Here is a 144,179-nt window from a genome sequence, read left to right on the forward strand (position 1 = left end):
TTTTTTTTAACATCTTTATTGGAGTATAATTGCTTTACAATGGTGTGTTAGTTTCTGCTTTATAGCAAAGTGAATCAGTTATACATATACATATGTTCCTATATTTCTTCCCTCTTGCGTCTCCCTCCCTCCCACCCTCCCTATCCCACCCCTCTAGGTGGTCACAAAGCACCCAGCTGATCTCCCTGTGTTATGCGGCTGCTTCCCACTAGCTATCTATTTCATGTTTGGTAGTGTATATATGTCCATGCCACTCTCTCACTTTGTCACAACTTACACTTCCCCCTCCCCATATCCTCAAGTCCATTCTCTAGTAGATCTGTGTCTTTATTCCCGTCTTGCCCCTAGGTTCGTCATGAACTTTTTTTTTTCCCTTAGATTCCGTATATATGTGTTAGCATATGGTATTTGTTTTTTTCTTTCTGACTTACTTCACTCTATATGACAGACTCTAGGTCCATCCACCTCACTACAAATAACTCAATTTCGTTTCTTTTTATGGCTGATTAATATTCCATTGTATATATGTGTCACATCTTCTTTATCCATTCATCTGTCGATGGACACTTAGGTTGCTTCCATATCCTGGCTATTGTAAATAGAGCTGCAATGAACATTGTGGTACATGACTCTTTTTGAATTATGGTTTTCTCAGGGTATATGCCCAGTAGTGGGATTGCTGGGTCGTATGGTAGTTCTATTTTTAGTTTTTTAAGGAACCTCCATACTGTTCTCCATAGTGGCTGTATCAATTTACATTCCCACCAACAGTGCAAGAGGGTTCCCTTTCTCCACACCCTCTCCAGCAATTATTGTTTGTAGATTTTTTGATGATGGCCATTCTGACCGGTGTGAGATGATATCCCATTGGAGTTTTGATTTGCATTTCTCTAATGATTAATGATGTTGAGCATTCTTTCATGTGTTTGTTGGCAATCTGTATATCCTCTTTGGAGAAATGTCTGTTTAGGTCTTCTGCCCATTTTTGGATTGGGTTGTTTGTTTTTTTGATATTGAGCTGCATGAGCTGCTTGTAAATCTTGGAGATTAATCCTTTGTCAGTTGCTTCATTTGCAAATATTGTTGTCTTTTCGTCTTGTTTATGGTTTCCTTTGCTGTGCAAAAGCTTTGAAGTTTCATTAGGTCCCATTTGTTTATTTTTGTTTTTATTTCCATTTCTCTAGGAAGTGGGTCAAAAAGGGTCTTGCTGTGATTTATGTCATAGAGTGTTCTGCCTATGTTTTCCTCTAAGAGTTTGATAGTGTCTGGCCTTACATTTAGGTCTTTAATCCACTTTGAGTTTATTTTTGTGTATGGTGTTAGGGAGTGTTCTAATTTCATTCTTTTACATGTAGCTGTCCAGTTTTCCCAGCACCACTTATTGAAGAGGCTGTCTTTACTCCACTGTATATTCGTGCCTCCTTTATCAAAGATAAGGTGACCATATGTGCGTGGGTTTATCTCTGGGCTTTCTATCCTGTTCCATTGATCTATATTTCTGTTTTTGTGCCAGTACCATACTGTCTTCATTATTGTAGCTTTGTAGTGTAGTCTGAAGTCAGGGAGCCTGATTCCTCCAGCTCCATTTTTCGTTCTCAAGATTGCTTTGGCTATTCGGGGTCTTTTGTGTTTCCATACAAATTGTGAAATTTTTTGTTCTAGTTCTGTGAAAAATGCCAGTGGTAGTTTGATAGGGATTGCATTGACTCTGTAGATTGCTTTGGGTAGTAGAGTCATTTTCACAATGTTGATTCTTCCAATCCAAGAACATGGTATATCTCTCCATCTATTTGTATCATCTTTAATTTCTTTCATCAGTGTCATAATTTTCTGCATACAGGTCTTTAGTCTCCTTAGGTAGGTTTACTCCTAGAAATTTTACTCTTTTTGTTGCAATGGTAATGGGAGTGTTTTCTTAATTTCACTTTCAGACTTTTCATCATTAGTATATAGGAATGCAAGAGATTTCTGTGCATTAATTTTGTATCCTGCTACTTTACCAAATTCATTGATTAGCTCTAGTAGTTTCCTGGTAGTACCTTTCGAATTCTCTATGTATAGTATCATGTCATCTGCAAACAGTGACAGCTTAACTTCTTCTTTTCTAATTTGGATTCCTTTTATTTCTTTTTCTTCTCTGATTGCTGTGGCTAACACTTCCAAAACTATGTTGAATAATAGTGGTGAGAGTGGGCAACCTTGTCTTGTTCCTGATCTTAGTGGAAATGGTTTCAGTTTTTCACCATTGAGGATGATGTTGGCTGTGGGTTTGTCATATATGGCCATTATTATGTTGAGGAAAGTTCCCTCTATGCCTACTTTCTGGAGGGTTTTTATCATAAATGGGTGTTGAATTCTGTCGAAAGCTTTCTCTGCATCGATTGAGATGATCATATGGTTTTTCTCCTTCAATTTGTTAATATGGTGTATCACATTGATTGATTTGCATATATTGAAGAATCCTTGCGTTCCTGGGATAAACCCTACTTGATCATGGTGTATGATCCTTTTAATGTGCTGTTGGATTCTGTTTGCTAGTATTTTGTTGAGGATTTTTGCATCTATGTTCATCAGTGATATTGACCTGTAGTTTTCTTTCTTTGTGACATCTTTGTCTGGTTTTGGTATCAGGGTGATGGTGGCCTCGTAGAATGAGTTGGGGAGTGTTCCTCCCTCTGCAATATTTTGGAAGAGTTTGAGAAGGATAGGTGTTAGCTCTTCTCTAAATGTTTGATAGAATTCGCCTGTGAAGCCATCTGGTCCTGGGCTTTTGTTTGTTGGAAGATTTTTTTTTTAATTTATTTATTTATTTTTGGCTGTGTAGGGTCTTCATTTCTGTGCGTGGGCTTTCTCTAATTGCGGTGAGCGGGGGCCACTCTTCATCGCGGTGCTTGGGCCTCTCACTGTCGCGGCCGCTCTTGTTGTGGAGCACAAGCTCCAGATGCGCAGGCTCAGTAGTTGTGGCTCACGGGCCTAGTTGCTCCACGGCATGTGTGATCTTCCCAGACCAGGGCTCGAACCCGTGTCCCCTGCATTGGCAGGCAGGTTCTCAACTACTGTGCCACCAGGGAAGCCCTTGTTGGATGATTTTTAATCACAGTTTCAATTTCAGTGCTTGTGATTGGTCTGTTCATATTTCCTATTTCTTCCTGGTTTAGTCTCGGAAGGTTGTGCATTTCTAAGAATTTGTCCATTTCTTCCAGGTTGTCCGTTTTATTGGCATAGAGTTGTTTGTAGTAATCTCTCATGATCCTTTGTATTTCTGCAGTGTCAGTTGTTACTTCTCCTTTTTCATTTCTAATTCTGTTGATTTCAGTCTTCTCCCATTTTTTCTTGATGAGTCTGGCTAATGGTTTATCACTTTTGTTTATCTTCTCAAAGAACCAGCTTTTAGTTTTATTGCTCTTTGCTGTCGTTTCCTTCATTTCTTTTTCATTTATTTCTGATGTGATCTTTATGATTTCTTTCCTTCTGCTAACTTTGGGGTTTTTTTGCTCTTCTTTCTCTAATTGCTTTATGTGTAAGGTCAGGTTCATTTGAGATGTTTCTTGTTTCTTAAGGTAGAATTTTATTGATATAAACTTCCCTCTTAGAACTGCTTTTGCTGCATCCCATAGGTTTTGGGTCGCCGTGTTTTCATTGTCATTTGTTTCTAGGTATTTTTTGATTGCCTCTTTGATTTCTTCAGTGAATTCTTGTTTATTAAGTAGTGTATCATTGAGCTTCCATGTGTTTGTATTTTTTACAGATTTTTTCCTGTAATTGATATCTAGTCTCATAGCATTGTGGTCGGAAAAGATAGTTGATACGATTTCAATTTTCTTAAATTTACCAAGGCTTGATTTGTAACCCAAGATATGATCTATCCTGGAGAATGTTCCATGAGCACTTGAGAAGAATGTGTATTCTGTTGTTTTTGGATGGAATGTCCTATAAATATCAATTAAGTCCATCTTGTTTAATGTATCATTTAAAGCTTGTGTTTCCTTATTTATTTTCATTTTGGATGATCTGTCCATTGGTGAAAGTGGGGTGTTAAAGTCCCCTACTATGATTGTGTTACTGTTGATTTCCCCTTTTATGGCTGTTAGCATTTGCCTTATGTATTGAGGTGCTCCTATGTTGAGTGCATAAGTATTTACAATTGTTATAGCTTCTTCTTGTCTCGATGCCTTGATCATTATGTAGTGTCCTTCTTTGTCTCTTGTAATAGTCTTTATTTTAAAGTCTATTTTGTCTGATATGAGAATTGCTACTCCAGCTTTCTTTTGATTTCCATTTGCATGGAATATCTTTTTCCATCCCCTCACTTTCAGTCTGTGTGTGTCCCTAGTTCTGAAGTGGGTCTCTTGTAGACAGCATATACATGGGTCTTGGTTTTGTATACATTCAGCCGGTCTATGTCTTTTGGTTGGAGCACTTAATCCATTTACATTTAAGGTAATTATCGATATGTATGTTCCTATTAACATTTTCTTAATTATTTTGGGTTTGTTATTGTAGGTGTTTTCCTTCTCTTGTGTTTCCTGCCTAGAGAAGTTCCTTTAGCATTTGCTGTAAAGCTGGTTTGGTGGTGCTGAATTCTCTCAGCTTTTGCTTGTCTGTAAAGATTTTAATTTCTCCATCAAATCTGAATGAGGTCGTGCTGGGTAGAGTAATCCTGGTTGTAGGTTTTTCTCCGTCATCACTTTAAATATGTCCTGCCACGCCCTTCTGGCTTGCAGAGTTTCTGCTGAAAGATCAGCTGTTAACCTTATGGGGATTCCCTTGTGTGTTATTTGTTGTTTTTCCCTTGCTGCTTTTAATATTTTTTCTTTGTACTTAATTTTTGATAGTTTGATTAATATGTGTCTTGGTGTGTTTCTCCTTGGATTTATCCTGTGTGGGACTTTTTGTGCTTCCTGGACTTGATTAACTATTTCCTTTCCCATATTAGGGAAGTTTTCAACTATAATCTCTTCAAATATTTTCTCAGTCCCTTTCTTTTGCTCTTCTTCTTCTGAGACCCCTATAATTCAAATGTTGGTGTGTTTAATGTTGTCCCAGAGGTCTCTGAGCCTGTCCTCAGTTGTTTTCATTCTTTTTTCTTTATTCTGCTCTGCAGTAGTTATTTCCACTATTTCATCTTCCAGGTCACTTATCCATTCTTCTGCCTCAGCTATTCTGCTATTGATCCCTTCTAGAGAATTTTTAATTTCATTTATTGTGTTGTTCATCACTTTTTGTTTGCTCTTTAGTTCTGCTAGGTCCTTGTTAAACGTTTCTTGAATTTTCTCTATTCTGTTTCCAAGATTTTGGATCATCTTTACTATCATTATTCTGAATTCTTTTTCAGGTAGACTGCCTCTTTCCTCTCCATTTGTTAGGTCTGGTGGGTGTTTGCCTTGCTCTTTCATCTGCTGTGTGTTTTTCTGTCTTCTCATTTTGCTTAACTTACTGTCTTTGTGGTATCCTTTTCGCAGGCTGCAGGTTTGTAGTTCCCATTGTTTTTGATGTCTGTCCCCAGTGGCTAAGGTTGGTTCAGTGGGTTGTGTAGGGTTCCTGGTGGAGGGGACTAGTGCCTGTGTTCTAGTGGATGAGGCTGGATCTTGTCTTTCTGGTGGGCAGCTCCACGTCTGGTGGTGTGTTTTGGGGTGTCTGTGGCTGTATTATGATTTTAGGCAGCCTCTCTGCTAATGGATGGGGCTGTGTTCCTGTGTTGCTAGTTGTTTGGCATAGGGTGTCCTGCACTGTAGCTTGCTGGTCGTTGAGTGAAGCTGGGTCTTGGCGTTGAGATGGAGATCTCTGGGTGATTTTCACTGTTTGATATTACGTGGAGCTGGGAGGTCTCTTGTGGACCAGTGTCCTGAAGTTGGCTCTCCCACCTCAGAGGCACAGCCCTGATGCCTGGCTGGCGCACCAGGAGCCTTACATCTTCACGGCTCAGAATAAACGTGAGAAAAAAATAGAAAGAAAGAAGATAAAACAAAATAAAGTAAAATAAAATAAAGTTATTAAAATAAAAAATAATTATTAAGGAAAAATTTTTTTAAGTAAAAAAACAAAAAAACAAAAAACAGACAGACAGAACCGTAGGACAAATGGTAAAAGCAAAGCTATACAGACAAAATCACACACAGAAGCATACACATACACACTCACAAAAAGAGAAAAAGGGAAAAATACATATATATCGTTGCTCCCAAAGTCCACCTCCTCAATTTGGGATGATTCATTGTCTATTCAGGTATTCCACAGATGCAGGGTACATCAAGTTGATTGTGGAGATTTAATCCTCTGCTCCTGAGCCTGCTGGGAGAGATTTCCCTTTCTCTTCTTTGTTCATACAGCTCTCGGGGTTCAGCTTTGGATTTGGACCCGCCTCTGCGTGTAGGTTGCCTGAGGGCGTCTGTTCTTCGCTCAGACAGGACGGGGTTAAATGAGCAGCTGATTCGGCGGCTCTGGCTCACTCAGGCCGGGGGGAGGGAGGGGTACGGATGCGGGGCGAGCCTGCGGCGGCAGAGGCCGGCATGACGGTGCACCAGCCTGAGGCCCGCCGTGTGTTCTCCCGGGGAAGTTGTTCCTGGATCACAGGACCCTGGCAGTGGCGGGCTGCACAGGCTTCCGGGAGGCCAGGTGTGGATAGTGACCTGTGCTCACACACAGGCTTCTTGGTGGCGGCAGCAGCAGCCTTAGCGTTTCATGGCCGTCTCTGGGGTCCGCGCTGATAGCCCCGGCTCGCGCTCGTCTCTGAAGCTCCTTTAAGCAGCGCTCTGAATCCCCTCTCCTCGCGCACCAGGAAACAAAGAGGCAAGAAGAAGTCTCTTGCCTCTTCGGCAGCTCCAGACTTTTTCCCAGACTCCCTCCCGGCTAGCCGTGGCGCACTAGCCCCCTTCAGGCTGTGTTCACGCAGCCAACCCCAGTCCTCTCCCTGGGGTCTGACCTCCGAAGCCGGAGCCTCAGCTCCCAGCTCCCGCCCGCCCCAGCGGGTGAGCAGACAAGCCTCTCCGGCTGGTGAGTGCTGGTCGGCATGGATCCTCTGTGCGGGAATCTCTCCGCTTTGCCCTCTGCACCCCTGTTGCTGCGCTCTCCTCCGTGGCTCCGAAGCTCCCCCCTCCGCCTCCCGCAGTCTCCGCCCATGAAGGGGCTTCCTAGTGTGTGGAAACCTTTCCTCCTTCACAGCTCCCTCCCACTGGTGCAGGTCCCATCCCTATTCTTTTGTCTTTGTTTTTTCTGTTTTCTTTTGTCCTACCCAGGTAGGTGGGGAGTTTCTTGCCTTTTGGGAGGTCTGAGGTCTTCTGCCAGTGTTCAGTAGGTGTTCTGTAGGAGTTGTTCCACACGTAGATGTATTTCTGATGGATTTGTGGAGAGGAAGGTGATCTCCGCGTCTTATGCTTCCACCATCTTGAAGCTCCCTTGTTTCTTTTTTTATCTCCCTTGTTAGAAGGTAGAATTCATAAGAACAGGAATTGTGTTTGTATTGTTCACTGTTGTATTTCCAGCATGTAGACTAATGTTTTCTCATAGGGTAGACAATCAGCACATATATGTTTAATAGGTGAGTCGGGTGGCCCCCAAATGTAGTGATCCATTGTGAGAAAATATGAGTTAACGTAAAAGGAACTAATATTTTTCAAACTCATTTTTTGTTTTTTTTTTTGTTTTTTTTTTTTGTTTAATAGATCTTTATTAGAGTATAATTGCTTCACAATACTGTGCTAGTTTCTTTTGTACAACAAAGTGAATCAGCCATATGCATACATATATCCCCATATCCCCTCCCTCTTGAGCCTCCCTCCCACCCTGTCTATCCCACCCCTCTAGGGCATCGCAAAGCACTGAACTGATCTCCCTGTGCTATGCTGCTGCTTCCCATTAGCTAACTATTTTACATTAGATGGTCTTGTTAAATTTAATTTACAGATTATTTCAACATACAGCAAAGGAGTAATTTCATGAGGAGAACGTATTAATCACAAAGAGATTGAATAGATTGAATCACAAAGAATCCAAAAATGACTGTGGATATATCATAACATTGCTACTCCTCTCTAATATTTGACCTCCATTATTCTATAGGAACCATCTTTTTCAGCAATAGAAGGCAATTTATCCTGCTCCACCATGTTTTCAAAGATTCAATCTCTTTGTGATTAATACATTCTCCTCATGAAATTACTCCTTTGCTGTATGTTGAAATAATTTGTAAATTAAATTTAATAAGACCGTCCAGCTTGGTTATGATGGGTAGTGGTTATTCCCCTTTTTATTCAATCACACTGTTATTGATGATGATTATGATGATGATGATGATGTAGGACAGTGGCTCACCTGTGTTTAGAGGATTGTAACAAAAGGACTAATGGGGACAATAGAAGATATTCATATCAAATATCTGCATTTTTGCTGCTAATCTAGATAAAGAAAATCTGCCTGATGCCTAGTTACTTTCTTTTATCACCATCCTTGTCCGCCCCCCCCCAACCCCTCACCGCCACACACACATATACATCCTTCCTCTATAGTTTTTCCTTCTCTGTTAGGTTCCCATGCCTCTGTAACGAGAGTGACCAAGGAGCATAGGAAGGACAAGAATCATAGGATTTGTGCTAGATTATGGAATTTAGGCAGACAGACTGCACAAGTGAAACCTGTTATCCAAATCTCTTCTCCATATTGGAGCTTTTTCCTTGCTGGTCTGGTTTCTTTATCACTATCCATATTCTACTTGAATAACTCTCATATATGTTCAATTTTTATAGTAAATACATGCAAAATTATTACTTGAGTTAATTTTATTGGTTAAACTAAATGGGGAAACATACAAATTAAGGCCTCCAAATATGTTAATGCTATTGACGATTTTAAAAGATAATGGAAGAATTAGCATAATATTTGCAATTCATCTCAAGTAACACTTTTAATGCAGCAACTGACATTAATATAGTTAGGAAGAAAGAAAAAAAGAGAAAAGGCTTAAAATGTTTTCTTTGATCCAGGACGAAGTAGTGTCAGATGATTGGTATTGAAGACATGCATGTACTTTGTCCAATTCTCTTCTTAAAAGCAGAACATGGAAGAGAGCTGGCTTTTTGCTTCACATACACCTGTCTGAATCTGATGAATAAGCAAGAAGCTGCTAAAAAGAACTCTGAGGACATGAGTACAGAAATCCGTATGCCTTTCTTTCTGCTTGTCTGTCGTTCAAGACTGCTCCATAAGCTATTAAGATGTTTCCTCCAAACTAGCAAGTAGGATCTGGATATAGTCCTCAGATGCCTAACACCTCTTAAACAAGGGCATAGAGCTGAACAGAGTCCTGAGAGCCACGTTGTCATTTATTGAATCTATTACCTTGATGAAGATGACCATAGCCAGTTTGCTTACTTCACTTTTGCTTTTCGGTATTGACACCTGGTTTTACTTTTCCCTCAAGTGGACAGGCACTAATTGTTGTCCAGTGAATTCCCAATTCTCTAGACTTCTCCTGGAGATTACAAAAACTTTTTCTCATTCATCAATTCCTTTAATCAATTACTGCTGTATAGCAACCTATTTTTCACCAGATGCTAAGGTCTATCACTGTCAGAAATCTTAATGTTGCATCTAGCCCACATCTCCTTCAAGACTTTACTAAAATGCCGTTTTCTCTGTGATGACTTCCTGCTTATTTTTCTCCATAACTTTTATCACCTTCTATAATGTACTTATGTTTATTTTCTCTCTCCCCACACTAGAATATGAGTTTTAGAAGGGCAACGACTTTTATCTGTATGCTTCACTGACATATTCCCAGAACCCAGAAAGCTACCTTGTTTATAGTAAGTGCTTCATAAACATTTGTTGAATTAATGAATCTAGCCCCATCTCTTTCATATTAGACCTTTCAGATGTTGACAGCTACCTGAATTAAATGAAGTTTGATCCATACCTTCTTAGATTTGTAATATCAAGTTTTGGTGATTGATTCTGCCTCTTACAAATGAGGCCATCACCATTCTTGTTCATTTTCTTCATGCTCTGCTAGCAGACATCTAGCTTGGTTCTCCTATTCTCTCCTCAGAAGTACCCTAAATATTTCATATATCACTTAGTGGAGGGGAATCCAGGAAGGACCATGTTAGCAATTCACATACTTTACATCTCACAAAACCTGGCAGTAAACTCATCCCTTCCATGAAGCCTTTTACCGTTTGCCCCACTAAACTCCTTTGACTTCTCTCTGTAGTACATTTTATTGGTCTATCTTTGTGTTTATTTACATATATATATTGGTACCCTTGGGTGCTTGTGGCCCATTTTTCAATCCATGAATATACTGTCAATTCTTCAGTGCAGATAGCAGGTTTACTTGAGAGGATTGCTCAGTTCCTACTGGGATCACCCCACTCCTGCCTTACATTCCCAAATGGGCTTCTCTTTAGACTACACAAAATCATTTTAAGAAACCAAAATAACTTTCCTTGGTAAAGGTGAAAATACAATTTTGTTTCTAAGAAACAATATTTACCACATAATTTCAAGAAGAAATAATAACTGGAGAATTGGAAAATTTGGTATTTAAAGGTCAGGATCAGAGGAGAGATTCTTCAAGATGTTGGAAGAATGTGAAAACCAGTGCCATTTCTCCTAGTGTTGTATATTTGAAGCTTGGTGGGAATTTTTGGCTACATCTCTGCTGACTGTGTCAGCACACGTAAGAATAGTGTGCGCTTTCTCAGATGAGTGGCTTTTTGATAAGTTTGCTGCAATGATTCTGTTTAAGTAGGACCTTGGAAAAGACAAGAAGCAGCTAAAGAACAAAATGCACAGCATGTTACTCTGTAAGTTCATCAAAGGTACCCCAACTCAGAAGGGAAATTACAAGTTAAAAAATCAGTGAGTTGTATCCTTTCAAAAGAAGTAACAGAAAGCTCAAGCAAACACCTTCCTATCCAGTGATACTCTATATACATAAAATTCTTATTGTTGCCATTTTTCCTTTGGCAAAACAAATGCCAATTTGCCCAAAACCAAGAAGTATGAGTAGTTCTGTAAAAAGATCCGTTTATCATTTCTACCCTTCCTCCCTTCAGTGGTTTGTCAAGGAATGAAGGGGCATATGCCTTCTTCCCAGTCTTAGCTATGGGTACAAAAAGTAAAATTGTCCCAGCCTCAGGGATTAAGTTTTTAATAATATCACTTTCAATTTATATATGTGAAGATCTGTTTGCTTCAGAACTTTCCCAGAGTTTCAGAATTTCTGATATCAGATAAATTTTAGCATTAACTGTACATAGTCAGTAGATCATATACCCCTCCAGTGATGCAGCCCTGGTGTGGAATATATTGAATGTGACTTTATTACATTTTCCCTCACTCTTCCATCTTCTTAGGTCTTACCCAATTCAAAGGTCAAGGGATTGGTAACTGAATGTCTAGGAAGAGTGGCTAGCTATTTTCTTTCAGAAATTCCAGGTGCCTATCTAAATCTTGCTTACATTTTCCCTGAAACTTCCAAGGTCTGGAAGTGAATGCATTCAAAATGTTTGATAAGATGCTTTCCTGGAAGCTCTATGTTTTGGGATGTTAGTATATTGATACTACACAGAGTGTAGATAAATAGATAGAATATTTTTATTGAAGTATAGTTGATTTACAGTATCATATTAGTTTCAGTTGTGCACCATAGTGATTCAATTTTTTTTTTAATATCGTATGTTTTCTTTTTTTTTAATAAATTTATTTATTTATTTATTTTATTTTTGGCTGTGTTGGGTCTTCATTTCTGTGCGAGGGCTTTCTCTAGTTGCGGCGAGTGGGGACCACTCTTCATCGCGGTGTGCGGACCTCTCACTGTTGCAGCCTCTCTTGTTGCGGAGCACAGGCTCCAGACGCGCAGGCTCAGTAGTTGTGGCTCATGGGCCCAGTTGCTCCGCGGCATGTGGGATCTTCCCAGACCAGGGCTCAAACCCGTGTCCCCTGCATTGGCAGGCAGATTCCCAACCACTGCGCCACCAGGGAAGCCCCAATATTTTTATAGATTATATTCCATTTAAAGTTATTACAAAATAATGGCTACATTTCCCTGTGCTATATATTATATCCTTGTTGCTTATCTATTTTATACACAGTAGTTTGTATCTCTTAATCCCATACCCCTGTCTTGGCCCTCCTCCCTTCCCTTTTCCCACTGGTATCCACTAGTTTGTTAGCTTGTTTTCTATGTCTGTGAGTCTGTTTCTGTTTTGTATATATACTCATTTGTATTATTTTTTAGATTCCACATATAAGTGATAACATATAGTATTTGCTTTTCTCTGACATTTCTCTAAGCATAATATTTCCATCCACATTGTTGCAAATGGTAGAATTTCGTTCTTTTTTATGGCTGAGTAATATGCCATTGTGTGTGTGTGTGTGTGTGTGTACCATATCTTTCTTCTTTATCCTTTCATCTGTTGATGGGCACTTGGGTTGCTTCTGTATATTGGCTGTTATAAATAATGCTGCTATGAACATCGGGATGCATGCATCTTTTTGAGTTAGTGTTTTCAATTTTGGGGGGATATATCCAGGAGTGGAATTGCTGGATCATATGGTAGTTCTATTTTTAGGTTTTTGAGGAACCTCCATAATGTTTTCCACAGTGGCTGCATCAATTTACATTTCCACCAACAGTATACAAGAGTTCCCTTTAATTCACACCCTCTCCAGCATTTGTTGTGTTCTTTTTGATGTTAACCATTCTGACAGGTGTGAGGTGATCTCATTGTGGTTTTGATTTGCATTTTAAATAGATAGAATTTTTAAATGTCTGTCCCCCTCCCCTCCCTCTCTCTGAGTGTGTGCACGTGAGTATTTAAATAAAATAAAATAAAATATATAAACAATAAAATAAAACCAAATTTTAAAATGGGCAAAAGGCTTGGACAGACACTTCACAGAAGTGGAAATGGTAATGACCGATCAAAACATGAGAAGATATACAAATGCCATTAATCATTAGGAAAATTCAAGTTACATCCACGGTGAGATATCAGTATATACACTAGAATGACTCAAATTCAAAAGACTAACAACACCCAATGTTGAAGAGGGTGTAGAGCTACCATATCTCTCATATATTTACATGGGAGTGTAAAATGGTGCAATTGCTATGACTAAACACATAACTACCTACCTTATGATGCAGCAATTCCTCTAGTAGATATTTTCCCAAGAAACATGAAAACATATGTCCACACAAAGATTTATATAAAAATGTTTATAGTAGCTTTAATTATGATAGAAATATGTTGAAAATTATCTACCTATCCATCAGTAAGAGAATGAATTAAAACTTTTGATACATCGGTAATGGACTACTATTCAACAACCAAAAGGAGAGAACTATAGATGCCTGCAACAACATGGATGAATCTTATAAATATACTCAGTTAAAGAAGCCAGATCCCAAATAGTACTCACTGCACAATTCCATTTTTGAATTGCTACCATAGGAGAAACAAAGCTATAGAGATGGAAATCATAAAAGTGATTGCCTCTGGGAGGTGCAGGGGGATAGATCAGAAAAGGACAAGAGACATTTTAGGGTGATGGCAATGCTCTACATCTTGATTGAGGTATTGGATTCAGGTGTAGACATTTGTCAAAGCTAATCAAAGTGTACTCTTAATAGTTGTGTATATACTGAATGTAATCATAACGCAATAAAAAATTAAAAAGAATGTCATAGCGAAAGTTGAATAGATATTAGCCTGGACTAACTTTAGATACTGATTTCCATTTCCAAAATTATGCACAAGTGGCCTTGCTAATTTCTATCTTAGAGTAACTCTAAAATATGAGTCACACAGAAGAGTGAACAGCCAATTGTAATATGGAATGTGAAGAAACTTCTTTTCATATACACTTTGGAAAAATTGTATTTCTTTAAAGTAAAACTAGAAAACAGATCCTTATGATAAATTTAGATTTGATAAATTCTGAAAATAAAATGTTAACATACATCTTCAGTTGGGAAATATTTTATTCAGAACTATAATTAAAACCAAGGGAAATTTTGTTTTTGCTTTTGTTTAAAAGGCTTTTTCCAAAGAGCCTGCCCCATAGAGTGTTCTGCCTATGTTTTCCTCTAAGAGTTTTATAGTGTCTGGCCTTACATTTAGGTCTTTAATCCATTTTGAGATTATTGTTGTGTATGGTGTTAGGAAGTGTTCTAATTTCATTCTTTTACATGTAGCTGTCCAGTTTTCCCAGCACCACTTATTGAAGAGGCTGTCTTTTCTCCAGTATACATATAACTGATTCACCTTGTTATACAGCAGAAACTAACACAACATTGTAAAGCAATGATACTTCAATAAAGATGTTAAAAAATAAATAAGTAAACAAAAGAGCCTGCCCCAGAGGTGAATTGACATTCTCCCTTCTGGAAAAGAATACTGCTGCCAGGCTTGCAGTGGTGCTTTTCCAGTTAACTAAAATGTCTAAAGTCCCACTGAACACTCCATATCACAAGGGAGCGTAGTATATAAAATAGATAAAACTAAAGTCACTTTGTTGAAGAGTATGTGAGAAGCCTGAGGTTCAGTGCTAAATGTTTCTCCAATGCCTTTCTCTCCCCACAACCATCATCCCTGAAGCCACTCCTTTCTTTATCCAAGTCTAAGGAGCACCTTAAAATCACTGACCAATTCAAGAATAGTAATGAAACTAGTATTCATTTGGGAGTAAAATGTATAATCTTGAGCTCCAACAAGCTATCCAGCCCTGAGAACCATCAGTGGGGTTAAGAAATATGTATGTGATGCTTATGAGTCATTTAATAGTACATTAAAGAAGAGGAGTAATGACAGAGACTTGAGATAGAAATAACAGGGGAAGAGAGTAAAGGGAGATACGCCAAAATAGTGGGAAGCTTCTGGTGGTAAACAGTGCACTGTTACTAGTAGTAACTGCCATGGAAGTACTAATGCCTTAGATTTTTTATGTACGTGAATAGAATTTTTCTTTTAGTTTCTTCTGAGCCTCAGCCTGGAATGTTTGGAGACTTTGGTGGAATGGCTATGTAGAAAACACCTGATTTGGATCAAGAGGCAAGCCTGTGTACTAGCTCTCAATTCCATGGAGGAAAAACAGCCATTTCAAAGAACAAAAGCAACTAGTAGTTTGGTCTCCCGAATTTTTAATTCTCCCAGTGGCTATGTAGGTCTGAGATAGATGAATAAGGTGTACCATGAGTTGAAAGTAGACCTCTAAGAGATAAAAGTGACAAGGAGTATATGAGGAAAGAGTAAAGGAGGTCCTGGCAGCTCCAGGGGTTAATATGTTTGAGCTGACTCTCTTCAGGTTTTTGAAAGTAAGCCCTACACAAGGTCAAACTGAAGCCAGAATTTATTCCGTTAACTGATTCCCTTTTACTATCCCAACCAAAGCCTCTTGATGCTGGTACTGTGGCACCTGAGTCAGCTGCAGTGTGAACTAAGAAGTCTTCGAAGTTTATTTGCCAGATCCCTCCCTGCAGACCTCTTTGAGTGCTCCTCATCTCCTTTCTTGGCCATTTCATTTTCTATGTTCACACTATTAATACATATGACACATTTCCATCAGTAGTATCTCTTAATATAACATCTATTATTGCTTGCAGTAATTCTTAAATAGTAAGAGTGGGTTGCTTGTGTACAGTTTCAAAATTCTACCCATGCTAAGACCTTATTCTCATCGGTTATACTTAATGCCCTACTCTATTAAGGCCTTATCCTGCAGCACCTCACACTATATTAATCATTCTCTGCTCCTCTTCCTCATCAAAATATAACTGGGTCTTCTTTGTCAAAACCAAACTCTCTGTAGGGTGAGTGTTGATGTTGATTTGGTAATGAGTTGAACTATCATGTTTAGTACACATTTTGGTATACATTAACAAATTAAAATGTTACTTAGCATGTTGGTTATGCACCTGTTCACTTACTGACTATGTGACTTTTGGCAATGTGTTAGTCCTCTCTGAGCCTCAGTTTCCTTATTTATGAAATGAGAATCATGAAGAAAAATTCCAAAACCAAATTAACTTAGTAAAATGAGCACTAAGAGGACAAATGGAATAATGGATGTAAAGCACTTAACTAATGCATAGCACAGAGTAGTAGCTCTCATTTATTAAAAGCTTACCACTAATGTTATTAGTTAAATGCATATTATTTCAAGGCCCTAATATCAAGGCTCTCTGATATTAGGCCCTGGTACAAGAAGAGCTGAGCCCTTAATGGATCTCATATAGTACTATGTAGATAGATAACTGTATCATTTTCCCAAGTGGAATGTTGGTCTTTATAGCAACTAAAAGAGCAGAAAAAATATTTGGAAAATGCTGGAATTATTCAGGGTTAATTTTTCTAAAGCACAGTTCTCTCCCTGACGAAGATCATAATCATGCACTCAACAAATGTTACCTAAACATATGCCAACATAATGGATATTAATGGATATTATTCCAAGAAATAAGCAAATAAATAATTATTAATATATAATTACAAATAATATTTATTATGCTTAGTGAAATAAGTCAGATAGAGAAAGACAAATACTGTATGTTATCACTTATATTTGGAATCTAAAAGATATAGCAAACTAGTGAATATAACCAAAAAGAATCCAAATCACACATATAGAGAACAAACTCATGGCTACCAGTAGAGGGTGGAGGAGCATTATAGGGTTGGGGGTATGGGAGGTACAAACTATTGGGTATAAGATAGGCTACAAGGATGTGTTATACAACACAGGGAATATAGCCAATATTTTGTAATAACTGTAAATGGAGTGTATCCTTTAAAAATTATATTTTAAAAAAATCCAGTTGTGATATTGATTGAGGTTGCATTGAATCTGTGGCACAATTTGGAAGAGTATTTCCATGGTAACAATACTAAGTTTTCTAATCATTAACATAGTGTTTCTTTCCATTTATTTAAGTCTTCTTTAATATATTTCAACTACATTTTATAGTTTTTATTCTATAAGTCTTATTCTTCCTTTGTTAAGTTTATTCCAAAATACTTCATTATTTTAATGTTATTGTAAATGGAACTGTTTATTTACTTACATACTTAAACAAGTTTTTTAAACATGTATATCTCATGTATACGTGGGAGATACCCAGGGAAAAATGATAAACTGCGTAAGAGATGGCTTAGAATTCAAGTTTAAATATCTTAAGCTGTTTTTGGATGTGGGGATGCAAATTATGGAATGAACAGGAAAACTATGGTAAACAAAAATAAAGTTTGTCATGCAGATTTAAATCAGTTTCTTCTCCATTGATAAGAATATCTTGTGATTTAGTCATTCTTCTCTCTCCCAGGCACAGAGAGGTTGATATCCTTACAAGTGGAGACTTCTTTTATAATTGTTCATTTCCCTTGAAAAAGAGTGAATTCTCCTCTGTTTTTAGAGCTTCTCCTGTGTCTGCTGTTTCTCAAAATATTAACCTTAAAATGATCCTTATTCTAAAGAGGCATGTTCTGGAGTGGTATATTCTGCCACCCTTACATTCCCTGACTTTGAAGTATCCTTAACAAGTGTCACAGTCCAGAAAGTGAGTTGGTAGATTGCTCGGTATATCATTGAACTAGTTTCTCATTCCTGAGAATAGTGAGTTCAGTTAAACAGTTGTGTCTGATTTCAGGAGATGATGTTGCAGGTGCACTGCCACTAAAGTTAGGCATCTATGTGGTGTGAGCAATCATGTATTTAATAAGAGGCATTTCTATTGATAAAAAGAAAAAGGTTAATAGTTGGAAACTTATTTCTGAATCTGAAAAGCAGTCAATCGAGAAGATTTCTAGATTTGAGCTCAAAGCATCTTTTGCAGTTTGAATGTCTTTGATGGTAATATCAGTATTCCAGTGAACTTTCTGAGTGGTTTGTTACAGCAGCACGTGTGAAGGTTTCCATACATTAGCTGTTGTGGTGATTTCTCTGAAGTTTTTATCAAGTTATCCAGCTTCAGCTTGCAGGGCTTGGGGGAAAGGGCAGTTTTAGTTTATAGTGACTCCAAGTCAGAAGAGTGGAAGAAAATTTGAGATATTAGTTTGGAGCATTGTAGCCTGATATTATTGGAGGAAACTAGAAGAATTCAGGCACCAGTCCAGTTTACAGAGGGAAAATAAACCTCAAAGACAATTAATAGGGCTAGATTTTGATATCCATAAGGGTGCACTATAGTTTTCTATACTTTTTTATTGAAACATAGTTTTTCTGTCAACAGTAACCCCCATTTTTACCAAAGATAATCACAGTTAGACTAATTTGTTTGTTTGCAAAATAAATGCAGTATCATGAAACTTGGCCTGATTATTTAAATAACTACAGCAAGAATAGTGATTGACCATATAGGTCATCTTTAAGTCTACTTTGCTAGAACATTTAAAAAGAAATATCAGATTGCGCTTTTAAAAATCTCTCATGTCTAGGAGGTTAAGCCAAGGACTTACCATCAAACTTCACCTGCGCTACCTATAGATTTGCATGAATTCTTCCCTTCTCAAGGTCCCCAAAATATCCTCAGGTTACTGGGACTGTCAGGAATTGTTCTTCCTTACTATACTATAAGGCCGTGAAGCCTGTAAGACAGGTAACAGGCCATTTTTTTCCCAAGTGACTTTATTGGCTCCGGGAAGTAAACTGTAGTTTCTCAAAACAATCTGGTTGTATCTGACTCAATGCATGTTCTCAAATATGACATTCCAGTCAAGGTCTTAATAAAATGGACATTTCCAATTGTGTTCCTATTGTAAGGAGAACAGATTCTTATTAAATTTATGCAAATAATGACATTTATATGAAAATAAGAGTGTTAAATAAGAGTTTCTGCATTCTAAAGGGATCAGGTGGGAAGAAAAAAATTTCAGTTCTATTTACAAATGTATCATTTACCAAATATTTGTAAGTTATAGATCGCTTAAGAAAAAAGAGAAAAAGAGTTTCTTTAAATTTAGAAGTCAAAACATTTGTCAATAATGTTTCAAACAAAAAGTCATAAAAATTATAATTATCCTCATTGATCCATTGAATCCAATTTAATTAATTTCTGTTTTGCTTGATCTTGAGTTTGCCGTTTTATGAATCAGTTTCTCCGTTAGAGTATTGGAAGTTCTTACCCAGTTCAGTGGTATGATGTTAATGCTATCCAAATCCTCTACTTGTCAGAGCCTTTCCCATCCATTCTTTCTGAGGATGAGCACTTTTGTCTGTAGTTGATGGCAATAGCTTTCAGGAAAGCATCAGAATAAAACAATAACTGTTTGTGGATGACAAAAGAGTTAAAAATGGCCATGGATAAAGATCTGGTGAGAGTTAATTATAATGAAATTAACAAGGAAATTTGGTTATTTCCATGATATACAACATTTAAAGGTAATATTTGAAATTATGACTGATTATATGAATAATAAGGACAAATTTATACAAATTTTATACAATTCCTGGAGCACATATTAATACACTTAGAATCATACAAATATAACCTAAAGAAGGTTTAGCATCACTTTTTATTTGAAAACATTCCTGTGCATTTAACATATCAAATAAGCTTAACTAGTTTAATAACTCTCTTTTCATAAGGAGAGAGAACAAATTCTTTTGAGATTACCCAGGAACCTTCTGGAAAATCCCAAACTTAGTTCAAGATCAAAAAGACTTCATTTAGAATTTGGTTTTGGGACGTTGTCTAAAATGTCACAAGGTTTAAAACACTTGATTCAATATGACCACAGGTTACGGTGAAAAAATACTAAGTTATCCATTTAATCAAAGTGATGATCAAAAGATTTCAAAGGCAAATATAAGGTTACATAGTTGTAAGAGGAACTTAATTTTTTTTAATAGAGAAGACTCAGTTTCTTAAGTAATCAAAGACCTGATAATGACAACATGAAACACAGGAAATTATTTTGGTAAGAACAAAATCTTTGTTTCCTAAATGAATTACTCAACAAATAAAGAAAAATTGTGTACAGTAATTCAAAAAACTTTGTCCTTTTAACAAAGAGAAGACCAAATTCTAGTATTACATCAGTTTTACACCTGAACTCCTTTCAGGCTGTGTTGAAGGTCAGCAGCTGCAGTGGTTAGTGACTTAATCCTTGTAGAGGCAGAGAGCAAGTGCCAATTTTTGGTTGGTACATACATACACATACAAAAAATCTACAGATATGTACAAACAGAGGTCTTGTATCTTTTCATTTAAAACTTTCAGCCATGTGTCAGGTATAATAATACAAAACTCACTAGTTTATAAAAGAATAGCTGGAATACAAATTGTGTTTCTGGAAGATGGAATAAGTTAAGGTTATCCACCAAGATGGCTAAAACTTTTTACTAAAATTTGTGGAGAAAACTTTTAAGATTTTTCATTTGCCCAGTTTGTTTCCAAATCACTCCATTTTCCCCCTTCTAGTGAGTCATCTCCTTTAAGTTTGCATTTCAAAGAGATGACTCTTGGGTCCCAGAGAAGACAGGGTAGAAATTATACATCTCAAAGGCAAGAGAAAGGATGTAACTCTTCTCCAAGAAGGAGTTTTGGGGCATATTTGTGTATTATCAGAAATCTAGGGTAATTTAGTTTATCCCTTTTTCCTTAAGTGCAGGCCAGTTCTTTTTCAAATGTGCTGATCTTTTACAATATCTGTGAGCATTTTGAGATTAATAGAGGAGGTTTGGGGATTGGTAAGAAAGACAGGTAGGCTTTGAATTGTTTCTAGAGCCACATTTCTGTTCCTGTAAAGACTCTATTTGTAAACAAGGAAAGTTGTTTTTAGTTCCTGAAAGAATTGGATCTACAGCCAGAATGGTATCAAAGGGCTGATCCACCCATCCAACTATATTATCTTCAATTTGCTTCTTTATATCAGGAGATTTCCAGCTAAGACGGAAATCAAAAGATCTCTATGCTCTAGATTTAGAGCTGTGTGTCTTGCTTGGTAATGTTTTAATAAATTGTTCCACAAATTATTGAAGACGTTTCTTTCCCTTTGAGTACATAGTTCCATTTTAGCTTATGAGAGAATACCTTTTAGAAAATAGTTCCAGAGTGATTTCAACAGGATGGTAGAGTAGGAGATCCTGGCACTCATTCCCCCACAGAAAACAACTGGACAGTTATCCATTGGACTAAGTGATTAGAAAAACATAGGTTTGAATCAAGCTCTGCAATTCACTAACTGTATAACTTTGGGTAAATCACTAATTCATTGTGAGTGTCAAATTCAATATTTTTAAAAGGGACATGATGATACCTGTCTGGTAGGGTCACTCCAGTGATTAAATGGGATTATGTATGTAGTGTTCCTAATAAATGCTTCAACATTATAAATAATAAATGGTGATTATACCTGTTGTTGTTGTTTGTCCCAGACTTGAAGAGTCTACATTCAAAACCATTTCTGTTGTTTTAAAACAATTTCTCTCATATCACGTAGTACAGGGTTTACATATAGTTTGCTAGATGACTGAATCAATCCCCTAATCAATGTCCTTACCCTGTAACTTTTGGTTGAGCACTTCTATAATATTTTGAGGGCATTTTAAATACAGCCATAGCCTCTCACTCAGAAATAACAGTTACAAATGAAGGACTCCATGACTCTAACATTTACCTCCAGGATTTGCCTCTTTCCAACAATATCGTAGCTAGTAGTTCCGGGGGAACACAAAGGATTTACTTCTGTGAGCTTAAGTTATCGTGAGAAAAATATGAATTGCAAGTGAATGAGGCCCTACCAAAATGAGGAAAACACTTGTACTTCCTCTTTTATTTATTTAATTTTTTAATTGAAGTATAGTTGATTTACACTGTTGTGTTAATACTTCCCCTTTTAAGTACTAGTCCTTTCTATGCTTCAGCCATAGATACTGAAGTAATTTTCAGTAATTTTCACTCGAAGAAGGGAAGTTATGGAGCATATCCATACTTTCAGACTGTCAGCAGATGGCAAGAACATGTGCTGTGATTCCCTAGGCTGGCAGTTTGCACTTTCCGACCCTGCCAGAGAGCAACCATCCAATACTTAATATTCAACCATCAAAGGTATTTCTTAGTTTCTGTTTATGAAACTCAATAGCTGCAAAGATTCCTCTTTTAATGCCTCTGACTCATTTTTATCTTTCCTGATATCTGACCACACCTGAGCTTTTAAGCCTACTTGGCACAAAATGAGTGTTACCAACTTGACAAAGTTTTATTCTGGCTTTGCTACTAGGGCCCTTTAGGCTGTGAAGTACTCTTTAAAGCATGGATTTGTTTGTTACAGATGTAGACACTTGACTTGTTTATAGAAAGGAATCTGTGTAAGCTTGCCAAGGAGCACATGAGGTTGTCTCTGAATGTATGAGCAGTGTCATCATTGTCCTTGAGGGAGAACACCTGCTGTGGTGCCATCACCAATTAGCTCTTCTCTTCCCCCCCCTCTCCCTCTCCAGGAGGCTTACTCTTCAGTTCCTTGTGTTCTGAAGTTTCACAGGATTCTTTTCTGTGGGGAATTATGTGAATCAGAATACTACGTGGCCTTTCTAAAATGTCTGTGGCTCCTTGGTTACACAGAATATGTGGTTTTCTCTGGCACACTCTATTCAACAAAAGGATGTGGTTTTAAAAGTTTGACTGAGGATTTTACAAGTCACTTGTTAAATAGTAAAATGATGTGACTGATTAGATTGTTTTTATCATTGAACATTGAAATTCACCATCCCCATCTTTAATCTACTGAAAAAAAATTGATTGCAAAGTGGTGATAGACAGAATAGTTTGTTTCCCCAAAGCAGGCCTTGTTAAGTATCGTGATCTTTTCCTGACCCAGAGTTCCCAAGGCCTAATATGGAGATTGCAGACTGGCCATAGCAAACAAAACAGCTGGTTACATATGCGTTTTGCTTCGTCCATACTGTGTTAGTCTATACAGTGTTTTAATTTTTATTTATTTATACACATTTAAAAACAGGAAATTTCACATAACAGTCCACATAAATGGCTTTTTTGAACAAGAAAAATATAAGATCTGGTACATTGGGCCTGCATTTGTGCATACCAATATTTGGCTGGGACTGAGTAATAGCCTTTAAGAGGCATGCACTCTCCATTCTTCCACCATCTTCATCACTTTTTGTTGTATCACCAAATCTAAAGCTTAGTGTTGATTGCCATTTATCATATTAAATATGGCCTTTAAATGTGCAACCCTTGGTATGTCTTGAGGTGCCCTTTTATGTATCCTGTATCTAACTTTCAAACAATAAATTTATAGATTTGTGGATCTTTGAATGAAGAAAATATATGGCATCAGTATAGCCATATGTATTAGTTTCCTATTGTGGCTGTAAGAAATTAGTACAAACTTAATGATTTTAAACAACACACATTTATTCTTATAGTTCTGGAGGTCAGATACCTTAAATGAATCTTACAGGTAAAAACCAAGGTATGGATAGAGCTGATTCATTCTCCCAACCAAGATCATAGCCTTCAAGGCTCTGAAGGGAGAATCTATTTCCTTGCCTTTTGCATCTTCTATAGAGTGTTCCTTGGCTTATGGTATATCCCTCGTGTCACTCCAATCTCTAGATTCTGTTATCACATCTTCTACTCTGACTTTAATCCTCCTACCTCCCTTTTATAAAGACCCTTGTGATCACATTGAGACCATCAGGATAATTCAGGATAACTTCCCCATGTCAAGATACTTAATCACATCTGTAAAGCTTCTTTTGCCATGTAAGGTAACTTATTCACAGGTTCTGGGGATTAGGATATGATGGCTCCACCTTTGGGGAGCCATCATTCAGCAAACCACACCGTGTCATCACTCAGGCCAACCATTCATGGAGATAAGGTTATTAGTGGGGGACGTTTACTTCAGCAAAGCCTTTTCAACTTAAAAATAAGTCCTTAATGAAGAAATAGTCAGAATTCAGGAAGAGATAGGCAGCTATCTGTAGACATCCAGCCAAAAAATTATAGAAGCTTATTGTGTTCAGAGAATTTGCAACTTAAAAATTATTCAAAATGATAAATTTATTAGAATCTTTACCTTATCAATCATGAGAAAATTATAAGCTTTGTCAATATTTTGGGCACACAGATGTCTCTAGTAATTTTCATTCAGCAAGATATTTTCAGGATAATCATAGATTCTCTCTCTAATCTGTAAATGCAGCAATGAAAGATGATTTTTTAAACAAAAATTATGCTTAAAAACAAGCCAACCATTCCTGTGGATCAGAAATTGAAAATAAATACACAATTGTAAGCTAAGGCTAAAATTATGGTCTACTGAGCTTTGCAACTGGAAGCAGGTAGAAGTGGCCCAGAGATCAATTACCGTGGAGGACAAAAATATTGCTGGTAGGACTACAGAAAGTTTCATTGAGTGAAATCAGGGACCTGAAGTGGTATTCTCCCTATGATGAAAAGAACCCGAAAAAAATTCTGTACTGTTGTTCTGTTACTGTTATAAAAGCCACTGGGCAGTAGCTTTTATAAAGTTTGATAACTGGAGTGGTGGGTGTAAGTAGGAAAAGTCACAGAAAAAAGGACCTGAACTAGCCAACTACAAGCTTAGTGACTGTGTCTTACCCTGGATTCCACAGAAGACATCGTCAGGCAGAGTGCTAATTTTTTTAAATTAGGGAGTACAATCTTAGGAGCAGAAGTAAAAGAAAAATAAGACTAGAAGGTAGAAAAAAAGTAAAATTCAATGCAGCATAATTGGAGATGTTGCAGGTTGGGTTCTATACCACTGCAAGAAAATATTGCAATAAAGTGAGTCACTCAAATTTTTTGGTTTCCCAGTGCATATAAAAGTTATATTTATACTACATTATAGTCTATCAAGTGTGTAATAGCATTATGTCTAATAAACAATGTACATACCTTAATTTTAAAAATATTTTATTGCTAAAAACTGCTAACCGTTATCTGAGCCTTCAGCAAGTCATAGTAGTAACATTAAAGATTACTGATCACAGATCACCATAACAAATACAATAATCATAAAAAAATTGATATATTGTGAGAGTTCCAAAATGTGACATGGAGATACCACAAAGTGAGCAAATACTGTTGGAAAAATGGTGCCAATAGACTTGCTTGACACAGGGTAGCCACAAACCTTCAATTTGTAAAAAACACAATAACTGTAAAGTTCAATAAAGTGAAGCACAATAAAAAGAGGTATGTCTGTGTCAGGGTGAGGTACCAAGCCTGCCACCACTTGATACTAAATTCAACCAGTTTCTCAATCATACAGAACCTTCTTGCAGGAGACCAAATAATTGCTTCTTAGGAAAATTCATCTTGGGGAGAAAGTGAAAAGAATTACATGCCAGCTTCTATCTCCTATTGGTTAAAGTTTTACCCCTGAGGTTTTAATTCCAACACTTTGGTGGAGCATGTGCTAATATGTTTCTGTGTCAAGAATCCTAAGCAAAGAAAATGAAGGATCTAGTGCATAATGAGGTGAGGAATATTCAGGCAGTTCTCATTTGAAGTTGGTTACTCACTGGCAGCTTGGACTAGAATGAATGGCCAAAGACCCTGAAGACAAATGAGGCTAAGAGAATCTGAAAAGTCAGATGAAAACTGTTTGACACATATTGGAATTGTTATACCTTGTGTATCACCATAACTTCATGAGTCCCAAGTCACTGCTGTAAGATGCCATTCTGAGGGAGGGAAAAAGAAAAAAAATATTCCACTCAAGATGAGCCTTCTAAATAAAATGTCAAAATATAGGAGAACAGATAACACTAAGAAAGAAATACAACTACTCAAAAGTTGAGAAATAAATTTACAGAAAACAAAGTTCAAATAATTGAGCAAATTCAAATTATACCAAGTAATATGTTTAATTTCATCTAAGATGGGTTAAACTATAACTCACTATATGTTTTATACAGCCAGCAAACTAAAGATGATTTGTACATTTTTAAATGTTTGAAAAAAATCAAAATAAAAATAATATTTTGTGACACTTATATGAATTTCAAATTTTGGTGCCTTCAAATAAAGTTTTAATTGAGACATAACCAAAATTTTTTACCTATTATATATAATTGCTTTCACATTATAAAGGTAGAGTTAAATATTTGCAGTAGTGAACATATCCCTTTAAGCCTCACATATTTATTATTTGGTCCTTTACAAAAAAAAAAAAAAGTTTGCTAACTCCCAGATCTAAGACATAAAGGAGGAAATAAAATACAAAAACAAAAAATTAAGTTATTAAATAAAAGCATGCAATTATGAATCATAAACAGATGTACATAAAAAATAAGTAATTGGAACCTCAATAAAGGAAATATATAGTCATTTCTTTTTAATGTTAATTAAAATTTTTTTTTAATTTGATTTGATTTTTTTAATTGAAGTATAGTTGATTTACACTATTATTAGTTTCAGGTGTGCAGCATTGTGATTCAGAATTTTTGCAGATTATACTCCATTAAAATTTATTACAAGATAATGGCTATAATTCACTGTGCTATACAATATATACTTGTTGTTTATCTAGTTTGTACATACTGGTTTATATCTCTTAATCCCATACCCCTAATTGGCCCCTCCCCCATTCCCTCTCCCCTTTGGTAACCACTTGTTTGTTTTCTATATTTGTGAGTCTGTTTCTGTTTTGCATATTAATTCCTTTGTATTATTTTCTTAGATTCCACGTATATGTGATATCAAACAGTATTTGTCTTTCTCTGACCTACTTGACTAAGCATAGTATTCTCTAGGTCTATCCACCTTGCTGCAAATGGCAGAGTTTTATTCCTTTTTATGACTGAGCCAATATTCCATTGTATATATACCACATCTTCTTTATACATTCATCTATTGATAGGCACTTTGGTTGCTTCCATATCATTGCTATTGTAAATAGTGCTGCTATGATCATTGTGGTGCATTATCTTTTTGAGTTAGTGTTTTCGTATTTTCTGGATATATATCCAGGAGCAGAATTGCTGGATTACATAGTAGTACTACCTTTCATTTTTGAAGACTTTCCATACTGTTTTCCATAGTGGCTGCACCAATTTAAATTCCCACCAACAATGTACAAGGGTTCCCATTTCTCCACATCCTCACCAACAGTTCTTATTTGTAGACTTTTTAATGTTAGCCATTCTGACAGGTGTGAGATGATACATCTCATTGTTGTTTTGGTTTGCATTTCTCTGAAAATTAGGGATGTTGAGCATCATTTCATGTGCCTATTAGCTATCTGTATGTTTTCTTTGGAGAAGTGTCTATTTAGGTCTTCTGCCCACTTTTTGATTGGGTTGTTTGATTTTTTGTTATTGAGTTGTATAAGCTGTTTGTATATTTTGGAAATTAATCCCTTGTTGGTTGCATCATTTGCAAATATTTTCTCTCATTCTGTAGGTTGTCTTTTCATTTTGATGGTGTTTTCCTTTGCTGTGAAAAAGCTTATAAGTTTAATTAGGTCCCATTTATTTATTTTTGCTTTTATTTCTTTTGTCTTGGGTGACTGATCCAAGAAAATATTGTTACAGTTTATATCAAAGAGTGTTCTGCCTATGTTCTCTTCTAGGAGTTTTATGGTTTCAGGTCTTAACATTTAGGTCTTTAAACAATTTTGAATTTATTTTTGTGTATGGTGTGAGGGAGTGTTCTCATTTCATTCTTTCACATGTGGCTGTCCAGTTTTCCCAGCACCACTTGTTGAAGAGACTATCTTTTCTCCATTGTATATTCTTGCCTCCTTTGTTGCAGATTAAGTGACCATAGGTATGTGGGTTTATTTCTGGACTCTATTCTGTTCCATTGATCTAGGTGTCCATTTTCGTGCTAATAACAAGCTGTTTTGATTACTATAGCTTTGTAGTATAGTCTGAAGTCTGGGTGGGTGATACCTTCAGCTTTGTTCTTTTTTCTCAAAATTCCGTGGGCAATTCAGCATCTTTTTTGAATCCATATGAATTTTACAATTATTTGTCCTAGTTCTGTGAAAAACGTCATGGGTGTTTTGATAGGGATTGCATTAAATCTATGGATTGCATTAAATCTATGGATTGCATTAAATCTATGGATTGCTTTGGGTAGTATGGCCTTTTTTTTTTTCTGAGATTCCATATATATGTGTTAGCATATGGTATTTGTTTTTCTCTTTCTGACTTACTTCACTCTGTATGACAGACTCTAGGTCCAGCCACCTCACTACAAATAACTCAATTTCGTTTCTTTTTATGGCTGAGTAATATTCCATTGTATATATGTGCCACATCTTCTTTATCCATTCATCTGTTGATGGACACTTAGGTTGCTTCCATGTCCTGGCTATTGTAAATAGAGTTGCAATGAACATTTTGGTACATGACTCTTTTTGAGTTATGGTTTTCTCAGGGTATATGCCCAGTAGTGGGATTGCTGGGTCGTGTGGTAGTTCTATTTTTAGTTTTTTAAGGAACCTCCATACTGTTCTCCATAGTAGCTGAATCAATTTACTTTCCCACCAACAGTGCAAGAGGGTTCCCTTTTCTCCACACCCCCTCCAGCCATTTTAACTACATTATTTTTTCCAATCCAAGAGCACGGGATATATTTTCTTCCTTTGTATCACCTTCAGTTTCCTTCATCAGTGTTTTATAGTTTTCAGAGTATAGTTCTTTCACTTCCTTGGTTTACTTTATTCCTATATATTTTATTTTGTTATGAGATTTTAGATGGGATTTTTTAAACTTTCTGTTTCTGATAGTGATTAACTATTATAGAAAACAACAGCTTTCTGTATATTAATGTTGTATCCTGTAACTTTGCTTAATTCATGTATTACTTCTAATAGTTTCTGAGTGGAGAGTTTTGCTTTTTCTATATAAAGTATATGTAATCTGCAAATAGTGACAGTTTTCCTTTTTTCCTTCCAATTTGGATTCCTTTTATTTCTTTTCTAATTGTTGTGGCTAGGACTTCAAATACTATGCTAAATAGAAGTGACAAGAGTAGGCATCTTTGTCTTGTTCCTAAATTTAGAGGAAAGGCTTTCAGCTTTTCACCATTGAGAATGATGTTAGCTGTGGGTTTGTCATAAAAGGCCTTTATTATGTTGAGATATTTTCTCTCTATACCCACTTTGATGAGAGGTTTTTATCATGAATAGATGTTGAATTTTGTCACATGCTTTTTCTGCATCTATTGAGATGATCAAGTGAATTTATCATTCCTTTTGTTAATATGGTGTATCACATTAATTTGTGAATGTTGAACCATCCTGTGTCCCTGGAATAAATCCCACTTGATCAGGGTGTATGATCTTTTTATATATTGTTGGATTTGGTTTGCTAATATTTTGTTGAGGATTTTTACATGTATATTCATCAAAGCTATTGGCCTGTAATTTCCTTTTTTGTGGTATCTTTGTCTGGTTTTGGTATCAAGGTAATGTTGGCCTTGTAGAATGAATTTGGCAGTGTTCTGTCCTCTTCAATTTTTTAGAATAGTTTGAGAAGGATAGGTATTCGTTCTTTTTTAAATATTTTGCAGAATTCCTATGTGAAGCTGTCCAGTCCTGGAATTTTGTTTGCTGGTAGTTTTTCTTTTTAAGTTGCAAATTCATTTTCATTGTTACTAGCGATCAGTCTGTTCAAATTGTCTGTTTCTTCTTGATCTGGGCTTTGCAGGTTGTATGTTTCTTGAAATTTGTCCATTTTTTCTATGTTGTCAGATTTGTTGGCGTGTAACTGTTCATAGTATTCTCTTATTATTTTTTTGTATATCTCTGTCATGGATTGTTATTTCTCCTTCTTTCTTTCTTTCTTTTTTTAAAATTTGTGTCCTGTCTCTTTACTTCTTGGTGAGCCTGGCTAAAGGATTTTCAATTTTGTTTATCTTTTTAAAAAATCCCAATCTTGGTTTCTTTGATCTTTTCTGTTGTGTGTTTTTTTAAATCTCTATTTTATTTATTTCCTCTCTGATCTTTATTATTTCTTTCCTTTTGCTGACTTTGGGCTTTATTTGTTCTTTCCTTTCTAATTCCTTCAGATTGAAGGTTAGGTTGTTTATTTGAGATTTTTCTTATTTCTTGTTTTTCTTTTGCAGCCTTTAGAATTCTCTCTTTATTTTTACTTTTTCCTTTTAATTATATGTCTTGGTGTGGGTCTGTTTGGGTTCGTTCAACTTATTTGGGACCCTCTGTGCTTCCTGTACCTACATATCTGTTTCCTTCTTTAGGTTTGCAAAGTAGTCAGCCATGATTTCTTCAAAAACATTTTCAATCCCCTTCTCTCTCTTCCTCTGGAACCCCTATAATGTGAATGTTGGAACACTTAATGTTATATCAGAGATCTCTTAAATTGCTTTCATTTTTTAAAACTTGTTTTTCTTTCTGCTCTTCTAATTGGATGATTTCCATTGTTCTGTCTTCCGAATCACTTATGCATTTTTCTGTATTACTTAGTCTGCTACTCATTCCTTCTAGTGTGTTTCTCATTTCAGCTATTGATTTCTTCATTTCTGATTGGGTCTTTTTCATATTTTCTAGTTCCTTGTTAAAATGTTCACTGTGTACATCAATGCTGTTTCCTCATTCAGTTAACATTTCTATTACCAATGTTTTGAACTCTTTATGTGGTAGATTGTTTTTATTTATTCATTTATTTTTTAACATCTTTATTGGAGTATAATTGCTTTACATTGTTGTGTTAGTTTCTGCTGTATAACAAAGTGAATCAGCTGTATGTATACATATATCCCCATATACCCTCCCTCTTACATCTCCCTCCCACCCTCCCTATCCCACCCCTCTAGGTGGTCACAAAGCACCAAACTGATCTCCCTGTGCTATGCGGCTGCTTCCCACTAGCTATCTATTTTACATTTGGTAGTGTATATATGTCCATGCCACTCTCTCACTTTGTCCCAGCTTACCCTTGCCCCTCCCCGTGTCCTCAAGTCCATTCTCTACCTCTGTGTCTTTATTCCTGTCCTGCCGCTAGGTTCTTCAGAACCATGTTTTTAGATTCCATATATATGTGTTACCATACGGTATTTGTTTTTCTCTTTCTGACTTACTTCACTCTGTATGAGAGACTCTAGGTCCATCCACCTCACTACAAATAACTCAATTTCATTTCTTTCTATGGCTGAGTAATATTCCATTGTATATATGTGCCACATCTTCTTTGTCCATTCATCTGTTGATGGACACTTAGGTTGCTTCCATGTCCTGGCTATTGTAAATAGAGCTGCAATGAACATTGTGGTACATGTCTCTCTTTGAATTATGGTTTTCTCAGGGTATATGCCCAGTAGTGGGATTGCTGGGTCGTATGGTAGTTCTATTTTTAGTTTTTTAAGGAACCTCCATACTGTTCTCCATAGTGGCTGTATCAATTTACATTCCCACCAACAGTGCAAGAGTGTTCCCTTTTCTCCACACCCTCTCCAGCATTTGTTGTTTGTAGATTTTCTGGTGATGCCCATTCTGACCAGAGTGAGGTGATACCTCATTGTAGTTTTGATTTCTCTAATGATTAGTGATGTTGAGTATCCTTTCATGTGTTTGTTGGCAATCTGTATATCTTTGGAGAAATGTCTATTTAGGTCTTCTGTCCATTTTTGGATTGGGTTGTTTGTTTTTTTGATATTGAGCTGCATGAGCTGCATGAGCTGCTTGTAAATTTTGGAGATGAATCCTTTGTCAGTTGCTTCATTTGCAAATATTTTCTCCCATTCTGAGGGTTGTCTTTTCGCCTTGTTTATGGTTTCCTTTGCTGTGCAAAAGCTTTTAAGTTTCATTAGGTCCCATTTGTCTCTCACAGCTGATCACTGTCCTCAGCCTCTGTTACTTCTGCCCTGTTGTGGATTCACTCCACAGGACAGGCGGGGCCCTTGTGGTTTCTCTTCATGTATTGAGGGTTGTGCTGTGGTGGATTGACCACTGTCAGAGTTCTGAGCAGCTTCTGAAGTCCTGCTTGATTAAGTACCAACAATGGCCACCGCCGCCCCACTTGGACTCTACCTCGGAACCAGTCACCTTTGCATTCCTCTGTGACTCTTTTTCCAGGTTATGGCTGACCCAGATCCAGTGCTATATTGTGGTGTGGAATGAGTGGGGGCTGGAGCATTCACTCAGCTTGGGCTAGGGCACGTGGTGAGATGCTTGGGGGGAACCTGGCAGCTGCTCTCTCCACCTTGCCACATGGCAAGCCAGGGTGTGCGGGCTCCTCATGAGCAGAGCCCTGGCTTTCCCAGCCTTCTATTTGTCCCAGCAGTTTTCCAACCAGCCACAGGGCTTGTCAGCCCCATTAGGAGCCGAGGACTGGGATGCTGAGTCTGTGGCTTGACTCACTCACTCCCCATGGCGGCTGTCCACCCATGTAGCCTCTCTTTTCCTCTGAGTCCCATCCCAGGAGCACAGGTCCCAACCTGATCGCTTCTCTTCCTTTCCTACAGAATTACATATGGATTTTTCCAACAGTCTTGATTGTGTAGGAGTCTTTCTGCCAGTTTCCAGTTATTTTTCAGTGAGACTTGTTCCACCTGTAAATGTATTTTTGATGTGTTTGTGGGAGGAGGTGAGCTCCATGTGTTCTTACTCTGCCATCTTGAGTCACCAGCCTTCTACAGTCATTAAAAAAAAAAAAAGACAATAAATGGAACTAGCTGTATACTTGACAAAGGTGAAAAAATAATTTATGAATTGGAAGCTAGTACTTGGGAATTAGAACACATGGCAGAGAAAAAAATGGAAATATGAGAGAAGATCACTTTGAAAAAAATCATGAGCTTGTAGAAAATTCAAAATAATCAACAAAAAACTCCTGGAATTAATTAGCAATTATAGCAAGGTTGCAGGATATCAGGTTAATAATCCAAAGTAACTAGTTTTCATATATTCCAGCAATGAAAAATGGAATTTGAAATTAAAAACATAATACGAGTTACATTAGCACCCCAAAAATGAAATACTTAAGTATAAATCTAACAAAAATATATACAATACCTATATGAGGAAAACTACCAGTCTCTGATGAACAGAATCAAAGAAGTAAAATAATGGGGAGAGACTGCATTTTAATGGATAGGAAGATTCAATAAGGTAAAGATGTCAGGTCTTCCCAACTTGATCTATGTATGCAACGTAATCCCAAAGTCAAGTTATTTTGTGGATACATACAAACTGATTCTAATGTTTATATGGAAAAGCAAAAGACCCACAATAGTAAACACAATATTGAAGGAGGATAACAAAGGTGGAAGACTGACACTACCTGACCTCAAGTCTTACTATAAAGCTACAGGAATCAAGACAGTGTGGTATTGGTGAAATAATAGAAAAGTGGTTCAATGGAACAGAATAGAGAGCCCAGACATAGACACATTTGATGAAATAGCAAAGGCAATGCAGTGGAGCAAAGATATCCTTTTCAAGAAATGGTGCTGGAACAGCTGTACATCCACATGTAATAAAAGGAATCCAGACAGAGACCTTACACCCTTCACAAACATTAGATCAAAATGGATCATACACTTAAATTGAAAACAAAATATCAAACTCCTGAAAAAAACATAGGATAAAACCTATATAAGTATGTTGATGACTTTTCTAGGTACAACACCAAAGGCATGATCTATGAAAGAAATGATTGATAAGCTGGACATCATTAAAATTAAAAACTTTTGTTCTGTGAAAGACAAGTCAAAAGAATGAGAAAGAAAGCCACAGACTAGGAGAAAATAATTGCAAATGATACATCTGATAAAGGACTGTTATTTAAAATAAACAACAACAAAAAGAACCTCTAAAAGCTCAATGATAAGATGACAAACAACCCATTTTAAAAAATGGGCCAAATATCTTAAAAGACACCTCACCAGACAAGATATACAGATGGCAAATAAGCATATGTGGAGATGCTCCACATCATAGGTCATCACGGAAATACAAATTAAAACAACCAGTACACACCTATGAGAATGGACAAAATCCAGATGGCCAACACCAAATTCTGGCAAGGATGTGGACTGACAGGAATTCTCATTCACTGCTGCTAGGAATGCAAAATGATAGAGTCACTTTGAAGACAGTTTCGTAGTTTCTTACAAAACTAAACATACTTTTACCATAAAATCCAGTAATCATGTTCATTGGTATTTACCCAAAGGAGTTGAAAACATATGTCTACACAGAAACCTTCACATGGATGTTTACAGCAGCTTTATTGATGATTGTCAAAACATGGAAGCAACCAAGATGTCCTTCAGTAGGTGAATGAATAATAAACTCTCATACATCTAGACAATGGAATATTATTCAGCACTAAAGAGAAATGAGGTTTAAAGCCATGAAAAGATACGGAGGAACCTTTATTGTGTATTACTACATGAAACAAACAAATCTGAAAAGTCTGCATACTATATCATTCCAACTATATGACATTCTGGAAAAGGCAGAAATATGGAGACAGTAAAAAGATCCATTATTGCCATGGGTTAAGGGGTTGTGATGGTTAAACAGGTGGCGCACAGAAGGTTCTTAGAGCAGTGAAACTACCTTGTATGATACTATAATGGTCAATACATGCCATTATACATTTATCTAAACCCATAGAATGTACAACACCAATAGAGGTTCCTAAGGTTAGCTTTGGGTGATTATCAGGTTTCAATGTATGTTCATCAGTTGTAACAAATGTACCACTCTGTCAGACCTGTGGGACACCATCAAACTTACTAATATTCAAATTATGGGAGTCCAAGAAGGAGAGGAGAGAGACCAAGGGGCAGAAAGAACTTTTGAAAAAATCTTTTAAAAGTTTGATAAATTTGATAAAATACAGAAATCTACAAATTTGGCAAAATGCCTAAACTTATACATCCTAAACCTCACCCTTATCCTGGTTTCTCTTCCTTTTCTTATAAAGACATCAGTCAGGTTGGATTAGGACCCCACCCTTCTGACCTCATTTAACCTTAATTACATCTTTAAAGTCACAGTGCCCAAATACAGTCATATGGGGTGGGAGTAAGGGCTTGAATATATGAGTTTTGAGGGAACACAATTCAGTCCATAATAGTTGTGTAGCCCAAGAACACAATTACAAAATTATAGATTGTCATATCTGATCTCTTATTATATTTGTTTCACTTATTTCTTTTCTTGAATAATTAGCCAAAGTTCCAGGAAACATTTAAGTATAGTTGGCCCTCTGTATCTGTAGGTTCCGCATCTGTGGATTCAACCAACCATGGATCAAAAATATTTTTTAAAAATTCCAGAAAGTTTCAAGAAGCAAAACTTGAATTTGCCCCATACTGGCATCTATTTACATAGCATTTACATTGTATTTACAACTATTTACATAGCATTCAATTCATTAAATTCATGTGTGATTTAATGTACACAGGAGGATGCGCTTAGGTTATATGCAAATATTATGCCATTTTATATAAGGGACTTGCACATCCATGGGTTTTGGTGTCTGCAGGGGTCCTGGAGCTAATCCCTCCTGGATACTGAGGGATGAGTGTAATAATAATGTTAATAGTCCTCCTGCCTAATTCTGGTCTTTAGTGCAAAGCAATTCTAGTCCTTCACCATTAAGTATGATATATACATATGTATATAACTATGTATTATTTACATCTACATATATATGTGTGTATATAAGTACAAATATATAATCAAAATATATATCTATTACTATTTTACTATTTACTAGAGATATTCTTCCTTTTATCTGCTTGCCTGCCTCCTTTCTGCCTGCCTTCCTTCCTCTCTTTCTCTTTTTTTTATTCTACTCATGAATGAAGTTTAGCTCTTATTGAATGACTCTTTAGAATTTACTGAAATAAGTGTGCTTTTCCATTCTTTATCCTTAACATGGTGAATTATATTAATCTATTTTCCAACATTGAGCCATTTTTATATCACTATAATGTAAAGAGAATCACTTGGTTTTGGTGAATTATTACTTTACTACAATTTTTGAATTATATTTGCTTTTATTCATGATTTCTGCATCAATATGCATATTGCAAATTAGTCTCTCCTTTTAATTCTATATTTTATAGATATGAATAAAAATGAAAATATAATTTGGATGCTTTTCTTATTTTTCTCTGTTCTATTAAAGTTTAATTGCATTGGGATTTTCTGCCTCTTAAAAGTTTGACAGAATTCACTCATGGAATCTGTTGGCACTTAAAGTGTTAAAAGGGCAGTGTGTTAGCTCTTAGAAAACCATAACAGACTGGTTAATATAGATACAATTGAAAGGTGTGAAAACCTTCTTCAGTTGATAAGTTTTAATAAAATACACTTTCCAACAAAAACCATCCCTTTTTCTCTGGTTTCCAAATTTCCATGTGTTGTGTTTGTGGTATGGTGGTCATCATAGCTAGTTATTTATTATTGATTTTAATTTCTTATTTTATTTACTCAAGTCATTTATTCATTCAAAAAATAAATATTGAGGAGTGGCTGAAATGAGATGATTTCTGTCAATTTATTTTGTTCCTTTAATTGAGCCATATTTTCTTATTTCTCTGTATGGCTTATGATTTTTGTTGAAAATTGGATATTTGATTATTTTAATGGATAACTCTGGAAATCAAATCCCCCCCTTCCCCAGCATTTACTGTTTTGTTTTGATTGTTGAAAGCAGTAGTAGTTCATTTGTTTTGTGACTTTTCCAAACTATTTTGCAAAACTATTTCTTGTTGTATGTGATCTCTGAAGTCTCTTCCTTTAGCTCCTATTCAGCTAATCTTTTGACAGAAATTTCCTTGAATGGCAGGAGATTAAACAAATAATACATCACAATTTAAAACAAAAAAGTAAGGAGACAAACAAAAAGAAGAAGAAACAACCTCTTCCAGTCTTTGTAGATTGGCTTTGTGCTGGTGCACTCTTTTAGCACTTAGCTAGGCTTGCTCTGGGCCTATGGATCCGCAGAAGGTGAAAGCTTAAGGCCTTCTCAGGTCTTTTCTGAGTGTGCATAGTATCTGAGCATGTATGTGGCTTTCTCAGTTTCCTGTTGTACACTGCTGCTTTTGATTGTTCTAATTTCCCAAAGAGTCTCACCCCAGCTTCTCCTCCATGCCTTGAATGGTCTGTATTATGTATTCACCAATAATCCCTTGTTCCAAGCATCCGGAGGCCTATAGTTCACCTTGAAGTTTTCGTGGGCAGTGCTCACTGCTTTTCCTGTCTGAGTTCTGAGGTAGGCAAAGCAGAGTCAAGCACTTCACATCAATCTTTCAGGTATCCCTCAGATAGGTTAGAATAGATACACAGAATAATTTGCAAGTTAAGTCTGCTTTGCTGGCTCAGTTCTAGGGAGGGAATGGAGAACCAGGCTGGTGGAGCTTCAAGACCAAAATCACTGCCATGCCAGGGAGGGGGTGGGGAAAGGGCAAGTGAAAATGTCACAAAATTTCTTTCCATTTTAAAGATGGCTTTTTCTTGATTGGGCATTTACCTGGTGGCAGTAAAACTTTGTTTTCCAGAACTCTGGCAAAGTTGCTTCAGATAGTTTATATTTCACTCCATATGGCCCACCTTTAAATCTCATATGTCATACAAACCAAAATGTTCACTATTACTAATACTTCCACTGCACTCTATACACTTTACTGTTTCAGGCTTTTAAAAACTTTCCTCTGGCTGTGTTCTCTGCAATACCATACCCAAAGTCTCTTCGCCACATGTTCAGATCCTCTTCAACCCTTAATCTATGTACATCAGAAAGGGAGAATAAGACTAGAGTAAAAGGTAGAAAATGATAAGTCCTATCTCATCTTACCTGATAAATGGTATGCTCTGTAAAAATTTGTCTTCTCAAATTTCCCCCTGCAACTGGTACAGAGTAGCATCCAAAAGTTGCTTATTGAGTGGATTAACAAATGCCTCAGTTTAGACCACTGAAACGTAATTGAGAGTGAAATCACCTCTCTCCCCTTTTCCTCATATCATGTTTAAAAACGAGAGGATCACTCCTAAATGCTGATGTAAATATAAAATTTCTCCCTGGCATCTTATGCAGTGTGGTGTAGTGTTTAAGAACACAGACTTGGAAGTCAAACAACCTTATTATAATAGTTACTAGCTGTAAGACCTTGGATTTAACCTGTTTTTCATTTTTGTTTTCTCATCTATAAAACTGGGGTACAGATATTCCGCATGTCATGGGGTAGTTATAAGGCCTGACAAAATGTTGAAATGTGTCAGCTTTATTTCTAAAGTTTGCCCCGTTCTAGAACTTTAGATACAAAGAATATCCAGACTGGAATGGTCCGTTGAAGGGATAGAGATTTTTTTGTGGCATTCCAATAGAGACCATGACAACCTTTCTATCACACCTAGGAATTCCATTTCTCTCCCAGCTTGAAGTTGATTGCTCTGCTTTGCTATAACCATCCTCCCATAAACTGAGTCTCCCCCAAGGCTGCTGTTCACAATTTTTTCTATACTCAGCATTTTCACTGTTTGTTTTAGAAATGCCACTAATTAACAAGCACTACTAATTTAAGCTCATAATCATGACTTGTCCTTTAGTGATACAAAGAGGCCCCGTAAGTTTTCACTGAGCAGTGAGCAGTGCATATGTTTTGTCATATATTAAGCCCAGACTCTGATGTACACTTAATACTATAAAATATTCTATTTTTTGAAAAAATTTACCTGAAGCTGCATCGGTAGCACTAATGGCATCTTTACTAGGGAAAGAGCTAATATTATTAAATATATTTTATCTCCTCTGCAATGTATATTTCTTCATGCTTCCCTCCATTATGCTTCCATTAGAGATGTAATTATTCCAAGAATAAAACAGGAAATTAAGTGAGTGCTAATAGGCAGGATGGTGAAAGGGCCCTTTTCTTACAAATTATTAACACATCCTTCTGATCCCAAATTTCTTAATTATATATGGAGGTGGGAAGGGGGGAGCCTTGAGCATCAAATCTCAAAACATTGGAAAAATTAACCCTCCTAGAAGCTAAAGTAAATTCCAGACAAATAAAAATCAGACCAAATAAGCAGACGCCTATAATACACCAAAATGGAAGAGGTTATATTGTACAACGTCCAAAAGGGAAACGATCTCAATTTACCTGAACCTATTTATGAATGTTCTTTAATTGGTCAATAAAGGAAGATAGGCGTTTTCCCTACATTAAGACTGACATTTGCCATGACTCCCAAGTGTGCCCTGTTCAAAGAAATAATCTTGGATTAGATGTGATATAGGACTAGCTCAGGGTAAAATTTCTGAAGTCCACATGTCAGAAACTAAGAAGTCACTCCCAAATTCTGTGCATCCAATTAATTAAAATCCTTTAATTCTGCCTCCTGAATATTTTTTCTTTTTTTATCCCTTTATATACATTCCCAGAGCCAGTTCTTTAGACCAGGTCAACACCATCTCTTTTCTGAAGCTTTGCAATACCCATTCCTGCCTGTAGTATAACCCTCACCAATTAATACCCCACAGTGCTAATGGAGTGATCTTCCTAAAACACAAATATGATCATTTTCTTCTACATTAAACTCCTCGTCATATCCCTATTGCCTCCTCTAGAAAACCTCCCCTTCTTTCTCATGACCCCCACCTACTGTCCCCATAGCATAATGTTTGACCCTAGTATTGTTCTTAGAAAAGTGAATGGGAGATTATAATAGACTGATTTCCTTGAATGGACAAATTATATCATTATTTCTTCCCCAGTGCCCAGTTCATTTTCTAGCACATATGAGGCATTAAGAAAGTTTCTTTTGAATGATTAAATGGAGTCTTTCTAAGATCTGAACTGGAGACTAGGATAAATGAAGCTTTGGGATTTATACAGATAGCTACCATAAATCTCTTAAATGTCACTTTATTAATAGCAATAGCTGTAATTTGTTGACTACATACCATATATTAGGCTCTGGTGTTAGAAAACAAACAAAACACTTCCATTGAGGCTATGTCTTTACAATGTCAATACACTCAATGAAAAGGCTAAAAAAGCAATCATTCTGCTTGATCTTTGGTCCACACAGTTCCATATAACTATTTGTAATCATATGATTTGGGGAACAAATTGATTAACTCTGGTCTGCCTTTTTATCCAGCTTACTTTGCACTAAAATAATATTCTTTATTTAGCTTGTTTTTAAAATCATGTTTAGTGTTTGAGGCATGGAGGAGGGGTGTGGGTGAAGTATCACAGAGGATATGCAAAGTCTCACTGAGATAATTTAAATACTTTCCCTCTTGGTATGTCTTGAATTAGGTGTGGAAAAAATTGCTGGGTTTCTTTGTAACTGTTTAGATGAGAATATTTGGAAGGCAACATGATATCAGTCCTTGTAATACAATACAGGTGCAATGGCCTGCAAGAAGCCTATTCAGTTCTACCAGCCTATTTCTCCTGGAAATCATGTTATTTTGACAGTTGGCACAGTGTAGAAAGTAATAGCCAGTTCATATTTACTAGCTTTTAAGAAATGTTCCAATTACTATTGTAGTGCTAAAGCATTTACTTTTGTCACAAACAGATATCTCAACCCTCTTCCCATTCCATTACGTTCTCTAGCTTTGCAGTTTTGGGTGATATTGGGCCATAATTTGCAGTGGATTATTGTTATTATTGGGACGAAGAGTAATTTTCAGAACACTTACTTACAAAGTTGTGGGTTCAAAAGCAAATTCCTTTCTTATGTATATATCAATTTAATAGCTACTTGAAAAAATTGTCTTTGACATTCCAGAGAAGCAAATTGACTACATGTGAGTTGTTAAATATAGTTTAATAACTATAAATGCTATAAATATAGTTTGCATTACCACTAAGTTTAACATATCCAATTGAGTTCTAGAATCTCTTTTCTCTAATCAGATGGTATAAATATAAATAGTTCAATTGGTAACATTTATTATCACCATCACCACCATTATCATTATATATTGAAATGTCTACTATATTCTTTGAATACAATATCAAATTTAAATACCTTGTTTAGTGATATGCAGAAAGCTAGAAGGATTTTTTAAATCACAATAATTGATGTTGAGAGGTTTCCCATAAGAGGTGGCCAAGGGTCTCCTTGAAAATATGGCTTTTTTTTAGCCAATTTCTGTTACCCAACATTTTTGCAGGTATGATAGACAGCCATGGTCACCTTATCTTTGATAAAGGAGGCAAGACTATACAGTGGAGAAAAGACAGCCTCTTCAATAAGTGGTGCTGGGAAAACTGGACAGCTACATGTAAAAGGATGAAATTAGAACACTCCCTAACACCATACACAAAAATAAACTCAAAGTGGATTAAAGACCTAAATGTAAGGCCAGACACTATTAAACTCTTAGAGGAAAACATAGGCAGAACACTCCATGACATAAATCACAGCAAGATCCTTTTTGACCCACCTCCTAGAGATATGGAAATAAAAACAAAAATAAACAAATGGGACCTAATGAAACTTCAAAGCTTTTGCACAGCAAAGGAAACCATAAACAAGACGAAAAGACAACCCTCAGAATGGGAGAAAATATTTGCAAATGAAGCAACTGACAAAGGATTAATCTCCAAGATTTACAAGCAGCTCATGCAGCTCAATATCAAAAAAACAAACAGCCCAATCCAAAAATGGACAGAAGCCCTAAACAGACATTTCTCCAAAGAAGATATACAGATTGCCAACAAACACATGAAAGAATGCTCAACATCAGTAATCATTAGAGAAATGCAAATCAAAACTCCAATGAGATATCATCTCACACCGGTCAGAATGGCCATCATCAAAAAATCTACAAACAATAAATGCTGGACAGGGTGTGGAGAAAAGGGAACCCTCTTGCACTGTTGGTGGGGATGTAAATTGATACAGCCACTATGGAGAACAGTATGGAGGTTCCTTAAAAAACTACAAATAGAACTACCATACGATCCAGCAATCCCACTACTGGGCATATACCCTGAGAAAACCATAATTCAAAAAGTGTCATGTACCACAGTGTTCATTGCAGCTCTATTTACAATAGCCAGGACATGGAAGCAACCTAAGTGTCCATCGACAGATGAATGGATAAAGAAGATGTGGCACATATATACAATGGAATATTACTCAGCCATAAAAAGAAACGAAATTGACTTATTTGTAGTGAGGTGGATGGACCTAGAGTCTGTCATACAGAGTGAAGTAAGTCAGAAAGAGAAAAACAAATACCGTATGCTAACACATATATGTGGAATCTAAAAAAGAAAAAAATGGTCATGAAGAACCTAGGGGCAAGACGGGAATAAAGACGCAGACCTACTAGAGAATGGACTCGAGGATATCGGGAGGGGGAAGGGTAAGCTGGGACAAAGTGAGAGAGTGGCATGGACATATATACACTACCAAATGTAAAATAGATAGCTAGTGCGAAGCAGCCGCATAGCACAGGGAGATCAGCTCAGTGCTTTGTGACCACCTAGAAGGGTGGGATAGGGAGGGTGGGAGGGAGGGAGACGCAAGAGGGAAGAGATATGGGGATATATGTATATGTATAACTGATTCACTTTGTTATAAAGCAGAAACTAACAAACACACCATTGTAAAGCAATTATACTCCAATAAAGATGTTAAAAAAATTCATATGATAGAATTTGTTTTACGGCACAAATCATCTTAAACTATGGGATTTGAAGTCCAAGTTCTAATTGCTTAATGACTTCTGGTGAGTGAACTGCTTTCTTCTACCAACTGGTAAGAAAGTGATGCCAGGACGAGGTCTGCCTGAAGACATTTTTTTAAAAATTTATCAAACTTACTCTCAAGAAACTCAATTTAGTTAGGGGGATGGATACACAATTAACTATAAGACAGCATACAAAAATCTATGACAACATACTCAAATTGGAGTTCTGGCTAACTTTGTTCACAGCTCTTGCCCTTCCCCATTTTTATCTTGATCGTGGTAGGAAGTAAATGATGTAAGAAAAGGAACACTTAAGTAAACAATAGTATGTGAAAAATAAACTTCAGAAAAAGGGTTACTCCAGGAATTCATATATTTGGCAGAGGACTCAGATCAAAAATATATGAAGAACTTTTATAAGTCAATAAGGTGACAAACAGTCAAATTGGAAATTGGCAAACAGTTTGAACAGATACTTCACAAAGGAGTCATATAAATGATAAATAAGCTCATTAAAAGATGCTCACCATCATTCATAAAGAGGGAAATGCAAATTAATGCCACAATATGATACCAATGCACTTTCACTCAAACGGCTAACATTTAAAAGACTGAAAATAACAAGTATTGGCAAGGATATGGAACTCTCATGCATTACTGATAGCAGTGTAAAAGGATACAACAATTTTTGAAAGCAGTTTGGCAGTTCCTTTAGAGTTAAGCATATACTTACTATATAATGGAGAATTCTACTCCTAGGTATTTACCTACGAGAAATGAAAGTGTGTGTCCACACTGACTTGTCTACAGATGTTCATAGCAGATTTATTCATAACAGTCAAAAACGGGAAACAAAATAAGTGATCATCAACAGATAAACAAATTTTAACAAATCTTTACAATGGAATAGTAAATAAAGAAAGAAATAAAAAGGGAATGAGAGGAATTAAGGAAAGGAACATAGTAAACAAGAGTACATAAAAAAATATACTTCAAAAAAAGAACTACATGAGTAAACTGAGCATATGAAGAATATTTATTTAAAAATACTTTGTCATTAAACAGAACATGGACACTAATAGGTAAATATATATGTGTGTGTGTATATATATACACACACACATATATATATAAAGTCAGAGTAGTGATGTAAAAAAACAGAAATGCATGAAAAGTGATCATCCATTTCTCATGATAAACATGAAGAAAACAACTATCAAAAATAAAAGCTATATTAGGTACGTCAAGAATTACAGTATATTCTGCTACAAAGAGATTCACTGATACAGTTAAAAGACCTGAGAAAATCAGGCAGATTTGAGAGAAAGACAAGATCAAAGCAATTTGAGATGTCTGAAGTGCACATAAGTTATATACCTAAGAAAACAAGATATAAAAACATTCACATATGTGGTAGAAGAAAAATTTAGACTTCACTTTCCAGATCAAATGGTAATGTTTTACAGTAAAAAAGTGATGAAGGTCAGTTTCAGCTCTGTCATGTACAGCTAAGAAATCTTCACTCAAATTCTTACAGCAAGAAAAAAGCTGAACAAACTTAAAATAAACACTTTTCTTGGACCCATCAGAGAACCGAAGTCACAGGAAAAACTGCCATCCAAAAATTTGAGCAATAGGCAAATACAGAGATCAGTCAACCTGGAAAAGAGGCTGCTAGAGTCATAATCTGGTGGGAAAACTAAGGTGGTAATTTTGAGAAATAGCTGAAGGCTGAGTGTAGACTAACTTGAGAGTGAGAAACTTCTCAGGGCTCAGTCCTAAGGGTGCCCCTACATTCTGTGGGTTTTATTTCTAGGCATTCCACTGGGTTCCACTGGGTTCTGGTCCAAGAAAAATCCCCTCACATTTCAGGCAAGGGCAGGGGAAAAGTAACCATTTTGAAATATACCAAGAGTGTTCTACATAAAAAAGGCCAACTCTCCAAGGAAAAAATCTTTATCAGAGCCTTATCTGACCCATGGGAAGAGCAGTTAGCTAATTCCAGCTCCCTGGAGCCTTCCTGTCTTACATAAGGGGAGAAAAAAATGGCTAAGAAATACTTCAACAGGTCACCTTCCAAGAACTCCAGCCCACTAAAAGACTGATATTTGATACTAAACTTATAGAATGATTCCCCTCCTTCACACCTTACCAACATATTTACAGGACTCTAGTATAATAACAGTGGGTTAAAATGGAAAGAACTGAAAGCCACAGACCCTGTTTAAAGAGAGATTCGTGCAGAGACCCAAAGACTAGAGGAGAGAGAAAAACAAGGACTCTAGAGGAATTTAAGACCTCTGGCACTTACAACTAGAGAAAACATTAAACATAGCCAAACTCCTAGCCAGCTTGACATAGAACCTCACACAAAAGGTCCTTTACCTCAGTTCCTATTACCCAATGCATCACATCTGACTTTCACCAAAAATATAAGGCATGTGAAAGGCAAGGGAAAAAAACCCCACCAGTTTACAGAAACAAAAAAAGCAAGTCCCAGACTCTTATATGAAACACTTTTTTGAATCATCAGACAGATAATTTAAAATAATTATGATTAACTTGTTAGGGGCTCTAGTGGAAGAACAAAACAATATGCAAGATTAGATGAGTAATGTAAGAAGAGAAATGGGAACTCTAAGGAAGTATCAAAAGGAAATAGTAGAAATCAAAACCACAGTAACAAAAATGAAGAATGTCTTTGTTGGGCTCATGAATAGAATGGACAACAGAGGAACCAATCAGTAAGCTTAAAGATTTGTCAATAGAAACTTTCTAAACTGAAATGCAAAGAGAAGACAGAATGAAAATAAATAACAGATTATTCAATTACTGTGGGACAATTGAAAATGTGTAACATATGCGTAATTTGAATAAAAGAAGGAGAAAGAAGGAAGAAATAATGGACCACAAGAAATATTTGAAATAATAATGGCTAAGAATTTTCCAAAATTAATGACAGACATCAAACCTTAGATCCAGGAAACTCAGAGAACACCAAGCAGGTTGAAAACCAAAAAAAAAAATTTACAACTAAGCATATCACATTCAAACTTAAAAAAAAAGACAGAAAGAAAATCTTGAAAGAAGCCACAATGGGTGGGGGTGCCACATTAACTATACAAGAACAAGAACATGAATTACAGCAGATTTCTCATCAGAAGCCATGCAACAAAGAGTGGAGAAAATATTTAAAGTGTTGAAATGAAAGTCCCATTAATATAGAATTCTATATCCAGCAAAATTTCCTTCAGAAGTGAAGGAGAAATAAAGACTTCACACACACACATACACACACACACACACACACACACACACACACACACACCCTCTGAAGGAATACATTGCCAGTAGGAATACATTCTTGCTGTGCAAGAAACATTAAAAGAAATTCTCCAGAAAGATAGAAAAGGATATATATATAGTTCAGAAATTTGGATTTACATAGAGAAAGGAAGAGCATCAGAGAGGAAATAAATGAATGTGAAATAAAACATTTTACTTTTTACTCTTTTTTTTTTTTTTTTTTTAAACTTTAGGGTCATAACAGTAATGACGTTAAGGCCCTTTGTTTTTTTTGTTTTGTTTTTTTTTAATTTATTTATTATTTATTTATTATTTATTTTTGGCTGTGTTGGGTCTTCGTTTCTGTGTGAGGGCTTTCTCTAGTTGCGGCAAGCGGGGGCCACTCTTCATCACGATGCGCGGGCCTCTCACTATCGCGGCCTCTCTTGTTGCGGAGCACAGGCTCCAGATGCGCAGGCTCAGTAGTTGTGGCTCACGGGCCTAGTTGCTCCGCGGCATGTGGGATCTTCCCAGACCAGGGCTCGAACCTGTGTCCCCTGCATTGGCAGGCAGATTCTCAACCACTGCGCCACCAGGGAAGCCCACTTTTTTTTCTTAATTGATCTAAATGGTAATTCTTTACCTAAAGTAATAATAGCAATAATGTATTGAGAGATTACTGCATATGGAAAGGTGAAATGAATGACAGCCATATAATAAGGGAGGGGAAGGAAGAATTGGGAATATTCTGTTATAAGGTTTCTGCACTACATGTGAAAACTATATAGTGTTATTTGTAAGTAAACTTATATTACTACAAATGTATACTGTAAACACTATGGCAACCACTGAAAATGTTTAAAAAATTAAGTATAATTAACATGCTAATAGAGGAGAGAAATGGAATCATCTAAAGTGGTCAATTAAAACCACAGAGGGCAGAAAAAGACGGCAAGAAAAATAAACAAGGAGCAAATTAAATGGATGTGAAACAGTTACAAACATGGTAGTTTTTGCTCTAACTAAATACTCAGTTTAAGTGTGAATGGCCTGAATACACCAATTTAAAAACAGAAATTATCAGAATAGATAAAAAAGGAAGATACACATAAAAAACCCAATTAAGTAGCTAAGAAATCCAATTTAAACAAAGATGCGGATAGGTTAAAATTGAAGGAGTGGAGAAAGATATACCATGCTAACACCAATCAAAAGAAAACTGGGATAGCTATATTATTTTCAGACAAATAAGACTTTAGAACAAGGAAGATTATCACTGATAGTCATTACATAATGATAAAGTCCTTTCTCCAAGAAGTCATAAAAATCCCTGATTTGTGTGCACCTAACACCAGAACATTAACACATGTGAAGCAAGATCATATACAATCACAAGGAAGAAAAGAGAAAAAGCCACTATTTCACTTTTTGGAGACTTCAACTCTTTAGTAATTGATAGACCAAGCAAGCAACAAATAGTAAGGGTATATTTGACCTCAACAGCACCACAAATCAACTTGATCTAATTGACATTTATAAAACACCCCATCCAACAACAGCGGAATACATACTCCTCTCAAGCTCATATGACACATTCACAAAAATAGACCATATCAGAGGCCATAAAAACACCTTAACATTTTATAAATTTTTAAAAATTCTTATTGAATATAGTTGGTTTACAATGTTGTGTTAGTTTCAGAAAATGCCTTAACATTTAAAACAATAGAAATCATAAAAGTATGTTCTCAAACCACAATGCAATAAGCTAGAAATCAATAAGAGAAATATACCTGGAAAGTCCCCAAATACTTAGAAGTTATGCAACACATTTCTAAATAACAAGTAGGTCAAAGAAGTTCCAAGAGAAAAAACTGTTTTGAAATAAATGAAAAGAGAAACCTATAACAACTGAAGAGGTTGAATAAGTAATTAAAAAAAAAACAACTCCCAAACAAGGAAAATCATAAGACCAGATGGTCTCACTGGTGAATTTAATCCAAAATTTAAAGAATTGACACCAATTTTTTTCAAACTCTTCCAAAAAATTTAAAGCAGGGAATATTTCCTGAGTCATTCTATGAGGACAGTAATTCCCTGATAGCAAAGCCAGACAAACACTTCACAAGTAATGAAAACTACATACCAAAATCTCATGAACACTGATGCAAAAATCCTCAACTAAATACTAATATAATGAGTCCAGCAACATATTAAAATTATTATATACCATGACCAAGTGTGATTTATCCCAGGAATGCAAGTGTGGTTCAATATATGAAAATGAATCAACATGATATACTACTTTAATAAAGAAAAAAACATTATCATCTCAATTGATGCAGTAGAGACATTTGACAAAATCCAACATCTTTTCATGATTTAAAAAAACCCTGCTAACTAGGAATAGAAGGTAACTACCTCAACGTGATAGGATATTTATGAAAGATCCACAGCTAACACCATAGTCAGTGGTATAAGACTGAAAGCTTTTCCTTTTAAATAAGGAACAAGGAAAGGATGGTCACTGTCACCACTTCTATTTAAAATTGCGCTGGTAGTTCCAACCAGAGTAGGCAGGGAAAAATCTCTAATGTGCAAAGGCAGGGGTAAAACTATCTCCATTCGGAGATGATATTATCATTCATATATATATATATATCTAGAGAATTCACAAAAAATAGAATAAGTGAATTCAGCAAAGCTGCAAGATATGACATCAACGTGCAAAAATCAGTAGTATTTCTATGCACTAGCAATGAACAATCTAAAATAGAAACTAAGAAAACTGTTTGTTTAAAATAGCATCAGAAGAATAAAATAATTAACAATAAGTTTAACCAAGGATGTTGCTATGGTCTGAATATTTGTATTCCCCCCAACACACACAAAACTCATATGTTGAAATCCTAACTCCCCATGGTGATGGTATTAGAAGGTGGGGCCTTTGGAGGTGATTAGTTTTAGTTCATGAGGAATGTGATTAATGTATTTCTAAAGGAGGCCTGAGAGAGTTGCCTTGCCCCTTCTGCCATGTGAGAACACAGTGTAAAGACAGCCATCTATGAGGAAGCAGGTCTCATCAGACAGCAAATCTGCTTGCACCATGATATTGGATTTCCTAGCCTCCAGAACTGTGAGAAATGGTGGTTATTTATAAGCTACCCAGTCCTTGGTACTTCTGGCATAGCAGCCTGAACAGACTAAGACAGAGGAAAAAGACACTGAAAACTACCAAACATTGCTGAAATAAATTTTAAAAGACTTCAATAAATAGAAACACATTCTGTGTCCATAGATTGAAAGACTTAATATTGTGAACATGACAGTACTCCCCAAAGTGATCTACAGAATCAGTGAAATTCCTCTCAAAATCCCAATGACTTTTTTTTTTTCAGAAATAGAAAAGCAGATCTCAAAATTCATATGGAAGTGCCAGGGACACTGTAGCCAAAACAATATTAATAAAAAATACAATGTTGGAGGACTCACATTTTCTGATTTCAAAATTTAATACAAAACTACAGTAATCAAAACACTGTGAAATTGGCATAAGAATAAATATATAGACCAATGGAATAAACTTACATTCCAGAAATAAATCTATACATCTATTGTCAATTGATTTTTGACAGGGATGCCAAAACATTCAATGGGGAAGGGAAAGTCTCTTCAACAAATGGTACTGGGAGAACTGGATATGCAAAAGAATGAAATTGAATCCTTATCTCACACCATATACAAAAATTAAATCAAAATGGATCAAAGACCTGAATATGAGTTAAAACTATTCAACTCTTAGAAAAAAACATGTAGGTAAATCTTCATGACCTTATACTTGGCAATGTATTCTTAAATAGGACACCAAAATCTCAAGTAACAAAAGAAGAAATAGACTTCATTGAAATAAAAAACTTTTGTGCACCAAAGAATACTATTAAGAAAAGACAACTTACAGAATGGGAGATAATATTTGCATACAAATATCTGACACGATTCTAGTTCAAGAACATAGAAAGAACTCTTAAAACAACAATAAAAAGTCAAGTAACCCCATTTAAAAATTAGCAAAGGACATGAATAGACATTCTCCAAAGATATACAAATGACCAACAAACACATGAAATAATGTTCAACATTATTAGCCATTAAGAAAATGCAAATAAAACTATGAGATGCCACTTCATATCCACTTATTTGGCTATAGTATAGTAGTTAAAAAGGAAAATAAGCGATGCTGAGGAATGAAGAAATCATTGCCTTCACATGTTGCTGGTGGAAAGGTGAAATGGTAGTCACTGAGGAAAACAGTTTGGTGTTTTCTCAAAAAGCTAAATGTAGAATTACCATAAGGCCCAGCAATTCCACTTCTAGATATACACCAAGAGATTTGAAAACAAGTATTCAAACAAATATATGTATATGTATGTTCAGAACAGCACTATTCACAATCGTCAAAAGGTGGAAACAACCCAAATGTCCTTCAACTGGTGAATGGATAAACAAAGTGTGGTACACTCAAACAGTGGATTATCATTCAGCTGTAAAAAGGAATGAAGTACAAGTATATGCTATAACACTGATGAATCTGAGAAACATGCTAAGTAACAAAAAAAGACACAAAAGTTAATATTGTCTAATCCCATATACATAGAATATCCAAATTATGCAAATCTATAGAAAGAGAAAACAGATTATTGATTGCCAGTGGCTGAGGGAGGAGGGAATGAGGAGTGACTGCTTATTGGGTATGGATTTTGTTTTGGAAGTGATGAAAATATCTCTGAACTAACTAGAGGTAATGGTTTTACAACATTTTGAATATGCTAAAATGTCACAGCACTTTATCCTTCAAATGGTTAATTTTGTGTTATATAAATTTCACCTCACTAAAAAAGTGTATAAGTTGGACTTTAGTAAAATTAAAAACTTCTGCTCTCCAAATGACTGCTAAGTGAATGAAAGACAAGCCACAGACTGGTAGAAAATATCGAATGCTGGCTATGATATACTGCAGTAGGAACTGTCATTCATTGCTGGCGGGAATACAAAATATTCCCACCAGAACCTTGGAAGAGGTGCCACCTTGGAAGATAGTTTAGTAGTTTCTCAAAATATTAATCATAGCCCTAACATATAACCCAGCAATCCTGCTCCTAGAGACTATCAACTGATTTGAACACTTATTCCCACATAAAAACTTACATGTGAATATTTATAGCAGTTTTATTTATAATCACCAAAAACCTGAAGCAACCAAGATTATATCAATAGGTGAATGGTACCTTCACACAATGGAATGTTATGGAGGATTAAAAAGAAATAAGTTTTTTGGTACTGATTACTTATCTGGCCTTGGGCAAGTGACTTCAATGAGCTTTGGCTTTTCTCATCTGGAAAATGGGGATAATAAACTCATGATGTTGATGTTAGGATTAAGTGAGATAATATAAGTAAAGTGTTTAGCACATTACATGGCACATTGTAAATGCTCAATAAACATTAACAATTATTATTAATATTATTGTTATCATTATTAAAGCAGTCAAAAATACCAAAACTTTTCTTCATGCAACAGATAGATACTTATTGTGCATTTACTCTGTATCAAACTTTGCTAAGTACTGGTAATTGAGAATTGGCACATCTATTGACTATAGATGGTGATTTCTGCTTCCTGACCTTACTTCTTTAAAGACAAAACTTAACTGTGCATCATTCACTTAAACAGATCAACCCATTTCCATATTAAAAAATTTTAAGGCTGATATATTTTAGTGATGCTTAATTAAGAACTATGGTAGCAACAAATAAAGAAATTCAAGTACAATTTAACTGAAAAAAATGAGATAAACTGTCAAGCCCCCAAAACACATAGATAAACTTTAAATGTATATTGCTAAGTAAAAGAAGCCATTCTGAAAAGCCTTTGTACTGTATGATTTCAATTACATGATATTCTGGAAAAAACAAAGCTATAGGGACAGTGAAAAATCAGTATTTGGAGGTGGTTCAAGGTGGCAGCATAGGAAGAGCTTGAACTTGCCTCCTCCCATGGACACAACAAATACACACCTAAATATGGATCAATTCCCTCTAAAAAGAACCTGAGAACCAGCTTAACACCTGCTCCACAGCAAAGAATAAAAATGACTACATTGAGATGGGTAGGAGAGGCAGAAAAATGCTCTCACCAAAAATTCTACCCCCAGTAAGGCAGTACACAATAGAGAGGTATCTATCTCACCAGGCAGGCACTTCTCCCAGAGGAGAGAGGGGTTGGCACCTCACATCAGGCACCCCGGCCCCTGGGATCTACACCAGAGATATGAGACCCCAAAATGCTTGGCTTAAAAAACCAATGAAGCTGACATCCAAGGATCCCAAAGTGCTATAGGAAACTGAGTCTCCCCTCGTAAAGGGCTCACATGCAGTCTCATTCACCCTGAGATCCAGTGAAATAACAGCAGTTTGAAAAGTGCCAAGACTATATGTGAAGGAGTCATTTGTGAATCTAAAAGCATCAATTGGAGGGGTGGGAGGTGGTGGAAACACTCCCCAGAGATGGAGGCACTGGCAAACGCCATTGTTTCACTTCTCACCTAACCTGCTAGCACAGGTGAGGGAGCTGGGGCACGAGGTTGAGCGTGAGCTATTATAGCGTCACCCCTCTGCATTGCTGAAGCCAGAGAGCTCTGGCAGCCGCAGCACTTCCTGGCTCCCTGCTGTGGCAGGTTGGTGCCAACTGTTGCAGCATTCTCCTGCTTCCTAGCTAAAGTCTGCGAGTTTGGGCAGCTGCAACACGCCTCCACTCACTGACTGGGACTGGTGAGTATGAGCAGTCACTGCATTATCCTTCTCCCAGCCTAAAGTCAACTCAGTACTCCCCTGCCTCCTGGTTGGGGCTGGCAAGCATGAACAGTCATGGTATTCTCCTATTCCTAGCCTAAAGACAATGCATACACATAGACAAGACACTCTCATTTTGCATTGCTGAAGCCCGTGGATGCAGTCAGTCAGGTAATCTTCTTGCTGCATTCCTGAAGGAAGAAGCAAGACCCACCTCCCACACTCCCCAGCCACCTAGCTAAAATCAGTAGGCATACACAGTCTACACAGGGAACACCCCTTGATTTCCTGGCCCTGATGGCCAAGGGGGCTGGCATTTCTGAGCTCCATGGGACTGTAGCAATGGGAAGGACAGTTCTTGGCAGGCCACTACCCCCAAGATACTGCATGGACAGTAGACTGAAACACAGCCCCAGTCTTCTTGTGAAAAAGGCCTATTTACGTAGCCTGGAGCTTCACCCTGAGGGACAGGTTTCAGGTTTCCTGCACATCTAGAGACTAAGGAGGCACTCCCAGGGAAAGTAAGCAGGGATACACCATCCTCACACACCCCTTAGCCTTGCTACAGCTCAATGAGGCTCCCCAGAAAGGAGATTATACACGTGTCAGGAGCCCCAACTTTAGCAACTGTCACACAGGGGACACCTCCAGTTCTCCTGGTCTAGAGGTCAGCAGGGTTTAGGATTGTGGCCCCACAGGACTGTATATGTATTCATACTTTAAAAGCTGCTGCCTAAGGTTCTAGCATCCTAAAACTACATGCCAAATGAGATTCCTCCTCTTGGAACACTGACAGGCGTCGGCACATACTCAATGGCAGGGGCATATCACGAATAAATTAGGTGGCACCCTGTGCAGAGCCTGAATGGGCAAACGCCACAGCCCCTCCCTCTTCTCACAACAGCCAAGCCATAATCAGCCTGGGCAGGCACCCTGAGCCCCACACATCCCATATAGAGACCTAGCCATGACTCCTCATGTGGCAGCTGAGCCACAACTGGGCTAGGCAAGAACCCTAATCCCTGCCCTCTCCATGCAGTGGCCACTGCCCTATCAAAGCCAGCAGGCACACGCAGCCCACATGAGGGATACCCATAGAATGCCTGGCTCTGGTAGTCAGGGGAGATTGTGCTTTGGACCACACAGAATAGCTCCTACACAAGACCACTCCTTCAAGTCTGAGGAGGGTAGCTGTTTGGCTATGTGTGTGTGTGTGTGTGTGTGTGTGTGTGTGTGTGTGTGTATTTATATATATATTATATATATTTTATATATGTTATATATATATATATATATACAGAGAGAGAGAGAGAGAGAGAGAGAGAGAGAGAGACAAACCTAGAGAGACAAGCAAACTGAGTAGACAAAGGAATATGTTCCAAACCAAAGAACAAGGCAAATCCCTAGAAAAAGACGTTAATGAATGGAGGTAAGCAACCTGCCTGATAAAGATTTCAGTGTTGGTCATAAAAGTGCTAACTAATATCAGGAGAAAAATGGAAGAACACAGCAAGAACTTCAACAAAGAGATGAAAAATATAAGTACCGAACAGAATCATAACTGAACTTAAAAATACACTAGAGGGCTTCAACAGCAGAGTGGATGAAATAGAAGCACCAATCAATGAGCTGGAAGACAAAGCATTGGAAAACACCCAGATAAAGCAGCAAAATGAAAAAAAGAGTTAAAATAAGTTAGGATATCTTAAGGGTCATCTGGAACGACATCAAAAGGAGTAACATTCACTTTATAGGGGTCCTGAAGAAGGGAAAGGGCCAGAAAAATTATTGGACGAAATAATGGCTGAAAACTCCCCTAATCTGGGGAAGGAAACAGACATCCAGGTCCAGGAAGCCCAGAGAGTTCCAAATAAGATGAACCTAAAGAGAAACGCACCAAGTCATATTATTATTAAAATGATAAAAGTTAAGGATAAAGAGAGAATATTAACAGCAGTAAGAGAAAAGCAAGTTATTATGTACAAGGGAAACCCCATAAGGTTATGAGCAGATTTTTCAGCAGAAACTTTACAGGCCAGGGAGTGACATGACATATTCAAAGTGCTGAAAGGAAAAAAATACCAACCAAGAATTCTCTACCTGGCAAAGTTATCATTCAGAATTGTAGGACCAATTAAGAGTTTTACAGATAAGCAAAAGCTAAAGGGGTTCATCACCACTAAACCAGCCTTATAAGAAATGTTAAAGGGACTTCTGTAAGCTAAAAAGAAAAGGCACTAATTAATAATAAGAAAACATATGAAAATAAAAATCTCACTGGAAAAGATAAATTAATAAATGTAGTGGGTTAATCACTTATAAAGCAAGTACAAATGGCAAAAGACAAAAGTTGTAAAATTAATTAAAAATACAATTATTAGATGAAAGAAACATAAAATAAGATGTGAAATGAGTCATCAAAAATATAAAACAAGGAAGAGTAAAAATATAAAGCTTCAGAATGCATTCAAATTAAGTTATTACTGACTTAACAGAGATTGTTAAATACATAGGAGTCCATATGTGAGTCCCATGGTAACCACAAAGAAAATGTATAGTAAATACACAAAAGGAAATAGAAAGGAATCTAAACATAACAATAAAGAAAACAGTCAAACCACCAGGGAAGAGAGAAAAAGAAGAAAGGGATGGACAGGAACTACAAAAACAGCCAGAAAACAGTTAACAAAATGGCAATAAGTACATACCTATCAATGATTATTTTAAATGTAAATTGACTAAACTTTCTAATCAAAAGACATAGGGTGGCTGAATGGATTTTTTAAAAATACCCTTTTATAATATATGCTTTTTAGAAGAGACTCATTTCATGCCTAAAAACACACACAGATTGAAAGTGAGGGAATGAAATATATGTTATGCAAATGGAAATGAAAAGAAACCTGTTGTATGGAGCAGCAATACTTATATCAGACAAAATAGACTTTAAAACAAAGACTGTAACAAAAGAAAAGAAGAGCATTACATAATGATAATGGGGTCAATCCAACAAGAGGCTCTAACATTTGTAAACATTTATGTACCTAACATAGGAGCAACTACATATATAAAGCAAATAAAAATAAAGGGAGAAATAGACAGCAATACAACAATAGTAGGGGACTTTAATACCTTACTTACATCAATGAAATAGATCACCCAGACAGAATACCCACAAGGAAACACTGGCCTTAAATGACACATTAGGCCAGACGTACTTTATAGATGTACACAGAACATTCCACCAAAAGCAGCAGAATACACATTCTTTTCAAGTGCAAATGGAACGTTCTCCAGAATAGATTACATATAAGGCCACTGAAGAAGTCCCAATAAATTTAAGATTGAAATAATATCAAGCATCTTTTCTGACCACAATGGTGTGAAACTAGAAATTAATTACAAGAAGATAACTAGAAAAATCACAAATACATGGAGAATGAACAACAAGCTATTAGACAACTAATGAGTCAACAAAGAAATCAAAGAGAAAACAAAAAAATACCTTGAGACAAAAGAAAATGGAAACACAACATTCCAAAATTGATGGGACACAGCAAGACAGTTCTAAAAGGAAAGTTCATAGCAATACAGGCTTACCTCAAGACAATTTTACATCTTTCCTTCCAATTTGGATGCCTTTTATATTTCTTCTTCTTGCCTAATTGCTGTGGCAAGAATTTCTACTACTATGTTGAGTAAAAGTGGCAAGAGTGGGCATCCTTGTCTTGTTCCTGATTTTAGAGGAAAAGCATTCAGCTTTACTCAAATAAACAATCTAACTTTACATTTAAGGCAACTATAAAAAGAAGAACAATGTTCAACATTAGTTGAAGAAAGGAAATAATAAAGATCAGAGTGAAAATAAATGAAATAGAGATGGCAAAAATTAGAAAAGATCGATGAAACTTCTTTGAAAAGATAAACAAAATTGACAAACCTTTAGCCAAACTCATTAAGAAAAAGTGAGAAACTCCAAATAAATAAAATCGTAAATGAGAGAGGATGAAATTAGAACTGGTACCACATAAATACAAAGGATCATACAAAAAACTATGAACAATTATATGCCAAGTTAGAGAACCTATAAGAAATGGATAAATTCCTAGAAACATACAGTCTTCTGAAACTGAATCATGAAGAAATATAAAATCTATGTTCATCATAGCATTTTTTACAATAGCCAAGATATGGAAGCAACCTAAGTGTCTCATAGATGAATGAATGAATACAATGGAATATTACTCAATAAAAAAGGATGAAATCTTGCCAATTTGCAACAACATGGATGGACCTAGAGCGTATTATGCTAAGTGAAATACGTCACACAGAGATAGACAAATACCATATGATTTAACTTATATGTGGAAGCTAAAAAAACAAATGGACAAACAAAACAAAACAAAAACAGAATCATAGATACAGAGAACAAACTAGTGGTTACCAGAGGGGAGGGGGAAGGAGGGATGGGCAAAATATGTGAAGGGGATTAAGAGGTACAAAATTCCAGCTATAAAATAAATAAGTCACAAGGATGTAATTTATAGCCTAGGGAATATAGTCAATAATATTGTAATAACTCTGTATGGTGACAGATGGTAACTAGACTTATCATGGTGATCATTTCATAATTATAAAAATATTGAACCACTGTGTTGAACACCTTAAACTACTATAATATTTTAGGTCAATTATAATTCAATTAAAAATCAGTGCTTGCTAGGGAATGGGAGGGAAGGTTTAATAGGTGAAGCATGGGGGATTTTTACGGTGGTGAAATTATTTCATATGATACTTTAATTATGTATATGTGATATTATGTGTATGTCAAAACCTATAGAACTTCATAGCACAAAGAGTTAACCTTAGTGTATAGCAATTTAAAAATATATTTAGAAAGTTGGGGGATACCAGGATAAAAGGCACACTGTGACAAAAATCTAACTGTATTATAAGTGTTTGAAACAACCTCACTGAAGGGTTTTGGAGGATAGGCACTGCCCTAAGTAACTTTGGAAATGAGTGGAGTCTAAAAGAAAAAACAAAGGAAATTCACTCCACTCTAGTTGGTAAAGTTCTTTCCCATGGGGGTACAGGCTAACAATTTTCATACTGCTTTACAATATACTGTCCTTGAATAACTTAATACACGAGTTACATGTGCTGTGAGCCCGGTTTTTCACTGTTGGAGTGGGACTTTACATATTGGTAAGAGTAGGAAGCTAGAATGATACATGTGGTAATGGATTAGAGTTGGAGACATCAGTGTGAACTCATGTGCAGCTTAATGTACACACAGAAGGCTACATACAGAAACATTTATATATATGTATAGATGCACAGGTTAATACACACATATACTTTCTTGCTCTGTCATCTGAGATATCCTAGAAGAAATGGTACCCAAGTAGGAGCAAACACACCTAGTGCCCAGGTGTTGGTTTATAATACCATTCTCCAATAAAAGGAACCAAGGCTTTTTGAAGAAATAGCTGATCCTAGACCTATTATAAGTAACACACAAAATGAACTTAGGACATCCTATAGTGTCATAAAGTAAGTAGATTCTCAAAAAGGAAATGCCCACTTTGATGGGAGTATGTCAAAGGGACACAAGAGCCAATTTAAATTGCTCTCAAGGGCCAAAGTTGGAAAATATTTGAGCAACAAAATAGAGTAGTTAGTATAGGGTGTGCATAGTGACTTCCTTACAAAAAGTACAATATGGAAAGAGAGAAATGAGTCACTGTACAGTGGAGGAATCTGGCAAAATACCTCTGCCAGTTTATCAAAATCACATCAACAGTGACAAATTATGTTAATAGTAGGTACCCTTGATATGATGCAATGAAAATGACACTGTACCTCTGTAGTCTTCCTTGCAAGAAGACATGACCACAGTCTAATCATGGGAAAAACATCACACAAATTCTAATCGAGGGACATTCTACAAAATACCTGACCAATACTCCTCAAAACTATCGAGGTCTTCAAGAACAAGGAAATTCTGAAAATTTGTCATAGCCAAGAGAAGCCAAACGAGACATGATGACTAAACTTAATGTGGCATCCTGAATAAGGTCCTGAAACAGAAAAAAGGCATTAGGTAAATACTAAAGAAATCTGAATAAAGTGTGGACTTTAGTTAATAATAATATATTTATATATAATATTAATTAAGTAAATACAAGTAATGTAGCTCATTAATTATAAAAATGTACCACAATAAGGCAAGTTGTTAATAATAAGGGAAATTGTATATGGGGTACATGGTATCTCCTTGTACAATCTTCTCAGTTTTTCTGTAATCTAAAACTGTTCTAAATATAAAGTCTATTTGACAATGTGAAGGCTGATTAAAACTTACACATTTTCTTCATAATTTACTGAAGCTTAAATGTAAAGCAAGTATCCTCATATGTATCCAAGCATAATAAAAGTCACCTGAACTTCAGGCTGGCTTCAGAACTTCACAGAAAAACCCAGTGCCAAAATAAAACTACAATGGAATGGGAAGGTGGAGAGAGCTAAGATATATGACTCAAGAACCTTATACCTTGTAGTGAGGTGGATGGACCTAGAGTCTGTCATACAGGGTGAAGTAACTCAGAAAGAGAAAAACAAATGCCATATGCTAACACATATATATGGAATCTAAAAAAAAAAAAATGGTTCTGAAGAACCTAGGGTCAGGACAGGAATAAAGATGCAGACATAGAGAATGGACTTGAGGACACAGGGAGGGGGAAGGGTAAGCTGGGACGAAGTGAGAGAGTGGCATTGACATATATACACTACCAAATGTAAAATAGCTAGTGGGAAGCAGCCGCATAGCACAGGGAGATCAGCTCAGTGCTTTGTGACCACCTAGAGGGGTGGGATAGGGAGGGTGGGAGGGAGACCCAAGAGGGAGGGGATATGGGGGGTATATGTATATGTATAGCTGATTCACTTTGTTATACCGCAGAAACTAACACACCATTGTAAAGCAATTATACTCCAATAAAGATGTTAAAAAAAAGAACCATATACCTAACCAAGCTACTGTTGTATTATGAAAACTTAGACAAAAGATATTGTCAACGTTAAAAAATTGAGAATTCACAGTACACACAAGCATGTTTTGAAGTATTTTCTACAACTAGTCAGTGGATCAAATTTTAAAAGTCGGCTCTTGTAAATGTGGAGATCTGGGTATGAAAGAACCTGCAGGAATCACTGAGGAAAATAATTATAGATTTAAGGTCAAGTACTGTGTGGATATTGTTATTAAAGAAGAGAACATAAAATTATAGTAATTGGCAATATAAATGTATAATGCATATAACAAAAATTAAGAGGTTAAGGAAGAAAAGATGGAACGTATTTGAAATTGTAATTTCCCTTACCTCTTTTAATTGAAGTATAGCTGATTTGCAATATTGTGTTATTTTCAGGTGTATAGCAAAGTGATTCAGTTATTTTTTCATATTATATTCCATTATAGGTTATTACAAGATATTGAATATAATTCCCTGTGCTATACAGTAAATCCTTGTTGCTTATCTATTTTATGTATAGTAGTTTGTATCTGTTAATCTCATACTCCTAATTTGTCCCTCCCTCCCTTCCTCTACCCTTTGGTAACCATAAGTTTGTTTTCTATGCTGTGAGTCTGTTTCTGTTTTGTATATAGATTCATTTGTACTATTTTTAGATTCCACATATGTGATATCATATAGTATTTGTCTTTGTCTGACTTACTTCACTAAGTGTAATATTTTCTAGGTTTATCCATGTTGCTGCAAATGGCAATATTTCATTCTGTTTTGTGGCTAATATTCTAGTGTGTGTGTGTGTGTGTGTGTGTGTGTGTGTGTGTGTGTGTCTGTGGCACATCTTAAGCCAATTGTCTGTTGATGGGCACCTGGGTTGTTTCCATGTCTTGGCTGTTGTAAATAGTGCTGTTATGAACATTGGGGTGCATGTATCTTTTCAAATTAGAGTTTCATTTTTCCATATATCCCTTACCTTTTACAGCTAGAGGTTAGTTTCATGAGTTATTTTGTTTTGTTCACACATGCCTAAAACAGTACCTAAAATAATACATGTTACATAGTAAGCACTCAATAAATATTTATTGAATGAATAACAGAGAATCAATAAATATCATCTAAAGCTGTCAAATCAATAAATAGAGGTCGACAGGTATTATTTAAATTTTCAAGGATATAGTCCTTTCAAATTATCAGTGGGGAAAAAAATCAAATACAAACCTCATGCATAAGGAAGTACATTAAGTGTGGTATTACTAGCAAAGATGATTTTAATAGCATTTCAGTGATGTACAGAGTATATTACACAATAAAGTTCTAGCATACATCTTTATGCAACAAAATAATTTAGCATTAAAGTACATAAAGAAAAATCTGAAACAGAAAGAAATAGCCACAGCTGTTCACTGCTCTTCATTCCTAGGTCATGCGCCTTCCCTGCTCCCCACAGCTTTACTGAGATACAATTTGACATATAACTTTGTGTAACTTTAAGGTGTACAGTGTATTGATTTGATACACTAATAGATGACAGTATGATTACCACCATAGTGTTAGCTAGCATTTCTATCATATCACATAATTACCATTTGTTTTCTGTAGCAAGAACATTTAAGATCTATTCTCTTAGTAACTTTCAAGTATATAATACAGTATTGTTGTATCATGTTGTGCATTAGATCCCCAGAACTTGCTCATCTTCTAACTAGAGGTTGGTACCCTTTGACCAACATCTCCCCATTTCCTCCACCCCCCGCCCTCAGCCCCTGGCAACCACCATTCTACTCTCTATGAGTTAGGCTTTTATAGATTTCACATATAAGGAATATCATACAGTATTTGTCTTTCTCTGTCTATTTTATTTCACTTAGCATAATGTCCTCAAGGACCATTCATGTTGTCCCATAAGGTACAATTTCCTTCTTTCTCATGGCTGAATTTACATATATATCACAACTTCTTTATCTGTTTATCTGTTGAGAGATACACAGGTTGTTTCCATATCTTGGCTATTGTGAATAATGCTGCAATAAACATGGAAGTGCAGATATCTCTCTGAAACCCTGTTTCCATTTTCTTTGGATATATACCGTAAGTGAAATTACTGGATCATATGGTAGGTCTTTTTAAAATTTTTTGAGGAACCTCAATTCTGTTTTCCATAGTGGCTGTACCAATATATATTCCCAACAACAGTGCACAAAGGTTCCCTTTTCTTTACATCCTCAACAACACTTGTTATCTCTTGTCTTCTTGATGCTAGCCATTCTAACAGGTATGAGGTGATATCTCATTGTGGTTTTGATTTGCATTGCCCTGATGATTAGTGATGTTGAGCATCTTTTCATGTCCCTGTTCCACGTCATCCCCTTAATGCATATAGTCAAAATGATTAAACAGGTGAATTCTTGTGAACCTCTAAGAAACACATAATATGAATACTATAAAAACTTTTCCAAGACCAAAAACTAGAAAAATTCAAAATATAATTTATAAAACTATCATAATACTGACAACAAACCCTTACACAATGGTATCCAAAAAACTGTAGAAACTAATCTCTCTAAAAATATTGATGCAAATATCTTAAAAATAACATTAGTGGATGGAATCAGGCAGTTAATTAAGCATATATTAAACCATGATCAAGTGGAGCATTCATAAAAAATATAAGGATAGTTGCATATTAAGAAATAACTATTATAATTTACCATATCAGTAAGCCAAAGGAGGAAAAACATAGTTACCCCAATGAATTACAAAGTGTATTTAATGTAACTTAATATCCATTATGATTTTAAAAACAAACCTTCTGGAAATACAGTTGACCCTTGAACAACACAGGAGTTAATCCACATATAACTTATAGTGGACCCTCTGTATCTGTGGTTCCTTCACATCCATGGATTCAACCAACCCTGGACCATGCAGTACTGTAGTATTTACTGTTGAAAAATATCCAGTGTAAGTAGTCCTGTGCAGTTAATACACACATTGTTCAAGGGCCAACTGTATTTACTTACCATCATTGGTGATATATTAGAAGCTTTCCCATTAAAATAAGAAATGAGAAATCTACTTAGTAGCACTGTATCAGTTGGATAGGTTTTGGAAATACTAGCCAGGTAATTAGACTAAAATAAATCATACTGGAAAATGAACGATGGAAATAAAATTATCATTATTTATAAATGATAGGTTGTATCTTTTGAAAATGAAAGAGAATCAATTGAAAAATTCTTGGAAACAAGAAAATTCAGTAAGGTGACTGGCCATAAAATTAATACATAAAAGTCAATTATCTCTTCTATAAATAAATAAAAAGTAGTTTGAAAAGATTATGGAAGGAAGCATCTCACTTACAGTAGCACAACATCAACAAAGTCTATGTATATATTTAACATGGAATGTCCATGGCTGATAAGAAAAATGATAAAACCTTACTACATTACATGAAAAAGCTACTTTGTTCTTGTCTAAAAAGATAGTCTATTCCAAATATTTAGTCTTTTTAATTTTTAAATCTAATATGATCCTATTAACATATTAGTAAGATTTTTCATTTTTCACTGTGTTTTAGTCATGGCAAAATGAGTCTAAAATTATCTTGAAAAATAAATGTGAAAATAATGAGGATAGAAAAGAGGAGTAATGAGGCAAGATGAACTCTATTATATATCAGTTAGGTTATATTCAAAGAACAGGTCAAACAACAGAAAAGAATAGAGAAGCCAGAAACAGATCCATGGGGATTCAGTGTATTCTAAATAAGTAGGAAAACATGGATTATTCAATAAATTTTGTTGGGACAATTGACTGACTAGCTATTTGGAAAAAATTAATGAATCTCTTTGTAGCAGAATATACTGTAATTCTTGATGTATCTAATATAGCTTTTATTTTTGAGACAGAAATTCAAGTCCAAAATGCTTAAGATCCTAAATTAAATTATTTTTCTCTTGCTAGTTAAAAGTTCAAATTAAAATTGTCTCCAATTTTTTACCCTCTAAATCTCAGACAGAGAGCACATCAGTACCTGGGTAGAGTTAGCATTCCTTTGGCAGCTTCAACCTGGGCCCTCAGTGGAATGAATGTAATTCCTTCAGATCCTCACTTCCTTCATTGCCAAGTCTTTCATGAGCTTTGATTTTTAAATAATTCCAAGAGTTCACAGGACACACGATTATCAGAGTGCCAACCACAAACATGCCCAATTAATTTTTTTAAAAAGCTCGTCCTGTATTCACGTTTAAGGTAATTATCAGTATGTATGTTCCTATTACCATTTTCTTAATTGTTATGGGTTTGTTTTTCTACATCCTTTTCTTCTCTTGTGTTTCCCTCTTAGAGAAGTTCCTTTAGCATTTGTTGTAGAACTGGTTTGGTGGTGCTGAATTCTCTTAGCTTTTGCTTGTCTGTAAAGCTTTTGATTTCTCCATCAAATCTGAATGAGATCCTTGCCAGGTAGAGTAATCTTGGTTGTAGGCTCTTCCCTTTCATCACTTTAAATATATTGTGCCACTCCCTTCTGGCTTGTAGAGTTTCTGCTGAGAAATCAGCTGTTAACCTTATGGGAGTTCCCTTGTATGTTATTTTTCGTTTTTCCCTTGTTGCTTTTAATAATTTTTCTTTGTCTTTAATTTTTGTCAATTTGATTACTATGTGTCTCGGCTTGTTTCTCCTTGGGTTTATCCTGCCTGGGACTCTGTGTGCTTACTGGACTTGGGTGGCTATTTCCTTTCCCATGTTAGGGAAGTTTTCAATTATAATCTCTTCAAATATTTTCTCATGTCCTATCTCTCTTCTCCTTCTGGGACCCCTATAATGCAAATGTTGGTGCATTTAATGTTGTCCCAGAGGTCTCTTAGGCTATCTTCATTTCATTTCATTCTTTTTTCTTTATTCTGTTCCATGGCAGTGATTTCCACTATTCTGTGTTCCAGGTCACCTGTCTGTTCTTCTGTGTCAGTTATTCTGCTATAACTATAAATAACTTCTAGTGTATTTTTCATTTCAGTTATTGTATTGTTCATCTCTGTTTGTTTGTTCTTTAATTCTTCTAGGTCTATGTTAAACACTTCTTGCATCTTCTCGATCTTTGCCTCCATTCCTTTTCCGAGGTTCTGGATCATCTTCACTATCATTATTCTGAATTCTTTTCTGGAAGGTTGCCTATCTCCACTTCATTTAATTGTTTTTCCGGGGTTTTATCTTGTTCCTTCATCTTGTACATAGTCCTCTGCCTTTTCATTTTGTCTATCTTTCTGTGAATGTGGTTTTTGTTCCACAGGCTGCAGGATTGTAGTTCTTCTTGCTTCTGCTGTCTGCCCTCAGGACATGATACATTTTCAGTGGAGTCAATCACCATTTGTTGTGTGACATTCTCAGGCAATTTTCAGAAGCCCAGAAGTAGTCAATGAGAAAACAGACATGTTGACTAAGGCTCTTAGAACTAATCGTCTAGGCAGATACTATGGGAGGAAAAAGAAATTCAACTTGCTGGTGAGAGTGCTCTTTAAGAAGCTTATCATAAGTATTTAGGTAATATGGGGAGTTATGGGAAGGAGGGGTAACAGAAGATTGAAATTTTGATGAAATAAAAAACTAGGCTATTTAAGGTACAAGAGTAGGAGAGGCTAAATGGTAGAAGTATGTGATGCGAGAGAAATCTCATTGTTAAATATTACAGAGGTAAAATAGTTATGGGTGATGACAATTTCTAGTGATTTTCATTGTTAGTGAATTGCAGAAATAGAATGTGGAAGATGGTCAAGGAAGTATAAGGGAGTCATGGACATGCCATCTATTTTTCAGTTGAAATGTTGTAGGGTTACTGTGGTAATGAAGAAATGTATAACTGTAAAACTGATGCCAACATGTTCAAAGACTGTGGGAGAATGACTTGAAAATGAAATTGGACAGGAAGAGGGTAGTTTAATAGGCTTCAAAGGAGGATTAGATATTGAACAAAGGTCTGAAAAATAGTAAAGGGGAATCAAGGGTATTCCAACTCATTTCCCTGGACCTAGTATATGTCCCCTCTGGGAGAATGAGGATATATCAGTTGATAGTGTTATATGGGAATCATTCTCCATGAAGGAGAACCAGGTTCCAGTCAAGAAAAAAAAAAGTGATGGATAGAGAAAGTAGTCTAGAAAAAAATTGAATGTATAAACATGCCTCTTTAAAACAGAATTAGGTTAGAGGTTGGGGGTGTGACATTACTTTATTAGTATAGTTAGAAGTCCTATATATGCCTTAAATTACATTTATTTTGAAGAACATACTAGTTCACTAAATAAGAGGCTTTTCTCCTCAAATTAGTCCAATTTATTGAGACCCCAAGGCACTGATCTTTCCTGTCATTCATGTAGTAGCCATGTAGTATAACACAACAAATTAAATTGACTGAAGCTCGAATCCAATTTTCTCACCAATAGATTTGGAAATAAGAAACTCATCCAACTCCAATTAAAACTCATTCAGATCACATGGCTTCAACATGAGTTGGAATCATATGTTCTTAAATTCTATTAATCACCTTCATTTATGTAACATATTATTCAGCACCTGTAAAGTTAGGCACCTTAGAGATAATTAGCAAAATGTACAATTTGGATCCAATTTTCTTCTTTTTCTTTAAAGGAGGTAATAGAAGCAAAAAAAACTATGAAATACACAATAGATTTAGGCTAACATATAACATCATCATTAGCATTAGTATTTTTCTTGTCAAATAATGTAAAGTAAAAGACTATTGAACTGTATGTCAATATGTCTGGCTTATACCCCCCCACCTTGTCTTCTTTGAGCCTGTCCCTTCACCTATATAGTTTAGCTTTCTCATCTATCAAATGTAGAGGATAATCTGAATCATCTCGAAATGACTTTCCAGCTTGAAATTGTGCTGGCTCCTCTCACTTTGCTCTTCTTTTTGCTCAAATATAAGGAAAAACACAGAGCAGCCATTATATTAGTCAGGGTTCTCCAGAAAAACAGGACCAATAATAGTTTATATATATATATATTAAATATATAATTTTATATATTACATATTATATTTTATATCATATATTTGCCTATCATAATTTTTCATATTTATATATTTTCTATATATAAATATGTGTATATATTTGTGATATAAAATACAAATATATATATATAATGAGATTTATTATAAGGAATTGGTTCATGAGATTGTGGAGGCTGAGAAAAGTCTCACAATCTGCTGTCTGCAAGCCAGAGTCCCAGGAAAGTGAGTGCTATAAATTCCAATCCTAGTCCTAAGGGTTGAAAACCAGCAGTGCTGATGATATAAATCCCAGTCCAAGGGCAGGAAAAGACTGATATCTCAGCTCATGCAGTCAGGCAGGAAGAGAGAATTCAACCTTCCTCTGCCTTTTTGTTCTATTCAGGCCCTCAGTGGATTGGATAATGCCCACCTACATTGGGGAGGGCAATGTGCTTTACTCTGTTCCCCAATTCAAATCCTAATCTCTTCCAAAAACACCCTATAGACATACCTAGAAACAATATTTAACCAGATATGTGAGTATCCCTTTGCTCAGTCAAGTTGACACAAAAAGTTAGCCATCACAGTTCTATCCCTTGTCAACTTGGCATTCATGCACACCTCCTTAAACCATACTTAATCTCCATATAAATAACAAGGTCATAACTCTAACATTATACAACTCTCCTGCATACAATAAAAAAATGCACTAACCGCTTCCCCAGAATAGGAGGTAAAGTCCTTGAGTGATGTTTACTCTTCTCTTCAACATCCCATAACTTAAATATTGTGATGTAAAATTAACAATACTATGATATAAAGTTAATGATACATCTTATGTTACATGATAAAGGAGTAAGAGAAGAAAGAAAACAAAGATATTTGATACACGCACACACAAATATATCCATAACAAAATAAAATAAGGAAGAATACTCATTACAATTACAGTCCTTGTTTCTGTAACTGGTCTCATGATCATAGCTGGTATTTATAACTACCTTTTCCACTACTCATTCTATGTTCCCTTTGCCTTCAGGAAGAACTTCAGCTGATTATGGTTCTTTACCTGGTGTGGTGACCCAAACCCTTATTCCTGAAAGGTCTGGGATGTTAGTGGTCTATCCCAGTGGATGTTAGTGCCTGGATTGAGTTGTAGTTTTCCACTGACCTTAATCACAAGGCATGGTGATATTAAGAGACACCCTAAGGGATCTTATGTGTTCCACACATTCTTCTTTACCTCCATTGTGGAGTAGTAATCCAGTTTCCCCTTGGTAGTTGAGATCCATCACCCCAGCCAGCACAGTAACTCCCTGCTTTGCCTGTTGATTCAGAGGTATGAGGAGCCCAAAGTGGCTGTGTGACAGCCTTAACTTCCAGTTTAACAGAATCATTGTTGTGTCTCCTGGTGGAAGGATTTTTCCCTCTAGAACTAAGACCTCTAGGCCAGCAGAGCATAGGGTCACAAAAACAGGAAACAAAAATATTGCTAATGGGTCACTAGGGGTAATAGTGAGTGACGCCATTCCCATTTCTACCCCTTGATTCCTGGACCCATTAATCCTGTCAGAGAAACAGCACAACATACTGACCATTCATTCAGAGCATATACAGCCTTCTGGAGAACCTTGTCCCAGCCCTCCAAGGTATTGCAACCTAGCTGGCACTGTAACTGAATCTTCAAAAGGTCATTCCACGATTCTGTCAAGCCAGCTGCTTTGGATCATGGGGAACATGATAAGACCATTGAATTCCATGAATATGTGCCTGTTGCCAGCTTCTTTTGCTATGAAGTGAGTTCCTTGATCAGAAGCAATGCTGTGCAGAATACTATGACAGTGGATAAGGCATTCTGTAAATCCATGGATGGTAGTTTTGGCAGAAGTATTGCTGGCAAGGAAGGAAAACCTCCATATTCAGAGTATCTCTGCCAGTAAGAACAAAATGCTGTCCGTTCCATGATGGAAGCAGTGCAATGTAATCAGCCTGTCACCAGATAGTTAGCTAATCACCCTGGGAAATGGTGCCATATCAGGAACTCAGTGTTGGTCTCTGCTGCAGGCAGATTGGACACTCACTGGTGGCCATAGCCAGGTTATTCTTGGTGAGTGAAAGTGCATGTTGCTGAGCCTATGTATAATCTTAATCCTTTCCACCTTGGACACTTAATTCATGAGGCCATTGGACAATGGCAGGGGTGATTGAGGAGAGAGGCTGACTGGCATGTACAGAATGGGTCATCCTATCCACTTGATTATTAAAATTCTCCTCTGCTGAGGTCAGCCTTTTGTGAGCATTCACATTGGACACAAGTCTCATCACATGTTTTGTCTATTCAGAGAGGTCTATCCACATACCTCTTCCCCAAATTTCTTTGTTATCAATTTTCCAGTCTTCTTCCAAGTTCCTGAACATCCAGTGTAACCATTGGCCACAACCCATGAATTAGTATATAATTCCATATTTGGTCATTTCTCCTTCCAAGCAAAGTGTAAAACCAGGTGGTCTTCTTGAAGTTCCACCCACTGGGAGGATTTACCTTCACCACTGTCCTTTAGGGATGTCCCAGAAAGAGGCTGTAGTGCTATAGCTGCCCACTTTGGATGGTGCCTGTATATCCTATAGAACCATCTGTAAACCTGAGACTTCACTTTCTCTGTCAGCAAATCATAGGAAACTCCATAGATGTGGGCTGGGAGAGAAAAGACAGTGTGGCAGGAGTGGGGACCATGGGCATTTGGATACTTCTTCATGTAACTTACTTGTGCCTTCATGGCCTGCTTGGGCTCGATTGTGTACATACCACTTCCATTTGATGATAGAGTACTGCTGTGCACACCCAACTTTATGGCTTTGTGAGTCAGATAACATGGAATTCATGATGGGTAGCTCAGGTTGCATGGTAACTTCATGGCCCATGGTTAAGTGTTCAGTCTCTACTAAGGCCCAGTGGCAGGCCAAGAGCTGTTTCTCAAAAGGAAAGTAATTATCTGCTGAGGATGGCAGGGCTTTGCTCCAAAATCCTAAGGGCTGATGCTTTACATATAGGGTCCTGTCAAAGGCTCCAAATAGCATCCTTATCTGCCATTGATACTTCAAGTACCATTGGATTGGCAGGATCATATGGCCCAAGTGGCAGAGCAGCTTGCATGACAACCTGGACCTGTTACAGAGCCTTCTCTTGTTCTGGGCCCCACTTAAAATATAGCAGCTTTTCAGGTTATGTGGTAAATGGTCCAGAGCAACACACCCAAATGAAGAATATGTTGCCTCCAAAATCCAAAGCAGCCTAGTAGGTGTTGTGCCTCCTTTTTGGTTGTAGGGAGAGCCGGATACAACAACTTATCCTTCATCTTAGAAAGGATATCTCAACATGCCCCATACCACTGGACCCCTAAAAAATTCACTGAGGTAGAAAGCCTCTGAACTTTTTTTATGATTTACTCTTACACCCAAATATCTTACAGATAAGTCTAGAGTAGTTGTTACTTCTCACTCAATAGGTCTAATCAACACAATATCACTAATGGAATGGACCAGTATGATATCTTTTGGAAGGGAAAGATAATCAAGATCTCTACAAACTAAATTATGACATAGGGTTGGAGAGTTGATATACCCCTGAGGTAGGATAGTGACAGTGTACTGCTGGCCTTTCCAGCTGAAGGGAAACTGCTTCTGGTGAGTCTTATTGATAGGGATGGAGAAAAAGGTATTTGCCAGATCAATAGCTATATACCAGGTACCAGGGAATGTGTTAATTTGCTCAGGCAATGAAACCATATCTGGTGCAGCATCTGAAATTGAAGTCCCCATCTGGTTAAGCTTATGATAATCCACTGTCATTTATCAAGATTGATCTGTCTTCTGCATAGGACAAATAGGTGAGTTGAATGGGGATGTGGTGGGAACCACCACCTTCAAGTCCCCAATGGTGTCACTAATCTTTTAGATCCCTCTAGGATTTTTTTTTTTTTTTACTGTTTTCCTTGGTAGGGACAGTCTAGTGGCTTCCACTTGATTTCTACTACCATAATAGCCCTCACTCCACAGTTCAAGGAACCATTGTGGGGATTCTGTCAGCTGCTAAGTATATATATTACAATTATGGATTACAGAACTGGGGAAATAACCACAAGATGGTTCTGGGACCCACTGGGCCCACTGTGAGATGGACCTGAGCTAAAACTCCATTGATCACCTCACCTCCATAAACACCTACTCTGGTGGAACATAGTGACATTTTATGTCTTCTGGAATTAGTGTCAGTTCAGAGTCAGTAGTCCAGTAGTCCCTGAAAGGCCTGATTATTTCCTTTACCTTAATTCACAGTTACCCTGCTAAAAGGGGTAGGTCCCTTTGGGGAAGGCTGGGGAAAAGATTAACAGTATACATTTTTTGATAGCGTATCAGAGTCCTTCTTCATTGGGACCCAGACTCCCGTCCATTCATGGGGGTTTCTGGGCCTATAAACTCTCTCAAGTCTAGGAATTGATTGAGGGGCTGTGACTCTGTTTTTGTGATTCAATTTAGACTTTTTCCACTTGACCTAGAACTTTTCTGCTTATACAGATCAAGTAAGAATTTACTAGGCTTCCTATTTCTTTTACTTCTAGGAATAGCACGATTAGCCAAGTTCATAGGTCTGTATGACTCAGACTATTCTGATTGCTGCTTTGACTCTGCTGTCCATTATGGTAACCATACCCTCCTTGCCTGTGGCTGTTGAATGCCACCACTTTACCCCTGCCAACTGGGATCCAATTACTCCCATTGCATTTAGGTTCCCCAATTCAGTGGCTGCAGTTCCCACTGTAAGTTTTGGCCTATAGAGAAGAGCAATCACAGAGCTCTTCTCATCTTCTGAGGGATGCTCAGGCTTCCCCCATAAGTTTGTTTCTGGCAGCATCGGCTAAAGGTATGTCTTCTGGACCCTCCAGAATTAGATCTTAAATAATTAAGATCTTAAATAATTAATCCATTCTAACATTCCAATGTTAGATCTTAACTAATTAAGATAAAACTGGGTACCCTGATGAAACTGGGTACCCTGAGCCTGTAAATCCTGATGAGTCTTCTTTGCCAGTGAAAGAGATCTCCCCATTCTCAGTGGATGTGGTCTGTAGATCTTAAATAATTAATCCATTCTAACATTCCAATCTCCCTAAGTCTTTGAATCCCTTTCTCTATTTTAAACCAAGGTAGGTCCAACATTTTCACTTCCCTCACTGTGGGCCACCTCTTCATCCATGTTTCAGCCAACCATCCAAACCTTTAGAGCCCTTTCTAACTTCCCAATCTGGAACATTAAATGCAAAATTTCTGCTTAATGAGCTCATGTGAATAAATTCAGCCTGATCCAACTTTATGCTCCTTCCACCGTTACTGAAGCCGAATCCAGCCTCTATACCCTGACACCAAATTAAATCTTGGAGACAGAGTTTTGGATGAAGTAGAAAAGAATAGCTTTTTTGCTTTGCCAGGCAAAGGGAGTCACAGCAGGCTAATGCCCTCAAAACGGTGTGTCCCAATCCCAGGGTGGGAGGGGTGGTTTGTGAGGAGTTTTATAGTCAAGGGGCAGGGTTGCTGATAAGGATCAGGGTGCATGCAGGGCCCGCATTCTTTCAATCCAGAGATCATCTGGTGTCAGGTGATGACACCTTTCTCTGGAATGAAAAGTGCTTCATCAAGTAGTTAACATCTTCCATTTGGTGGGGGTTTTAGTTCTGCAGAAGAGCTCAAAGATATTGTTATGTGTATCCCTTGAGGGGGAACCGGACCCTGCCCCAAGGCTGAACTATTGTTTCTTGACTGCTCCTCCCTTGTCTCTGCATCCCCTCCCTTCCCTGATTAGCAACTGTTTGAACCTGCCCTTTGGAATCCAGGGAAGAGGACACAGAAAGGCTTTTGTGCCCAGGAGCCCCACAGGGTCCTCCTCGGTTTCATTATCTCACACCCTCTGTATCCATTCCCATACATTTCCCTGGGTTTTTGTTTGTATAAATCAGAAAACTCAAGTAGTTCTCTTGGAGTGTATTGTACCTCCTCATGGGTGACACTTTGTACCTGACCTTTAGGGGCCTCCTGAGACTTGAGTATAGTTGTAGGTCTAGAAGCAAAGAAGGATGGTGGGGGTGGGTTCTGAGGAGAATCAGCATTGTTTTATGTGACAACTGCCTCATGGGAAGCCATTACACTTTCTTCAGGCAGTGCAGGGTTAATTCCCTCAGGCAGGAGTGGAAAGGCCAATAAGACTGGGGGTAGAGAGTCTGAACCACTGTGGGTAGGGATGCTGCTGCCCCTGGGGGTGGAGAGGCTGCTTCTGCTGGGCGTTGGGAAGCTACTTCTGCTTCGGTGGGGAGACCACATCCACTGAGAGTGGGGAGATCTCTTTCACTGGCAAAGAAGACTCATCAGGATTTAGAGGCTCAGGGTACCCAGTTTCATCAGGGTCTTCTCACATGTCCCCATCCCAACTTACAGGAGCCCATTCTTTCTCAGTGACTGCCCTCAATTTAACAATAGATACCCTAAGAGGCTGAGAGTTCAACTTGAGTTGTAATTCAGCCAGTTTCCTTATGAGATTCTGCATTTGATTTTCAGCAGTCTCAGCCCTGTTGGCTGTAGGCGTTAAGGCTCTCCTTCAGGGCATGCATAGAAACTTTAGGTCATTTATGTGACACTAGAGCTAGGAATATGAATCCCGGAGCTCATCCTTTTCTTTCACCATTTTGTCCAGTGACATTAGGAGCAACTGGCCAATCTCATTATATTTGTTAGTTTTCCAAAAATGTTTGAAAGTATCATATACACAGTCACCCAACTCCTTGCTTCTTATAAATGGCTGATTAGCAGTATCCAATGCAGATATTTTGCATATCTCTATTGCCACATTATGCCATGCATTATCAGTGCTCTCTTTACTACTGGAAATAATCATTAGAGGCTTTAAATCTAATCAGATTAGAGATCTACTTCTAGAAATCCCAGAACCAATTCAGAAAACTCATTCTTAAAATTCTGTTCCTATAGAACCACTCTTGGTACCAAAAATCTGTATTAGCCAGGGTGTTCCAGAGGAAGGATGTGTGTGTGTGTGTGTGTGTGTGTGTGTGTGTGTGTGTGTGTGTGTGTGTGTGTGTATTCAGATATGTGGGCATCCCTTGGTCCATTCAAGTTGACACATAAAATTAACCATGACAGCCAAGCACGAATATATCAGAAGAATTACTCTTAATCCTTTATTTTAAAAGCATTTATCTTTTTAATTGAAAAGGACTATCAGTTTCAAAGGCTCTTAGATTTTGATCATGTGAAGCCAAATCTATGGATAAAAATGGAATTTGTGATTTGAATTGTGTTGTTTTGCCTTCATGTGTGATATCATGTAGCTATGATCTTTATCATATTTCTGGAAACGTAATTCATACTCAGGAGTCTCGTAATAAAATACGTTTTTTTGGTGCAACCAAATGAGAAACCTCTTTTAGGGTATTTTAGCAATAAAATAGTGATGCTTGGTATTAAGGCTCTGCTAGGAATGAAAGGGCCTTCTGAATCCTCAAACAAATATGGAATGCACTTTGGTCTTTATTTACTGTTCCTCATATCTTCCAGAGATTTCTCATCGTTAAAACTAATAAGTTACAAAGCAGATTTTAAAACTGCTTCACAGATCCCTAGTGATTCCTCATAGGTGTCTCATTCACTTAATCATTTACTCATTCAAAAATATTACTTGAATGTCTGCAGTGTACCAGACACTGTGTTAAGTGCAATGTGCCAAGTGAACAAGAGGATGAGGAGAGAAAGTCTGATCGTGAGGAAAGAAAGTTGTATATCTACCATTGCTTCAACCAGATCAGGTCTGCTTTAGCTATTTTATATTTTGGATTTCCACAAAAGATTTCCATGAGCAAACAAACATGAAAGTTACTAGTGTGGTTAATAATAAAGTACCAGAGTATCCATTCCCTTATCATCTCAGTTAGTTAAAATTTAACTGGATTTAGATACATCCTCTGTCTGTGGTGAAGTTACATTGCTTTGGATTCTTCACATACTGTATCACATCATAAATTCTCAGTGTCTTCCAAAGTGTCTGAATTTCTATGGCTACCAAATTGAGGAATGATTTAAAATAAGGCAATGCGTTCTGTCTCTGGTACTCAGGAAGGGTCACATACCTGTGAACAGTTTCCTGTTCATTATCATGAACCTCATATTTATTTCTAAATATCATAAGTGGTAAAAAAAGAGGGAGAGAGAAAGAAAGAATAGCTCCAAAAAGCCTGTGAAGATGACTAATTCTAGTTAAATTTTCAGTCGATTTTTTTGGTTTCCTGTGAGGCTCTGCTTTCATATCTGAGCATATATGGCTGACTGCCCTAACTGGGTATTGACAGTATTGTTGTTATTATTATTATTGTTATATCATTAAAGTACTTCCTTTTTTTTTAACTCTTGATTGGAGTATAATTGCTTTACAATTGTGTGTTAGTTTCTGCTTTATAACAAAGTGAATCATCTATATATATACATATATCCCCATATCACCTCCCTCTTGCATCTCCCTCCCACCCTCCCTATCCCACCCCTCTAGGTGGTCACAAAGCACCGAGCTGATCTCCCTATGCTATGCGGCTACTTCGCACTAGCTTTCTATTTTACATTTGGTAGTACATATAATTCCATGCCACACTCTCACTTCATCCCATCTTATCTTTTTGCTGCCTGGTGTCCTCAAGTCCATTCTCTACGTCTTTACTCCTGTCCTGCCCCTATGTTCTCCGTAACCTTTTTTTTTTTTTAGATTCCATATATATGTGTTAGCAAACAGTATTTGTTTTTCTCTTTCTGACTTACTTCACTCTGTATGACAGATCTTAGGTCCATCCACGTCACTACAAATAACTCAATTTCGTTTCTTTTTATGGCTGAGTAATATTCCATTGTATATATGTGCCACATCTTCTTTATCCATTCATCCGATGATGGACACTTAGGTTGCTTCCACGTCCTGGCTATTATAAATAGAGCTGCAATGAACATTTTGGTATATGACTCTTTTTGAATTATGGTTTTCTCAGGGTATATGCCCAGTAGTGGGATTGCTGGGTCATATGGTAGTTCTATTTTTAGTTTTTTAAGGAACCTCCATACAGTTCTCCATAGTGGCTGTATCAATTTACATTCCCACCAACAGTGCAAGAGGGTTGCCTTTTCTCCAGACCCTCTCCAGCATTTATTGTTTCTATATTTTTTGATGATGGCCATTCTGACCGGTGTGAGATGATATCTTATTGTAGTTTTGACTTGCATTTCTGTAATGATCAATGATGTTGAGCATTCTTTCATGTGTCTGTTGGCAATCTGTATATCTTCTTTGGAGAAATGTCTATTTAGGTCTTCTGCCCATTTTTGGATTGGGTTGTTTGTTTTTTTGATATTGAGCTGCATGAGCTGCTTGTAAATCTTGGAGATTAATCCTTTGTCAGTTGCTTCATTTGCAAATATTTTCTCCCATTCTGAGGGTTGTCTTTTCGTCTTGTTTATGGTTTCCTTTGCTGTGCAAAAGCTTTTAAGTTTCATTAGGTCCCATTTGTTTATTTGTGTTTTTATTTCCATTTCTCTAGGAGTTGGCTCAAAAAGGATCTTGATGTGATTTATGTCATGGAGTGTTCTGCCTATGTTTTCCTCTAAGAGTTTGATAGTGTCTGGCCTTACATTTAGGTCTTTAATCCATTTTGAGTTTATTTTTGTGTATGGTGTTAGAGAGTGTTCTAAATTCATACTTTTACATGTACCTGTCCACTTTTCCCAGCACCACTTATTGAAGAGACTGTCTTTTCTCCACTGTATATGCTTGCCTCCTTTATCAGAGATAAGGTGACCATGTGTGCATGGGTTTATCTCTGGGCTTTCTATCCTGTTCCATTGATCTATGTTTCTGTTTTTGTGCCAGTACCAAACTGTCTTGATTACTGTAGCTTTGTAATGTAGTCTGAAGTCAGGGAGCCTGATTCCTCCAGCTCCATTTTTCGTTCTCAAGATTGCTTTGGCTATTCGGGGTCTTTTGTGTTTCCATACAAATTGTGAAATTTTTTGTTCTAGTTCTGTGAAAAATGCCAGTGGTAGTTTGATAGGGATTTCATTGACTCTGTAGATTGCTTTGGGTAGTAGAGTCATTTTCACAATGTTGATTCTTCCAATCCAAGAACATAGTATATCTCTCCATCTATTTGTATCATCTTTAATTTATTTCATCAGTGTCTTGTAATTTTCTGCATACAGATCTTTCGTCTCCTTAGGTAGGTTTATTCCTAGATATTTTATTCTTTTTGTTGCAATGGTAAACGGGAGTGTTTTCTTAATTTCACTTTCAGATTTTTCATCATTAGTATATAGGAATGCAAGAGATTTCTGTGCATTAATTTTGTATCCTGCTACTTTACCAAATTCATTGATTAGCTCTAGTAGTTTTCTGGTAGCATCTTTAGGATTCTCTATGTATAGTATCATGTCATCTGGAAACAGTGACAGCTTTACTTCTTCTTTTCCGATTTGGATTCCTTTTATTTCTTTTTCTTCTCTGATTGCTGTGGCTAACACTTCCAAAACTATGTTGAATAATAGTGGTGAGAGTGGGCAACCTTGTCTTGTTCCTGATCTTAGTGGAAATGGTTTCAGTTTTTCACCATTGAGGACAATGTTGGCTGTGGGTTTGTCATATATGGCCTTTATTATGTTGAGGAAAGTTCCCTCTATGCCTACTTTCTGCAGGGCTTTTATCATAAATGAATGTTGAATTTTGTCGAAAGCTTTCTCTGCCTCTATTGAGATGATCATATGGTTTTTCTCCTTCAATTTGTTAATATGATGTATCACCTTGATTGATTTGTGTATATTGAAGAATCCTTGCATTCCTGGAATAAACCCCACTTGATCATGGTGTATGATCCTTTTAATGTGCTGTTGGATTCTGTTTGCTAGTATTTTGTTGAGGATTTTTGCATCTATGTTCATCAGTGATATTGGCCTGTAGTTTGCTTTCTTTGTGACATCTTTGTCTGGTTTTGGTATCAGGGTGATGGTGGCCTCGTAGAATGAGTTGGGGTGTGTTCCTCCCTCTGCAATATTTTGGAAGAGTTTGAGAGGATAGGTGTTAGCTCTTCTCTAAATGTTTGATAGATTCTCCTGTGAAGCCATCTGGTCCTGGGCTTTTGTTTGTTGGAAGATTTTTAATCACAGTTTCAATTTCAGTGCTTGTGATTGGTCTGTTCATATTTTCTATTTCTTCCTGGTTCAGTCTCGGCAGGTTGTGCATTTCTAAGAATCTGTCCATTTCTTCCAGGTTGTCCATTTAATTGGCATAGAGTTGCTTGTAGTAATCTCTCATGATTGTTTGTATTTCTGTAGTGTCAGTGGTTACTTCTCCTTTTTCATTTCTAATTCTATTGATTTGAGTCTTCTCCCTTTTTCTCTTGATGAGTCTGGCTAATAGTTTATCAATTTTGTTTATCTTCTCAAAGAACCAGCTTTTAGTTTTCTTGATCTTTGCTATTGTCGCCATTTCTTTTTCATTTATTTCTGATCTGATCTTTATGATTTCTTTCCTTCTGATAGCTTTGGGGTTTTTTTGTTCTTCTTTCTCTAATTGCTTTAGGTGCAAGGTTAGGTTGTTTATGCGAGATGTTTCCTGTTTCTTGATGTAGGCTTGTATTGCTATAAACTTCCCTCTTAGAACTGCTTTTGCTGCATCCCATAGGTTTTGGGTCATCGTGTCTCCATTGTCATTTGTTTCTAGGTATTTTTTGATTTCTTCAGTGATCACTCCGTTATTAACTAGTGTATTGTGTAGCCTCCATGTGTTTGTATTTTTTACAGATCTTTTCCTGTAATTGATATCTAGTCTCATAGCGTTGTGGTCGGAAAAGATACTTGATACGATTTCAATTTTCTTAAATTTACCGAGGCTTGATTTGTGACCCAAGATATGATCTATTCTGGACAATGTTCCATGAGCACTTGAGAAATATGTGTATTCTGTTGTTTTTGAGTGGAATGTCCTATAAATATCAATTAAGTCCATCTTGTTTAATGTATCATTTAAAGCTTGTGTTTCCTTATTTATTTTCATTTTGGATCATCTGTCCATTGGTGAAAGTGGGGTGCTAAAGTCCCCTAGTATGATTGTGTTACTGTCGATTTCCCCTTTTATGGCTGTTAGTATTTGCTTTATATATTGAGGTGCTCCTATGTTGGGTGCATAAATATTTACAATTGTTACACCTTCTTCTTGGATTGATCCCTTGATCATTATATAGTGTCCTTCTTTGTCTCTTGTAATAGTCTTTATTTTAAAGTCTATTTTGTCTGATATGAGAATTGCTATTCCAGCTTTCTTTTGATTTCCATTTGCATGGAATATCTTGTTCCATCCCCTCACTTTCAGTCTGTATGTGTCCCTAGGTCTGAAGTGGGTCTCTTGTAGACAGCATATATATGGGTCTTGTTTTTGTATCCATTCAGCCAGTCTGTGTCTTTTGGTGGGAGCATTTAATCCATTTACATTTAAGGTAATTATCGATATGTATGTTCCTAGTCCCATTTTCTTAAATGTTTTGGGTGTGTTATTGTAGGTGTTTTCCTTCTCTTGTGTTTCTTGCCTAGAGAAGTTCCTTTAGCATTTGTTGTAAAGCTGGTTTGGTGGTGCTGAACTCTCTCAGCTTTTGCTTGTCTGTAAAGGTTTTAATTTCTCCATCAAATCTGAATGAGATCCTTGCTGGGTAGAGTAATCTTGGTTGTAGGTTTTTCTCCTTCATCACTTTAACTATATCCTGCCACTCCCTTCTGGCTTGCAGAGTTTCTGCTGAAAGATCACCTGTTAACCTTATGGGGATTCCCTTGTATGTTATTTGTTGTTTTTCCCTTGCTGCTTTTAATATTTTTTCTTTATATTTAATTTTTGATAGTTTGATTAGTATGTGTCTTGGTGTGTTTCTCCTTGGATTTATCCTGTATGGGACTCTCTGTGCTTCCAGGATTGATTAACTATTTCCTTTCCCATATTAGGGACGTTTTCAACTATAATCTCTTCAAATATTTTCTCAGTCCCTTTCTTTTTCTCTTCTTCTTCTGGGACCCCTATAATTCGAATGTTGGTGCATTTAATGTTGTCCCAGAGGTCTCTGAGACTGTCCTCAGTTCTTTTCATTCTTTTTTCTTTATTCTGCTCTGCAGTAGTTATTTCCACTATGTTATCTTCCAGGTCACTTATCCGTTCTTCTGCCTCAGTTATTCTGCTATTGATCCCGTCTAGAGTATTTTTAATTTCATTTATTGTGTTTTTCATCGTTGCTTGGTTCCTCTTTAGTTCTTCTACGTCCTTGTTAAATCTTTCTTGCATTTTGTCTATTCTATTTCCAAGATTTTGGATCATCCTTACTATCATTATTCTGAATTCTTTTTCAGGCAGACTGCCTATTTCCTCTTCATTTGTTAGGTCTGGTGTGTTTTGACCCTGCTCCTTTATCTGCTTTGTGTTTTTCTGTCTTCTCATTTTGCTTATCTTACTGTGTTTGGGGTCTCCTTTTCACAGGCTGCAGGTTCGCAGTTCCCGTTGTTTTTGATATCTGTCCCCAGTGGCTAAGGTTGGTTCAGTGGGTTGTGTAGGCTTCCTGGTGGTGGGGACTAGTGCCTGTGTTCTGGTGGATGAGGCTGCATCTTGTCTTTCTGGTGGGTACGTCCACGTCTGGTGGTGTGTTTTGGGGTGTCTGTGGCCTTATTATGATTTTAGGCAGCCTCTCTGCTAATGGATGGGGCTCTGTTCCTGTCTTGCTGGTTGTTTGGCATAGGGTGTCCAGCACTGTAGCTTGCTGGTCGTTGAGTGAAGCTGGGTCTTGATGTTGAGATGGAGATCTCTGAGAGATTTTTGCCGTTTGGTATTACGTGGATCTGGGAGGCCTCTTGTGGACCAGTGTGCTGAAGTTGGCTCTCCCAGCTCAGAGGCACAGCCCTGATGCCTGGCTGGAGCACCAAGAGCCTTTCATCCACACGGCTCAGAATAAAAGGGAGAAAAAATAGAAAGAAAGAAAGAAAGAGGATAAAATAAAATAAAATAAAATAAAGCTATTATAATAAAAAAATAAGAAAAAAAATTAAGAAAAATTTTATTAAGAAAAAAATTTTTTTTAATTTTTTAAAATAAATTTATTAATTTTTTATAATGAAAAATAAGAAAAAAGTATTAAGAAAGAAATTTATTAAGAAAAAAGTTTTTTTAATTTTTTAAAATAAAAAATAAGCAAAAAATTATTAAGAAAAAAAATTTTTTTTTACGTTTTTATAATAAAAAATAAGGAAAAAATTATTAAGAACAAAATTTATTAAGAAAAAAAATTTTGTTAAGTAAAAAAAAAAAAAAAAAAAAAAAACACGGACAGACCGAACCCTAGGACAAATGGTGAAAGCAAAGTTATACAGACAAAATCTCACCCAGAAGCATACACATATACACTCACAAAAAAAGGAAAAGGGGAAAAATTAATATATCCTGCTCCCAAAGTCCACCTCCTGAATTTGGTATGATTCGTTGTCTATTCAGGTATTCAACAGATGCAGGTATATCAAGTTGTTTGTGGAGCTTCAATCCGCTGCTTCTGAGGCTGCTGGGAGAAATTTCCCTTTCTCTTCTTTGTTCATACCGCTCCCGGGGTTCAGCTTTGGATTTGGACCCGCCTCTGCAGGTAGGTCTCCTGAGGGCGTCTGTTCTTCACTCACACAGGACGGGGTTAAAGGAGCAGCTGCTTCGGGGGCTCTGGCTCACTCAGGCGGGGAGGGAGGGAAGGGTACGGATGCGGGGCAAGCCTGCGGCAGCAGAGGCTGGCGTAAAGTTGCAGCAGCCTGAGGCGCGCCGTACTTTCTCCCGTGGAAGTTGTCCCTGGATCACGGGACCCTGGCAGTGGCGGGCTGCACAGGCTCCCGGGAGGGGAGGTGTGGACAGTGACCTGTGCTCGCACACAGGCTTATTGGTGGCGGCAGCAGCAGCCTTAGCGTCTCATGCCCGTCTCTGGGGTCCGCGCTGATAGCTGCGGCTCACGCCCATCTCTGGAGCTCGTTTAGGCGGTGCTCTAAATCCCCTCTCCTTGTGCACCGCGAAACAAAGAGGCAAGAAAAAGTCTCTTGCCTCTTCGGCAGCTGCAGACTTTTCCCCAGATTCCCTCCCGGCTAGCTGTGGTGCACTAGCCCCCTTCAGGCTGTGTTCACAGCACTAACCCCAGTCCTCTCCCTGCGATCCGACCAAAGCCCGAGCCTCAGCTCCCAGCCCCCGCTCGCCCCGGCGGGTGAGCAGACAAGCCTCTCGGGCTGGTGAGTGCTGGTCGGCATGGATCCTCTGTGCAGGAATCTCTCCGCTTTGCCCTCCGCATCCCTGTGGCTGTGCTCTCCTCCGTGGCTCCGAAGCTTCCCCCCTCTGCCACCCGCAGTCTCCACCCGTGAAGGGGCTTCCTAGTGTGTGGAAACCTTTCCTCCTTCACAGCTCCATCCCACTGGTGCAGGTCCCGCCCCTATTCTTTTGTCTCTGTTATTTCTTTTTTCTTTTGCCCTACCCAAGTACGTGGGGAGTTTCTTCCCTTTTGGGAGGTCTGACGTCTTCTGCCAGCTTTCAGTGGGTGTTCTGTAGGAGCAGTTCCACGTGTACATGTATTTCTAATGTATCTATGGGAAGGAAGGTGATCTCTGCATCTTACACTTCCGCCATCTTGCCCAGACCCCCCCGCCACATCTTCTTTATCCATTCATCTGTCGATGGACACTTAGGTTGCTTCCATGTCCTGGCTATTGTAAATAGAGATGCAATGAACATTGTGGTACATGACTCTTTTTGAATTATGGTTTTCTCAGTGTATATGCACAGTAGTGGGATTGCTGTGTCATATCATAGTTCTATTTTTAGATTTTTAAGGAATCTCCATTCTGTTCTCCATAGTGCCTGTATGAATTAACATTCCTACCAACAGTGCAAGAGGGTTCCCTTTTCTTCACACCCTCTCCAGCATTATTGTTTGTAAATTTTTTGATGATGGCCATTCTGACTGCTGTGAGATGATACCTCATTGTAGTTTTGATTTGCATTTCTCTAATGATTAGTGATGTTGAGCATCCTTTCATGTGTTTGTTGGCAACCTGTGTATCTTCTTTGGAGAAATGTCTATTTAGGTCTTCTGCCCATTATTGGATTGGGTTGTTTGTTTTTTTGATATGGAGCTGCATGAGCTGCTTGTAAATTTTGGAGATTAATCCTTTGTCAGTTGCTTCATTTGCAAATATTTTCTCCCATTCTGAGGGTTGTCTTTTTGTCTTGTTTATGGTTTCCTTTGCTGTGCAAAAGCTTTTAAGTTTCATTAGGTCCCATTTGTTTATTTTTGTTTTTATTTCCATTTCTCTAGGAGGTGGGTCAAAAAGGATCTTGATGTGATTTATGTCATAGAGTGTTCTGCCTATGTTTTCCTCTAAGAGTTTGACAGTGTCCGGTCTTACATTTAGGTCTCGAATCCATTTTGAGTTTATTTTTCTGTATGGTGTTACAAAGTGTTCTAATTTCATTCTTTTACATGTAGCTGTCCAGTTTTCCCAGCACCACTTATTGAAGAGGCTGTCTTTTCTCCATTGTATATTCTTGCCTCCTTTATCAAAAATAAGGTGACCATATGTGCCTGGGTTTATCTCTGGGCTTTCTATCCTGTTCCATTGATCTGTATTTCTGTTTTTCTGCCAGTACCATACTGTCTTGATTACTGTAGCTTTGTACTATAGTCTGAAGTCCGGGAGCCTGATTCCACCAGCTCCAATGTTTTTTCTCAAGATTGCTTTGGCTATTCTGGGTCTTCTGTGTTTCCATAGAAATTATGAAATTTTTTGTTCTAGTTCTGTGAAAAATGTCATTGGTAATTTGATAGGATTTGCATTCAATCTGTAGATTGCTTTGGGTAGTATAGTCGTTTTCACAATGTTGATTCTTCCAATCCAAGAACATAGTATATCTCTCCATCTGTTTGTATCATCTTTAATTTCTTTCATCAGTGTCTTATAGTTTTCTGCATACAGGTCTTTTGTTTCCTTAGGTAGGTTTATTCCTAGGTATTTTATTCTTTTTGTTGCAATGGTAAATGAGAGTGTTTCCTTAATTTCTCTCTCACAGTTTTCATCATTAGTGTATGGGAATGCAAGAGATTTCTGTGCATTAATTTTGTATCCTGCTACTTTACCAAATTCATTGATTAGTCCTAGTAGTTTTCTGGTAGCATTTTTAGGATTCTCTATGTATAGTATCATGTCATCTGCAAACAGTGACAGATTTATTTCTTCTTTTCTGATTTGGATTCTTTTTTTTCTTTTTCTTCTCCGATTGCTGTGGCTAAAACTTCCAAAACTATGTTGAATAATAGTGGTGAGAGTGGGCAACCTTGTCTTGTTCCTCATCTTAGGGGAAATGGTTTCAATTTTTCACCATTGAGAATGATGTTGTCTGTGGGTTTGTCATATATGGCCTTTATTATGTTGAGGTATGTTCCCTGTATGCCCACTTTCTGGAGACTTTTTATCATAAATGGGTGTTGAATTTTGTCGAAACCTTTTTCTGCATCTATTGAGATGATCCTATGGTTTTTCTTTTTCAATTTGTTAATAAGGTGTATCACATTGATTGATTTGTGTATATTGAAGAATGCTTGCATTCTTGGGATAAATCCACTTGATCATGGTGTATGATCCTTTTAATGTGCTGTTGGATTCTGTTTGCTAGTATTTTGTTGAGAATATTTGCATCTATGTTCATCAGGGATATTGGCCTGTACTTTTCTTTTTGTGACATCTTTAGTTTTGGTATCTGGGTGATGGTGGCCTTGTAGAATAAGTTTGGGAATGTTCCTCTCTCTGCTATATTTTGGAAGAGTTTGAGAATGATAGGTGTTAGCTCTTCTCTAAATGTTTGATAGAATTTGCCTGTGAAGCCATCTGGTCCTGGGCTTTTGTTTGTTGGAAGATTTTTAATCACAGTTTCAATTTCAGTGCTTGTGACTGGTCTGTTTATATTTTCTATTTCTCCCTGGTTCAGTCTCGGAAGGTTGTGCTTTTCTAAGAATTTGTCCATTTCTTCCAAGTTGTCCATTTAATTGGCATAGAGTTGCTTGTAGTAATCTCTCATGATCCCTTGTATTTCTGTAGTGTCAGTTCTTACTTCTCCTTTTTTATTTCTGATTCTATTGATTTGACTCTTCTCCCTTTTTTTCTTGATAGTCTGGCTAATGGTTTATCAATTTTGTTTATCTTCTCAAAGACCAGCTTTTAGTTTTATTGATCTTTGCTATTATTTCCTTCATTTCCTTTTCATTTATTTCTAATTTGATCTTTATGATTTCGTTCCTTCTGCTAACTTTGGAGATTTTTATTCTTTCTTTAATTGCTTTAGCTGTAAGTTTAGGTTGTTTATTTGAGGTGTTTCTTGTTTCTTGATGTAGGATTGTATTGCTATAAACTTCCCTCTTAGAACTGTTTTTGCTGCATCCCATAGGTTTTGGGTCATCATGTTTTCATTGTAATTTTTTTCTAGGTATTTTCTTATTTCCTCTTTGATTTCTTCAGTGATCTCTTGGTTATTAAGTAATGTAATGTTTAGCCTCCATGTGTCTGTATTTTTTAAAGATTTTTTCCTGTAATTTATATGTAGTCTCATGGCATTGTGGTCAGGAAAGATACTTGATACGATTTCAATTTTCTTAAATTTACAAAGGCTTGTTTTGTGACTCAAGATATGATCTATCCTGGAGAATGTTCCATGAGCACTTGAGAAGAAAGTGTATTCTGTTGTTTTTGGATGGAATGTCCTATAAATATCAATTAAGTCCATCTTGTTTAATCTGTCATTTAAAGGTTGTGTTTCCTTATTTATTTTCATTTTGGATGATCTGTCCATTGGTGAAAGTGGGGTGTTAAAGTCCCCTACTGTGACTGTGTTACTGTCAGTTTCCCCTTTTATGGCTGTTAGCATTTGCCTTATGTATTGGGGTGCTCCTACGTTGGGTGCATAAATATTTACCATTGTTATATCTTCTTCTTGGATTGATCCCTTGATCATTATGTAGTGTCCTTCTTTGTCTCTTGTAATAGTCTTTATTTTAAAGTCTATTTTGTCTGATATGAGAATTGCTACTCCAGCTTTCTTTTGATTTCCGTTTGCATGGAATATCTTTTTCCATCCCCTCACTTTCAGTCTGTATGTGTCCCTAGTTCTGAAGTGGGTCTCTTGTAGATAGCGTATATTCAGTTCTTGTTTTTCTATACATTCAGCCAGTCTGTGTCTTTTGGTTGGAGCATTTAATCCATTTACATTTAAGGTAATTATCGATATGTATGTTCCTATTACCATTTTCTTAATTGTTTTTGATTTGTTTTTGTAGGTCTTTCCCTTCTCTTGTGTTTCCTGCCTAGAGAAGTTCCTTTAGCATTTGTTGTAAAGCTGGTTTGGTGGTGCTGAATTCTCTTAGATTTTGCTTGTCTGTAAAGGTTTTAATTTCTCTGTTGAATCTGCATGAGATCCTTGCTGGGTAGAGTAATCTTGGTTGTCAGTTTTTCCCGTTCATCACTTTAAATACGTCCTGCCACTCCCTTCTGGCTTGAAGAGTTTCTGCTGAAAGATCAGCTGTTAACCTTATGGGGATTCCCTTGTATGTTATTTGTTGTTTTTCCCTTGCTGCTTTTAATATGTTTTCTTTATATTTAATTTTTGATAGTTTGATTAATATGTGTCTTGGCGTGTTTCTCCTCGGATTTATCCTGTATGGGAATCTCTGCACTTCCTGGCCTTGATTAACTCTTTTCTTTCCCAAATTAGGGAAGTTTTCAACTATAATCTCTTCAAATATTTTCTCAGTCCCCTTCTTTTTCTCTTCTTCTTCTGGGACTCCTATAATTCAAATGTTGGTGCGTTTAATGTTGTCCCAGAGATCTCTGAGACTGTCCTCAATTATTTTCATTCTTTTTTCTTTATTCTGCTCTGCAGTAGTTATTTCCACTACTTTTATCTTCCAGGTCACTTATCCATTTATCTGCCTCAGTTATTCTGCTATTGATTCCTTGTAGAGAATTTTTTATTTCATTTATTGTGTTGTTCATCATTGTTTGTGTGCTCTTTAGTTCTTCTAGGTCCTTGTTAAACGTTTCTTATATTTTCTCCATTCTATTTCCACGATTTTGGATCATCTTTACTATCATTACTCTGAATTCTTTTTCAGGTAGACTGCCTCTTTCCTCTTCATTTGTTTGGTCTGGTGGGTTTTTACCTTTCTCCTTCATCTGCTGTGTGTTTCTCTGTCTTCTCATTTTGCTTAACTTACTATGTTTGGGGTCTCCTTTTCACAGGCTGCAGCTTCGTAGTTCCCGTTGTTTTTGGTGTCTGCCCCCAGTGGCTAAGGTTGGTTCAGTGAGTTGTGTAGGCTTTCTGGTGGAGGGGACTAGTGCCCATGTTCTGGTGGATAAGGCTGGATATTGTCTTTCTGGTGAGCAGGACCATATCTGGTGGTGTGTTTTGGGGTGTCTGTGACCTTATTTTGATTTTAGGCAGCCTCTCTGCTAATGGGTGGGGTTTTCTTCCTGTCTTGCTAGTTGTTTGCCATAGGGTGTCCAGCACTGTAGCTTGCTGGTCATTGACTGGAGCTAGGTCTTAGCGTTGAGATGGAGATCTCTGCGAGAGCTTTCGCCATTTGATATTACGTGGAGCCAGGAGGTCTCTGGTGGACCAATGTCCTGAACTCTCCCACCTCAGAGGCTGAGGCCTGACACCCAAATGGAGCACCTAGTCCCTGTCAGCCACACAGCTCAGAAGAAATGGGAGAAAAAAGAAAAAAACAAACAATCAAAAAAAATAAAGTTATTAAAATAAAAAAATTAATTATTAAAAAGAAAAAAAGAAAAAGTAATTAAAAAAAGAAAAAAAAAGAAAGAAAGAAAGAAGAGAGCAACCAAACCATAAAAACAGATTCACCAATGATTACATGCGCTAAAAACTATACAAGAAAAAAAAATACAAAATAAAACCAGACAGACAGAACCCTACGACAAATGGTAAAAGCAAAGCTATACAGACAAAATCACACAAAGAAGTAGCATACACATACACACTCCGAAAGAGAGAAAAACGAAAAAAATATATATCATTGCTCCCAAAGTCCACCACCTCAATTTTGGGATGATTCATTGTCCATTCAGGTATTCCACAGATGCAGGGTACATCAAGTTGATTTTGGAGATTTAACCTGCTGCTCCTGAGGCTGCTGGGAGAGATTTCCCTTTCTCTTCTTTGTTCGCACAGCTCCTGGGGTTCAGCTTTGGATTTGGCCCCGCCTCTGTGTGTAGTCGCCTGAGGGCATCTGTTCTTTGCTCAGACAGGATGGGATTAAGTAGCAGCTGATTAAGGGGCTCTGGCTCACTCAGGCCGGGGGGAGGGAGGGGTACGGAATGCGGGGTGAGCCTGTGGCAACAGAGGCTGGCATAACATTACAACAGCCTGAGGTGTGCCGTGTTTTCTCCCGGAGAAGTTGTCCCTGGATCACGGGACCCTGGCAGTGGCGGGCTGTGCAGGCTCACAGGAGGTGAGATGTGGATAGTGACCTTTGCTTGCACACAGGCTTCTTGGTGGCTGCAGCAGCAGCCTTAGCGTTTCATGCCCGTCTCTGGGGTCCACAGTGGTAGCTGCAGCCCGCGCCCTTCTCTGGATCTCGTTTAGACGGGGCTCTGAATCCCCTCTCCTCGTGCACCCTGAAACAATGGTCTCTTGCCTCTTAGGCAGTTCCAGACTTTTTCCCGGACTCCCTCGCAGCTAGCTGTGGTGCACTAGCCCCCTTCAGGCTGTGTTCATGCAGCCAACCCCAGTCCTCTCCCTGGGATCTGACCTCAGAAGCCCGAGCCTCAGCTCCCAGCCCCCACCCGCCCCGGCTGGTGAGCAGACAAGCTTCTCAGGCTGGTGAGTGCTGGTCGCACGGATCCTCTGTGTGGGAATATCTCCACTTTGCCCTCTGCACCCCTGTTGCTGCACTCTCCTCCGTGGCTCTGAAGCTTCTCCCCGCTACCCCCTGTCTCCACCAGTGAAGGGGCTTCCTAGTGTGTGGAAACTTTTCCTCCTTCACAGCCCCCTCCCAGTGGTGCAGGTACCATCCCTTCTTTTGTCTCTGTTTTTTCTTTTTTCTTTTGCCGTACCCAGATACATGGGGAGTTTCTTGCCTTTTGGGGGGGTCTGAGGTCTTCTGCCAGCGTTCAGTAGGTGTTCTGTAGGAGTTGTTTCACATGTAGATGTATTTCTCATGTATTCGTGGGGAGGAAGGTGATCTCCACGTCTTACTCTTTCGCCATCTTGAAGGTCTCTAGTACTTCCTTTTTATGGTTAGTTGAGTAACAGTACTTAAGTGATGCTTAAATATGAACATTATCTTTCTTGACTTTTCTAAATTTCTAGTCATTCATTTATACATTTGTGGCAACTTTGGTAAAGAAGGATGCTTGAATTTTTTCTTTGCTAAAAGGATAAGATTTTAATAGATAAGGAGAAAAATTCTGAACTAGCAAGGAAGACAAAAAGATATTCAAAACATCCAAATCCATCAATGACCTCCAAACAGGTATAAATGGTGAAACACACATACACACACACACACACACACACACACACACAACCCTGTTGTATCCACCAGGAGCAAAATACTTAAAATCATGAGACATCAGAACTCTGTAGAACCAAGATAGAGTTAGTAATATTTTTTTCACATCTAAATAAACCCAAATGGCCATGAACTTTTAGAAATATTTTTTTAAATGTGCTTTTATGTAACCCATAGTCTGTCTCTTCAAGGTCATCAAAATTGAAAGAGACCTTGTCAGTGGGAAGAGTTCAGAATGTATGGCATAGTCTTTCTGGAAAGGCTGAAGTGGAGGTTGCCTTCTGAAAAGTATACATGCAGGGGCTTCATCAGCAGAGGACTCACCAATATCTGAACTGCCACCAGAAACAATTTAGCACAGATTTGCAGATTCTTTACATAGGTTAGACTGCTAAATCGCTTTAAAGGGCTTACAACACACTACCTCTTCCCCACTCTCAGAGCACGAGGATTGCATGTTCCTCTCTTTTAGGTTGTGAAGTGCCCGAAGTGGAGACCATGGGCCTGCTGCTGGGACTCAATCCCCATCACTGGAGAAAATGAACTATTTTTCCAATTTTCTTTTCCTGAATGCAGCAAAATTTTTCTTAAAGCACCAAAGAGTAAATATTTTAGGCTAAATATTTTATGTAGTGGGCTACAAGACCACTGGCACAACTACTCTACTTTACCATTGTAGCACTAAAACAGCCATAGACAATATGTAAAGCATTCACTCTGGTTTATTCTGATAAAATGTTATTTGCAAAAGCAGACAGCTGGCCAGATTTGGTTCACAGGGTGTAGTTTGAAGTCCTCTTGGCTATTCTATATAGTTAGTGATCTTGGCATAATGCCAGCCCTTCATTTTTTTTTCTAATTGATTATTCATGGTTTTCAATTTCTCTCTCTCCCTCTCCCTCCCCTCCCTCCCTCTCTCTCTCTCCTCCTCCCACTCCTCTCCCTCTCCTCCTCTCACTCTGTCTTCCTCTCTCTGTCTCAGCTTCTTCCTCCTTCTCACCTTCTACCTGTCTTGCTCTCAGCTCTCATGCCTAATGTTCCTCTTGTGATATGATGTTTTTTATTCAGTTGCACTAGCTCATTTTCTGCAAAGATTCTGTCTCCCACCATTTCCTTTTCTTTTTCACCCTGCATTCTTCATCAAGCATAGTTCAGTACGTTAGTCATTGAAACAGGGGAGTAATCCTCTCACACCAGCCACAGCTGAGTATCTCACAATCAGAAGCCTCATTTGCTTTAAGTTATGCAGAGACCCTGGCTCTTTGATTGCTAGTGATACTGTGTATGGAAGAAGTAAGGAGCAGTAATGAGGGCTGGGTTGGGGGCAAGGAGGCTTGATTTCTAGAGGGATGCCTGTGTACCACCTATATAACTTAGTTTGAGGGTCTTATCATTTGCCCCAGGGTCAGAATGAGAGTTATTTGACATTAAAGTGGTGTAGCAAGCCACTGTGAAGTGTGATATGTTGACCACTGCAAGGCCTGGTACAGACTATTACCCTAGTCTGTTCGTTTCTTATCACCAGATGTAAAAAGAAAAAAAGTTGGACATATGCCCTCCTTAATCATGAATATTAAAAATTTCTTCCTCCCACAAGTTAATTAAAATATGCTTTTTGTGTGTGTGTGTGTGGTGCGTGGGCTTCAGTAGTTGTGGCACACGGGCTCAGTAGTTGTGGTTTGCGGGTTCAGTAGTTGTGGCTTATGGGCTCTAGAGCGCAGGCTCAGTAGTTGTCGCGCACGGGCTTAGTTGCTCCACGGCATGTGGGATCTTCCCAGACCAGGGCTTGAACCCGTGTCCCCTGCATTGGCAGGTGGGTTCTTAACCACTGTACCACCAGGGAAGTCCCAAAATGTGCTTTTATAAGGACTTTGATTGAGTCAGTAGCAACTTAGCAGAAAGCAGGGTTCTAAGGAAATAAGACTGAGGACAGAAAACAAATGACAGGGAAGGAAAATCCAGAGTGTAAAGCAATGTCTAGGATGACCTGGTAAAACTGTGGGAGGCTTCAGGCAGTCAAAGCTCAGAATGAGGACTCTGAGTGCCTAAAGGAATAGAATAAGTCAATAGATCATTCTCTATCACAAAATTGCCTGGGGTAGGTTATACAGTGATGTTTTAAATATGAGAAATAAGGAAAGAGAGTTGGTATGTATAACTTCAGTTTGAAAACATAATCAAGATTGGCTCACCTATAGCCTAGTTATAACTAGAATATCTGTTGAATGGCATAAGGACAGCTACAAACCCTCCTATAAAAAAGTCCTGTTATGTGCAAGGCCCTATGTCAAGTCTCAAGGCACACAGATAACAAAAGACTTTCTCTCTCTCCATAAGGTTCTTGCTGTTTACCTACTTCTCTTCCAACAGATTATTAAAACAATGTGATAAGTGCTACAATATGAGTAAGTACAGTATGCTACATGAGCACATAGGAGGGGCCCCTAACTCTCATTTATAGTCAAATAATGCTTCCTCCAATAAGTTACACTTGACATGAGATTCGAATAAAATATATTTCAGATTGAGGAAGTAGCAAGTTGACAAGGCCTAAAGTTGAGAGAAGCATAGCACATTCTTGGAATTGAAAAGTTCAGTTCAGCTGGAAAGACAGCACTGGCTACAGACAGCAGTGAGGCATGAGTGTGCTGAAGTAACTGTGTGTGCAGGGGAAGCCAGGAATGTCAGCAGTTGTGGAGTGAACATTGACCCTGACTGATTTGCCAAAAAAAAAAAAAAAAAAAAAAAAATTGAGTCCCAATGCCGTCCCAGAAACCTCAAGAAATCCTCCATGGGATGGACCACATAACCAAGTGGAAGCAATGAGTCAGTCTAATTTGGGCATAAATGTCAATGTGACTTCATTCGCACCGTTATGCTTATGAGGCCTGGGGACATTCAGTTTACATAAGATTGATTTCCAGCCAGGGCATTAGGACATTTGTGGGTTACAAAAAAATTCCCTCACTACTATTTGCCTATTTATGGTCAAGGGTTAAAAATATAATTAACCACTGCGGAAAAGGGACACCAAGATTGTGTTTAGCTACCAGTTGGGGGAGATCTATCAAGCCCTCCAGCAAGGACAGTCCAGCTAAAGGCCTTTGCACAGAATTTGTATTGCTATACAACATGTTTCAGGCCTTAGTGATTCCTGGAGCTCATAGCTGATAGCTGATAGTAGCTTCCTCTTGTAGCTTATGTCCATGTACGTACAGAATAAACTGCTGTCCATAATTTCAGACGTTCTGATTATTATAGAATCTGGCATCTATTACATTTTTCAAAGAATAAAGTATACTTAATACTAAAACTAGATTGAATTTCTTGGTCTTTTTACCTGACTCCATTTTTTTTTCATGCAGTTGCCCTAGTGTGGGTTCTTCAGACCACTTGTTTCATTTGAATTGGCTTGAGAAACAACCAGTTAAGCAACAGGTTTTATCATTGTTGTTGTTGTTTGTTTGTTTCTTATTGTAGAACTTCTTAGAGGCTTAAATATGCCAACATGAATTCTGTATCTACACAAGACGTCTATATTATACATCATCTGTTCCCCACATGACCTTGAAACTTCTGCAAGAGCAGAGATTATGTCTGTTGTTCATTGCTACATCCCCATATCCAATGCCTTGCCTGGCACCTATTAGGCACTTTAAGTATTTGTAAAATGAACAACAATATTAAGGGCTGATGTTCCATGGAAAATACTTCTCAAATATATTAAGCAAATCTTTCTGTCAAATGCCAGCTAGCTAGTTATATCGTGTTTATATTTTGTATCCAATCTATAAATCAGTACTACCATTTTGGTAAAATGTATATTGATAGCATATACACAGATGCCAGAAAATAGTAAGATGCAACAATAAGCATTGAGACAAGAGGAAAATTTCAGAGAAATGTTAGGTGAGAATCCTATGTAAATGGACTACTTCAGCTAAACACTGACTCTGTAATTTTTATTCTGCTTCTAAAATATTTCAGTTGTTATGTGGACATAGCTACGTAGTCAAAAAATACTGTATGATGATTAAAGAATGGTTGTTTTCCAAAAACGCCCTTGGGATATTGAGAAAGTAAAGTCTGGTTGGTTGGTTGCTTTAGATTTTAGTAGCTTCTCAAAAATAAATAAGTAAATAAGGTCTCCTTGGAATGAAGATATTTTATAAATAAATTGTATATGTATTCTGGATATCCATGCGTTCTGGGTGACAGATGCTGAGTTCAGAAACCTCTTGTCACTTTTTATTGGGAGCACCATCTTGCAATGCACAATATATGCACAATAATGTGTCCTCGTATGATTAGAAGAATCACTGCCAGTTACTGATGTGAACAGACAGCAACTGCTAATCCCAAAGCCCAGTTGTTTAGATGATGAAATGAAAACCACTTAATTAAACCCCATAGCCAATTTATAATCACCCATGCATAGGGCATTCCTAAAATTTTTTCTATAAGCGTGCAATAAGTCCTTGGCATCTGGCCTTCTGTTATTTTTCAATTTAGGAACTCTACCACCATGAATGAAATGAATGTACCCTATTCTTTTTTGCAGACTAGGGGAATCAAGTAGAGGAAGTGATTCCAATTTTTTTTTTTCTCCAACTATTAATCTTGAGTAGCCCTTAGCACCATATAAAATGTTCTGTATGTTCTGCTGGGAAATTAATGAATTTAGTTTCTTTTATTTTCTTCTCTGTAAATATTCAGAGATTCAAATATTTGTATTTGTTTGCTTGTTTCTTTAAGTAATGCAGGCTAGGAAAGAGAGAGGAAAATAATAGCAGTAAGAATTGAAAAGATGAGGTTGACATTTGTGCTGAGCTAAGACATTATAGCTGAATGTGACCTGAAAGATTTCCTGGTCCATAGAGAATACATGGGTTTCAGCTGGGATGCCAATTCTGATTTTCTGTAGCTGCCCTAACAACTGTGTTGAGCAAGATCTTGGGGTGGTCTTGAAGTAAGTGAGAAAGGTTGCCTCGATTGGTTAAAGTGCCTATTATGGGAAGATGGTGTAGTCCACTGATTCCAAATCTATGATCTAGTTACTGCAAGTACTTCGTATGGGGTGAGGGTGTATACTCACTGACCCACATATATGTGTGAAACTGTTGTCAGAATTATGGAGCAGTTTGTCTGCAAAACATCAGCCTACTGATTAAGCAAGTGTTATCTCTTTTCCACTGCTAGACTTACTGCAGGTAAATGTTCTGTGACAAGAGCAATATGTTTATGTGCATGTGGATAATAAATTATGAGCTATAACTGTGTCTTTAATACTTCTGGATATGTGGTGTTTGACTCCCGTCAGCCACAAGCTATGTTAAGCAAGCTTTAAGAGGCCTCCTTATATAGAAGTTTTCTAACGTTCTTACCTATCTATTTGAGTAGTTCTGCGGAACCCTGACAGGTACGGTTCCAGGCTCCTCACCCACGCCTGTGCATGTGCTTTGAAACTTAAAAGATAAAGAAATGAAAAGTTTCCAAGCACATTGTTGTTGTTCTTTTAGCAACAGAAAAATATTTTTAAAACTATTCAAACCACTGATTTACACTCTTGTTTTCTTATTATGTTTTGTGAATTATGCCCCAGAACAGACCTTGGGATTTCTTCAACCTTTTGTGAGATTAATATTCTAGATGTTAATCTCTAAGAAAACATTGAGTTACCAATTCCCAAATGGTATGTCAAAACAGACTTCCCATTTGGATAGTCTAATTCATATTTTACGTTTTCCCCTGAAGCTCTCCTTCCAAAATTGAGGATGAGCTACCCAATATTGAGAATGAAGAAAATGGTCTTGCTAAGGGAGTTCACCTATTTCCTCAAATATAATAACTGTGTTTTTAAAATTTCACTAGTCCTGCTCTATTTACTGCAACCAGTGGTTTGCTAGAACTCTCTTGTATGGGTTTAGGAGAGCCTATTATTAAATTTTCAATATTTTACAAACCAAGTATAAAACACAGTTATTATTTTAAAATATAAATTATGTACATGTATAATTAAATAAATTATATTAAAAACAAAGAAAATAAATACTCAAAATTTATAACTTTATAATTATCCTGTAATATTTTTACTGTGATCTATGCTTTTGCGGTCATGTACATCTCTTGCATCTATGCAGTGGAAATACTATATAAGGGTGTGCAGCCATGCATCTCTCCCCAACTCCTTGTTCAGTGACATCATGTTGAGAGCTTGAAAACAGAAATCAGTACATGCTACACAATGCAGTTATCCCCTTCCTTGATTTCAGATGTTTCTACTTTCCCTTTATCCAGACTTATCTGCTTTCTCTCTCATTTCTACTGTGTACTTTTTCCCCTTTGATCAGAAAAATGCTTCTGTGCTAAGGAGTAAAAGAAAAAAATGTCTTTATGTGTTATTTTTTCTTGGATAGTTTTCTCATAGTAAAAACCATTTTTGAGGGTATGTCTCTCTCCTGACCTAATGGGTATTTTTCATGGGAGTGATCAGTTGCACTAACCTTTCTAGAATTCTATAGTTCCATCGGTGGAATGAATGACACAAAGAAATGGTTCACACCATAGTGCTTACTAACTGAACTAATCAAATTTTCACCTTGAAGCTAAAACTTTGCTGCTCACTCTTTTTTTTTTTTAATAATCAGTCATCAATTTTATACACATCACTGTATACATGTCAATCCCAATCACGCAATTCAGCACACCACCATCCCCACCCCACCACAGTTTTCCCCCCTTGATGTCCATAGGTTTGTTCTCTACATCTGTGTCTCAACTTCTGCCCTGCAAACCGGTTCATCTGTACCATTTTTCTAGGTTCCACATACATGCGTTAATATACAATATTTCTTTTTCTCTTTCTGACTTACTTCACTCTGTATGACAGTCTCTAGATCCATCCACATCTCAACAAGTGACTCAATTTCGTTCCTTTTTATGGCTGAGTAATATTCCATTGTATATATGTACCACATCTTCTTTATCCATTCGTCTGTCGATGGGCATTTAGGTTGCTTCCATGACCTGGCTATTGTAAATAGTGCTGCAATGAACATTGGGGTGCATGTGTCTTTTTGAATTACGGTTTTCTCTGGGTATATGCCCAGTAGTGGGATTGCTGGGTCATATGGTAATTCTGTTTTCAGTTTTTCAAGGAACCTCCATATTGTTCTCCATAGTGGCTGTATCAATTTACATTCCCACCAACAGTGCAAGAGGGTTCCCTTTTCTCCACACCCTCTCCAGCATTTGTTGTTTGTAGATTTTCTGATGATGCCCATTCTAACTGGTGTGAGGTGATACCTCATTGTAGTTTTGATTTGCATTTCTCTAATAATTAGTGATGTTGAGCATCTTTTCATGTGCTTCTTGGCCATCTATATGTCTTCTTTGGAGAAATGTGTATTTAGCTCTTCTGCCCATTTTTGGATTGGGTTGTTTGTTTCTTTAATATTGAGCTGAATGAACTGTTTATATATTTTGGAGATTAATCCTTTGTCCGTTGATTCGTTTGCAAATATTTTCTCCCATTCCGAGGGTTGTCTTTTTGTCTTGTTTATGGTTTCCTTTGCTGTGCAAAAGCTTTGAAGTTTCATTAGGTCCCATTTGTTTATTTTTGTTTTTATTTCCATTACTCTAGGAGGTGGATCAAAAAAGATCTTGCTGTGATTTATGTCAAAGAGTGTTCTTCCTATGTTTTCCTCTAAGAGCTTTATAGTGTCCGGTCTTACATTTAGGTCTCAAATCCATTTTGAGTTTAGTTTTGTATATGGTGTTAGGGAGTATTCTAATTTCATTCTTTTACATGTAGCTGTCCAGTTTTCCCAGCACCACTTATTGAAGAGACTGTCTTTTCTCCATTGTATATCTTTGCCTCCTTTGTCATAGATTAGTTGACCATAGGTGCGTGGGTTTATCTCTGGGCTTTCTATCTTGTTCCATTGATCTATGTTTCTGTTTTTGTGCCAGTGCCATATTGTCTTGATTACTGTAGCTTTGTAGTATAGTCTGAAGTCAGGGAGTCTGATTCCTCCAGCTCCGTTTTTTTCCCTCCAGACTGCTTTGGCTATTCGGGGTCTTTTGTGTCTCCATACAAATTTTAAGATGATTTGTTCTAGTTCCGTAAAAAATGCCATTGGTAATTTGATAGGGATTGCATTGAATCTGTAGATTGCTTTGGGTAGTACAGTCATTTTCACAATATTGATTCTTCCAATCCAAGAACATGGTATATCTCTCCATATGTTGGTATCATCTTTAATTTCTTTCATCAGTGCCTTATAGTTTTCTGCATACAGGTCTTTTGTCTCCCTAGGTAGGTTTATTCCTAGGTATTTTATTCATTTTGTTGCAATGGTAAATGGGAGTGTTTCCATAATTTCTCTTTCAGATTTTTCATCATTAGTGTATAGGAATGCAAGAGATTTCTGTGCATTAATTTTGTATCATACAACTTTACCAAATTCATTGATTAGCTCTAGTAACATCTTTAGGATTCTCTATGTATAGTATCATGTCATCTGCAAACAGTGACAGTTTTACTTCTTCTTTTCCAATTTGTATTCCTTTTATTTCTTTTTCTTGTCTGATTGCCGTGGCTAGGACTGCCAAAACTATGTTGAATAATAGTGGTGAGAGTGGACATCCTTGTCTCTTTCCTGATCTTAGAGGAAATGCTTTCAGTTTTTCACCATTGAGAATGATGTTTGCTGTGGGTTTGCTATATATGGCCTTTATTATGTTGAGGTAGGTTCCCTCTATGCCCACTTTCTGGAGAGTTTTTATCATAAATGGGTGTTGAATTTTGTCAAAAGCTTTTTCTGCATCTATTGAGATTATCATATGGTTTTTATTCTTCAATTTGTTAATATGGTGTATCACATTCATTGATTTGAGTATATTGAAGAATCCTTGCATCCCTGGGATAAATCCCACTTGATCGTGGTGTATGATCTTTTTAATGTGTTGTTGGATTCTGTTTGCTAGTATTTTGTTGACGATTTTTGCATCTATATTCATCAGTGATATTGGTCTGTAATTTTCTTTTTTTGTAGTATCTTTGTCTGGTTTTGGTATCAGGTGATGGTGGCCTCGTAGAATGAGTTTGGGAGTGTTCCTTCCTCTGCAATTTTTTGGAAGAGTTTGAGAAGGATGGGTGTTAGCTCTTCTCTAAATGTTTGATAGAATTCACCTGTGAAGCCATCTGGTCCTGGACTTTTGTTTGTTGGAAGATTTTTAATCACAGTTTCAATTTCACTACTTGTGATTGGTCTGTTCATATTTTCTGTTTCTTCCTGGTTCAGTCTTGGAAGGTTATACCTTTCTAAGAATTTGTCCATTTCTTTCAGGTTGTCCATTTTATTGGCATAGAGTTGCTTGTAGTAGTTTCTTAGGATGCTTTGTATTTTTGCAGTGTCTGTTGTAACTTCTCCTTTTTCATTTCTAATTTTATTGATTTGAGTCCTCTCCCTCTTTTTCTTGATGAGTATGGCTAATGGCTTATCAGTTTTGTTTATCTTCTCAAAGAACCAGCTTTTAGTTTTATTGATCTTTGCTATTGTTTTCTTTGTTTCTATTTCATTTATTTCCGCTCTGATCATTATGATTTCTTTCCTTCTGCTAACTTTGGGTTTTGTTTGTTCTTCTTTCTCTAGTTCCTTTAGGTGTAAGGTTAGATTGTTTACTTGAGATTTTTCTTGTTTCTTTAGGTAGGCTTGTATAGCTATAAACTTCCCTCTTAGAACTGCTTTTGCTGCATCTCATAGGTTTTGGATCATCGTGTTTTCATTGTCATTTGTCTCTAGGTATTTTTTGATTTCCTCTTTGATTTCTTCAGTGATCTCTTGGTTATTTAGTAACGTATTGTTTAGCCTTCCTGTGTTTGTGTTTTTTACGTGTTTTTCCCTGTAATTCATTTCTATTCTCCTAGTGTTGTGGTCAGAAAAGATGCTTGATATGATTTCAATTTTCTTAAATTTACTGAGGCTTGATTTGTGACACAAGATGTGATCTATCCTGGAGAATGTTCTATGCGCATTTGAGAAGAAAGTGTAATCTGCTGTTTTTGGATGGAATGTCCTATAAATATCAATTAAATCTATCTGCTCTATTGTGTCATTTAAAGCTTCTGTTTCCTTATTTATTTTTATTTTGGATGATCTGTCCATTGGTGTAAGTGAGGTGTTAAAATCCCCCACTCTTGTGTTATTTCCTCTTTTATAGCTGTTAGCAGTTGCCTTATGTATTGAGGTGCTCCTATGTTGGGTGCATATATATTTATAGTTGTTATATCTTCTTCTTGGATTGATCCCTTGATCATTCTGTAGTGTCCTTCCTTGTCTCTTGTAACATTCTTTATTTTAAAGTCTATTTTATCTGATATGAGTATAGCTACTCCAGCTTTCTTTTGATTTCCATTTGCATGGAATATCTTTTTCCATCCCCTCACTTTCAGTCTGTATGTGTCCCTAGGTCTGAAGTGGGTCTCTTGTAGACAGCATATATATGGGTCTTGATTTTGTATCCATTCAGCAAGCCTGTGTCTTTTGGTTGGAGCATTTAATCCATTCACGTTTAAGTTAATTATCGATATGTATGCTCCTATGACCATTTTCTTAATTGTTTTGGGTTTGTTTTTGTAGGTCCTTTTCTTCTCTTGTGTTTCCCACTTAGAGAAGTCTCTTTAGCATTTGTTGTAGAGCTGATTTGGTGGTGCTGAATTCTCTTAGCTTTTGCTTGTCTGTAAAGCTTTTGACTTCTCCATCAAAACTAAATGAGATCCATGCCGGGTAGAGTAATCTTGGTTGTACGTTCTTTCCTTTCATCACTTTAAGTATATCATGCCACTCCCTTCTGGCTTGTAGAGTTTCTGCTGAGAAATCAGCTGTTAACCTTATGGGAGTTCCCTTGTATGTTATTTGTCATTTTTCCCTTGCTGCTTTCAATCATTTTTCTTTGTCTTTAATTTTTGCCACTTTGATTACTATGGGTCTCGGCGTGCTTCTCCTTGGGTTTATCCTGTATGGGACTCTCTGCGCTTCCTGGACTTGGGTGGCTATTTCCTTTCCCATGTTAGGGAAGTTTTCGACTATAATCTCTTCAAATATTTTCTCTGGTCCTTTCTCTCTCTCTTCTCCTTCTGAGACCCCTATAATGCGAATGTTGTTGCGTTTAATGTTGTCCCAGAGGTCTCTTAGGCTGTCTTCATTTGTTTTCATTCTTTTTTCTTTAGTCTGTTCCGCAGCAGGGAATTTCACCATTCTGTCTTCCAGGTCACTTATCCGTTCTTCTGCCTCAGTTATTCTGCTATTGATTCCTTCTAGTGTAGTTTTCATTTCAGTTATTGTATTGTTCATCTCTGTTTGTTTGTTCTTTAATTCTTCTAGGTCTTTGTTAAACATTTCTTGCATCTTCTTGATCTTTGCCTCCATTCTTATTCTGAGGCCCTGGATCATCTTCACTATCATTATTCTGAATTCTTTTTCTGGAAGGTTGCCTATCTCCAGTTCATTTAGTTGTTTTTCTGGGGTTTTATCTTGTTCCTTCATCTGGTACATAGCCCTCTGCCTTTTCATCTTGTCTATCTTTCTGTGAATGTGGTTTTTGTTCCACAGGCTGCAGGACTGTAGGTTTTCTTGCTTCTGCTGTCTGCCCTCTGGTGGTTGAGGCTATCTAAGAGGCTTGATGGGAGGCTCTGGTGGTTGGTAGAGCTGACTGTTGCTGTGGTGGTCAGAGCTCAGTAAAACTTTAATCCACTTTACTGTTGATGGGTGGGGCTGGGTTCCCTCCCTGTTGATTGTTTTGCCTGAGGCAACCCAACACTGGAGCCTACCTGGGCTCTTTGGTGGGGCTAATGACAGACTCTGGGAGGGCTCACGCCAAGGAGTACTTCCCAGAACTTCTGCTGCCAGTGTCCTTGTCCCCATGGTGAAACAGAGCCACCCCCTGCCTCTGCAGGAGACCTTCCAACACTAGCAGGTAGGTCTGGTTCAGTCTCCCCCTGGGTCACTGCTCCTTCCCCTGGGTCCCGATGCACACACTATTTTGTGTGTGCCCTCCAAGAGTGGGGTCTCTGTTTCCCCCAGTCCTGTTGAAGTCCTGCAATCAATTCCCACTAGGCTTCAAAGTCTGATTCTCTATGAATTCCTCCTCCCGTTGCCAGACCCCCAGGTTGGGAAGCCTGACGTGGGGCTCAGAACCTTCACTCCAGTGGGTGGACTTCTGTGGTATAAGTGTTCACCAGTCTGTGAGTCACCCACCCACCAGTTATGGGAATTGATTTTACTCTGATTGCCCCCCTCCTACCATCTCATTGTGGCTTCTCCTTTGTCTTTGGATGTGGGGTATCTTTTTTGGTGAGTTCCAGTGTCTTCCTGTCAATGATTGTCCAGCAGCTAGTTGTGATTCTGGTGTTCTCGCAAGAGGGAATGAGAGCACATCCTTCTACTCTGCCATCTTGGTTCCTCTCGCCGCTCACTCTTGATATCTAACCCTGTTGATCCATTTAGGCATTCATCCTAGGGTAATTAATCTCTGGTTGGTAAAAATTCATCTTAAGCTATCAAGACATCCTCTTAAAAATGTCTACTTGTTCACAGAATAGTTTGGGGTAACCAGGCTGTTTTTAAGAGGACCTATGGTAATGTGGTAATCCTTAGCATTTCTCTAGTGGTATACTAGATGGCAGCTTCTTCTAGAAGATATAAAGTAGGAAATCAGGGTGAATGGTGCTATTTAGGCATGGACACCATGCAATTCCCAGATCAAGGTTGAGTCTAGTAGTCAGGTTTGTTGAAAGAAGCAATACTAAGAGAACATGTAGTGCAATGGTTGTTCCAATATCACCAAGTTAATCAGGGTCCACAAGTGTTACCTAAGACCTCCTTCAGATCTTGATACAACAGAAATTATCACAGAAAAATATGTTTTGCCCTAGTGGAATGTTATTAATTTCTCTCTAATAGCTTACTAGCTTGGTAGGTACTTATTAAACTATCAATTTAAGGCAGGTGGCATTTCCATATGTCTTCAATGGAAATAACATCATTGTATCTTTAGAAAATCAAGCTTCTTTTTTTTGTTTGTAATCAACATTTTCCCCATCCTTATGAGTCTTTGTTTGGAGGGGATAGGGTGTTCATAATTGTTGCTATGATAACATGCCAAATAAGCTTTCATAATTCAGTGGAAACATTAATAAATAATGATATGAGAAGAATAATACTGATATAATAAAGCCAAAACAGATGGTTAGATGCCAGTTAGTTCTTAGCCACTCAACAGTAACAGGAAAATATTTGAGTGTAAAAACTCCAACTTCAATCTGGAAATAGTATGCATGTGTTCCTAAATATCCAAATAAGAAAGGCCTCCAGAGTGATATGAACTCATTACTTTGGTAAGTGGCTGATAACTCAATTTTTAGCTTCCTTCAGTTTTTTTGTTGTTGTTTTTGTTGAGAGGTCCATCAGTTCTTATTTTTCCATTGTTTTGGAGGATGAGTTTCCTAATGCCACACTAAATAAGCAGTGTAGATCTGCAAAGACACCAATGAGCAGCTGATTTCCCAGCAAGTTTCATTCAAATTTGAATTGGAAATATTGCCTCCTCACCTTCCTGTCACAAATATAGCCACATCAGTCCTTAAAAGCTTATTTCACACATATTCTAGGGTCCTCCTCCTCCTTGGTTTGGTCACAATTAGCATTATATGACCACATTTTATGGAGCTGAGCAAGATAATGTACAAAGCAGAGCAATTAATTAGCTAAATTTGTAAGTATCATATAAAACCAATGGAAAGAGATGTGCAACTTCTCAAACCCTTGAGAGTGGAAGGAGGGTAACACATTGCACTATTAAAAAGCCTTACTGCAAACAGCTTATTACCTCACACAGAGTCCAGAGGAAACTACCAAAAACTGTCCTCTAGATTTTGATTGTACCATTCAACTTATAATGAGTTTCTAGGTGTAGGAGAGTTCAAGGAGTGTTTTCTATAGTCTCTCCTAAACACTGATCAAATTTCCATGATATTCTCCTTGAATGTATTAACTTAATTCTGATGCCTTTCCCTGAATCAATCCCTGTGACTGAAATAATTGCCTTTGGCCAATTAGGTTTCACCCATGGATCCCACCTAAATTAAATCCTACCTAGAGTGCATGGTGCTACACAATTGGGAGAGGAGTAAAAAGGGGTTGGGGAGGCAACAAACTGTGTACAATAAACTATATTTCCCCACAATACATCATCATCTTAGCCTTAGCATGCAACAAGTGTTAAATAAAAAACTTAATACCTGACAGGCTGTATTCATTTTTTATGAGACAGATTCCATTATTTATTATCTGGTTTTAACATTCTTCATTCTCCAAAGGAATTTATATATGCCATATATATTATTATAGAAAAAGAAAACATGTACTCTGAAAAATATTCTACGCTAAAGAATGTTCTGGGGGAAGCCAGCTGCCATGTTATGAGGACACTTAAGAAACCTATAGAGAGACCTAAAAGGTGAGGGAGGAACTGAGGCCTTCCAACAACTATGTCAATGAACTTGGAAGCCAACCCTCCTTCCCCAGATGACTACATGCCCAGTTGCAGCTTGATTGCAGCCTCATGAGTAACTCTGATGAAAGAAATCAAAGAAGACACAGATGGAAAGGAATCCCATGTTCATGGATTGGAAGTATTAATATTGTTAAAATGTCCATACTACGCAAAGCCATCTATAAATTCAATGCAATCCCTAATAAATTCCAATGGCATTTTTCACAGAGATAGGAAAAACAATCCTAAAATTTGTATGGAACCACACAAGACCCCAAATAGCCAAAGCAGTCCTGAAAAAGAACAAAGCTGGAAGCATCACACTTCCTGATTTCACACTAGACTACAAAGCAATAGTAATAAAAACAGTATGGTACTGGCATAAAAACAGACATACAGACCACTATAACAGAATCAAGATCTGAGAAATAACTCTCCCACCCTGCATATATGAGATCAACTAATATTTGCCAAGGAAGCCAAGAACACTCAATTGGGAAAGGATAGTCTCTTCAATAAATAGTGTTGGGAAAACTAGATAACCACATCCAGAAAAATGAAACTGGACCCCTATCTTACACCACTCACAAAAACTAACTAACTCAAAATGGATTAAACTTACTATAAGTCTTGAAATCATAATAGCCCTAGAAGAAAACATGTGGGAAAAGTTCCTTGACATTGGTCTTGGTAATGCTTTTTTAGATATGATACCAAAAGCGTAAGCAACAAAGGTAAAAATAAATAAGTTGAACTACATCAAATTAAAAAGCTTCTGCATGGCAAAACAAAGAACAAAATGAGAAGGCAACCTACAGAGTGGGAGAAAATAACTGCAAACCATATATCTGATAAGAACCCGTACAACAAAATAGCAAAAAAAAAAAAATCCAATTAAAAAATGGACAGAAGAAGTGAATAAACATTTTTCCAATGACATATAAATAGCCATTAGGTACATGAAAAGATGTTCAACATCACTAAGCACCAGGCAAATTCAAATTAAAACCACAATGAGATATCACTTCACACCTTTAGAATGGCTATCCTCAAAAAGACAAGAGCTAAAAAGTGGTAGTGAGAATGTGGAGAAAAGGGAACCTTTGTACACTGTTGGTAGGAATGTAAATTAGTACAGCCACTATGGAAAACAGTATGAAGGTTTCTCAAAAAAATAAAGATAGAACTACCATATGATCCAGCAGTCCTACTTATGGGTATATATCCAAAGGAAATGAAATCAGGACTTTGAAGAGATATCTGTTCTCCCACATTTATTGCAGCATTATTCACAATAGCCAAGATATGGTAACAACCTAAGTCCCTTTCAATGGATGAATGGATAAAGAAAATGTACTAGATATATATAATATATATGGGTATGTATATATATATATATATATATATATATATAATATGTGGATATATATGTACACACACACACAATGGAATACTATTCAATAAAGAAGGAAATCCTACCTTTTGTGACAACATGGATGGACTTGGAGGGTATTATGCTAAGTGTAATAATTCAGATAGAGAAGGACAAATATTGTATGATATCCCTTACACGTGAAATCTATAAAAGCCTAACACATAGAAACAGAGTAGAATGGTGGCCATGAGGGGCTGGGGGAGTGGAGGAAATGAGGGAGATATTGGTCAAAGGGTACAAACTTGTAGTTACAAGATTAATTTCTGTGGATCTAATGCACAGTATTGTGATTATGGTTAACAGTACTCTATTATATACTTGAAAGTTGCTAAGAGAGTGGATCTTAAATGTTCTCACCACAAAAAAGAAATGATAATTATGTGACGTGATGGAGGTATTAGCTAAGGCTATGGTGGTAATCATGTTACAATATATAAGTGTATCAAATCAACACGTGTACACCTTAAACTTACACAAGGTTATATGTCAATTATATTTCAATAAAGCTGGAAAGAAAATTATCAGGGATAAAGAGAGGCATTACATAATGATAAAGGAGTCAATTCTCCAAGAAGATATAACAATCCTTAATGCATATCCATCTAACAACACAGTGGCAAAAATATGTTAGACAAATCTAATAAAACTTTAAGGAGAAATAGGAGAATTCACTATTACAACTGGATGTTTTAACACCCCTCTACCAGTAAGTTGACAGATTCAACAAGCAGAAAATTAGTAAGGACATAGTTGAACTGAACAGCCATCAGTAAACTGGATCTAATTGATATCTCTAAACTACTTCATTCAACAGCAGAAGAAAACACATTCTTCTCTAGCTCATATGGAATATTCACCAAGATATAACATATTCTTGGCCATAAAACACACCTTAACAGATTTAAAACAATAGAAATTATGCAATGTATGCTCTAAAACCACATGGAATTAAATTAGAAATCAATAGCATTAGAATAGCTGGGAAATCCCAAAATACTTGCAGATTAAACAACAAGCATCTGAATAACACTTGGATCAAAGACAAGGTCTCAAGAGAAGTTTAAAAAATATTTTTAACTAAATGAAAATTAAGATACAACTTTTCAAAATTTGTGGGATCCAGCAAAAGCAGTGCATAGAGGGGAGTTTATAGCATTGAATGCATATATTAGATAAAAAGAAAGATTTAAAAATAGTAATCTAAGCTTCTACCTTAGGAAACTAAAAGAAAAGAGAAAATTAAATCCAAATTAAGCAGAGGAATAGAAATGATAAAATGTGAATATTTCTTTGCAAGACCATGGTAGAAGCTCTCAGTATATGCAGGTATCCATTGATATTATTTAGTAAATTTCTGTAGTTTTTAAAGATTTGTCATTCTTCTGCTTAGATTTATTCCTAGGTATTTAACATTTCTGAAATAGCATCACAATGTATCTCTGTGTGGGCTTATTATTTGTTACATTTTTTTGACATGTCCTGAAGGATATTCAGTGTTCTTTCAAGCATTCAAGTCTTTCTTCATTTGTGGAAAATTCTAATTATCTAATTATTTTCCTAAAAATATTATTTTACTCCACTCCTTCTATTTCCTCTATCTGGAACTTTGATTTGCAAGATATTGAAATTTTTAGATTTGTTTTACAAATCTTTCTTTGATATGGCATCGCTTTATCCCTTTATACTCTCTTCTGGTAAAATTCTGCAAGTTGGCCCTTTAGTTCACTATTTCACTCTTCTGCTTCATTTTTTTGTATGCTATTTTTTTGTACTATCCATTCAACCAATACTCAGTAACTATGTATTGAATGCATATGTTGTTATGTTATGTTATATGTGCCTGTTACATATTAATGAGTGCTAGAAGAAAAACAAAAGGATATTTAGAAAATGAAATTTTCACCTCAGACCATTCCTTTGTTCTCTGGCTATAAAAACTGACTAATAGCACATGTTCAGAATAGGAAGGGCAGCGACCCTTCCCTCTAATAAATTCTATCTTCTTTAAAAAAAAAAAAAAGGATACTTAGAGAATGGAGAGTGAAGGAGGTACTACTTTAGATAGAGTGGTCAGAAAGGCCTCTCCAAGGAAGTGACAGTTGAACAGAGGCTTGAATCAAGTGCAAGTATGGATGCTGCCTTTATCTGAGGAAAGATTACATGCAAATGCACTGAGGGGAAATATGCAACAAGGGAAATGTGACTGATGCCTATTGAGGAAGAAAAGAATGAAAAGAAGTAGGGTTAAAGAGGTGAAACTGGACAGATACTAAAGGACTATTGATTTTATTCATGTTTGACAATCAGCCAGTGTAGTGCTTTGAACAGGGGAGAGGCATAATCTGATTTATATTATAAAAGGGTTTCTCATGCTACTCTATTAAGAATAGGTTTTAGGTACGAGGACAAGGGTGAGAGCAAGGAGACCAATTAGGAGACTACCACATTAACTCCAGCAAGAGATGGTGGTGGTTTGGTATAGTAGACTGAATGTTTGTGTCCCTCCAAAACTCATATGGTGAAACCCCATCTCCCAATATGATGGTATTAGGGGATGGGGTCTTTGGGTGGTAATTAGGATTGGATGAGGTCATGAGGGTGGACCCTTCATGAATGGAATTTGTGCCCTTTTAAGAATCTCCAATGCTCTGTGGTGACCTAAACAGGAAGGAAATCCAAAAAGGAGGTGATATATGTATACATATAGCTGATTCACTTTGCTGTACAGCAGAAAATAATACAACATGGTAAAGCAGCTATATTCCAATAAAAAAAGGAATCTTAAGAGAGCTCACTCCCCCTCTCTGCTCTCGGCCATGTGAAGATACAGTGAGAAGTCGGTTGACTGTAACTTAGCAGAAGGTTCTAACCAGAATTTGACCATGCTGGCACCTGAATTGCAGACTTTAAGCCTGTGAGAACTGTGAGAAATAAATTTCTGTTGTTTATATGAAGTACATGCTAAAAGAAGCCAATATGGCCATGAAGGGAATTTAAAAGGCGATTCTGGTGAGAGCTCAGAAAGAAAGGAGGAGCGCTATAGAGAAAGCTTCCATCTTCTTAAAGAATATGTAATTATGAACAGAATGTTGGTAGAAATACGGATGATAAAGGCCATTATGATGAGTTCTGAGATGGAAATGAGAAACATTGGAAACTAGAGGAAACCTGGTCCTTATTATAAAGTGGCAAAGAACTTGGCTGCATTGTGTTCATGTACTAGTGTTTTGTGGAAGGTAGAACTTGCGAGCAATGAAATTGGATATTTAACTGAAAAGATTTCTAAGCAAAGTGTTGAAGATACAGCTTTCTCCTCTTGAATGCTAATAGTAAAATGTGAGAAGAGAGAAATGATTTAAAGATAGAATTGTTAAGCAAAATGTAACTAGAACTTAAAGATTTGGAAAATTCTCAGCCTACCCATGTTGCAAAAAATGGGAAAACATTTTTGGATGAGAATACTAAGGGGGGGACTGAAGGCCCCTTTGGCAAGGAGATTAGTAGGAGTGTGAGCCATAGTCTTAATCAGTCACCCAGTAAGAAAACTGCCAGTTTGAAGTGAAGTGGGAGAAGATGGGAAGGAAGGAGGAACGGCTTTGGACTTCTTGGATTTTATAAGGTAGGAGTTATTTGGCTGCAAAAGTATACTATTCTTTAAGACGAGGAAAGAATGAGCCCGAAGGTGATTCAGAGATCATCAGGGCTGCCTCCTCAGTTTGAAAAGACAGGACCATTGCTTTGCTTTCAACAGGCTAGGGGTGAGGTGGTCCAGCAGAGCCCTGTAGCATAACCCCTGCCTGGCAAAGTTGTGGGGGCAGGACTGCTATCCCAGTGGGTCCAAAGGTGGGCCTGGAGGGCAGACTATGGAGCCAAAGAGGATTATCTTTGTACGTTAAGATCTCATGAAGTTTGCCTAGGTTTTGAACTTGCTGGGGACCTGTGACCCCTTTCTTCTTTCCTATTTCTCCCTTTGGAATGGAAATATTTATTCTATGCCTGTCCCACCATTGTATTTTGGTTTCGTTTTGTATAACTTGTTTGGTTTCACATGTTCACATCTGGGGAAGAATATTGCCTCAGGATGAATTGTACCTAAGGCCCATCTATATCTGATTTAGATGTTATTTAGATGAGACCTTGAACTTTAGACTTTAGAGTTGATGCTGGACCAAGTTAACTTCGGGGGCTATGGGATGGAATATTTTGCATGTGAGAAGGACATGAATTTGGGGGGGGGCAGTGGTGGAATGTTGTGGGCTGAATATTTGTATCCCCTCTCCAAATGTCATATGGTGAAACCCTCTCCCCCAGTGTGATGATATTAGGAGGTGGAGCCTTTGGGAGTTAATTAGGATTAGATAAGATCATGAGGTTGGAAGCCTCACTACTGAATTTGTGCCCTTGTAAAAGTCAGAAGAGGGCTTCCTCCCCCTTTCTGCTCTCTGTCATGTGAGGTTACAAGAAGAAGTCAGCAGTCTGCAGCTGGGAAGAAGGCTTTCATCAGGACTCAACCATGCTGGCACCCTATCTCAGATTTTTAGCCTCCAGAACTGTGAGAAGTAAATGTCTGTTGTTTATAAGCCACCCAGTCTTTAGTACTTTGTTATAGCAGCCTGAATAGACTAAGACACTAGGTTTGGGGGTTTCTAATTTCAACAATTTCCCCATGATCTCTAATTGTTTCTGTCATTTGGCCTAGGACTGATATAATAATAATAATAATAATAATAATAATAATAATAATAATAATAATAATAATAATAATGATTCTCCTTTAATATAATCTCAAAACAGTGAAACACTGGTATGGTCACAGCCAAGAAAGAACACACTACAAAGAAACGCTTTTGTCCTTTGAATCCAACAAGAATGACTCGTCTTTATGCAGATCCAAGCCAACAATCACAAGATGCTCCCTGAACATTAATCTTCCCCCTTTCCTTCCTTTTTTCCTTGCTCCTTCCCTCCCTTCCTTCATCAAACACAATTTAACAAGCTTATGGATGACATATCCTAATGAGAGGACATTTCTACTGGCACTTGAATGATCCTGTCCCCTAAGAAATATCCTGACCCACATTAAATCTCACCATTCTTTCCTCAGAATTGAGCCCCCTCCTCAGAATTTTAGGAAATAGCTAGAAAATAGTTAAGAAAAGAAGAGAGTTTATTGGAATTTTCCCTATTGTTTGACTCTCACTTACAAGGATTAATGAGCAGGAGGTGGAAGCTTTTGTTGCAGGAATAGAGTAAGACTTAGAGCCTTTATAACAACTATTTGTTGATTTAGAAGAAATTGTGTTTCACTAGCGGAGTCATTCATCAGCATGAGGCACTAGCAGCAATGTGCCCAGGAAAAATCAATTTTCTAGAATACTCAGAGCTTACCAGAAGTCATATGCTCTGAAGGCAGGAGACTCAGTTTGGTTGTTGACGAATAAAAAGGAAAAATAAAAATGAGCATTTTAAACCAAGGCACACATCATCATCGTGCTGTGCCAAGTTTTATCAATCAAAGCTGTTTAACAAAATTTTATGGATTAGTAACCTTTTTATAACCGAAATAAATCATTTGGGTTTCAGCAAACCTGAAACACCCAGTACTTTGGATCAGATGGACTTTTCTTTCTGGATATGAGAATTCATCATACTCATCATCATCATCATAATCATTATTTAGCATTTTGGTTAATTATTGACCATAAAAGTGAAAATATTTTATTGCTCTCAAGACCATAATAAAGATGCACACTATTTAATTATTCATTAGCATTTTCATATCTATTTTCTACTCCTCCAATTTTTATCCACATTTAGGATTAGGGACAGGACATATTGCACATAACTCTTTCATCCAGAGTAGAGTCCTCACTCCCACCAGCTCATTAATCTATCCCCGCCTTTTGAGGAACTGGCAGCTTAAGTAAACTTTGAGTAGAGCTATGTAGCTCTGGAATGAGTGGGACAGGCCAGTGGCTACCTTGAAAGGCTTTGGGGTGGGGGAAAGTACACATAAAGGCCCTGGTCAGAATGGGCAGGCTATGGATACTGGGTCATTTCAAATGGCACCTAGAGGAAAAATGTCAGGTTTGTGTTAGGACACTTGAAGAGAGGGTGAAAATGACAATAAATAGAAATCACCCACTTCACTAAGAGCTGACACGGTAATAATCTGACATGCATATTGACCATGTCACACTGTGGAAGGGAAAGCTTGGAGCTAATTTAGCTTGAAAAGGTGTAATTATGCTACCAATGCTTTTGCAATGGCAGGCAACATCCTGCTTAGGAAATCACACTCATACAATAAAATTTTGTCTTCTAACTTTATAGGTGATAAAACTGAGCTTCATAGAAGGAAGAAATTAACCCAAGATCACCTAGGCAGGAAGTGGAGACAGGACTAGAATCCAGGTCCTAGGAATCCCAGCCATGAGCATCTTCCTAACCTCATTGATTGATTCTGCAACTGGCAGAATATAAGGTCAAGTGTCAAAAGGCTAATACCATCCTTTTAAGATGTATTTTTTCAGAGTCCTAGGCTTTCCTAGGACGAATAGAAGTTATGTTTACCAGTATTTACCTCTGAAATATTCAGTCTTCAATACTCAGGAAACACTCCCTTCTAAAACTGTTTGATACTGCTGACAGTACTATTTCTTGGGAAACTGCTTTGGTTTCTTATTGATGATCAGAATGGATTCAAAGGACTCAGAGTATATCTCTTTCTCTGTCTCTGAGATATCCAGTTTAACCTTTTCCGGTAGTTTTATTATTGTTGTTGTTGTTGTTGTTGTTATTCCCATTTCACAAATAGATATATAAAGCCCTAAAGGGTGATATCTTCTTCAAGGACATATAACTATGAAACTGTGGAATAGGGACTAAACTAATCCTACTCCTACTCTTGCAGTGCTTTGCATTTGTCTACCCTTGACTGTGAATAACTCTCTGAGATATGTTGGATGGAGACTGAGATTAGCTCCTCTGAAAATAAAATGAATTAAAACCTCTATGAATTATGTGTGGGTTTTATAATTAGAGTATGTGTGGTAGACAGTGATAGGAGCTGAGCCATTACCTCAAAGAAACAGGGTGGGAAAGCAACTGACAACAAAAAGTTCTATGCTTAGGAACAAAATCATTTCCTGAAATAGGAAATGTTGGCTACAAAGGGGAAACAGAAGGGAATGAAGATCGATGGCTATTTTCCACAAATCCTTTTGAAAACTCAATCCACTAGGGAAGTAACTATTCATTTTATGGAATTATGAGATATTTACACTTCATGATTTATTCAGAACAAGTACTGAGATGCAATAAGCAATGTGTGCTCATTTATGAAAAGGTGTCTTCAGGGAACAATTGGATATTAAACTTAATTCTCCTATATAAGTGTATTTTGCAATAGGACAACTTTGTTCACTGAAAGAAATTGACATTTTGTTCAATTTCAAACAGAAGATGTAGGAAGTATTTCTTATTCAGCATATTTTAGAGTGGGTTGCATGCCTGTAAATAAAATAAATTCCTATTAATGAAGTTCTAATTTTTATTATTTATGGTGGTTTTTATTTTATTATTTATGGCAACACAAAGACTTGAGAACTATAAGAACTTGAGTTTCTGAACCTGCCTCCATCAAGCAGCTTTAAAGAAGAGAATTATTCACTGTGGAAACATACTAAGGCTTTTTCTGCTATGAAGGTAGGAAATAGCTGTATGTAGGTTCCTGAGCATTTAGCTGTGTTCCCTGGGTACTAGAAGATTGCTTGGGTCCATGTCTGAAATCCTATGCATGGTTATGGTTACCACAACACAGAGAAATTTCCCTCCAGTCTTGTCTTACTCCATTCCCTCCAACACATGGAGCCATCTTCAAGGAACAATGCTTTTACCATGTTATCATCAAAATCAAGGATTTGCAATAACTCTCAACAACTGGAAACTAATGATTCTCCAGGACAATGCCTCATACAGTAGAAATAACACAGGATTTGGAGTTAGACAAAGCTGGGCTCTAATCCATGCTCTGGTAATGTGTAATGTTTGCAAGTCATTCAAACTTTCTGAAGTTCATTTTCTGCTTCTCTCAAATGAAAATATGCATATCTACCTCCATGATTATTTTGAATATTAGAGATAATGTTGATATAGATTGTTTTAAAAGGGCCTCAATAATTCTTCCCATCCCTGCATGCCTGCTATTTTTCAATGTGACTTTGCAGCTCTTTCCATCAAAAGTCGAGTCTAATTCTCTACTTCTTAATCTGAAATTGGCCATGTGATAAACTGGTCAATTAAACATTAGCAAACATGTTGCAAGCAGAGGCTTTAAAAGTGTTTGTGCATTGAATATTACCCTCTCCTTCTCCTTTTGGAACCCAACCACCAAGTGTAAAAAGCCTAAGCTAGCCTGCTGGATGATGAGAAACACATGATCCATCCACCCACATAGCTGCAGTTGACAAGAAGCCAACTCCCAGAAGCTAACAGCAGATGTATGAATGAACCCAGCCAAGACCATCAGAAGAACTGTCCAGATGAGCCCAGCCAAAATTCCCAACTTGCAAAGTCATGAACTAAATACATTTTTCGTTTTAAGTCACCAGGTTTTGAGATAGATTGCTATACAGCAAAAGTTAAGTGATACAAATGTACGTAAAAAGTCTGTTACAGTCCATGGGATGTAATAGATACCTAAAAATGATATTTCCCCATCCTCCCTAATATAGCTTGACCTGAACATTTCAAATTTTTGTTACTTACCTACTTAAACATTCCCAAAGCATTGACATAGCTACCATGCTTCTCTCTCTACCTATGAAGATCTATTTTTCCACAACCTGTCATGATTTAAACATTTATTTCAAATCCCAACACCTCCACAAGGCCTTCTTTAACAACTGTAGCCTACCATTACTACTTTTATTTTTCTGTTATTCTATTACTTGCAGTCTTTTTAAATACACAATATAGCACTTTAGGTATTAACTCACTGTCCTTTAATAACTGATTGATGTGTGTGGATCTTCATTCAGTGAATAAATATTTATTGAATTGTTACTGTGATAGATTCTGGAGACACAGAGATGAATAGGATATAACTACCCTCAAGTTATTCACAGCAGCAATAAATGCAGACTAATAATAGTGATGCAGTGTGATTTGTGCTATAAGAGAGGTAAATATAGTGGTGGGACAAAGGCAGTTTTGAGGGTTGGAAAAATCTTTACCAAGGAATTTGTAGTTTAGAATTCCACCCTTGCACCCCACCCACCCATCATTCTGGTGAACTCAGTCATCCAATATTCAGAGGGATTTGTGTATACAAAGTTATTAAGAAACTGTGCTTAACCTTTGGTGCATAACAACACTTTCAGTTTCTCCTGAGTGCTTATTGTGAAATTGGCATTATTATTTCTCATCTGCAGATGAGTAAACTGAGGCTAAAAGTATTAAAAAACTTGTCTAAAATCTTGTTTTCTTTCTTCAAACTAGACTGTATGCATCTTGAGGACAACAACCACATTGTAAATCTCTATTTTCAATAAAACATATAGGACCTAAACAATTTTCAGTGCACACCCATGGAATGAAAGAAAGGAGCTGGATATAATAGTTTTCTCTTATGGGTTAAGAGGGAATTCAGTGGCCTCCCCTTTTAGCATAAAATACAAAACGTGGTCTACAGGTCTCTGAAGGAACTATCACAAATTTATCCTTACAAGCTCCACTCATGCTTGACTCAATTGTACTATTTGTGTTCTAGCCATCCTAGGCTTTTCTCAGTTCTTAGAATGTGCCAAACCCTCTCCTGGGCCTTTAACACCTGGTATTTCCTCTGTCTGAAATGTTCCCCTTCTCTGTGAGTCTCCTTCATCTCTATATCTGACCAGCTCCTATTCATCCTTCAGGTTTCAGCTCAAGCATCACTTCTTTTTTGTTTTTATTTATTTATTTATTTTATTTATTTTTGGCTGCATTGGGTCTTTGTTGCTGCGCGTGGGCTTTCTCTAGTTGCAGCGAGCAGGGGCTAGTCTTTGTTGCGGTACGTGGGCTTCTCATTACGGTGGCTTCTCTTGTTGCAGAGCACCAGCTCTAGGCACGTGGGCTTCAGTAGTTGTGGAACGCGGTCAGTCGTTGTGGCTCACGGGCTCTAGAGCGCAGCCTCAGTAGTTGTGGCGCACAGGCTTAGTTGCTCCGCGGCATGTGGGATCTTCCTGGACCAGGGATCGAACCCGTGTCCCCTGCATTGGCAGGCAGATTCTTAACCACTACACCACTCGGAAAGTCCCAAGCATCACTTCTTAAAGAACGAAATCATGAATCCCCAGACTGTATCAGGTCTTCCTGTTAGAGACAGACACAGAATTGTGTAATTTTAATTACACAACTTAATTTTAATCTCTGTAATTTGAATTACATGTTTACATTTTGTCTTTTCTTCTATACTGATAGCTGTCTAATCACAATCTTTTGTTCACTGCTTTTCCCCAATGGTGACAGCATATAGTAGGCATTCATAACATTCATTCATTAATTTAAGTAAATGTATTATTTGGTGAGGAGTCTGTGCCTGTCCTGCGTAGAGATGGTTACTGTGTTGTGGTGCAGAATATTTCACTTGGTGTTGTAGTATGGCTTTAAATAGCATCATGCTTGAAAGAGGTCTATGTACATTGTAGTCACTCTGCACTTGGGTCCATGTTGCACATTCAGTATCTTGATTGAGAATGAGATGTATGTGACTCCCAAGCAGTCAGTGCTAATGCAAACATTTCACTCCCATCCACTTCGCATTGTCTAAAATTAAATGATATCAAATAGATCATGGGAATTGTAATTTTTTTTAAACAAATGGTTAATGTTTGCTGCCGAGAAGCTTTCTTTAAGAAGGTCTGAGAAGCTATCGATATTTCCATCAACTTGCAACAATATTCTATTTTAAAAAAGGAAACTATTTGGTCATGAAATGCTTGTTGGATAAATTTTGTTTGTGGTGGATGTTTCCCTTTAGATATGCTTTGTCCATACAGTTAATACCTAATGTTTTCCAGTTCTTAAAGAATAATAAAGTCACTGAATCATCATCAGTGGAAATGGTTGTCTGGAACCATTCACTATCTGTAATTAATCACATTATGAAAACAAAATTGTTTTGAGAATTCTGACTCCAGGAAGCATAATACAAGCGTTAAAACTTAGTTCTTGTAGCAGGATAAAACTGGGTTTGAATTCAAGCTCCGCCATTATGTAGTATATAGTGGTGGGACTTTGAACAACTTAACATTTATAGTCTCAGGTTTCTCATCTGTGAAATAGGGATCCTAATAGTATCTGCCTCATTGGGTTGTTGCAAGGATTAGGGATAATCCATGTTAAGTACTTATCTAAAATGAACTCTGTGCCTGCCATTTGCTCAATGCAATTATTTGGTATCAAAATTCTTGATAATGATTATTACAGGGAGAAAGGATTAGGGAGACCACTTTAAGGAAATTGAATGAATAAATGCATGGAACTAGGGCTACAAAAATGGTATGGACTGTATTTAGGGGTCAGTGAGGAGAATCTGCTACCTTGATGGCAGAGTTTACGAAGGAGACTAATAGGAGAACAGATTGGGGATATGTGTATTGAGGATAAGAAATTGGAACTCTATACTGTAAACAATAGTGAGTCATTGAAGTAACTTTCTTTTAAACAGCACCAGGTTTGTAGTATATGTTCTGCTACAGTTTCAAAGTATCAGGAGACACTTTAGTTTTTACTACCTGCTGTGGACTGAATTGTGCCCCTGCCCCCAATCCATATACTGAAACCCTAACCGTTCCCCCCACCCCTGCCGTGATGGTATTATTTGGAGAGGGAGCCTTTGGGAGGTAATTAGGTTTAGATGAGGTCATGAGAATAGGACCCTCATGATGAGATTAGTGCCCTTATAAGAAGAGAAAGAGACACCAGAGCTATCTTTCTCCCTGCCGTGTGAGGACAGTGAGAAAACAGCAGTCTACAAGGCAGGTGGAAAACAACCATACCGGTACTCTGATTTTGGACCTGAGCCTCTAGAACTGTGAGAAAATAAATTTCTGTTGTTTAAACTGCCCAGTCTATAATATTTTGTTATGGCAGCCCAAGCAGACTAAGATACCAACTGTTGAGAAATAACTCTGCTTGACAATAATGTATTTTTTTAAATGTGGTTTTAAATGATGTCCTGGTACAGCATGAATTTGTAGCTGCAAGTTCTTTAACAATAAGCAGTGGGTCCCAGGTTATCAAATACCTTTGCTCTCTGAGTGATAGATGTTAAGAATAATTTGATACAATGTAATCATTAAACAGCTATCAGGAGAATACTGATAAACAGGGAAAATTACTGCTCTTAGAGCAGTTCTAAAATATTCATGTTTCTCATATGCAGGTATACCAGGGACCATAATCACCAGTCTCTTCTTTATGCTACCAAGACACAGATATGGGAAAAGTAGAGCCCCAAAGAAAAGGAGTTCCAAATTAATGAAAAATTTCTTAAGCAAAGCAACAGGAAAGAAATAACAGAGTAGTCATAAATTCATTCATTCATTGAATAGACATTTTTTTGTTCACTTATATCTTCTACTTGGTAAAGTCCACTTTTACCCTTAAGGAAAATTGTAGGCAATCTTGAATGAGTCAAAAAGGTAACAGCAGAAGGCTCAGAAATAAGGTTATGTCCTCTCAATTTAGGTGAGTAGATAACCAAGCAGATAAAATAAGCCTTCTGGTTTGTGAAAGAGTTAAGCCACCCCACCAAAAAAAAAAAAAAAAAAAAGTAAAAGACCCCTCTGCTGACTTCATATCAAGTTGTTATCATCAGTGCTTCGTATATAGTCAGAGAAGTTTAAGTTTAAATATGAAAATGAGCTATTTTTTGACCCTGAGAAAAGAGTAAATGGATGGTGATGTCTCTTTAACTCTTCTCAAAGGTTTAATGAAATACACAAATCCTTATATGTCTTTAAATTGTGCTGTAGTTTGTTTCCTATTTAATTATTGTACTTTAACAAGTAAATATGCTCAACAGTTGAACAGAGACTCCTTTTTGCCTTGAAATTTATTGAGTGTAAAAGCATGTCTCTTTTAACCACAACCATGGAGCATAGTTGTTCCAAATACAAAGCTACTATTGTAATACTGTCAACATGGTGAGAGGTGATCCTAGTTGGGAGCCAAATACTTAGGCATAAATGGTGTTTTTCCATCATTTCAAAACACTATTGAAAGCAAATAACTAGTTATTTGGAAAACAACCAGTGTATAGCCACTGTTTCATTGAAAATAGATAACAGCTTTTAAGTCAGTTCATTTTATGTAGATATGATGTTGAAGTGATGTCAGTTGTAAATTTTTGGAACTACAATATTCTTATATTTTATTAACTTTGGTGTACATATTTTCAAATACACTCTGCACATTCAGTGCATTTAGAAGGGATCTAATAATAACCCTTATATGTTTATATGTGTATAACTTTACGTTTCAAAAGTATTTTATGTGCAATTTCTCATATGATTGGAACAACAATCTTTGAGGTTTTCCCCCCTCATTTTACAGATATGTTAATTGATGGTTAGGGAAGTTAAGTGGTTCACCCAAGGTCACACAGTTAGTACATGACAGACACACCACTAGAATTCAGGCATCTAACTCTCAGTCCAGTGAAGCTTCCATTTCATGAAGCCAAGCATCTCTTTTCTCAGGGAAAAGTGAAAAGGTCATCACCTTGAAACCCCTTCTTTAGAAAGACCAGGTTTTTGCTATTTTCCTCATTAATCTTCATATTTCCTTATGTCTCTTTAATCATGGCCTTCTGTCACTATCAACAATATCCAAAGTTTTATGCTTCTCCTACCAAGGTAGAACCACAGCTTTCTTCTTTGAGAAACTCCTATAGGCAATTTTTCATAGTATTTGTAGGAAGAGTACTCTGGAAACAGTAGTTCATCACTGAGACACTATGATAGGATATGGACAATTCTGATAGAGGAGAATAATTGTATAACAATGTGTCATATTCTTCAGGTAATCGGTAGGCTGAGTTTTTGAAACAGCAGCTCTAGGGGATTAAATAGAACAGGATTCCCAGTAGATTCTAGGTGTGCTAAATGATTGGCACGAGGATCTGGATCTCTTAGGAGCCTAAATGGAGACCGATAAAGATGAGGAGTCATGCAGATCAGCATTTTCCAATAGAAATATAATGCAAGCCATATATGTAATTTTAGATTTTTGAAGAGGCATACTTAAAAACTGAATATAAATGAATAAAATGAATTTAATAATATACTTTTTTAACCCAATATATTCAAATATTTTAACATGTAATAATTTTAACAAGAAGCACTTAAAATGATTAGTGATATATTTTACATTCTTTTTTAATAGTAAATTTTTGAAATCTGGTGAACATTTTGCACTTACAATTTGGATCAACTATATTGCAAGTGTTTAATAGCCACATATGGCCAGTGTCTGCTATATTGGATAGAACAGTCTGGAACTTTTAATAAAGATTGTTTCATATAGGGTCATGGAAGTTCTGAAGTGTTACTATTACTTGGAAAAGGATAAAGGTACAATTTCATGCTTCAGGATGTGAACATTCATATATGTCGAGGATGGAAGTGGACTAAAGCCAGGTTTCTCAACTTTAGCACTACTGACATTTTTAGCCAGATAGTTCTTTGTTGTGGGGGCTGTCCTGTGCATTATAGGATGTTTAGCAGGACCCGTGGCGTCTACCCACTAGATGTCAATAGGATTCCCTCCAGTGGTTAACAACGAAACATGCCTCCAGAATATGCCAAATGTCCCCTGGGAGGTTGGAGGGACGTCACCCCTGGTTGAGAACCAGTGATCTAAAGAATGCTTCTAACTAAAGATTTTTAGACTCAGATTGGATGATACACAAAGCAAAGATTCTCAAACTCTGAGCCCTAAATATCAGTCCTCTATTTCACTGTCAATGTGTGCATCTTAGATGGTTGGATAAGATGACCAACATGATTTGGTAACTTTTTCAGTATCTCACGTTGTCCAGGCAATGATTTTGAACCTAGTTTGAATTGCTTAGCTTTCCTTTCTTTGAAAGTCAGAGAGGATATTCTTGAACCTCTCCCTGAAGTAACCGGAAGGAGGAAGTAAAGAATGGCTGGTTCAGAGAAAACCAGTTTAAACAACAGAAGGAAAAAAAAGACGTGTCTTGCAAATGGTAAATTGTGAAAGGTAATAGGCATGTAATACTTTATCCAGTCTAAGAAACATTGGTCAGCTTTCAAAACCCTCCAAAATCTGACCTCCTCTTACTTACCTAAAAATATCTCTCACAGCTTCCCAAATAGAAGTCTGAACCAGTCAGACAGATTTCCTTATAGTTCACTGAATATACCATGATCCTTCCCATGGTCACACATTTGTTCATGCTGTTTCTCTCACATACGATGTTCTCCCAATTTCCTTTTACTAATCTAAATTTAATTTATCATTAAGATCCTGCTCAAGCCCTAGTACATTCTTGAAGCTGTCTCTTACTTAATTGATTTAGAGTGATCAATCTCTTTTTGTGTGTGTGCTGAGACAAATTAAGTGTTAAGTTGAGAGGTGCTATTTTGTGTGGACTTGTCTTATAACAATAGTGAGAGTCTAAGTTCCTGGAGGGCAGGAACACAAAAATACATAGACCCTCCAAACAGTACCTGGCAAGCTAAAGTATGTTTCAGGTTGAATTCTCTGAGAAGCAAAATGCTTAGTTGGAGTTTAGTGGGCTGGATGTTTGTTAGGAAGTGCCCTTGGGATCAAAACCTGTGGAAGGGAGGAAAAAGAAGTAGAACTGATTAGAGGAAAAGATTGAGCTATATTGCAGGTCTAAGAGCCTCAGCCACCCCGACAGGGAACTCTAGAACTATAATGGCCCTCATTTAGCCTAAATTGCCAGGATATTATAACCCTCACCTCAAAAAGGTCATTATATGGGCTTCCCCTAAAAGGGTATGACATTGGACAGTCCATGAAGGGGTTGAGTACACTTCTAGCAGCTAGGTCAACAAACAAATCCTTCCTTGAAGGGGGATTTGGACAACATGTTTTCATGTCTATCACAAAGTGATAGATGTGTAGAAGGAATTCAGTGAATGTTTATTGAATGCTAGAAGATTTTGCAGTGGTGTTAACTTTCAGAAGAATGAATCAGGGGAAGTTTTCGTCTGTCAGTCTGATTGGATGGGCCTATTTGATAGCCAGTCAGATGGCTTTTCTAAGGAACACCCCTTCCAAGATAAGAGGAATGACTCAGTGTTTGTGATGCACCCAAAATTACTCCATCAAGGAGTAACAGTTATAATGGTTTTGGAATATCTCTAATGAATGTTACATTATCAAACTGAGGTAGCATAAAAACTTTGCCGGATATGTCAAGTATCAAGTTAACCTTGTACAGGTACTGAAAGACCATGCTTATGCTTGTAGGCTCAATGATGTTAAAAGAAAAACAAGCCAGGCTCTCAATTTCTGAATCTGCCATTCCCATTTTTCCATAGACAAAGGAAAGAATGGCTGGGGTAGGGTGGTGGGAACACATTTATTTAGTTGATACTATATAACACATCCTTTATAGCCTTATCTGTTAACCCCTGCAGTAATTCTGGGAAATCGGGAGCACTGTCTGTAGCTTTTCAGATGAGGAAACAGTAGCTCTAAGTTGTAAATTATCCCTGGTCCCATCATCATCATCATAGTCATCATCATCGTTATCAACATTGCCAAAATATACACAGTGTTTACATGTTACTAGACATTCTTCTAAGTGTTTTACATATGGAAGCTCATTTACTTCTAATAACTACCTTATACAGTAGGAATTATTGTTATTCACACTTTACAGATAAAGTGACTGAGTTAAAAAGAGGTTTAGTAACTTGCTCAAGGTTATGCAAATAGTGGCAAAGCTGAAATTTGAAATCAGGCTGCTTGTCTCTAGTTTTATCCTCTTAACCACTATTCAAACTTGCCTAAGTAGTAAGAAGCAGAAATGAGGCATAAAAACAAGTCTGTCTTATTCTAAAGGCAGCCATTTTTTACTGCACAAGGGTGGCTTCAAAGGCACTGTGCTTATAAATTTCGGGGAATCATTCTCTTTTGATAGCAGGCAGGGCCTACATGGCAAATTGATGAAATGATTATGAGATAACCTTTACGAAAGATGCATGTTCTAGTAGATCACTGAAGGTGACTTCTTTTCAGAAATTATGGGGTTTTTGCAAAGGTGGCTGGCAATCAGATTTCATATTTGATGTCTTCTAGAAAATAATACTTTTCTCATTCTAATTAGTGCAACATTGAAGATTTCTGAGGCTTATTTGGCCTTGTCTAGAATCTACTGCCATGTTTGACTGCTGCAAGTGACAGGAGAAGGCCAAAAACAAGTCCCAGCAACAGGGGTTTTAGTAGGATTCTACCTGCCAGAATCAATCGTGACAGAAACTTAGCCAGCTTTCACAGAATTACCCTCCAGTTGTGTCCTCTATGCTAGGCCTGTCTCTCCAAGTGAATTGCAAACTCATCCAGAGCAGAGTTTTCATATTATTTGTATCCCATCCCCTTCTACAACAGAGGGTAAATGAGGTTTTGAAACCATACCTATGGAAGCTTAGCAGTAACTGAATCACAGGGCTCATATTTTCTTGACCATGTTGAAAATACTTTTTTTTTCATAACCCAATTTAACATCAGAGGCGCACAGGCTGAGAACAGTCCAATAGGTGCCAAGTACCTCCACCACCTAAAGCAAGGGGCTATATTAACAATCTGGACCACAATACCATGCATACGGTAGTCCCCCCTTATCCATGTGTGATACATTCCAAGACCCTCAGTGGATGCCTGAAACCGAGGATAATACCAAACCCTATATATGCTATGTTTTTTCCTATACGTAAATATCTATTATAAAGTTTAATTTATAAATTAAGCACAGTAAGAGATTAATAACTAATAATAAAATAGAACACTTATAACAATATACTATAATAAAAGTTATGTGAATGTGGTCTCTCACTCGCTCGCAAAATTTCTCATTGTACTGTACTCACCCTTCTTGTTGTGATGATATGAGATGATAAAATGCATATGTGATGAGATGAAGTGAGGTGAATGACGTAGGCATTGTGACATAGCGTTATGCTATGACTGACATGTCAAAAGAAGGATCATCTGCTTCAGGTGATCTTGGATCATCAAGTCTTGATGATGTCAATGGTTGGATGTTGGGAGCAGATAATGTTGATGGTTGGGGATCCCATGCGGGGGAGTAGGACAGTGAGCGCTTTTATCATGCCATTCAGAATGGCTCATAATTTAAAACTTATAAATTGTTTATTTCTGGAATTTTCTAGTTAATACTTTCAGACTGAGGTTGACCATAGGTAACTGAAAACATTGAACGTGAAACTGTGGATAAGTGAGGTCTACTGTATATTGTGAAACAAGTTTTGTTACCATTACCGTTACCGTGATTCCACATAAAGTTTCTTCCTACTTCAAGCTCTTTCCATTAAATTCCACCTCATTCCATAAACTCAATGACATGCGATTTCCCAGGAGTACCACGCTGGTCTTTTCTGTGAGTAGTTCAGCCCCTGAAGTCTATTATCCTAGGAATTTCATTTATGCAGGAGAATTACAATTATCCTCTGCCCCTTCCAGACTCTAATAGTAAATATTCTTTTCCAATAAAATTAATTCTTTGGGGGCAAATTGTAACTATATACCAGGCTTCATATCAACTCTACATACACAGAGACCAATACTATATTCAGATTCTGCCAGAAATCAAAATGTTGAGGATAGAAGCTGGCATTACTGAACATGTGGTAGGACTGGTACTTAAAGATAGAGACTATGAATCTTCTATAAGAAAGATAAACACATTCAAATGGGGGCGAATCTAAAGTAAAGAATCAAAAAGTCCTAAAGCCACCAATCTTCCTTCTTCTGGAAAAGCAACAACAAAATGTTAAGTTCGCTTGCAAAGTAACAGGGAGAAAAGGCTGGATTGGGAATAGCCTGAATTTCCAGAGTTCATATTCACTAGTGAGTTCTAACCTATTAGGAATCAATGGACTCCAAATTAAAACATTTATTTTACGTATCAGATTAGGAAAAATGTAAAAGAATGATAATACCTAGGGGAGAGGAGGATGTGGAGAAATAAGATACCTGATAGAGTAGCTGTGAGGTTTTATATTGGCACAGTATTTCTGGAGGTTAATTCAGCAATAATTATCAAAAGTTTGTAAAATGGATATATCTTTTAATACAGACAGTCAACACGTAGGAAATTTTCCTATTGGAATTATAAATATAGGTTTAGATGTAGAAATTCTATGTTCTAATGGTGGCTATAATTGTGAAAAAAAACAGAAACAACCTATATGCTCATCATTAGGGAGTTAGTTAAATTGTGGTGCATCCATTTAATGCCATGGGACCATTAAAAACTATTATGTCTATTTTTATACATTTATATAGAAAGATGCCTAAAATACATGTGAAAAATTAAGTTTATATAACAATGTATATAGTATAATCCCATTGTTTTGGTTAAAAGTACCTAAAATATATAAATATAAATATGTATGAATGTATATATACTACACTGGAAAGTTTTTGAGAAAAATACTTTTATCACCCATGGTCTCCCTAGAGGTCCATGCACCTTACGTTAAAAACTCTGCCATACCAACTTTCCCACTGTTTGGCGTTGCACCTTATATGCAGGTTAAAACTATTTTCTTCTGTTTTCCGTTTTCAAATCATGCACACCCTAGTATTTTCAGAAGTAAACGTTCTTTTTTCTTCCCAAAATTTTAATAGATATTAGCACCAATATACGTTTTCATCCTTAAAGTTTCTATTATATGCTAAGGCAAATATAATACAGTAAAATTATTGTTTTATTACCCAAATATCTTGTACACAGTGACTTGGACTTTATATACATGTAAGTTATATAATCCTTACATTGAGGAAAATTTTAACATATTCATAGCCAGCTATTGAGTCAACCCGTATTGAGAAAGACAACAATTGGAACTGTCAAATGAATTTCTTTGACTATGCCTCGCTGGGTATGTGGACCAGAACATAAATGCTATCAGTATCATCTTAGCACAGATTATTTTTTACAGCACATTTGGGACTCTCTAAAAATTCACTTTCAATCAAATGGGACTGTCAATACCTGCATTCTCAGACTTTATGTCATTGGCAGTTATTAAATGACTTCATTTACATTGAATTTGGCCTTAGTGGTTGGAATAATCTCACAAGCCTTTTCAACTGGATCCAACATCACTGGTTTAACTAAAACATATGAATTCAATAGGAATAGCCCTGGACTCTTTTTTTTTTTTTTAACATCTTTATTGGAGTATAATTGCTTTACAATGGTGTGTTAGTTTCTGCTTTATAACAAAGTGAATCAGTTATACACATACATATGTTCCCATATCTCTTCCCTCTTGCATCTCCCTCCCTCCCACCCTCCCTATCCCACCCCTCTAGGTGGTCACAAAGCACAGAGCTGATCTCCCTGTGCTATGCGGCTGCTTCCCACTAGCTATCTATTTTACGTTTGGTAGTGTATATATGTCCATGCCACTCTCTCACTTTGTCCCAGCTTACTCTTCCCCCTCCCCATATCCTCAAGTCCATTCTCTAGTAGGTCTGTATCTTTATTCCCGTCTTACCACTAGGTTCTTCATGACCTTTTTTTTTTTTCCCCTTAGATTCCATATATATGTGTTAGCATATGGTATTTGTTTTTCTCTTTCTGACTTACTTCACTCTGTATGACAGACTCTAGGTCCATCCACCTCACCACAAATAACTCAATTTCGTTTCTTTTTTATGGCTGAGTAATATTCCATTGTATATATGTGCCACATTTTCTTTATCCATTCATCTGTTGATGGACACTTAGGTTGCTTCCATGTCCTGGCTATTGTAAATAGAGCTGCAGTGAACATTTTGGTACATGACTCTTTTGGAATTATGGTTTTCTCAGGGTATATGCCCAGTAGTGTGATTGCTGGGTCGTATGGTAATTCTATTTTTAGTTTTTTAAGAACCTCCATACTGTTCTCCATAGTGGCTGTATCAATTTACATTCCCACCAACAGTGCAAGAGGGTTCCCTATTTTCCACACCCTCTCCAGCATTTATTCTTTGTGGATTTTTTCATGATGGCCATTCTGACCAGTGTGAAGTGATACCTCACTGTGGTTTTGATTTGCATTTCTCTAATGATTACTGATGTTGAGCATCTTTTCATGTGTTTGTTGGCAATCTGTATATCTTCTTTGGAGAAATGTCTATTTAGATCTTCTGCCCATTATTGGATTGGGTTGTTTATTTTTTTTCATGTTCAGCTGCATGAGCTGCTTGTATATTTTGGAGATTAATCCTTTGTCAGTTGCTTCGTTTGCAAATATTTTCTCCCATTCTGAGGGTTGTCTTTTCGTCTTGTTTATGGTTTCCTTTGCTGTGCAAAAGATTTTAAGTTTCATTAGGTCCCATTTGTTTATTTTTGTTTTTATTTCCATTTCTTTAGGAGGTGGGTCAAAAAGGATCTTGCTGTCACAGCCCTGGATTCTTTAGCACAATTATATTTCCAAATGTACCCTCCCCATAAAATTTAGCCTCATAAATCTCAGTAATTCCTTTGCAGGTTGTAGGCAGGTCCACATTTAATAAATGTTATTTTCAGTTGGGTTTATTTTTCTTTAAGGTAGTCTGGATGGTACTATTAAATACTTTATAAACTCAGTCTATTATTCATTTATACATTGTTAAACATTCTGGGATTCATTTTGTTTATAGCTATAATCACAAAAAGCCTGTTCTAATATTTTCTGGTTGGGTATTGAGAGAAATCTTTTCTCTGAAGGAAAACCCTATCCTTAATATGTTATAAGATGCAGCTTAGAATATCCATATGGCAAAGCTCATTTCAAGGGGAAAGTCAACTTTTTCATTCAAACTGAGTAGATTTTGGTTCATCTTGGGGAAAAAAAAAACAAACAGATCTTAGAAAGCTTTCACATGCATTTCCAGTACATTTCCCAAAGACAGTTTTAAGATATTTTTTAAAGAAGTGTATTTCATGCTTGAAGTTAACTTTTCAATAAGGATTATTGCTAGTTTGAAAACAAAAATGGAACTTTGCAACCTTACCTGCCTTTAAATCTGTGCATAGCAAAGCAGCACTAGCGTTGCCTTAAAACTTAAAGGTGACTTAAAGGTTATAAGCTGGCCAAGGAGAATTAGACCATTGTCTGCAGCTTTATTATACTTTTTTTTAAAATATAGCAACTCTACATGGAAACGGTTTATCCACCTGTTCTACCCTTGCTAGGTCGCCAGCACACATTTCTTTTTTTTAAGCATTATAACTTTTTAATATTTATTTAACAGCCTGATTGAGATATAATTAACATACAATAAACTGCATATATTTAAGGTATAAATTTTGCTAAGTTTGACATATGTATATACTGTGAAACTATCACAACAAGTCAGTGAACATACCTATCACCCCAAAAGTTTCTTCATGCCCTTCGTATTCCCTCACTCTTTCCACTCCTCTCCCCACCATCCCAGGCAACCACTGGTCTGCTTTCTGTTACCATCAATTAGTTTACATTTTCTAGAAACTTAAGTAAATTAAACCATACAATACACACTATTTGTTGTCTGGATTCTGTTTCTCAGCATAGTTATTTTGAGATGCATCCATGTTTTAGTTTATATCAATAGTTCATCCTCCCCCCATTTTTTGCCTTGCATAAAATTCTGAATAATTTTTTTATTTGTTTAATTCAGGTAGCATACAGAGATAGAGGTCTAAGATCAAACTTTTTTATTTTTGAGTTATGATTAACAAACAATATCATATTAGTTTCAGGTGTACAATATAGTGATTCAGTATCTTTTATGGTATGAAATGATCACGACAATAAGATCAGTTAACATCTGTCACCATACAAAGTTGTTACAATATTATTGACTGTATTCTCTATGCTGTACATTACATCCCTGTAGTCTATATATTTTATAGCTAGAAGTTTGTACCTCTTAATTCCCTTCACCTATTTCTTTCTATTCTGTTGGTACATATTTAAAGTGTGATAATCAACTAGCTAATCTACATTGAATATTCAATTCAAAGTATCCAGGAAACATCTGAATTCTTTAACTGTTACTTAAATACTAGCTTCTACTATTACCAAATAATTCTTCAGACAATTTATATCTTCTTGAAAATATGATGAGCCAAAACTGCACCAACTATTCTTATCACTATATTCCACTCTCTTTCAGCACCCTTATTTGCCTGTGGTCTCAACTATCACATCTGTGCTTTTGGCTTCTAGCTCTGATCTTCTTCACAAATATGTATGTTTTGCATCTCCACCTGTGTACTGGATATCATTGCTTGAATATTCCAATTCCATAGGATCTAAAAGAAAATGACTTTCCTTTTACCCAAAAATGCCCCCCTTTATCACTCCCATGGTTCTATTAATGAGTTTTTCATTCTTCCAGTCATCTGGAGTCATCCTGGAGGACAGATGATGACCTAGCACGTCTTTAAAACTTCACAGAACCAAGGGCAGAATATAAGGGCAGGGGCAAGGATGGGGGCCATGCAGTTTATAGCTTGAGCCACAAAAATAACAGTTAGGTTGGCTAGATCAAATGTCATCTGTACTTTGCTATTGATGATGTATTTAGTACACTGAAAATATACTCTTAGAAATATATCTCAAATTGCAAACCATCTAAAGCCTGACAGTTATATAAGGTAGAACATTTGAGTCTGTTGATCCATGATAGTGTCAATAAAAAGAGATAATGACTGCCTAAAAAAGAAAGTCTTCATTTGGAATACCTCTTTCTCCAGATAATCTTGGATCTTGACATAATCAGCTTTTTAGATGGGCACTTTACAAAACTGTCCATATCATTAATGACTCATTTTAAAAAATAAAAACAGGAGTAAAAACAAACTTAAAATAATTTAATTTAGCATGAACTTTCAATTCAATGAATCTTTATGACATTAGAACTTTATCTCTGATATTCAGCCTATAAGGTTAGAACTTTTTCCCCCTTCTCCAATTCAGAACTTTTAAAAATAAGATTAATTTGCTTAATTCTAGTATATGAACCAATCAAACTATTTTTAATACCAGTAACCTAAGGTGCTTCTCTTACTGTTTGTGCTTAGAAAATAAATAATTTATGAATCTCTAGAAAAACTGCAAGTAATTGTGCTCTACATTAATGGTTTATTTAGCTTTTAGCCTAGGGGGGGTCTGTGTGATGGCAAAGAAGAATTTTGCTGGAATGCCCTGGTGAGACTGGTTTTGGTGCTTTTAGTTAGGGAGAAAGGTGTGCTCTTCACATTCCGACCTATAAGCTATGAAACATTTGTTTCAAAATTTTATTTTGAATTTATATTATTTCCATGCTAGTGGAATTTATTATTGTAAGACATTTTGATTGGATGAAAGTTAATGTCTTCTTAGCTATTATGCCCTCTATGATTCATTTGCAGGGGGGGAGAGAGCACAAAGTAGGAGAGCACATTTCAGACCAGTGGTCCTCAAAAGAACTGATACTGACCCCTAGATATCATTTTGGAAATTTGTGGCGACAATTTTGAGTCATGAAAATTGTGGGGAGTGGGCTCAACTGGCATTTCATGAGCAGGATGCAATGATCAGGAACCACAGAAAATGGTTCTGTTTCTTGAACAACTTTTGAATGTCCTGTTAGACATTCAGGTAAGTGATATTATCTGTTTCTAGAGTCTATGTGACTCTAGAAACTAACTTCATGATACATACAAAGTCATTTTGATTGATTTTAATAAACACATTTTTAAAATAATGCAGCTAGTGTATAAATTGAGGGAATAATGTACATTGCACACTGGTTTGTTTAAAACTTATCGAGACCTGCCCATCATTCAGAAAATTACACAGTATTTGAACTGGCAATTCAAAATTCCTGAATTGGTTTGCATTTTTAGCTGTCAGATTTGTAGTGATGCTATATTATAGGTACAACTTTAACTACTTCATTGTGTCATCTTTTAGTAGTTGAGTCCAAGTATCTGCATATTGAGACACTTATCATTTTATTATAATATACTTTTTAAGTTATCCTTTAAGTTATATATGAGGCATTAAATTAAATTTTTAATTATGTGTACACATAGGTTATATTAACTATGAACTTAATTTCAGCATGTTAAGGGAGATGTCATGACATGTCTGTTATTAAAAATAAATTCATTAGATCTAAAAGCTCATTGGAATTGTTCTATAATAAAGATTAAAATATGGGAATACTGTTTTCTATAGAGATAATTTTAGCTATCTGTAAAATTGAAGTAACAATAGTATCTACTCCATTTTGATGTTGTTGTTAGGATACATGCATGTAGATTATGTATGAAAAACACTAATTATGGCATCTGTTACATAGAAAGTACTCAATAAAAATAGGTTGTTGTTATTATTATGATTAGTAGTAGTAGCAGTAGTAGGATCATGAGTTTATCATCTCTGGTAATTTATGCCATGCTTCTTAGAATATAAATAACATATAGTTATAGTACAGGATGTATATTCCATCTGACATGGTTGAACACCTATCCCCCCTAAACACTTTCATTTTGCTTATAGATCTCAAAAGCTCTTGAATTTTCTCTTATTTCATGATCTGATCCTTTTCAGTCTCATTTTCTCATTACTGTCATCCTCATAACCTCTTAACTTTAGAGTATCTCAGGGTTCAGGGCTGGGACATCTTGTCTTCCCTGTGCACAGTCACTCTGTTGATAGACTCATCCTGCCCCAATGGCTTTAGACAATATCTACATACTGATGAATCCCTAATCCATATGTCCAGCTAGGAACACTTTCCTGAACTCCAGCCTCCTATATACAACTGCCAAGTTTCTATCTCAGATTATTTATCTAATACGTATCTAAAATTAAGATGTCTAAAACCAAATTCCTAATATTTCCTCATCTAAAAATAATAATTTTCTTTCTGCTATTACCTTCCTGTCTGTTATTGAGTCTATACATTTTAGGTACTTAGGAAAAGAAATTCTGGAAACACTCTTAACTCCACTTTCACTCACATCCTATAAGCTAGTCTATCAGTAAATCCTCCTATTGGCCCTACTCTCGAAAAATATCTTGTGATCATTCTCACCACCTCCACTGCTGCCACTCTCATCTAAATCACCGTCATCTCAGCCCTGGATGATTATAATACCACCCTAACTGTTCTCCTTTCTTTCACCCTCGCCCTTAATTTCCACTCTATTCACACAACATAATGGCCAGATTGATCTTTTTAAAACATAAACACTCCAGTGGCAGCCCAAGTCGCTCAGAGTAAATGCCAAAGCTGTACAATATGGCTTTCTGTTATCTTTCCAACCTCACTGTTAGCTATTTTTTCACTTGCTCTCTTGCTCCAGTTGCCCTGATCTTGGTGCTGATCCTGGAAAATCCTTCTACTCAAAGGCCTTTGCACATTGTGCCTCCTCTACCTAGAACTTTATTTCCCCAATTATTTGCATGGCTTGCTTCTTCATCTTCTTAAGGTATTTGCTCCAATATCAAATGCTTTCAATGAGATCTTTCCTGACGATCCTATTCAAAATTGAAGACACCCACCTCAGCACTTACCTGATTAATTTTTTATCCATAACACTTACAACATATTATATAATTTACTTGTTTATTTTGTTTATTGTCTGTCTCTCTACTAGAATGTGAGGACCACACAGGACATGGATTTGTCTTTTTTATTCATTTCTGTATCCTCTGCATCTAGAGCAATACCTGGTACTTAGTAGGTGCTCAACAAATATTTATCAAATAAATGTATGAATATTCTGCCTTTTTGTTAACAAATGACTTAAGAGAGCATGACTGAAATATCACCTCCTCCATGATGCCAACATTCAGAGAAGAATTGCATTTAAAATTATTGGTATATATACATCTATTTGCTGCATAAAGCAAAACAAACTAAAAGTGAAACCCAGCACTTTTATAAAGTACTTTAAAACAGAAGTACACAAAATTGTTTCACATCTATTTTTTCCCATGAACCTAACAAACTTGAGTAGTATACAAGGTACAGAATATTATCTTCATTTAACTGACAAGGAAACATTATAGAAAATAAGTGATTATAGCCAAGGAACCTGTGTCTTTTCATTTCTAGTCACTCTACTTTCCCTATTAGTGCTGTATGTGCACTTTTATCTATGATTCTGTGCAGGCAGACTTACTAGAGCAACAATTTAGATGGAGTCAATTGGCCAGTCAAATTCACTTAGTATTTTTATTGTGGAATCGAAAAATGTGACCAAGTTTCATTAACGTGGCTCACCTTTTATGTATGTATTTTTCATTAGCACTACATGTGTGGTGTTCACAAAATCTGCATCATAGCATTGGAAGAACCAGGAGAGACAAGATCATGTTTTCTCCATGTTTTGTTAATCCTTGTCACCCCTAAGATTGTTCTGTGGTAGGAGGTCAATAAATACATATTTGTGATAGAATAAAGCCCAAGTGAGTACAAATAAATTATGACAGGCAATGTAACTCTTCTTTCCTAACCTTCTCCTGTAATAGTAATATTTGTAGGATACAATGTTAGTTTCCAAATGAAACACCCCCAATAGATATTCTATCCATTGCTTTAAATAGATGATGTAATCTTTGGGGGAAATAAGAGATCCAGTTGATGGCAGAGCAGTTAATAATACCAAATGCCAGCAAAGTTATATGGAAGGTATATATCATTTCAAGACACACTGGAAAGGTAATAAACCCTTGGGGATATTTTATCTCTGGATAAATAATAAAGTATCTGATCATAAAGATCTTCTAAAGTAAAATAGAACATATGCATTATGATATTTGATTAATCGTTAATCTGATACCTATGTACTGTGGGCTGAAAGAATATGTTTTAAAGGTTAGCCAAAAAAACCTGAAGTTAGCAATTATAAGGTCAACTAATATTTGATAAGGGAACCAGGAACATGGGTGGGAAAGGATAGTCTCTAAAGAATAGCACTAAGAATTAACAGACATCATTTGGATAATACATTTACTAAGATAATACAGACCCAGAAAAGACCAATGGTTATTGTTTCATTCCTGATTTTTATGAGGCTAAGGGTAGAGTCAATAACATTCTCTATTGTTTAAGTTGCCTATGTGCATATTAATATGGGAGAAGATAACTCTATTTTACTATCTGGTGAATGCTTGGACCACAGGTTTATTAATGAGGGAAGAGAAACAATGAAAGGTTGCTTTGTAGATGTTATAAAATTCAGGGTGCTTATTGGGAAAAGGGCTATTTCTGATGAGACATATTCATTTATGAAAGATAAAATGAAGAAGTACAGTATTAGAATTTAAAACTATTAACCTAAAAGTAAAGGAACCAGTCCTTTGATTATATAGCCAGGGCTGAATTCTTAATATAAATGTTAAAATGGTCATTACTAAGATTTGACATACTGATTTCACATTTGAGAAGTCACCGTAGACCCATGTTCTATAGTTACACATTAATAATGATTCTAGAGAATTAATTTCTGTTCTGTAGAGCAGCATTGGGTATTCCTCTGTTTAGAGTTGATGTGGTTTGATTTCTTGTAATGGTCCATCTACTAAGTAGTGAGACAACTTCTGTTAATAGGGACTTACAGTATTGACAGCTAGAGCAAGAAACACTTCATGTGGCTATTTTCAGCATATATATATGCATTCTTATAGGAATAATTCCACTTGCTTATAATGTATAATCCTTTAAATATGCTATTGAATTTGGTTTACTAGTATTTTGTTGAGAATTTTTGCATCAATATTTATAAAGAATGTTGGTTTGTAGTTTTCTTGTAGTGTCTTTGGCCTTGATATGAGGGTAATGCTGGCCTCATAGATTAATTTCAGAAGTGCTCCCTCCTCAATATTTTGGAAGAGTTTGAGAAGGATTGATGTTATATCTTCTTTAAATATTTGGTAGAATTCATCAATGAATCCATCTTTATGGGAGGTTTTTTTTATTATTGATTAAATTTCTTACTAACTATAGGTCCATTCAGAGTATATATTTCTTTATGATTCAGTCTTGGTAGGTTGTGTATCTATAGGAGTATTTCCATTTCATACGGATTATCCAATTTGTTGTCAAAGAAGTATATATACCATTCTATTAAAGTCCTTTTGATTTCTTTAAAATGAGTCATAAAGTTCTTAGTTTCATTTCCGATTTTAGTAATATGAGTTTTCTCTCTTTTTTTTCTTAAACTAGTTAATGGTTAGTCAATTTTGTTGATCTTTACAAAGAAATAACTTTTGGTTTCATTGATTTTCCTCTGTGGCTTTTCTATTCTCTATTTCACTCAAATCATTGTTGTTTCCTTCTTTCTTTTTTTTTTTTAACATCTTTATTGGAATATAATTGCTTTACAAAGTTGTGTTAGTTTCTGCTGTATAACAAAGTGAATCATCTATATGTATACATATATCCCCATATCCCCTCCCTCTTGCATCTCCCTCCCACCCTCCCAATCCCACCCCTCTAGGTGGTCACAAAGCACCGAGATGATCTCCCTGTGCTATGCGGCTGCTTCCCACTAGCTATCTATTTTACATTTTGTAGTGTATGTATGTCCATGCCACTCTCTCACTTCGTCCCAGCCTAACCTTCCCCCTCCTGGTGTCTTCAAGTCCATTCTCTACGTCTGTGTCTTTATTCCTGTCCTGGCCCTAGGTACATCAGAACCTTTTTTTTTTTTCCTTAGATTCCATATATATGTGTTAGCATACGGTATTTGTTTTTCACTTTCTGACTTACTTCACTCTGTATGACAGACTCTAGGTCCATCCACCTCACTACAACTAACTCAATTTCGTTTCTTTTTATGGCTGAGTAATATTCCATTGTATATATGTGCCACATCTTCTTTATCCATTCATCTGTCGATGGACACTTAGGTTGCTTCCATGTCCTGGCTATTACAAATAGAGCTGCAATGAACATTGTGGTACATGACTCATTTTGAATTATGGTTTACTCAGGGTAGATGCCCAAGAGTGGGATTGCTGGGTCATTTGGTACTTCTATTTTTAGTTTTTTAAGGAACTGTTCTCATAGTGGCTGTATCAATTTACATTCCCACCAACAGTGCAAGAGTGTTCCCTTTTCTCCACACCCTCTCCAGCATTTATTGTTTGTAGATGTCTTGCTGATGGCCATTCTGACCAGTGTGAGGTGATACCTCATTGTAGTTTTGATTTGCATTTCTCTAATGATTAATGATGTTGAGCATCCTTTCATGTGTTTGTTGTCAATCTGTATATCTTCTTTGGAGAACTGTCTATTTAGGTTTTCTGCCCATTTTTGGATTGGGTTGGTTTTTTTTTTTTTTTGATATTGAGCTGCATGAGCTGCCTGTATATTTTGGAGATGAATCCTTTGTCAGTTGCTTCATTTGCAAATGTTTTCTCCCATTCTGAGGGTTGCTTTTTGTCTTGTTTATGGTTTCCTTTGCTGTGCAAAAGCTTTTAAGTTTCATTAGGTCCCATTTGTTTATTTTTGTTTTTATTTCCATTTCTTTAGGAGGTGGGTCAAAAAGGATCTTGCTGTGATTTATGTCATAGAGTGTTCTGCCTGTGTTTTCCTCTAGTAGTTTTATAATGTCTGGCCTTACATTTAGGTCTTTAATCCATTTTGAGTTTATTTTTGTGTATGGTGTTAGGGAGTGTCCTAATTTCATTCTTTTACATGTAGCTGTCCAGTATTCCCAGCACCACTTATTGAAGAGGCTGTCTTTTCTCCATTGTATATTCTTGCCTCCTTTATCAAAGATAAGGTGACTATATGTGCATGGGTTTACCTCTGGGCTTTCTATCCTGTTCCATTGTTCTATATTTCTGTTTTTGTGCCAGTACCATACTGTCTTGATTACTATAGCTTTGTAGTATAGTCTGAAGTCAGGGAGCCTTATTCCTCCAGCTCCGTTTTTCTTTCTCAAGATTGATTTGGTCTTGTGCGTTTTTACCTTGCTCTTTCATCTGCTGCATATTTCTCTGTCTTCTCATTTTGTTAAACTTGCTGTGTTTGGGGTCTCCTTTTCTCAGGCTGCAGGTTCATAGTTCCCGTTGTTTTTGGTGTCTGCCCCCAATGGGTGAGGTTGGTTCAGTGGCTTGTGTGGGCTTCCTGGTAGAGGGCACTGGTGCCTGTGTTCTGGTGGGTGGGGCTGGATCTTGTCTTTCTAGTGGGCAGGGCCGCGTCTGGTGGTGTGTTTTGGGGTGTCTATGAACTTAGTATGATTTTAGGCTGCCTCTCTGCTAATGCTTGGGGTTGTGTTCCTGTCTTGCTTGTTGTTTGGGGCATCCAGCACTGGAACTTTTGGCCATTGGGTGGAGCTGGGTCTTAGCATTGAGATGGAGATCTCTGGGAGAGCTCTCACCAATTGATATTACGTGGGGCCAGGAGGTCTCTGGTGGTCCAGTGTCCTGAACTTGGCTCTCCCATCTCAGAGGCTCAGTCCTGACGCCAGGCTGGAGCACCAAGACCCTATCAGCCACATGGCTCAGAAGAAAAGGGAGAAAAAAAGAAAGAAAAAAAAATTTTTTTAATAATAAATAAAAATAAATTTTTAAAATATAAAAATAAAAAAATAATAATAAAAAAAAGAAGAGAGCAACCAAATCAATAAACAAATCCACCAATGATAACAAGTGCTGGAAACTATACTAAGATAAACATAAAAATCAGAAACAAATCAGTCGCAGACAGCAAACCCCAAGTCTACAGTTGCTCCCAAAGTTCACTGCCTCAATTTTGGGGTGATTCATTGTCTATTCAGGTATTCCACAGATGCAGGGTACATCAAGTTAATTGTGGGGATTTAATCCGCTGCTCCTGAGACTGCATGGAGGAATTTTTCTTTCTCTTTGTTCGCACAGCTCCTGGGGTTCAACTTTGGTTTTGGCCCCACCTCTGGGTGTAGGTCGCACTCACGCATCTGTTTCCACCCAGACAGAACGGGGTTAAAGCAGCAGCTGATTAGGGGGCTCTGGCTCACTCAGGCCAGGAGGAGGGAGGGGTACAGTAGTTATAATTGGAACATGGGGTGACCCTACGGCAGCAGAGGCTGGCGTGACGTTGCAACAGCCTTAGGTGCGCCGTCTGTTCTCCTGGGGAAGTTGTCCCTGTATCACGGGACCCTGGCAGTGGCAGGCTGCACAGGCTCCCAGGGGGATGTGGATAGGACCTGTGCTTGCACATAGGATTCTTGGTGGCTGCAGCAGCAGCGTTAGCATTTCATGCCCGTCTCTGGGGTCCGAGCTGATAGCCGTGGCTCGTGTCCATCTCTGGAGCTCGTTTAGGCGGTGCTCTGAATCCCCTCTCCTCATGCACCCTGAAACAGTGGTCCCTTGCCTCTTAGGCAGGTCCAGACTTTTTCCCAGACTCCTTCCAGGCTAGCTGTGGCGCACTAGCCCCCTTCAGGCTGTGTTCACGCAGCCAACCCCAGTCCTCTCCCTGGGATCTGACCTCCGAAGCCTGAGCCTCAGCTCCCAGCCCCCACCCGCCCTGGTGGGTGAGCAGACAAGTCTGTCAGGCTGGTGAGTGCTGGTCAGCACCGATCCTCTGCGTAGGAATCTCTCCACTTTGCCCTCTGCACCCCTGTTGCTGTGCTCTCCTCCATGGCTCTGAAGCTTCCCCCCCACCCACCCAACGCCCCATCTCCGCCAGTGAAGGGGCTTCCTAGTGTGTGGAAACTTTTCCTCCTTCACAGCTCCCTTCCAGAAGTGCAGGTCCCTTCCCTATTCTTTTGTCTCTGTTTTTTCTTTTTTCTTTTGCCCTACCCAGGTACGCAGGGAGTTTCTTGCCTTTTGGGAAGTCTGAGGTCTGCTGCCAGCATTCAGTAGGTGTTCTGTAGGAATTGTTCCACTTGTAGATGTATTTTTGATGTGTTTATGGGGAGGAAGGTGATCTCCACGTCTCACTCCTCTGCCATCTTGAAGCCCCAGATCCCTTCTTTTCTTATTATTTTCTTCTTTTCTAACTTTGGGTTTAGTTCTTCTTTTTCTAGTTCCTTAAGGTGTAAAGTTAGATTACTTTTTTGAGATCTCTCTTCTTTTTTAATATAAGCGTTTACAGCTATAAAGTTCCCTCTTATTACATATGCTGCATTACATGCATTTTAGTATGTTGTATTTTTGTTTTCATTTGTCTCAAAATATTTTCTAATTTCCCTTGTGATTTCTTTTTTGACCCATTGGTTACTTAAGTGTTGTTGTTTAAGTGTGTTTAATTTCCACATATTTGTGAATTTTTCAGTTTTCCTTTTGTTATTGATTTCTAGTTTCATTCCATTGTGATTGGAAAAGATATTTGTATGATTTCAATCTCTTTAAACGTATTGACTTGTTTTATGACCTAACATATGGTCTATCCTAGAGAATGTTCCATGTGTAATTGAGAAAAATGTGTATTGCACTGTTGTTTTGTGGAGTGTTCTGTATATGTCTGTTAGGTACAATTGGTTTATGGCATTTTCAGCTCTCCTATTTCCTTATTGATCATCTATCTGGATCTTTTATCTTTTAATGAAAGTGAGGTGTTAGAGTCTGAAACTATTGTTGTAGAAATCCCTTTTCTCACTTTAATTATATCAGTGTGCATGTCATATATTTTGGAGTGCTGATGTTTGGTGTATATATGTTCATAATTGTTATATCTTCTTGGTTAATTGAATGTTTTATCAATATACTAGGTCCTTTTTATCTCTTGTAACAGTTTTGATATGCAGTATATTTTGTCTGATGTCAGTATACCTGCCCTCTTTTGGCTGTTATTTGCATGGAATATCTTTTTCCATCCTTTCACTTTCTACTTATTTGTGTCTTTATATTGAAAATGATTATCTTGTAGACCCCATATAATTGGATCATGGTTTTTGTTTTTTTATCCATTTTGTCAATCTATAACTTTTGATTATGGAGTTGGTAATCCCCTTATATTTAAAGTAAATACTGATAAAGAACAACTTACTTTTACGATTTTATTTGTTTTCTATATGTCTTATAGTTTTTGTTGTTGGTGGTCTTTATTTCTTCTATTACCCCTTTGTTGTGTGTTTATTTATTTTGTAGTGAGACATTTAGATTCCCTTATAATTTTCTTTTGAGTACATTCTATAGATATTTTCTTTATGGTTACCATGAGGAATTACATATAACAACTTAAAGTTGTAACAACATAATTTGAATTGATACCAACTTAACTTCAGTTGCATATAAAATTCTACAGCTCTCTCCTCATCACTTTATGTAAATGATGTCACAAATTGCATCTTTATACATTGTGTATTCATTATCATAGGTTATAATTATTTTTATGCTTCTGTCTCTTAAATCCTGTAGAAAATCAAAATTGAACTTAAAGACTAAAACAATAATACTTTTTTTTGTTTTTTATTTTTGTTTTATATTTGTCTTGTTTTGTTTTTTATATTTGTCTGTGTATTTAACCTTGCCAGAGATATTTATATCTTTATATGGCTTTGAGTTACTGTCTACTGTCCATTCATTTCAACTTGAAGGATTCCCTTAAGCACTTTCTGTAGGGCACACCTAGAGGTAATGGATTCCTTTTGCTTTTGTTTATCTGGGAACGTCTTGATTTCTCTCTCATTTTTGAAGGAAATTTTTGCTGGATATAGAATTCTTTGTTTACAGTTTTTTCTTCTTCCAGCACTTTAAATATATTCTCCTACTGCCTTCTGGCTTATGCTGATAAATCAGCTGATAATCTTTTTTTGTTTGTTTTTGTTTCTTTTTTTTAATTAATTTTTATTGGAGTATGGTTGCTTTACAATGTTGTGTTAGCCTCCATTGCACAACAAAATGAATCTCAGCTGATAATCTTATTGAGAATTCCTTGTATGTGACAAATCATTTATCTCTTCTGCTTTCAAGATTCTCTCTTCATCTTTGGCTTTTGACAGTTCCATTATAATGTGTCTTGGTGTGACTAATTTTGGATTTATCATGTTTATATTTTATTGAGCTTCTTGGATTTGTAAATTTATATCTTTCCCCAAATTCGGAAAGTTTTTGGCCAATAGTTTTTGAAATAAATTCTCTGTTCCTTTCACTTTCTCTTCTGGGACTTCCTTAATGCATACAGTGGACCTCTTGATGGTATCCCAAATGTCCTTTAGGATCTGTCATTCTTCTTTACTTTTTATCATTCTGCTCCTCAGACATGATAATTTCAATTGTCCTGTGTTCAAGGTCAATGATTCTGTGTTCTGTTTGCCAAAATCTACCTGTTAAACCTCTCTATTGAATTTTTCAATTCAGTTATTATATTTTTTATCTCTATAATTTCTGTTTTGTCCCTTTTTATGATTTCTATCACTTTGTAGTTATTCTCATTTTTTATATATCATTTTCCTGATTTCTTTTGAAATTCTTTTTCCTTCTTTTTTTAGCCCTTTGAGTAATTTAAAACAGACATTTTAAAGTCTTTGTCTATTAATTCTGATGTCTTTGCCTCCTCATGTACACTTTTTGCCAATTTTATTTTCTTCCTTTTGAATGGACCATGATTTCTTATTTCTTTGTATGCCTTGTGATTTTGTTGTTGAAAATTGGGCATTTGAAAGAAAGCAGCCAACTCTCTTAGACTTTGCATATAGGCTCTGTGGATAGTCTGTATTTGGATAGTCTGTATTGAATAGTCTGTATTTGGTGGTGAACAAATGGAAGTTTTCAGAGAAAATGCCCATCCTTCTCAAAAGTTCACAGTAATTGTCAATGTTTTCAGGCAATTTTTCAAAACTGGACGGCTTGAGAAAGTGGTACACGGGGAAATAGTATCAACCTAAATCCTAAATCCGGATATAGAGAAAGGCAGAAAGAATACAGATACACTGAACATCGTGGTACATGTATCTTTTCAAATTATGGTTTTCTCGGGGTATGTGCCCAGTAATGGGATTGCTGGGCCATATGGTAATTCTATTTTTACTTTTTTAAGGAATCTCCATACTGTTCTCCATAGTGGCTGTATCAATTTACATTCCCACCAATGGTGCAGGAGGGTTCCCTTTTCTCCACACCCTCTCCAGCATTTATTGTTTGTAGATTTTTTGATGATGGCCATTCTGACTGGTGTGAGGTGATGATACTTCATTGTGGTTTTAATTTACATTTCTGTAATGATTAGTGATGTTGAGCATCTTTTCATGTGTTTGTTGGCCATCTGTATGTCTTCTTTGGAGAAATGTCTATTTAGGTCTTCTGCCCATTTTTGGATTGGGTTGTTTGTTTTTTTGATATTGAGCTGCATGAGCTACTTGTATATTTTGGAGATTAATCCTTTGTCAGTTGCTTTGTTTGCAAATATATTTTCCCATCCTGAGGGTTGTCTTTTTGTCTTGTTTATGGTTTCCTTTGCTGTGCAAAAGCTTTTAAGTTTCATTAGGTCCCATTTGTTTATTTTTGTTTTTATTTCCATTTCTCTAGGAGCTGGGTCAAAAAGGATCTTGCTGTGAACACTGTCATAGAGTGTTCTGCCTATGTTTTCCTCAAAGAGTTTTATAGTGTCTGGCCTTACATTTAGGTCTTTAATCCATTTTGAGTGTTCATTGCAGCACTATTTACAATAGCCAGGACATGGAAACAACCTAAATATCTATCGACAGATGAATGGATAAAGAAGATGTGGCACATACATACAATGGAATATTACGCAGCCATAAAAAGGAATGAAATTGAGTTATTTGTAGTGAGGTGGATGGGCCTAGAGTCTGTCATACAGAGTGAAGTAAGTCAGAAAGAGAAAAACAAATACCTTATGCTAATGCATATATATGGAATCTAGAAAAACGGGTACTGATGAACCTAGTGGTAGGGCAGGAATAAAAATGCAAACATTGAGAATGGACTTGAGGACATGGGGGGAAGGGGAGGCTGGGACATAGTGAGAGAGTAGCATTGACATATATACACTACCAAATGTAAAATAGATAGCTAGTGGGAAGCTGCTGCGTAGCACAGGGAGATCAGCGCAGTGATTTGTGATGACCTAGAGGGGTGGGATATGGAGGGTGGGAGGGAGGCTCAAAAGGAAGGGGATATATATGTGCATATAGCCAATTCACTTTGTTATACAGCAGAAACTAACACAACATTATAAAGCAATTGTACTCCAATAAAGATGTATTTTTAAAAAAGAGTTAAAAAATAAATAAAAATAAAACTCATCACTGAAAAAAAAAGAATACACACACAGATACATACACACATATACATATATATTCATTCTAAAGATAAACCATATCTTAGGCAGGTTCTATCCATTACTTCTTATTAGAGAGCATGATTAAGGCTACTCATATCTCTTCAGAGAATATATGTCTACACGCATAAACCATGAACATTCTAGGACCTATAACAGAATAAAGTGATTTTATTTATTTTTTACAATAATAATATGGTACACACTAAAGGTTATGTAGCCTGGTCATGAGATGCTAAGCATGAAGGACAAGCCTGTCACATGTCCATTAATCTAAGTCAAATATTTAAAATAAAGACAGCAAATAACAGACAAAAATGATTGATTTCTGAAACACAAATAGATCTCCAAGTGATGTCAGAATCTGGGGTTAAAGAATTAGTGTGACAGGGAAGGGCTCTCTGGAGTTTGCTGGAGAAGTCTATACTGTAGTTACTCCAATAGTTGTCAGATGGTTTCTGTGGGCATTGAAATCAAAGCAACTGCAGCCTACTTTCCTCAAGTCATTTCTATTCAGTCCAGTGTAATTAATTTTAATGAATTGATTACCCACTGGGTTGCTATGGGCTATGATCTATTTTACTTTTTTATGAACGTGGTTGGAAAGTTCAAAATCACATGAAAATGACTGAAGGGAAATAAGCCAGACCAATCTTTCTAGCCCATTCCCATGGTACTTACCAGAAAGGGACCATATTATTGCTGGAGTTATTTAATATAGTGGATAAAGTTCATGTGCACTTTTTATAACATCTCTGATATCATTAGAAGTTCATGCTGTTTACTAAATTGTACACAAATATCATTTATGAAATAAAACAACTGAGCCAATCCTAAAAGAGTCTCCTCAGTTGGATTTGGAATATGAACAATTTGCTGAAATTAAAACACTAAATTTCTTAAATGATTTTGGAAGATCACTTCAGGTTCAATCCAAAAATTCTGTTCAGAAATTCAACTGAATGACAAGTCAATTGGTCACTGGTGATTTCCAATCAAATAGCTCAAATTTTCCCTCAGGGAATCTGCTCCAGATATGTCTGTTTCCTCTGATAAATATGTTTTTCATCACATGCAAACCCCATGGTTATCTATTAGCATAAAATTCACCATGGGGGTTCTTACAGGATGCAGCAGGCAAAATGAGTAGATTTAACCTGACTTTG

This window comes from Eubalaena glacialis, chromosome X, assembly GCF_028564815.1.
Source record: "Eubalaena glacialis isolate mEubGla1 chromosome X, mEubGla1.1.hap2.+ XY, whole genome shotgun sequence".
Classification (NCBI taxonomy): Eukaryota; Metazoa; Chordata; class Mammalia; order Artiodactyla; family Balaenidae; genus Eubalaena; species Eubalaena glacialis.